General features: G+C 40.2%; 8 protein-coding genes across 10 annotated transcripts; 3 read left to right on the top strand and 5 right to left on the bottom strand.

The window, feature by feature from the left end:
- Positions 1-1,983: 1,983 nt before the first annotated feature.
- Positions 1,984-30,728, bottom strand: LOC109482280 (AT-hook-containing transcription factor-like). Its single transcript, XM_019784967.1, has 17 exons — positions 30,534-30,728; positions 23,662-25,408; positions 22,499-22,586; positions 21,378-21,556; positions 19,456-19,635; positions 18,221-18,526; positions 17,964-18,028; positions 17,431-17,603; positions 16,272-16,381; positions 11,821-11,997; positions 10,971-11,191; positions 10,198-10,394; positions 9,598-9,733; positions 7,242-7,462; positions 5,211-5,622; positions 4,573-4,741; positions 1,984-2,627 (listed from the first exon to the last, which is right to left on the bottom strand). Exons 2-17 carry the CDS (start codon positions 25,189-25,191, stop codon positions 2,481-2,483), a joined length of 4,311 nt encoding a protein of 1,436 aa, XP_019640526.1. The 5' UTR covers positions 25,192-25,408; positions 30,534-30,728; the 3' UTR covers positions 1,984-2,480.
- A 6,279-nt stretch (positions 30,729-37,007) lies between these two features.
- On the top strand, positions 37,008-48,497 carry LOC109482636 (palmitoyltransferase ZDHHC23-like). 2 transcript variants are annotated; one of them, XM_019785441.1, is made up of 7 exons: positions 37,008-37,188; positions 41,224-41,380; positions 43,271-43,378; positions 43,938-44,159; positions 45,562-46,185; positions 47,317-47,484; positions 48,126-48,497. In XM_019785441.1, exons 2-7 carry the CDS (start codon positions 41,238-41,240, stop codon positions 48,385-48,387), a joined length of 1,527 nt encoding a protein of 508 aa, XP_019641000.1. In that variant the 5' UTR covers positions 37,008-37,188; positions 41,224-41,237; the 3' UTR covers positions 48,388-48,497. The 2 variants fall into 2 exon arrangements, with proteins under 2 accessions (XP_019641000.1, XP_019641001.1); XM_019785442.1 differs by lacking the exon at positions 43,271-43,378 and having other exon boundaries at positions 37,009-37,188.
- A 6,048-nt stretch (positions 48,498-54,545) lies between these two features.
- LOC109482626 (FK506-binding protein-like) lies at positions 54,546-56,801 on the bottom strand. The gene is made up of 2 exons (XM_019785431.1): positions 56,733-56,801; positions 54,546-56,216 (listed from the first exon to the last, which is right to left on the bottom strand). Exon 2 carries the CDS (start codon positions 56,206-56,208, stop codon positions 55,282-55,284), a length of 927 nt encoding a protein of 308 aa, XP_019640990.1. The 5' UTR covers positions 56,209-56,216; positions 56,733-56,801; the 3' UTR covers positions 54,546-55,281.
- Positions 56,802-57,027: 226 nt separating this feature from the next.
- On the top strand, positions 57,028-72,957 carry LOC109482602 (golgin subfamily A member 1-like). 2 transcript variants are annotated; one of them, XM_019785392.1, is made up of 25 exons: positions 57,028-57,156; positions 58,262-58,458; positions 58,822-58,906; positions 59,466-59,540; positions 59,983-60,080; positions 60,433-60,465; positions 60,782-60,910; positions 61,535-61,704; positions 61,878-61,989; positions 62,657-62,752; positions 63,832-63,960; positions 64,734-64,829; positions 65,331-65,426; positions 65,552-65,647; positions 66,538-66,690; positions 66,799-66,894; positions 67,163-67,252; positions 67,458-67,560; positions 68,112-68,311; positions 69,049-69,159; positions 69,277-69,336; positions 69,534-69,593; positions 70,769-71,017; positions 71,514-71,600; positions 72,125-72,957. In XM_019785392.1, the coding sequence occupies exons 2-25, from the start codon at positions 58,273-58,275 to the stop codon at positions 72,209-72,211; spliced, it is 2,697 nt and encodes an 898-aa protein (XP_019640951.1). In that variant the 5' UTR covers positions 57,028-57,156; positions 58,262-58,272; the 3' UTR covers positions 72,212-72,957. The 2 variants fall into 2 exon arrangements, with proteins under 2 accessions (XP_019640951.1, XP_019640952.1); XM_019785393.1 differs by lacking the exon at positions 62,657-62,752 and having other exon boundaries at positions 72,125-72,263.
- Positions 72,958-75,730: 2,773 nt separating this feature from the next.
- LOC109482601 (actin-related protein 2/3 complex subunit 5-like) lies at positions 75,731-79,602 on the bottom strand. Its single transcript, XM_019785390.1, has 4 exons — positions 79,338-79,602; positions 78,558-78,630; positions 77,825-78,004; positions 75,731-77,250 (listed from the first exon to the last, which is right to left on the bottom strand). The coding sequence occupies exons 1-4, from the start codon at positions 79,475-79,477 to the stop codon at positions 77,188-77,190; spliced, it is 456 nt and encodes a 151-aa protein (XP_019640949.1). The 5' UTR covers positions 79,478-79,602; the 3' UTR covers positions 75,731-77,187.
- Positions 79,603-79,820: 218 nt separating this feature from the next.
- Positions 79,821-82,128, top strand: LOC109482334 (60S ribosomal protein L35-like). The gene is made up of 4 exons (XM_019785015.1): positions 79,821-79,894; positions 80,814-80,950; positions 81,462-81,543; positions 81,934-82,128. Exons 1-4 carry the CDS (start codon positions 79,892-79,894, stop codon positions 82,081-82,083), a joined length of 372 nt encoding a protein of 123 aa, XP_019640574.1. The 5' UTR covers positions 79,821-79,891; the 3' UTR covers positions 82,084-82,128.
- Positions 82,129-84,008: 1,880 nt separating this feature from the next.
- On the bottom strand, positions 84,009-86,963 carry LOC109482661. The gene has a single exon (XM_019785484.1). The coding sequence runs from the start codon at positions 86,424-86,426 to the stop codon at positions 84,687-84,689; it is 1,740 nt and encodes a 579-aa protein (XP_019641043.1). The 5' UTR covers positions 86,427-86,963; the 3' UTR covers positions 84,009-84,686.
- Positions 86,964-88,456: 1,493 nt separating this feature from the next.
- Positions 88,457-90,525, bottom strand: LOC109482634. The gene has a single exon (XM_019785439.1). It carries the CDS (start codon positions 90,390-90,392, stop codon positions 88,620-88,622), a length of 1,773 nt encoding a protein of 590 aa, XP_019640998.1. The 5' UTR covers positions 90,393-90,525; the 3' UTR covers positions 88,457-88,619.
- Between the last annotated feature and the right edge of the window lie 22,824 nt (positions 90,526-113,349).

Raw genomic sequence — 113,349 nt, 5'->3', positions numbered from 1 at the left:
CTATGATTGGTCCCCGCTAGAAATCTACTGGATGTCATATAGTGTACACGGGGGGGCGGGGGGTCAACATATACAGCTGTAGCTATATAGTATGTCTAACTCATTGTACCTTCAATTAATATTATATAGCTTTAAATCTACATGTGCATTGTAAGTGTAGAGTTCTTCATATATAGACCAAATGGCCTGTAAGTATGTATGAGTGTCCGTTTCCATACTTGCAAGAAGAGACGTACAGTAGTGTATACCCTGGAATCCAGAACTCGTTTTCCGGGCCGCAAGAGCCCTTCGCCCGCTGGTGTAAATCACCGCTACCGGGAGTCTAGCCCGGGGGGAGTTCGGCTGGCCCTACATCGAACCGGACAAACCCCTCGGGCTCAACTCCCCCGTAGCGCTAATTTAGGCAGGCGGGCAAAGGGCTCTCGGCTGCCGAAGGAAAACGGCTAACGGCCCGATACTAGTTTTGGCATCCAGGGTAAGTAGTGTACAGCACAAAAACAGACAAGAACGAGTCATGACAAGGTATCGTTTCCTGGAATGTTGAATTTCCATCATAAACATACATGTAGATGTACAAACATACAACAACTTGTCTTTTCCAGTTAAAATAGAATTTTTGCCATCAACTTTATGAACAAGAAGCACTTGTAGCAAAAGTTATACACGTACAAAATGTAGGGCCTGTGAAAGTTGCTTCATTGAGTTACATAGGGAATTATGTACAAGGCATTGAATGGACTTCAATGTAATACTGAAAGTCATGAATCAGAAATTCACACAATATTCTACCAGAAATACAGTACTGTAAAAAAAGCCAACATTACAGTATAGTTCTTCATTAACACATCCCTGCAATAGCAGTAAATACAGTACACTTTTATATGGCAGCAAGTCGGACTACTAGTACTTACTATAACAATGAATTAAGTTACTAGACTAAGTACTTCTACTAAACAAGAATTCTAGTATTAAGTAAAAAGAGTCTTTTACTCAAGAATTCTAGTATGATGAAACACGTCAATTAAAGGACTCATTATTCTTTGATGAAAGTTTATCTGAGTTGGTATTTTAGACAAGAAAAGTAAACTGTTCTCCAACTGAAGGAATTTTACTCACTGGAATTTTTAACCACATCTCTTGGTCTTGACCTGCTAGTTGATGAAGTCAGATAGTTGATGAAGACAGAGAAAATGTCTCACTTGACACTGTAAGGATCTTAGACACTGAACAAGACTATTTCTTGAGAGGGGTGAAGGAAGCCATTTACATCAGGGCCCATCACCCTACATTGAACCGCGACGGGGGCCGACATCGTCTTAACCAGATACCTTTGACCCAGTGTTGACGTCACACTTCAAAGAAGCCACGTGACAAGCTTCACTGGGTCAGTCTACTGAGGAAGACCAGAGTGACTGGTTGAAAGCTCTAGGTGAGAGAATTTTTGTGTTGGATCAAAAGTTTTAACTTTAAACATGTAACTACCAACACAGATGAACTTTCATGATAGACAGAGAAAATTCATGAGTAAAAATTCCTTGAGTTGGAGAACAGTTTATTTCTCGTTATTGACTCAGCCGTCCTGGATCCGGAATGTAAGCACAGTAAGTAATAAATACAGAATAAAAGTCAATGGAAGCACGCATACAATATCTAACCAAATTTTACAACAAAACAAACCTATAGTAATACAAACTTAATATCAGGTTTAGACAGCAACAAAGACGTTATATAAAAGTTTATTAAAACTGACATAATTTAGCACCGTTTCCAACACCACAACTAGAAGTAAACATAACATGACAACATTTTGTTCTTCCACACAATTCTTACATAACAAGGACGGCAAAAGGTTATTCATTTTCAACTTATATTTCAAGATATTTGCCAATGAATGTTAAGAAGCATTTAGAAGTTAACATCTTCTAATGTATGCAACGATTATTAAAAACCTTAAGTTACATTGTATCAGTATACATGTAGTCGGTTTCTTTTACAGTTTCTGAAGACTATACAATGCAGTGATAGCAAAAATCCTTTTTTTTGCGTTGAAAATATATTTGTGAATTTTGAAATGCGGGGATTCAATAAAGGCACTTTACGAAGGTCTGACTTTATGGTATTTCCAAAGTTTGTATTATCAATTTCTATTCAGTTTAGTGTAGAAATGTCATTCTTTAAAGCCAGGATAGTCTGTTTTCTTCAAAATTTGAAAAATAAAAACAGTATCCAAAGGTTTTCCATTAAAGTAAAAGACAAATTACAACTCTGCAATGGACATTATATTTTAGTGGGAGAAAAGAAAAATTATAAGTATGAAGTATCAAGGCATTATTGCCTGTAGTAGTCTACAGTTTTTAATAGTATAACAGTTATACTATAAGGTTGAAGTTACTTCAAAATGTATACAAATGTACTTATTAATATGGAATAAACCTGAGCATTTCCCCTTTGTCATGAAGGCATGTATCTGGTTTGTGGAGTTAGTACCAGTCGATTGCAGACAGTTTAGCTTTAGATCTGGACAGGCTGGAGTCTAGGGTATTCGCCATCTTACGCGACCGTCGTTTCATTTCCCTAGCGGCCCTCTCCGCTCTCTCGAGTGAACTTCCGAGGTGTAGATGGGACAGCTGATGGAAAAATGACAGAAAACAATAAATTTGAGATTCCAAACCTCTGCTCTGGGAATCATAAAATTATAATGCATACTGTTCACAACAACTGCTATGAATTTCAGACATGTGACTTGTAGGCCATGAAAGCTGTACGAAGACGTATGAGTCGAGCTATGGTGGCAACATCGGGTTTATTCTGAATTTGCTTGAAAAAACAACAATGAACAATCAAAATAAGTACTGAATTAAAAATGTTGTGGATAAGTCTAGTCCAGCATTCTAGCTAGTGTCTGCCTTTCTGGCAGAATTATGCTGCTCATGATGACAAACATTTTGCCAAATTTGTCATGACATCTTTGACGGTTACAACAAGGCTGAGGCAATAAAAAACATTGCCAAGGCGACGACTGAAAGATATATATCATTTCATGTGGTGGAGCTAGCAATCTACATTACAATTATAAGAAAAACAGATTTCCCTATCTTATAAACACATGCATGTAGTGAAATTTACAGGATGGGTGGAGGAGGTGTGGGGCAATATACCAAATACACGTATAGGAGGAATCAGCCCTTCTTCCCCAGCTATCACATAGATTTTAGGATGACATTCTTACTTACTTTACTTTGGTCGAGTTCCCGCTCGAACCAAACTCAAAACCACCCTCCACTCCACTTCACTCTATCCTCCACCAGAGACTGGATTTTATGTCTGATCTGAAGTTGTTACTCCTAGGACTTGTTTGACCTTTTAATTTTGTGGGTCCCCAAAAAGACGGATAATTTGTTTTCTCTGTGTGATCTGTTTGAATAAACCCACCCCATCGGCCTAAATGTAGCCTGGATGCCAGACCCAAAGCACACTGGACACAAAATATCTCAGTGAGCCTGGGTCTGGTAGGGCCAGATAGACCTGCCACTCGAACGCTCAGTATCTGAGCGTAAGGCCCAATTGGTGGCACAGCAGGAAGCAATTTTACACCTCTGCTATGATTGGTTAAAAACTCCCAGCTGTATCTTTAAATCTTTAACCAGTGGCCACCAGCAGATTAGATTAAACTGTAGATAAGGTTATTTTGTCCTGGTGTGTCAGAGGGCTGTTACCTAAACAAACGGGAAAGCCTGGGCTGTACACTACTTCTACTATTAGACTAAGTTCTGCTGTTATTTTGGGAAATAAACTCCAAAAACATTTAGAAAATTGACTGGTTAATGATTAACTGTTGAGCCCAAGATTGTCTCCTGCTGACCAATGGTGGTGCCATGTAACAGGCTACCTGTGGTGTGAGGGGTCATCAATCACAGCTTCTCCTCCCTATGCTCGAGAGCCTTTCCTAAGAGACCCTACCAGACCCTTGCACACTGAGATATTTTGTGTCCAGTGTGATATGGGTCTGGCATCCAGGCTAGCCTAAATGTTCTTGGGGAGGGAATTTCAGATTCCTGATCTTTGGCCAGAGACAGCTGTGCTCTCTGTCCATGGTGTGGGGAGAAGGCTGATGACCAGTAATTAATCATGCCAGGCATCTGGATGGGTGGCACGTGGGCACCCGGTGTAAGTTACCTGCTTGATCCAAAAACCACATGGCCGAAGGTTACCTCAAAACCAATTCCCTAGGGAATGCATTCGTGCAATTTTTGAAATTCTTTCAAAGCGATCGTAGTACTTACACAAATGCCTCCGCCCCAAAGGCGTCGCCAAAAAAGTATGTAAAGATATTGAAAGAGATTTTATTAAACCTAGCTTAGTCTACCAGCAAAATGTGCCCTAAACATGCAGGAAAACTTTCAACAGTCAAAACTTCAAAATTCCTGGGAAAATGCCCCTGGACTGGACATGATGACTAGCACCTTCAATGCTCAGTATGATGTTACATCAAACAAAATTGAGATGATAAAAAAACTTTTGGCTGGCTAGAAGATTCAATTTGGACAGATTTCATACAAAGAATCTGCATACCCTCAGTTCATCATCTGTGTCCCCCTCCTCTTCCTCGGTCTCCGTGACGCTGTATTTGCGCTGGTAGTACCGTACCCTGCCCCGCCGCGGACTCATGTACACCACCGGGGAGGGGTAGGGGCTGTACACCACCCCTGGGGAGGGGGCAACCTCCTCGTAACGCAGCGTTCTGAATGAAAAAAACAAACAAAACAAATAGCATTAGGACATGCAAAGATAGGCCAAAAAGAGAAAGACAAAATGCAAGTAGACTTCAAACTTCATAAATCAATTCAAACAGGTACATCTAGCAGATTTCTTGTATTTTAATAATAATTATTGAAGGAAATGAAGGAAAACATTGTTTAAATTTGCTCAGTTTCTTCCTCTTCTTCTTCTCCAAACAAATAAGGTCAATGACCTGAACCAGACGTCTGTCACCATGGTAACTAGTCTTGGGTTACATCATGTCGCAATTTTGTAGCAGGAGGGATTTAGGCTTCTGTCACCATATATATGAATATGTTTGAGTAAGAATTAACAGAGCAGACCATATGTGAAGGTAAACATTATGCATTTGCTTTGCAAATGTTACCTTTCTAGTTTATTAATCATTTTATAGTATATGTAATGTTAGAATGAAGAGTAAGCATGCAAACCTGGGTGTTGTGGGTACATATCTGGGTGACACAGGGACATAGTGGACCACAGGACTGACAGGAGCAGTAGAGCTGACAGGCACATATCTGTACTCCACAGGCTCGGGGGGCGGGTGGACGTACTCCCCGTGTGTGTGCACACCGCTTCCCCCGCATAGCGGACACGGTCCTGTTGTTCTCACGTACGATCTCGGCGTATAGCCCAAATCCGAACGTCCCAGCTCCTTCGGTCGGGTGTCGTTAAGTGGAGATGTGGAGCGATCTCGTGTCCGACGTGCAGAACGTCTTTCGCTACCGACTGGGGACGGCGTCCGTGTTCTGGAATGTGAAGAGCGGAGGTCACGAGCGTCCATCGGAGAAGTTTCCGATAGCGGGGCACGACGTCTTGTGGCATATGGCGTATAGTCCTTTCCTGGAAGAATAAGAAAAACTGTTTTAACCATTTTGTGTGACATTTTCAACATTTAGAAAAGATGTCAGTAACTACTCTAATGGATTTATTTTCCTGGTTGTTTCATTTTTGTGGTGTCTTCTTAATGTGAAATCGTGAAACCACAAATATATGTTTTGTATTCCTGTTGCAGTACAGAATTGTTACAACTGTGAACATCGATTCAAATTCAACCGCATAAAACAACTAGACAAGTCTTTTCCCTCACATCACTAATTGATTTTGTTCTTAAAAATGATAAAAACAATGATTATCGTTGAAATATGAACCACAAGAAGTTAGTTTACAGAGATGTACATATATTACAGACAACAAAAAGACGGAAAGTTTGCCACGTTTACTTACACTGAAAATCAGAGGGAGACACTTTGAAGGAGAACTGTAGAACACAGACAGACAGACAGAGAGAAGAGAAAGAGAGACAACAGTATTGAGAGAGAAGAAAAACTGTATGATGAAAAGATGATGACAATTGTACAAATATCAGCTGGAGGTTTATAATTAAGAATTTGAATGTGAAAAACAAACAAAAACAATGATTGTGGTAAAGTAGTTTATGTTAAGGTCATCAGTAATATATGTCACTCTGTACAGTGTGTGTACATGCACTTGACTCACACTATTATACTAAGGTATTAGATCTAGATTTTTTGCTGCATCCTAAGAGTCAAATGCCCCCTTGCAGAGCAGACAAAAAGTGCAGCTATCTCATTTTGTACCTTTCCAGTTGACCTGTTTGTGTGTCAGACTGAGGGGATTAGTGGACTCCATTTTGCTAAGCAACAAGTCTGTATACAAATGTACAGCAACTGAAAGATCAGAGCAAAAACTAATGGTACCTTAACATGCATACATGTATATGTTGGGGCAAACTGTGAACTACATTACATGTACATGTAGGTAAAGGCAATCTTTTAAAGCCATGGCAGTTGAGACTATAATATACTGACTTATCAGAGGTGATTTTCCTAAGCTGAGTGTTCAAAAGAGCTTGATTTGGTTCAACAGTCTGTGAAAGCTTGGAAAGTCTTCTACAGTAGCTCAGTTCTATTGAAAGCCAGTCTACCATAGACCAGCTGGGCTTGAAGTATCTCCAAGGATGACTTAGAACAATACAGGGCTGGAAATACTAGAGGCATGCATGTGCTTAGACACCCAAAATTTGAGCTGCGCAGATAAGTTTTTCTACATTGGGTTCACTAGTGCACCTAGATATTGGTGTATATTTATGTATATTAGGTACATGAGTTACTCTTGTACACTATTATATAATGTTACATGTATTAGTACATGGGTGTCAGAAAAAATAACAAAACTTTTTGTAGTATGCTTGGATGATGCTACATTTGTGATTAAATAAAATGACATGCTCAGAATGGAATGGAAAATTCCAGCTTTGAACTTTTTTATTAGATTTTTCAGAAATCCTACCTTCTTTTTCTCCAGTGCACCTGTGTAGATTTTTAGGTCAGTTGCACCAGTGCACCTTTTCCCAAAAATGAATTTCAAGCCCTGTATTATACTGTACTAGTAAGTAACCCTGTAAGGAGTAAAAAATGTGGAGATTTTCAAGTTCTAACCTGTATATGGTCCCTTTAAGCTGCCCGGTCGAGAAGCTTCTCTTCTGTCATCTTCCTCCTCTAGATAAGAACCCTCCATGGGGTAGGCTCGGACCGGCTCACGCGGCGTGGAGGGGAGGCCAGACTTCCCCGGGCGGTCTCTGTTCTGTGCACGGCGCAGTCTGTCATCCAGTTCTTCCCTCATGTTCTCTATCTCCCTCTTCAAACCCTGGATAGCATCACTGTTAAGACATGACGGCAGGCATAAATATCACTGAACCAAGCAAAGTGGCTAGGTGGTCCTGTGGAATAGGTTAGAATCTAATGGTTATGCGTTCAAATCCGTAGCAGACCTCAATGTTGGGGGCCTGCATGCCCTTTTTCGTAAGGCACAATCAGACCTTTTTAGTCTTTGTAATCCATAGGGAGTCTCCCCAAAAATCAAAATATTTTGTAATAGAACATTAGCTGCAAAGCGTTAAGTCGTAATCAGCTCTGAGACTTTAACGTAATTTGTAATTGGCAGCCAAAATTTTGCATAATTTGTAATAATACTATCCCCCCATGCAGACCCTCAATGTTGTGCCCTTGTGGAAGGCAATTTACAGTGTTACCTATACTTCCTCACTAGGCTCAGATGGTACCCTACACTTTGGCTAGCTTCAGAGCATTTAAAGGTCTGAAAGAATGAAAATTTGCTGTTACGGGTATTTTGTGTTTTGAACCCATTTGAATAATTAAAATGAAACAGATCACATACTTTAAGAATGCAAACTAACTATGCAACAACTCAGAGGAAAAATTAAAATACAAAAGAACACATTTGAAAAGATGTCCAAACAAGAAACAACAACATCAGTTAGTAGTGAGCACCTTTATGGGGCAGTTCACACACCTGTTAACCATTTCAATACTGACACACACAATTAACAAACCATTTCAAAATAAACATCAGCCTTGCATCAAACAATGAAAAAAAAACAACTACCCAAAACAACCACCAATTCTACACCTAGCTAAATGTTTTGTAAAGACCTATGAAGTTGTACTTACTAGAGTATAATTATGTCCTACAAGTTAGTAGTAGTATTTTTGTAAGCCATGAAATACATTGTACACTACATGTATGTAACAATACAAGAGCTAAATATACAACCTGTATTGTTCTTCCTCTGAAGACCAAGACATCACTCCTAACTAAAGGTAAATCAGTGGACAATCTTTCACCAACAAAAAGGGATTTGCAACATAACTGTCCTGTTGTAAGAACTGAACCAAGACTGCATGCTTCTGCTTGGAATGTTAGGTATGGACCGTACCAATTTCATGGAGGGCCCATGTCAACAAACACCAAAATGAAAAAAAAGAAAGTTCTTTACTAACAATACTGTACATGATTGAACGGAAATTGTCTTTCAAACATTTACATGTGTAGAATAGAACAAAATTTGTTTATCTTTGAACATATTTTTATTGAATGATGTTGACACCCCCTTTTTAGACAAAGTGTTGTGGCCCATTCAGGTTGTAGTGGCGGGAAACTACCCATTGGTTTGAAGTCTACCGTGGCCCGTGCCATTGTCCTAGCTACCAGAGGGGTCGCTAATTGTTCTACATGTGCATGCGTGGTGTTACGTTACCTCTTGAACAAATAAGCAGGTTTCAAGGACCTTTCATTGTACAGTGCTGGTGGAAAAGCTAACACTCGCAGTTCACTATTGAAAGCAAGAAAACATTTTGGAAAGATTAATTGGGACTTAACAGTGTACATGTAGCTTTACCCTGTTTGTTTCTGAGTTAATATTAAATAGTGACAATGGCGGCAATACATATAATTGTGTACTCATGGGTAAGTCTCAGCAAATATGTCTACTATTCAAATTTGTATTGAATTTGCTTAGTTACAGCAGAACTTATAGCAGAAATGAGGACTTTGGTGTTACATCCAACACTGGCAAACATTGAAATGCAAAACTCAAGACACTTGAAAAAAGAACATTTGTCAAGTTGATTCCATTCTAAAATCTTACAGACTAACTTAACTTCCAGGTGCTCTAAATGCTCCAAAAGTCATTACAAACAGCGGTCTAAGACTTCATTCCAAGAAAAATGACCAAGCTAAGGTATAGAAAAAAATGTGATTTCTTGAATTTTTTTTCTTTAGACTTTGGCTTAAGTGAATTCCAACCAACAATACAATCTAACCTTTTGCATCAGGGTTGTCCCTTTTCTTGACGGCAAGGGAAAATTATGCAACCCAAATCTACTCAAACGTCTAAGAAAAATTTGTTTCAGACATTCGACCCAAAAAAAGGCTACAGTCTGTGGTTTTTTTCAAGGTAGGCCAGGTCAAGTGAGAATGTGTAGTGTTACTTACTCCCTGCTGCTGCCCCTGCTGCTGGCCACACTGCGGCGGGAGATGTCATCCTCACTGCTGGAGTAGTGCCGCTTGTGGGACGTGTTACTGCTGCGGGAACGCGTGGATGGCGGGCGTCTACGCTGGGACATCATGTCTGGGGGGAGGTGGGCAAAGAGACAAAAACTACATGAGTGGGGAGAGAAAAACATGATACTGTAAATCAAGAAATCTTTGCAGTGGTTTAATTTTTTCGTAGTTCTCGTGGTGTCCTCTTCAGCCAAAATTATAATACAAAATGAGTTTTATGCTTCTATTGGTGTACCATAAATTGTTTCAACCTTGAACTTTACCCAACGCGCAAATGATCTTTTTTTCTCATACAGAAAATAAATGTATTACTGTAACACTGTGACAGTAGTTTACAAGCGAGGGCACTTTACACTTAGATGTACAATGAACTACTAAGTCTAAGATATGACATTGGCATCCAATAGCATACATTTCTTTGGCAATTAAATGTCTCATAGTCATATACTCATGTACATGTATCTCTTTTTGCCTAATAGTAATACATACATGTAACGTTACATGTAAGTCTTAAAAAAAGACACCACTGACCCTGTGGTTTACTCTGGTTCTTCTTCCCGCCCGTCCTGGCAGGTTGGACCTCCCTAACGGTGGTGGGGCGCTCCTCCGGACTGTCGCTGTCCGACACCTGCTGCAGCGGCGCCGGACGGTGCTTGGTGACGGAGCGGTGACCGCTACCCGGGCGTGACGGCTTTTGGGTCACCTGGGCGGTCACTGGGGACCTGTGTCTAGAGATGAAATACATTTCTTGTGAGCTATGAAAATTAATAAAATCAAAGCAAATCAAGCAAGAAATTGGAGATTTCTGACTTCCAGGAAGTGTCTTGGATATGGTGAATAAATTGGTCCAAGAACATACAGAATCCTATGATCATAGAGAAATACATAATGAAATTACATGTACATGTAGAATGTATTTTATTAATTCATTACTCATATGATTGTATGATGTAACTCACTCTGGTATTCCACATTCCTGGCAACTTCATACCACATCCTACCACCCAGGGAATACCAGGGCACAACCCTGTCAATCAACTGAAACCCAATCTCTGCCCTCCAACTTCTAATCCTCACTGCTCAGGATAAGATACATGTACATACAAAAACTCCCATTCAGCCAGTGACGCCCAAAACAATACTTCTGTCTTAGAAGTCATACATTCAGGCATTCTTTTATAAAACCTCTAGACTTGGTTAAAATAGATTTTGTTTGGGGTTTTCCCCCCAGGAACCATTGAAAAACACCATCAGGCGATATGTATTTCCTGGATAAATAAATAAACAAACAAGTAAAAACTGACCTTTCCCTTGTGGCGCGTGGGTCCCTCTTCGGTACGAGAGGCGTGGTCATCTGGGACTGCCGGCTGCTCTCCGAGCCTATAAACCCGCTGTCGATCTCGGCCTCCTGCTGGGGCTGGTTCTGGGTTGCCTTGGCAACAGGACGGTGTGTCGGGGAGGAGCGCCCGCTGTCTGCTACACTACTGGTGCTGCCCACATGTGTCGACGGCTGGGACTGCAATGGCTACAGTGTTGTATCATACCACATATTTAGTATGGTACATGTACAAAAACATGTAAGTACCTACTTCTTGTACTACTAGACTACAGTCTAATGTTCACTCAGGTGTAACTGTGTTATTGGACTGTTCCCAAAAATTGTGGCCAGGGTGGTAGAGGCTAAATTGGAATTTAAACAAATCTGGATGGGAACTATGGTGACTTAAAGGACCAAAAGCTGATTGGAGATGTCTTCCAATGCCCTACACAACAAAAGTTAAAAACTGTGTTACAGTTACAAAGAAGAAGACCTGGAAGAAAAGGCAAAAATGGCTGTAAAATCATGAAAATTATGCTAAAATAAAGACTTCACGGTTCACCCTAATTCAAATCATAGGGAATCAGATGTAGAAAAATTAAATCATTTACATAAGAACAGCTCCCTGCATCCACTGACAAAAGAATCTAAGAAAAAGTAAAACAAAATCATTAGAAATGGGAAAACAACTGGTACAAAACTGCAATAGTGCCATTGTCAGATTATGTAGAACTAGATTGTGTAGAACTCAACTGCACCCTAACTAGACAACTACATGACTGTACAACATATATTTTACAGCTGCAGCAGCTGTAATACTTGTATATAAGATCCACCTGGCCACAGCGGTCACATCTGTCCAGGTTGTGGCTGTGTTGTATGGGATGTTCCTGAGTTTTAAGGATAGGTTTGGGGAGGTGAGAGGACTGTCTACACGGCTGGAACAGAGTGGAGGACCGCCGACTTTCTGTCAGTCTACAGTTGGACATGTTGTCTGGTGAAGGCACATCATCCTGAAAACAGCCAGCACACATGTATTACTAATTATTAAAAAAAAATTGTAAAGTTGGAAAGCTCTTGGAAGTGTGTAGCTGATGCAAGAACTATCTAGTACCATGATTGTGCTGTTGGAACAATTTACCCAAATAAATGTGAGGTCTGGCCCAATGTTCTAGCCAGCATCTATGTGGTGAAGACATATTGTTAATATGGCTTCACCACTTTGAAGCTTTTCGTCCATTTTTGGAACGGGGGATGTGGTGAAGCCATTTGCTGCATTTGCTCCCGAGCAAATGTCGGCCTTTATAGTTTCATGGAATATTGCTGGTCATGACGGACAAAAATTTTGCCCAACCCATCATCTTTGACAGACAAACGTTGGTGTGTAAAGATATGGAAAGAGATGTCATTAAACTAAGCTTAGCCTACCAGCAAAGTTTGCCCCACAATCTGCAGGAAATAGCGTTTCAGAGGGTCAGGATTTCTCATTTCAAATTTTCTCTGGGGGAGCAAGCCCCTGACCCCCTGGGATTGTCATGCTCATGCCTTCGGTGCTCGAACAAGGACATGATGTTACATCATACCCGGGCCGTGATAACATTTGATAACGGTGTTCCGGACCGGGTCGTACTTTATGGTACGGCCTGCGCTTCCATAGGGCGATTCGAACGCGTATCGCCCTAACTGCGTGCACTGCTTTCACAAATTCGAAGCCAGAATCAGAAGTGATGTTGTTGTATTTTTTTTGGTTTAGGGACACCAAATTTTCATGCATTTCCCATTGAAAGGCGTGCTTTCTTGAGTGGGTATATATAAATAGAATACAACACATGGTATTCCGCATCACCCTTGGTCCCGGGCCTCCCACAACTCGCGGTCGGGTTAACACTTCGGGCGATACGGAATACCACACATTGTTTTTTACATTTAGGTCAAACAAAATTGAGGTGACGGAAGAAATTCCAGGCTGGCTAGAACACTGGTTAATCCCATACATTAGTAATGCAGAGAAAAAAATAAATCAGGCATCAGCAGTGCACATGTTAATATTATATAGTACACAGAAGTCGTGCCTTTAGCTGTTACCTAGCAAATATGCAATTTAGCAACAACCAACTAAATAGCTGACAGTAATTTCTTTTGTGCCACCAACTGAAAAGTGTACACCACATAAAAAGACCACAACAACAGAGCAAGGGTGTGGTAAGGCGTGAAGATCACTATCAAAATAACACTGTTTAGAGGCTGACTGCACTTCATAAATTGCAAAGTGCAAGAATTGTGCAAAATGAAAATTGCACCATGTTGCAAGCTGGTTCACCTGTACAACACTGATATCAGCGTGAGCGTCCGATTTGCTGGTTTCAGCTGTGTACGCCGCATTGTCGTCTTTGTCGTATGTCTTGTTATGCACGAAATCTTTAGACACACAACTTGTCTCTCCAACGCTTTCCACTGACTCTTCTTTCCTCTCTTGTGGGTTGGGGATACCTGTATTTTTCACATGACTGCGTTTCTTCCTACCGCTGTCTGTATAACTAGAGTTGGGACTGCTGTCCAAAAGCAGCGAGACCATCGGCATACTTTCATTGTTGATGTCATGAAACTCCGACAAGCCTCGCAGTGTTTTTGGTATGTGTGGCGATGTGATGTCACCTTCATTGTGAGGTTCAATGTCCTTCAGTATATCGGTATCTTTCGAAGAATCAACGTTAGATGTCTCAGGCTGTAAGGAAGCACTCGGGTCGTACGCAGAGGATGGTTCTTCAAGACATTCTTGGACAAACTTTGCAAGATCTTTGTCTACTTCAGACGTAATGCCACCATTTCTGGAAGTGTCATTTTCCTCGTCTTCACAATTTCTTTCAATACTTGTTTTCTCATTTTCTTCATGGTTCCTTGCAACACTCTTTTCTTCCTCATGTTTTCCACCATTTCTTGCAGTATCTTTGTCCTCATCTTTTTTAGCATTTCTTATATCTGTTTTCTCATTTTCTTCTGGATTTCTTACAATATCTGTTTCCTCATTTTCTTCATTTTTGCTTACAATTTCCTTTTCTTTCTCACATTCTTGATCATTTCTTGCAACATTTGTTGCCTCAGTGTGTTTTACCTTATCCTTATGTCTCCCCTCTTTATCTTTTCCAATAAGAAGTCTATCATCACTAGAAGAAACATCCCGGGATAACTTTTCCTTCTTGGTTTCTTGTTTACAATTTGGTAGAGAGCTTGTATCAAAGTCAACATCACTTTTTGATAGTCTGATTCTTCCCTTGCTTTCGTCGACAGATTTCCCCTCGGAGTGTCTATCCTTTTGTGATTGACAGGTGTTGTGGTCTGTGGTTATGTCATTCCCAGGCAGGCTCTGTTCCAGGCTAGGTTCTGCTGTGGTTTGTTTTTCAGTGTGGGGTATGCTGATACTGCTGGTACAGTCCACAACTGAACATGACTGTTGCTTTAAACAAAGGACAGGGTCAGAACACAACAGCAAAATACTGTTAAATGCATTTGATTTTGTGGTAGTCATATTTTGTGCCAAAAAGCAGTTACTCAAGCAACTGGATAATGATTTTGGAAATGGTCAGACGCTTCAGCTAGTATCCACTAGCTTTCGTCAGTGACTGAGAGACCAGAGGAGAAATGCTGGTTTATAAGCACAAACTATTGATTGATATGAAAATAAAGTTAAGACAATTTTTGGAAGTCAATCAATAGTGCTTATCAATCAATAGTTTGTGCTTTAAGCCTTATAAACCAGCATTTCTCCTCTGGTCTCTCAGTCACTGACAAAACGTAGTGGATACTAGCTGAAACGTCTGACCGTTTACAAAATCATATCCAGTTGCTTGAGTAACTGCTTTTTGGCACATCGTATTGTCTAACCTTCATGGACATGGTCATATTTTGCTCTGCTTGAAATTAGTTAACGTATTATACTGTAGTAAAAATAAGCCTAGACACATATTCGCAGTGTTTGGGTTTCATGCTAAGATGACACTGCGAAAACTACGAATTTCAAAATAAAAACACAATGAAAGTCTCTGCATTTCACATTATACTGGTAGAATGTGTATTTCAAAAATATTAGCAGAAACCTATTTATTATAGTAGTACACTGTAGCTGTGCCTATAGAAAAAAAAGAAACGTACTTATTAATTTCACATAATCACTGAAAGCAAAAGGAAAAAAAACGGTAAAGAGTTGTAAAATGTGGATCCAAATAAAGTCAAAGTCATATAAGGTATAACCAATAATACCAAAAGCATAGAACGTAGAACCATATGAAACACAGAGATCAACTGAATAATATTGAGCAAACCATACACTATGGAAACCAAAATCATACCAAACGGTGCGTGTCTACCATAATGATTGTTACCATGGCAACTTAACATGGCAACCAGACTAATTTGCAGATTTCTGCTACTGTATAGTCTGAATATCAAAGGAAAAGAAACTATACAATATCTTTATCACAATAATGTGGAATAAAATCATTCATGCCCACCAAGTTTTGTTCAGAAAATATCTGGCTTGAGGTACAAGTTGTTTCCATGCACGAATCCTGTTGTGTGCATCAATTAATAAAAGTACAGAGAAGAAAAAAATGGTTACAGACATGAAGCGTCTGTGTCCATAATATCACTTGAGGGTCCATAATATCGCCACCTTGAGAAATAGTGTGCTTTAAGATATTTTTACTGCAACACACTTTTGGTATGCACTCCTGCACACCTCAAATGTACATACCTAGGGTATGTTGCAGTAAAAATATCTTTAAGCACACTATTTCTCAAGGTGGCGATATTATGGACCCTGGTGATATTATGGACACAGATGTTATATATAATTACTTACTTAACCCTTGTCCTGCGGGGCCCATATATATATGGGTTGCACATACAGTACCATCTATATAGTGCCCTGTATATGTACGATTTGGGGGTGTTTCTCATGCAACGCATCACACCGCAGCGAAACGCAATGAATGCGGAAGTAACTACGCCGCCGCAGGGCAAAAAAAGTCAAGGGTCTGTGACCTGATTAAGACATGAAATTATTTGAAAATATTGTGTAAAAATTGCCAGCAGGACAAGGGTTAATGCAAAACATTAAAAAAAAACAGCAAATATCACTGATTCCAAATTACAAAATCTAATTGCTAGTCATTTTGACTATAACAAAATAGTGACCGAACCATTGTTAGAGACATTTTCATCATAAATAAAAATGATATGACAATAGAATATTTGTGAGATTTTTTCAAAGAATATCCAAGTAACCCACCTTGTTCTGAGACTTGGGTGCTCTGCTGTGAGAAGTGTTCCTTCTGTCCTTGGGTCTGACAACTGGAGGGGTGTCATCTTCAGACACCTGGTCCCTCTGCCGATGGTTCTCTACACAGACAAGATAGTTCTGTATGGTCAGGATCTTCTCAGCAGATAGTAAAGTCTCACCATCAGGTGTGTGTTTTGAGCTTAGAGGCATTTTTGTAGCTGCACTGCTGTGATTAATACATTTGTGCAGAAGGCCTAAAGGACTAGACCAATGAAAAATGTTGTAGGGGGAATAATGCAATATATTGTCATAAAAATCTGTAATTATATTAGTTTTGGAAGATTATTTTGATTAAATACTAGGTACCTTCTGCTAAAAAAAGCTATGTGGATATGTCGTGTATAATTTACTATAAACCATACTTTTGACAATAGAATTAGTAGTATATTTTATGTGCACCCCTTTTTTTGAGTACATGGTACAGCCTTTGTATCAAGTGCCTGGTAGAAACAGGTTTCATCTGTTGGTAGTTATTTTTATACAGTAGCAGTAATTGATTTTTTATGCTTTTTCAACCACATTTGCTATGCATGAAGACATAGATATGATATGATATCATAGACATGATATACATGTATATCAAGTTCCATCTTAGCATTGTGGTACTCTTTTATAGGAAGCAAAATAATGTTGGTCTCCTTTTTTTACTACATTGTAATTTGTAATATTTTTTTCAGACATGTCCTGAAATGATTTTTTACTGCCATTTTTGTTTGTTTGGCATAACTGGTAAACCATCTTTAGGCGTAACACTCCAGTTTTGTACAAGCTGCATCAGACCAGACTGTAAGGTTTGAGCCACTCACAACGGGAAGGAGTCCCCTACTCTTTTTTGTAAATGTGGTAGGATCTTTATAATTCATATTAACATGCTCAAGGTGTGGCTCTCCTCAAACATGGAACCCCTGGCTCAACAACACATCTGAGAGGATGTCCCAGGACCCTAATGTAAGCTAGGTAGTACTCATTTTCACCTGAGTCAAGTGAGCAAATAGGTGAAAAATGCCTTTCCCAAGGGCACAACATTGGAGCCTGTGATATTTGAACCCAGAACCTTCAAGTCAACAAACCTTGCCACCAAAAGTTGAAAGAGAGTTGTAACAGTTACCTTTTCTATCTGGGCTGTCAGGAGAGAACTGCAGTGATGACTGGTCCAGTCTGGTCATGTCCTGGTCCGAGGGCTGACCGGGGGTGCGTCCCAAAAGACGAGAGGGCAGCCTTGACCGCTCTTCTTCAGGGAGGTCAGTTTCCTCCAGCTGTGGACTGGACAACTGGGACAGACTGGACACAGGAGGTATGTGTATGCAACAATGAACATGAGGAATATGGGACATATACAAGTATATAGGACAAACAAAATAGAAGAGAAAATTGGCATTGAAAAAATGTGCACAAGAAGTCTGAGAGTTCAAAATACTGGGTGAATGAAAAATGTGCACATAATTTTTGATGGCTCATAGCTATGGGACTGAGAGAGAGAGAGAGAGAGAGAGAGAGAGAGAGAGAGAGAATTTTTGACTGTGGGTGTGGCAGTGCTCTTAGATATATGTGTTGGTATTGAACACTAATCTAGTGCAATATTCTTGACATTGTTTCATTTAAAATGTCAGGAAAAATGATAATAAAACTTTAAAATCTTACCTGTCATCTAAGTCCTCAGGCAAGTCCAGAGACAATGGTGCATCTCTCCTCAAATCCTGTAGTTGCTACAAACAGAGAAAACCTTTTATTGTTACAATGTACTCCTAATATATAAAACCATAAATATTGCTAAATACATTTTAAAAAACTAAAACAAAAAAACACTTGTAAAATGTGTGAGAATAGAAGTTGCTGGATATCCACTGTCATACATTTTAACTAGACACCTGTTGTTGGAGAACAATGACCATTGCTACCTGCATGAGTTCCTGTATCTCCCTGTCCCTGTCAGGTGTGCGAGGCATCCCCTTCAGCTGGCTGTACCTGTCCATCAACCTGCCAAACTCCTCCTCCACCCTCCTCTTCTGCTCCTCTAGCTCCTCCCCCAGCGGCAGGTCCATCTGTGATTGGATGAGGCTGTCTTCTGTGGTTACAGAGTCCCTCAGGCTGGGGGCTGTGTCCTGCTGCGTGGTGTCAGGAGTGGGATTGTTCCTGTTGTTTTCCACTCGCTCCCCGAGATCCTCTAACCGCATCCCTAGCTGATGTAGCTTCCCTGCAACAGACTGGAAACAGAAAATCAAAACATGTCAGTTTGTAAACAACCCATTAATATCTGTAAAACATGGTCCCCAGGATTTTATATGAAAGTAGCAAAAGTACCAAAATCTTAGTTGTCATAAAACATTCAAAAGAAGGTTTCTTATGTGTATGCTTCATACCATGGTTACACAGTTACACATTACTGTTTTAACATTATGTAGGATACATGTACTTAAAAGAACATTATTGCGTGGTGTCAGGAGTGGGACTGTTCCTGTTGTTTTCCACTCGCTACAAACAGGAAGGCACAACCGCACACCTCTGGAACAAAGGATTTGCCAATTTTGTAGCTCAAACAAAGTAGAAGATGAAGCCCACTTTGTTATTGATTGTAGTTTATATAGTAATGAAAGAAATTACCTTTTTAGATATATTACTAGTACGTTTCCATACTTCCAATACTTGCCTAATGTTGAAAAATTTATCTTTCTTATGCGCTTTGATCATCCTGTACTATACAAACCCATCTCAAATTATATTTTTAACATTACAAAGAAACGAGAAGAAGCCGAACCTTTGTATTAGAGTAGTTTAAAGCTGTTTGTACTACAAACATGTATATTACCTATTTCATCTGTTGACCTGTACTTAGCCCGATAGGGCATGAATGTACAATAAAGGTTATTATTATTCATGTTATTATTATTCTAACATCCAGGACATATAAAACGTTACAACCCTGTCAATCAACTAAAACCCAATCTCCACCCAGTCACTTCCAATCCTTGCTCTTGAGGACAAAAATACAATCACGCCCTACCAACATCACCAGTGCCACCCAAAATAATACTTCCATCCAAGAAGGCAAAAAAAGGGAACACCAAACAGAAAATGTCCTAAATTGTCAACATTAGCCCCAGTCAAATGTTGTTAATTGAAATACGTTAGATACCTTGTCTTCGTCGAATTCCCCGTGCGTATCCCCGGCGCGCCTCCTGCGGTCATGCTCGTCCCTGGCGTCCAGGTAGTCCTGGTTCAGCCGGTCATTCTCTGCCTGCAGCCTGGTCAGAACCTCGTCCTGCTCCGCCTGGTTCAGCTGGTCAAGGTCCAGCAGGGCTTCAAACGAGTCCACCTGGAGGATTTACATGTAGGTGTCATTGAGTTAATACTTGTATAATAAATAAAACTTAGGTAACATTTGCAAAGTATGCATAATGTTTAACTTCACATACAGTCTGCTCTGTTAATTCTAACTCAAACACATTCATATGCACTGTATTGTCGGACTGGAGTCTAAATCCCTCCTGCCATAAAATTGCAACATGATGTAAGTCAACACTAGTTACCATGGTGACAGACGTCTGGTTCTGGTCATTGATGCACCTAATTTTTTAGGTTCGGTGCACCAGTGCACCTATTTCCAAAAGTGAATTTCGAGCCCTGCATATTATTGTCAGACAATATAATCTCATCTACATGTACAATATGGAGCTCTTAAGAGTAAAAAGACAAGATAAATGTGTACTGATATCATATCACCTAAAGTAGCACTTAATACTCCCCTTGGTACATGTGAACCTTGATCCTAAGTTCTGTCCTTTTGTTCCTGAGCACAAAGCTTGTCTGTTATGGCCCCTATCTGTGTCACAAAGACCCTCACAAACATTTATCAAGAGGTCCTCTGTGAGAGGTCAACGTTCAGGTTATGAAATATACACTGTACACCTTGAAACTGCAGGTCCTGCTACCAGATACATGTACATGCATATAAAATTTTAATTGACACAGGGTGCCATTGTGTCTTCTGCCGACATGTTCTTTAGGCCACACCAATTTAATTTGTTGATTATCAGATTTTTTCAGAAAATATATGAAGCGACAGGGAAAAAAAAAAAGGTCTAAGCATCCTATTATAGCCCTAAATGCTACGATAAGAGCCATGAAGTCAACACAAAAGGCCGGGTTAATAATTATTTAAACAACGAATTGTGAACTTTTAATTAAACCACTGCATTGATAGATGGAAAAACAGTAGGAAGAAAAAGACTTTCCTCAACTGTTGGGAGCAAAATATGAGCATTTTTGAGTTGTTTCAGAACCAGAATCTTTTGCAAATCAGAAAAAGAGGCGAATCCGAGAACCAACAAATTAAATTGGTAAGACATTTACAGTAATTTTTCCCTCCCTGCCCTTCCAACTTAGTGTTATGAAAGCAGTAGTACTGTGGGGATATTAAACTATCAAATCTGACAAAACTGCCACTGATCCATTAATAACAGACATGTGCAGAGCTTACTTCATTTATTATTCATAAGCATGTACCTGTACATACCCACGCACCTGTGCAACACCAAACATTCCTGTCACAGTATCAGTGTTAACTTTTCAACAGAAGTGCAAAAAGTGGGTGAAATGCTGCAGTACCTCAAAATGCTGCTAGAGGGCCCCAAATTGCTACAAAACGTCCATAAAAACCCACACAATTACACAAACTGGGTGAAAAAATAAATCACAGCGGATATGATAATACATTGTATATTCTGACCCAGCAATTAAATAAGATCAAAGACATATATTTGTGTAGGAAGGATCAAATCATGAACCAGCATGTCCAGAACACGAGACATTTCAAAACTGTTCTGCTGCAGTACCAAGGGAAGCCACCAGGGGATCCAAAATCTAATAACAAGACCTAAACACATACTAAATTTCATAACAATCCATCCATCGCTTTATTGACTTATGATTCTAAACTACATACATACATACACGAGACTACATAATACATACAGCACTAATAAAAACATTAAATTGTAATGCTAATTGCAAAGTTTTCTATTAAAAAGAATATTAAATATGAAATAAAATGCTTACCTGGTCCTCCAAACTGGCTGCCTGTAACAACAGGGCCACTTTCAGACTCTCTCCACTAGCAGTGGCTGTGAGGGTAGGGTCCTCCTCCCCCTCACCAACAAATGGGTCAGTCCCAGTCCCTACTGCCATACCTGTCTGGGTCAGTCTACTATGGGAGGGCTGGGGTGGGGACAGGGTAGCTGTAGGAAAAAATAAGAGAATTTGATTACTCATTAAACATTACAACTACTAGTATGTGTGTTTCTTGAAGTACTTATCTTAAATGTAAAACAGATTCTGAGAAAAAATAAAACTGAACAACATTTTGTAAATTGTAGATGTACTATGTATCTACAATCTTTTATACAAAGTTACACACAATTGTACCCAAAGACTACATGAATGTGTATATCTACATGTACATCTCACGTTTTCTGACCATCTGAATTTTCCCACAACCTTTCATAATACTTAGCAAGACACACAAAAGCCCCAAACTGTAACAGCTGTAACATTCTGTAACATGTCCCACACTACGTATTGATCTTAACACTATAAAAGGGCTTGAAATATGGTGAGTGTAATAATAACATTGAAATAAACCTACACCAGACAAATTTTACCTGTAGCACTCAGGATTTATGAAGTATGGATCATTCTAACAACTGTTCAGGTCAGAAACCAGCAACTATTATTTCTTTCCTACTTCAAATACAATGTATACAACATAATGATATTATCAAGTCAATGCAGCAAATAAAAATCTACATACAGTACAACATACATGTACATGTAGAAATGCAGTACATGGACCAGTGCAGGTAGACATTAGTAATACCTCAAGCTAGTGCACAGTTGTAATTTACCTGCACTACTCAGTGTATGCAGTTGGTATTTCAAGCCTTACCTTTACAAAGATATGCAAATGGCAAATAAAAGCTTTTGTTTGGAAAAGGATTAGTAAAATGATTGATAAAAAAATCACAAGAAATGTTGAGTTGTGACATCGGTGACTGAAGTTCCTATGATGCTTGACCACTTCCCACAACAAGATAACACCTTCAACCAAACCCATTACAAAAGAAAACCATCACTAGACATAATTTATAATAACAAAGTAAACCCTGAAGAGAGTACTGTACCTGTAACAGCTTGTGATCTGTGTTCCACCGTCCTGTCCATCTGTGCACGTTGGCTCCGGGGGATATCAACCATTTGAATCTTGTGCGGCTGTGGGGAGAAACAAGAAATATTTTTCCATCGAAAAGAAAATTTATGATGATAAATTACATTACTGTCGAAACATTATCATTTATTGTAATGTCATTATTTAGAAAAATAACCATCTAAATTGGTACCATGTCACTTACACTTACCAGAGTTATATTTCAAATGAAAATATCCAAAGTGTCTCTCTTAGAGGGTGGCCAAAAATTTATGTTTAACATTGAAAATGTCATCATCATCATAATAACCGAGGACATATGATACATGTCATGTAATACGGTGTGACGCACATTAATAAATCAACATTACAAAAGGTCAAACTATTCAGCTGATAAAAGCTCCCTTCTTTAGAAATATAAATCTTTTGAAAGGTTATGGAAAGTCGGCTTGTTCCCAAAATAACATCATGGATTAAATTCCTTTTCATGATTGATTGAGTAGTGAGTATATCATTGTTGTTGAAAATATGAAGGATGGTTTTGGTACAATAATTACCGAACAGTCAAACAAAACATATTAATAATATTCGCATTGAGATTAAGTGTCTGATGATATACTTACTAGACTAAGTACAGGTACTACTGCAGAATCGATGATAATATGTATGGTATTGTATAATAATATACGAATACTAATGAAAGCTGAAGATCAGTATTCGTATATTATTATACAATACCTGATACATATTATCATCGATTCTGCAGTAGTACCTGTACTTAGTAAGTAAACAAATTGTTTACTTGCGTTACTTATGTTTCACAGTCATCTGTACTTACTTAATACATGTTAAAATTTTGTCATTAAATTTAGTTTCTTCCATTTATGATTTTATATAACTCATATACAGTGTGTATACTATGATGCTTTTGTATTCTGGGCCCCATTGAAAATTCAGAATTGAACTGGCCACCCCACTGTTTGAAAATTTAATAAAATCTATAATTAGTAGATAGGTATATATACTTAGTAGACTAAGGAACGTTATATACATATAATATAAGAACAATTGGGTATGTGTTACATACTATAAATGAAAGACTGTAAGTAAATTTTAGGATTTTTGTATCAGCAAAATTACCTGAGGAATAGACCCGACAAATGCAGGTGCAGGTTTTGGCGGATCTGAGTACAGGTTGACCTTTGCCCCTAGCCTCAGGTGGTCGATGGTGACCTCCGCCAGCGCGTACTTCGCCAACAGGTTATCGTACTCCTCCTGTAGTTCTCGCAGCTGTTCTGAGGTTTCTGTTTTGCTCTTGACCTCCTCTTTGAGCCTCTGTGACAGTTCGGAGCGGGAAATATCCGAGCGCCCGCTCGTGTCTAAATCCAGATCGCTCACGGACGCGTCAGTTTCTGTCCTTCGTTTCGACCTTGAGCCGGATTCGCCGCGACTCATCCTATTTCTCCGTCTCCTATCTCTTAAGGAAGTGTTCTTACTCGGGTCAGATTGAGGGGTTGACTGAGAAACGCCGAGGATTCTCCCGCTAGAGCGGTCGATCTTAAAGGAAACATTACTCGCCTTCTTCCCGCTATCTGTCGTCGGGGGAGTCCGTTGCGTTTTCGGAGGGGAGAATTTAGTCTCGGCTCCGTAGGTGGTGAACCGCGGTCTCAAGATGGCAGCGTCCCTCTTCGCGATCTCCGAAACTCTCTCGTGGAAACCGCTATACGGCGACAAATCCGAGCCAGGTCTCCCTACCGGCGTTCTACTTCCTGAGTCGTCCTCCCGAACAGACTGTACCGAGATGTCTGGTCTCTTACTATCGGTTGGAGAATTTGGCGTGCTTGTTAGGGGGGTCTTTGAGGGGGGGACCAAATGATCCCCTGCACTCTGTAAATCTGATACTCTACGATTGGAAGGACTTGGCGTAGAATTCTTGGAATGGTCAAATGTTGGTTGAGGGGTTTTGTCGTAAGTACTATCTGAAGCATTGATGGGAATGACGGTGTCATTTAGTAGCGAGCTGTCTAGAAAAGAATTCCTGGGAAAGCTTTCCTCCCCAACCAGCCTGCTCACATCCTCTTCAACACCCTCCTCATTTGCATACTGTCCATCATAGCTCCTTGCTGATTGGCTGCCGTACTTTGCTGCAAAGTCATCCAGCCCTGGAGAGTGCTGCTCCCCACCTGGGGAGAATTCATTCCCTGATCGACTGTGCTCCTGTTCTGAGAGGTACTGCTCGTACTGATCGGCGACTGAATTCTCGTTACTATGGAAGGAAATGTCGTCTCTTGAGTCTTCCCTGCTTCTTTCAAATAAGGCACTGGCATGTGAGCCATCTTGTAAGAGATTCTGCTCGATTGCTTCAAACTCGTCCAGGCTGTCCTGTGTTTGTGAGCCAGCCCGTACTCGTCTAAAGGCCGCGGGTTCGAATCCCGCTCCGTAGTTCAAACCGTCGCCGCCGGACTCCTCACCCGACGCCCCTCCCTCTCCATACTCTATCTCCTCCTTGATGGAATCCTCAAATTCGCTCAGATTCAGTGTGGGTTCGTCCGTGAACGGGTGCGAATCGTCAAACGTGACATCGCGCCGCTGCCTGATTGGCTCGTCATCGTCCAGTAAAATTCCCTGGTCGTCGAGTATCAAATCCTTCTTACTCCTCCTGTGTGCCATGTTGTTTTTCTTTCCACATGCTTGACTTTCTCTCAGTGCAACACTTCAAATTCTCCGTACATTGAAGGCTCTTATATACGACTGTACTTGGCAGAATAAAGGCACTCCTGTTGTGTGTGTTGTACCATGGCTTCTGTTCCAGTGCTCTCCAGCATGCCTAAAATCCGTTTTAAAATCTGAGTGGGTCAAAGGTCATGGGTCTACTCTTGAAGGACACCTGAAATGATAACAAAGAAAAACAATGGATTATTAATTTTACATTGTACTATAATATTGTAGCAATGAAGGCTGTTATATAAAGATAATTCCCTGTGGAAAAATTAGAATTGAGATAAATAATCTGTTATCAAATATCCACTTTCAAATACTAGTTTTCTCTTAATAATAATATTTATAAATTTATGTAAGTTGTAGAATTTAATAATAGAAAGTACTAGTGATTTTTAATAAAATAGGACTTAGACTTGTATTAAAACTTAAATAATAAAAGATCATAATCACTGGAATCTGTTAATTATGCTGCAAATATCAATAATTTAAACTCAGATTCAGAACACATGTAATAATACCAGCTTTACCCAACCTCCAGGGGAGGGTCTATGTGGAAACATGGGCTTATAAGGGTTTTACCAGTCACGAAAGGTGCATAAAACCTGAGCCTTCTGAGTAAATCTCTGAGCTGCAGTGAGTTTAAGGCCACATAAAGTAATATTTATGTATAGCATCAGGGCACGCATTAATTTTTGCCTGATTTTGGAAAAAAAACACGAGAAATTTTGTTGCCCTCTGAAAGTGGTCAATATGCCAACATGCCATAAATTGACATAAATGCCTACAAAAGTGTCCCAATTGACCTCATAATTTCTCACACTTTCCCCATGTTGAACATTACTGTGGTTGTGGTTTTGTTTTTTGGTGTTACATGTACCTCAGGCTCTTACCATGAAATTTAAATGTGTTTCTAGTTCCACTGTACTACTAAAAAATAGTTTCAACCAGAATCTTAACACACCATGAAATTTGACTGACAACCTGAATTCCCTCCTGGGGTGAACTAAAGCCACCGTGAAATTGAAACAATTACAGTGAGATAAAGTGTTAGCAACCACAGGTCACCCTTGCTAGGATACAGGTCATTTTTTCCTCATTAATCGCATTAGGACCTTTAAGTGAATAACTTGTTGAAAGGCCTGCTATATATAGGGTTATGTAGAAAAAGGTCACTTGGATTGGCTTGGCTCTACTGAGTCTACTAGCATTATGTCTTGCAACTTGAAAGCATCAACAGCCACTTCAACTGTTGCCTTCTGTACCAGAAAGGATGCATTCTTTTAACTGTTGTAACTTGTAGTTGAACCTGAAAGCCAAGTTGTTATGGGCATCAGGGCTTGAAATTCATTTTTGGGAATAGGTGCGCTGGTTCACCAAATTTTTGGGGGGTGTACCATATAAGATAAAATTAGTACAATGTCAGCAAAAACTTGTTTCACTTCCAAAGAACAGTAAATGCACTATAAGTATAACAATCATGCATTCTTGTCATTACACAAAGACGAAAACGTGTAAAATTGCTTGAAGAACCCCCCTCCCCACATGTACAGTACTGACAATATGTATGTGTGCTCTTGTCCATTGTACATGTATATTCACCAGAAATTCACAAAATACACTTGTAGATATGTAACTTATGTTGTGTTTCAAATATCATGCATTTCTACATGTGTATACTACAATTATTTCTAGTCATATCAAAGAGAAACAACATTATAACACTCAAGAACCCACTTATAACAGTTGGACATATTGTATGTGTGCTCTTTTCCATTGTACCGTGTATATTCACCAGAAATTCAAAAATACTTTTAGATATAGTACGTCAAATATAATGCATTTCTACAATTATTTCTTGTCATGTCAAAAGAACCAACGTTATAAGGCACTCAAGAACCCACTTATAACAGATGGACACATTGTACATGACTTTCGGATTGTGCTCTTCCATTGTACATGTACATTCACCAGAAATTCACAAAATACTTGTAATATACAGTACCGTCAAATATCCTGCATTTCTACATGTGTATTATATACTACAATTATTCCTTGTCATGTCAAAAAGAACCAACGTTATAACACTCAAGAACCCACTTGTAACAGTTGGACACATTGTCAGTTAGCTAAAGCAAACAACACCACCATTTGTATGTAAACACTCGGCAGTAACTAATCTGTGTTGACGTAAAGTAGCTACAGTTTAGATGGGAGGCCTGTAATAATATACAACTGTATTACAAGTAGGCTATAACTCAATACTGTACACAAATAAACTGTGATCAGCATTTAGGCAGTCTAAAAAAACTGTAAAAAAACACACATACAGCATATTTTAGCTACAAGTATTAGCCTAAGCTGTAAAAAAAATATATATTTCTTTGCAATTTTGATTCTAAATCTAAATGAATCTTCAAACAATACAAATTCCAATTTATACTTAATGATTATTATGTAATTTGATGTGACAAAGAAAATTGCAAATTAAAAGTTATGTATAGTCAAAATCTCAAAAATAATTTTAAAAATTCAACAGGTTGTTGGCTTAGAGTTTTCACACTTTGAAATTTTAGAGGAAGCCACTTTGCATAATTTATGATTTTGTAACGGCTTACTGCACTGTTTGTTATTCTACAGGACAAAGCAAACATTTCTCTAGTATTATTAGTAACTAAACTAACAGTTTATCTGTACTGGTAAGGGGTAAAAGTCAAACTGTAAAACCACCTTCTTATGGAGAGATACAGCTAGTACTGGAACTCTCCAAGCAATGTGGGCCTGTAAAAAATATTTTCGAACCATTTTTGAAACACACCAGTTTTGCAGAAAACAAGGGTAGCAGCTGGCCATATATATGCACTGAAAGACTCCTTACACTGCAGCCATGCACACGGTACAAACTACATCTGTATATATTGTTCACAATTCATCAATAAAGTGCACCAGTAACCAAAAGTTAATTCCAAACCCTGCTGTTGAAAGCAACAATTGAGACCACAAGTCTTATAATAATGATCTTAGGACCGTTATGACACCGCATTGACTCTAGCAAACCAAATAAATGTATTACGGATGAATACTAGATCACACACCAAAATGTGCTACTGGTACATGGTTACCGATAAACCTAATTCTACTCTACTCTAACTTTTTCACTGTAGTACTCTAGTTTTATGTTCACTGTTTTTGGTCTCTTCTCATTACTGCAAACTTACCATTAACAAATCATTCGTCTTAAATACCTTACCTCTTCCCGCTACTGAGTACTGTTGTTAACATGTAGTCCTGTGAATGTGTGTGATGAAGTCATGAACACCTTCATTTTTTTCAGAGACCATGAAACTTTGCTACCGATATCTAGTGTATTTACATGTACAACTTTCTTCTTATACCTTCTTTTTCTACAGAAGACTGTGACCATGCATGTGTACCTTGTGTCACACCCAGCCCTACATATGTCCACATAGTTGTGATTCTGGTCAGACTGTGTACATGTACAGTGTCAGCCGACTGTCAACAGTCCGTGTGGCATGTCTGCAAATAATGCAAACAGCCTGGAGGCTGGTATCTCCGGCAACAAGGACTCTGGTCCTTCTGGTGTCAACAAAAACCTTGTCTAGATCATGAGACTAAGAAAAACTGTTGCACACTGTGCAAGATGTGTTTTACAATGTATACGCGAGTGTAAAGATTCTGGCTCATAAAGGAGTCTAGAAAGGGTAAAAAGTTTTGTGAGGAACAGATTATCTAGATATTGCAAGGCATGAGCAAATATGTAAATGTTAACGTGACATGAGTTAAAGTTCCAGTTGGCTTGGCAGCCAATACTAGCAAGTGTTTTGCTAACTAGCACGAAGTTTGATGCAGTACATCATCACTACATGAAGGCCTTCTACACTGTAATTTTGACCCCCTATGATATTTTGACCCCTATGTCTTAGGCCCCTACTAGTATGCTATCTATCAGCCAGGATTGGGCCTTCGGGTGTTTTCTTTCTGGTGAGAAAACTGTGACCCTTCGTAAAAATATGTTTCACTTTAGACCTTTAGAAATTAGAGTAATGCTGAAACAACTTCACGAGTCCCTCAAAATGCAGGAAATTGTGTGTTAGTTAGGGGGTTGTGTATTTCAAAATTTCATAGGTCACGTTGAACCCCTACTACTATCAGCCAAAAACATGACCATACAGTATGGTCAAGTCTTTGGCACTCGAAGAGTACAGTTAGTTTCAATGACTGTATCTGCCTTGACTGCTAACCGAATGTTGCACACTGGCTAACCTATTATTTATACAAAACAGATGACTCCTAACTTCCTAGGCTAGCACTACTTAGTGTCGACTATCTAGTACCCATATGCTGTAAAAAATTCTGACAAGAGAGCAAGAACCATTTGATGAGAACACGCACATGCATATGGCACCTACATGTACACATTTGCGCTGCTACGCATTCATGAGTCAAGTTCATTTCTTCAAGTGTTGATTTAAGAATTCCAAGTGACGTAAAGAACTTGACAAATTGACACAATATATTTCACCATACTCCTGCTGCCACGATACTAAAGTAACGTATTATAATTATGCCAAAGTGTCCTGGACAGTAAGAAATGCTGTGACCCTTAATTCACAACAGCTGAGGAGTAATTATTCAGTTGCTATGGCAAAAAAAGTCAAAAGTGGGTCAAAATCTGCATGAGAGAACAACACAAGTGGCAAAAGAAAATGTGCAATTTTTTTTTTCTCCTTCTGCAATGGCTTCTGAGCTAGTAGTAATACGTAATCTGGAATCAACTGTAACTCTTTGCATATGCAGAACTTATGCATATGAAAAAAAATCATATTTCAGAAACTAAGGAAAGTCTTAAGAAAGTACGAATGCATGATATTCACTGCTAAGCAACTGCTAAGATATTATCTTAAAATCTCTCTGAATATAGATTCCTGCACGCTTCATAATAAATACGTAGATTTGGTAAAGTAGAGTACATTTGTATATGATTCTACCAGCACCCCCCACCCCACCCCCGACTACTCAGGCAGAGTGCGGAAGTGGACTCGAACTTTGCTAATTTCCTCGTTTTTTAATATCCCCCCATAATTACGGAAAAGTTGGTCTTAACGTTGGCAGATAAGTCTTTAGTACGTTAGACAGTAGAATGGAGAGAAAACCTACTCCGATCAACACAAAAACGACCATATAGACAAGGATCGAAATCGTCAACAAAGCACGAACTTCTGTACGACGCTTCTCAAAAATCTACGAAACAAAGACCGTTCTAACTTCCTTACCTGAGCGACATGTGACGACTTCGTTTAGCTCCTTGTTGTCTAAACAATCGGACACTCGAGGGGAGTTTTGGTGTAAACAGCAGAGGCTGAAAAGTTCGCCCGTAGAAGTATGATAACTCTCCCAACGAACGTAAACGTAAACGTGCCCACTTTCAAATTAGCATTCAAAATGGCTGCCCAGCCTCGTTTCTGTCGCGGTTGACGCGTTGGTTGCAGTTTGGATTAAAATCGCTAGAGGGCGGTAAGGCACGGTGAAGTTGTCAAGCTTGGTGATGATGGACCGACATACTCTCCAAGCAGAGGTTGTGGGGGAATGATCGTTACCTTTTTATATATGGCCGTTTTTTTTTTACCATTTTCGCATGCGCGAAAATGGTAACTCAGACGAGATTGAGATTGGATCAATGGATGGATGGATCAACGGTTCCACCCTTCAACGGCCATGCAGACATGCTAAGTCACCGCATGTCGCTAGATGTCGTTGTTGCGACGGCCATGCAGACATGCTGAGTTGCCGCATGTCGCTAGATGTCGTTGTTGCGAGTGCACTTTTTACCATTTATGCCTTGGACGTTTGTATACTTTCCATTATGGTTGCTAATTTCAAAATCATAGTTCTATTAATGTTGCATAACAAAGCTGCTGACAAAACAAACTTAATTTGTCTTGAACAATAACTTGATTTTATTATTTGCCAAAAATGTTGATAAAGACATGTCTATAATCAAGGATTCACAGTAATCAAGGATTTTAATAAACTGCATAAATTATGTCAATGAGCATTAGCAGTGTGGATTAGTCTAGATGTCCAGATTCCATTAGCCGGCAGTCCAGAGGGTCACACGTCCGACCAATCAAGGCGCTGCAGGCAAAGCTTATTAAAAGCCTCCTTTTCAGGCGTTCCCGGATCGGTGTTTTTGTGTGTGTGTGTGTTGGGGGGGGGGCTCGTCACTGAATGACATCCAGTAAATTTCTAGCGGAGACCAATCAGAGGGCTGCTGAATAACTTGAATAATTTATCAAGGCCCACGGACGCGGTTCTTTCACTTGTAAAGTAGCTAATTACCACCGAGCCGGTGGCACACGATGGGCGAAAACATGTATTTCACACCCATTGTACGTCGACATAAAGCGCTTATACATTACAAACAGAATTTTCGTAGGACTGCCATTACTTTATAGTTTGCAGCATGTGTATTGAGAACGAGTATCTTCATAATTCTGCTGGCTGTTTGTAGAAGAACGACACAATAAAACAGTTTTCAATACCAACACGACTTAGCAGATAACACGTAATGAAGCCCACTTTTTACGCAGATTGTAGCACTACGTTATGTTACACAAACTAACAGTAGATGTTTTAAGGAATTGACAGAAATGACAATGATAGATAATGTAACGCATACTAGTATACATTATACAGCACAAAATAAAGAGTAACAGTAATGTAGTCGTCTTTGGCCGGGTATGGCAAGTTATAGTACGTACATGTATCGGTTCAATCTTTAACGGGTATAAAGTAGACAGCAACAAGCAAGATGCATAGGTTCTATTACTTTTGTAGCTCACTACTTGCGTCTAGATTTGGGACGAACCCATGTTACTTTTTCGCCGCAGTTTTTCATGTAGTGATTACTTCGACAGCCTTTCCGCTGACGCAAACATACTAGTTTGAGGTTCCACAGTTCTTACAACATTAGCGCTTGAAGTGGTGTTTTCCAACTTTGTTGGTCTGGTGATGTTGTCTTTGTTGGCTTGTTGTCTGTCATTTCCCTCCATTTTTATGTTTGGCGGCCCGTCTTCGATGGGTTGGGTTTGGTTCACCAACGTCGGACATTAATGGGTTCACAAATGTCGGCTTCGCTAAGATCCGTTCCTTCCCGTACGTAGTGGTCGCTCCATTAGCGCTAGTGCAGCCACATTTGAATGTGTAAAACTTAATGTCTACAGTCCCGTTTTGATTCGTTCATCAAAGTAGATTTTACTAAGGTATGACTTTACTAACTGATTGTGGAAGTACTAGTACTTAGTACTGACAGAGACATTGTATAATGTCCTTGGTACTGATGTAAACAAGAAACAATATACGCGCTCTGGTTGAGTTCATGGCATTTACATGAAACAAGGTGCTAATAGCCGCTAGTCGGTGACGCGTCAGCAGCCCTCTGATTGGTTTCCGCTAGAAATCTACTGGATGTCATATAGTGTACACGGGGGGGGGGGGGTGTATTTTCTGACCAAACGTAGATCGCACGCAATAGAAGCTCCGGCCTACATAGCTGTCCGTGGAACTATTGATATTACCTGGGTGCCTAACTTTCACCAACATGTCTTTTGTATTTTAGGAAATTAATTAATTAATGAGTGAGTGTTTAATTAACTTAAATAGGTATTGCATTGTTTGGCAAGGTATTTTCCATTGACAATTTTTAATAGATCAGGTTGATCAAATGATATAATGTAAACAATTATATATGATTAGTAAAAGATGACTTTTGAATTGTTCTCTTCGAGTATTATTTTAGGGTTGAATCAGGGTCAACGCGAAAAAAAATCATGATCCGGTGATCGACATCATGCCCCCCCGCACACTTCATGTATTCAGTGTTCTAAATACCCGTCTTCAGTCTGCAATTTGCAGATAGATTTTCAAGATTTCAGGACAAAAATTACACAATCTGCAATTTGAAGAATGAAAAAAAAAACTATGGTCCTCACAACTTCATATTCCCTTTGTTTGACCCGCCCGGCGCCCAAATCCCGCTGCGATTCAAGCCGCGGCGGCTTCCCGAGCCATGCAAATAAACCTAGTCCTGACGTAGCCTCCTTCGCAGTCTTGTTGGGCGTGGGCGTAATTTTTTCTGTGAGCGACGCGAGTAATATGCCCCCGCGAGGGACGATTTGCTGCCGAGGGACTTTTGCCACGGAGAGAAGGTTTCCGCGCTCCAACAAGACTGCTTCCAATCGGCGACTAGAAAGGACCTCGGATTAAGCCAGCCTTTCATAGAGGCTATTAACATGTTCGTGCAGGTCCAATTCACATGTTCGCGCAGGTCCAATTCACATGTTCGCGCAAGGGTAATTCACAGATACGCATGGAGCGCTCGCCTTTTGTCAACGGTTGGTTTTATTAGCTTGCGTTATAGTGGAAGGTTCCAACAGAGAAAGGTTGAACATTGGTAATGTTACAACAAAGGCATTGCTGTGCAGTTTTTAAGCATCCCATGCAAACAAACCAAGACAAACTTTGCAGTACTATTTTTGCTGGTGAAATGTGCCATTCTTTTTATTACACAACTTGCTGCGGAGCGGTGCGTTACCCTCCTATGACCAGTGAGATCAACCCGCCACCAAACAACATGGCGGCACTTTTTTATCTGTCCACGTCCCCCAGCAATATCGCTTAGCTTGCCGGGTCCTGTGGTAGTGATCTGTTTAAAGTTGTTTTTCGTAGCAGCAATGACTACGGGATTTTGTTGAGTGGATAGGGCTCGGTTTTCGGGAATGGTTGGCGTTCTACCGACGGGTTGATCGGCGACCGCTAGAAAGTTGCAAGTTTCGGCTCGTCGAGGAATGGGGCGTGAACACCTCCCTGCACTGGTGGCGTTTATTGCGGGAAGTTCACACATCCATGCCAATCGCTCCTAAGTGTTTTTTGATAGCCCTTTCTAGTCGCCGATTGGAAGCAGTCTTGTTGGAGCGCGGAAACCTTCTCTCCGTGGCAAAAGTCCCTCGGCAGCAAATCGTCCCTCGCGGCGGCATATTACTCGCGTCGCTCACAGAAAAAATTACGCCCACGCCCAACAAGACTGCGAAGGAGGCTAGTCCTGACGCCACAGCCTCCGATTTCCACCGAGCCAGCCCCGAGCGCATGCCGACAGCGAGGGATGTGGCTCAGATTTCCGACGATTTCCTTATTTAGATCATTCGGAAAACTTCGGGTAGCAAACAAAATGGCCGCCATGCACATGATTTTATACTAGTAGCTTCGCTTCTCAACCGAAATGAGGAAGTTTAACCTCATTTGCAGACTTTAGCGGCCATGGAGTTGATTTGGGGAAGTGCTGAGACGCGATTTCGCTACGGCATATGGGATTTTGCCGCGGAGGGAGTTACGTACGCCGGCAAAAACTTGCTTCAGCGATCGGCTCCAGAAAATTTATCTTTATGCTGCCGCTCAAGTCTTCGAAGGTGGTTTAACGAAGTTTATATAAATAATAAAGCCACTTTGCGTAGATCGATCTCCGTTTTCTTGCGATGGTATGAAAATTCAAGTACAGTATATTTTCAAAACGTTTGATTATTTCTTTGTTCGTTGCCACATGTTGTTTATTTATCTTATTGTCATGTACAGTTACCAGCGTGAGTCTGAGTCGAGCCATTGTTCTTATGTGGCCGTTAGCACATGTTGTTTAAACAGACAGCAACATTGAAGAAAAGAGCCGAGTTAACAGACATCGGCACGTTCCTTGAAGTCAGGTTTCCCGCCGTATTTAAATAAGAAATGTGTGGGCCCGCGGCGTTTTGAAAAGACGCGACGCGCTTTGGAAAGACCCCGCGCCGTGGCTCATTCAAATTCGCTACATTTTTTGCTAAGTTTAATGTCTTCACCCACGATTTTTGACCGTCAATGTTGACGGTAAGGACTTAAATTTTTACCGTCCGACGGGAAAAAATATCGTCAATTGACGGTAAAACGGGCGCTGGCTAAAGCCCTGGTTGAATGTCACGAGGTTTGTAAACTTAGATGTTGGGGACAAAGCCATAGAAGAGATTTTGAATAAAATTATATATATATATATTAACGTTACTTATAATTTAAGTTAAAATGTACTTTTGTGTCTCATTTTTTTATTCTGTTAAAAAGACTCTTAAAAGAGAGAAAACAGGTTATAAACTGTTATATACTTGATTTTTGTAATGTTTTAAACTTAAAGAGTTGAAATATAGAAGTGCATGTTCTCTCATTATATACAATGTTGATGAGAACTAGAACCATTTATATAACTTAGGTAAATTGAAATGATAGGATGGGGAAAATGTTCGTAAAAACTGTAAGCCTGTAAGCGGCGAAAATGGTCAGCTTTTGCAGAAGCACTTGTTTTTGTTCTGATCTCCACCAACGGTCGGTGGCCACGAAGCTTCTCTGGCTAATGGATACTGCCTGGCCAATTTGATACTGTCTTTTTGCCATCGAGAGGGATCTGCTTGGAGATTAGGACCGACACTGCGCTTTGTAAAGTTATATGGTCTTATATTGCGCGTTACAATCAAGCATTAGCCAATGAGTTTCAAAACGTAATCAATATGTTATTAGGCCACACCAAGAAAATTTTATGGATGACGTCCGCGCGCGCATTGATTTTGGCCTGTTCCTAGAAAAAAAAACAAGAAATTCCTCTTCCTGTAACTATGACCAAAGAGTCACAACAGTGCCGCAAATCGTTAGATTGACGTGAACCCCGTAACGTGAAATGGGTAAAGAGCACATGCTTTGTTTCTGTAGGCCTGCAAAAATGTAATGAAAAAAACATGACAGGATGACAACTGCTGTTCCACCTGATTTATTGCTGTTTTGATGATGAAAAAATGACTTCTTGCTTGTTACACTGTGTCACCTCATTCAATTTGTGTCCTAACATTTGTCATCTCTTAGTATATTTCTAATCTAGGCATCTTGTTTTTTAGGGCCCTTCTTGTTTTTTATTCGCCCTCTCGCATTAGATTTAGGGTCTTCAAAGGACGTCATCCATAAAATTTACTTGGTGTGGCCTTAGCTCCATAATCAAGCTGAACGCAGTCTCGAATTCTCCCACTCACTGCCATGTTGCCGGTGAAACTTTGAACAATCTATGACGATTTTATAGTCATTGGTTATTAGAAGTCGCTCTTAGATATCCAATGTAAAATTGTATTGGCAATCAGCAATATGTTACAGGATGCCATTCTCTTTCTAACCGCATAGTGTCGCCCTTGACACGCAGCGAAATATTGCTTGCCCGGATTATGAACCAAACATATTAATAGTAACGTTAGTCTGTTTATGACCAAATATATGAAAATAACAGAAGTCAATATCAAAGATGATTTCTCATCAAAACTGCAGGCATTTTTAACACAGAAGATATCTAACATTACCAAGGAGGTTTAACAGCTACTTGGGAAAATGTCATCAACGCATTAAAAAATTTCTTTTATTATTTATTTTACCGGCTTTCGCGGCTTTTCCAACTTTTTGTCTTCTGACATGTTAAAACACCTTTACTTTTGGTTTCTAAAGCAATGAATTCGCCAAGGCATTTGAGTTACAAAAATCTCATCAACATTGAAAGACAACCCGTGATATCTTAAATCAGCTTTGCCATGTATTTGTATTTTGAGTTATGTTGTTTTCTTTCATTTTTTGAAGAGTCCGAAAAAAATGTCCCCAAAACGGGACATGTTTATGTATGACGTCATGCCCATGTTGGGGAAGACCTGCTGGTGCATTGTGGGTAATATTAGCCATAGCCAAGGCAACGTGAAATATCTAGGAGGAAAAAAAGACGAAAAAATGTCTTGAAATTGCGTCTTATCACCCACATATCGAGATCCTGTGGACTTAAGAAGAACCATCGATTCTAAAGAAATCAACGAGCTATGCAAAGATGACATGGTAAGTAATTAAGTAGGAGATATCCCTGTCCTAGTGCGTTCGCCCCCCTCCCCACCCCACCTGTTTCAGATGTGGATTTTTTTACGTGAATAATAATTATTGAGTACATGCAATAATATGTAACGTTTGAAAATAATCAGTGTAAAGAGAACTTTTTCATACCACAAGTAAATTTTAGAGTTCGAACAATTGTAAATTTATGATCATATGAAAATACTGTAAATGATCAATATGTGCAGAATAATTTTTATGATGTGATGTTACAAATTGGAAAATTGGATTATACTCTTGACTAGCAGCACGCGATGTAGAGGGTGGCCCGTGTTTGTGCTTACTAAATTAGATTAAAAGGATTAACATGTAAGCAATCCTTCTATGATGTTTAGAGATTTAAACAGATTTTGTTTGGTTTAACAGTGGTCTTAAATCAGGGCTTGAAATATATACTTTTTTTCACGTATATCTGGAAAATAATTTGCAGGTTGGCAAAAATTTTGCATTTTGAAAAATTTACGTGCAACATAGCCTGCAACAGTATCTAGGAGTTTATATTATGAAAGACCAAAAATATACTAAAAGTTATAATTTTATATACAAGTTTGACTGTATAATCGGTATTTTCTTCATGCAAAATTGCACATTCAAAATATTTTTGTTTGAAAATCTTGAAAATCATACATGCATTTTGCACATTGCATAATTCAGGGTATTTCAAATCCTGAATTGTTGTTAAAATCTTGACCCTCTGAAATGCTTTTTCCAGCATTATGACTATGAGAGGCAAATTCTGTAGAGCTTAAAAGTTTAAAGACACCTTTTTCACTGCCAATCTTTTACACGTGGGTGATTACATCAACAGGAACGTGCAAAACGTGCAACTCAAGGGCATCACTAATCCAGCAGCATGTGATCTATGTGTGACTGTGGAGTACCATTTGTTATATAATTTAATCAATGGCCTGACCTTGTCAAAATGATCTAGCAATGTATCTAAAGCCTAGAAAAAAAATGTTGTGTTTCCTGTTTCCCGACCGACCATAGACTCACTGCCAACCCTTAAAAAACATTTTTTTGGGTGGAACCCTGCAAGAGACATTTTTTTTCAAGCTGATCAACCTTTTCTAGGTTCATGATCGGACACCTGAGTGATAAAATGTTGTACAATTGGTTTTCTAACATTGACATTGAAAATAAAAGTGTCCTCATGCAAGTTTTACTTTGTTAAACTGTATTGTATAAGTTGGACCCCTATTAAGATAGCACTGAAGTCTAAAAAAGAAAGAAAAGAAAAAAAAAGATAATCCCTAGCTACCTACGAGTACCGACCCTAATTTTTTTTTTCCTAGGCCTAATAGATATTTTCATCCTTTGATATTATAGTTCATACTAGAGTTTGGAATGTGGCCTAGAATTCTGTCTGCATAGCTACATGTATAGCTAGATCCTCTGGAAATTTTGCACATGATGATGTCATGAACCACAATTAGTTTTCATGTCACATAGTATGAACTTTCCAAAGCAATACGTATACTCCAGTACTTTTTCTTGAAGTTAAGGGCTGTGACATTGAAATATAGAGTCAAAGTTTGAGTTGTTGGCCTTTAGTAAGTTTACTGTGCAATATTGGCTGATATGATGATATCTACCCCCAGCAGAATGAAATATTTATTGTATTAATGGATCCCAGAGTTGACACACGGCGCCAGTCGGTGCCAAATATCAGTCCCACTGGGTTTCATGCAGGTTTCAAATACCCACTCTCACTGCGTAAGTCATGGTATCTGTGCAAGACTTAATATATTATTACTAGTCTGGTGCTAGGTTGCCCGGCAAGCAAGTTGGGCTCGAAATTCAGTTTTCCAAGATGAAAAATTGGGTGCACAAAAAAATTTTCGGGTGCACCATATGAAATAAAATAAAATTAGAATGTCATTTCTAAAGAAAAGTACTTGGTGTCTAGTACTAAATGATTTTATCATTTTTCTGACACTTAGATGTTAAGAATACGCTACATTTAACATTTTACATACATAAACCAAGGACGTTGTGATAGAACTGATAGAATGTCATTGCATAAACCTACTAGTATGAATATATTTGGGTGCAAGTTGTTGCATGCACCTACAGAAAAAAATTGAGTGCAGTGTTAGATGTGTACATATTTGCAGTGTTAAATTATTTCAAGGTAAGATGTCACTTGGAAAAAACATGAAAATAAAGCCAACACAAAAGTTGCTGCATTAAAGTACAGTACTTCAGAAAAATTCCTTCAGACTCTAATAACGTTACTTCGTGTGGAAAATGTGATCTTGAAACTATTTTTGGTGCAGTCCTTGCCGGTTCCATTTTTAGTATGGGTCCAATGATAAGCTTCTCATTTTGCATTCGCTGGAGATAAAATGTCATTCAGACCAGTTGATAGGAGAAATGAGAAATTTAACCTAATTAGTAGCTGGACTAATGAGTAATCATTCTGAGAAGTGGAGAGGACGTTTACACAAGTTAGCAATGCAGGAACATCGTATCTGGATAAACAAGTCTGGACGAACTGGATGGAAACTTTGGAACGGTATTCTATTACTTCTAACTTGGATACATGATTCCTTGTCCTCATATGTCAATAAGTTGTGTTTTTTAATGTCTATGAAATGTATGAAGTTGTTTAGATTCTATATGACCTGTTGGTGTTTGCCATGATATTGACCGGGGGTAATTTTTCATGATTGATTAATTGTTTTTTGTAGCATGCAAAATATTTTGAAAATTTGTGTAGCCATGTATCCCTTTATTACCTCCGGGTAGGGATGTATATCCCGAGCGCGGAGGTTTTGTGAGGGAAGACGAAAATTGCGTTCGCACCCGTTTCTCGCGTTTGGGTGGACGGATATGTCTGGGACTTGGTATACGTTTTGCTGTTGGGCTGTAGATGGTGCACGTTGTTTTGGTTTTTTAGTATGTGTGTTTTAGTGCGTGAAAATGATGCGTTTAGACCGCCGATGGACACCCCTTTCAGTGTTGGTCGGGCCTCAGCTTTTGACCTTTGCATGTATAATCACCATTGAGGTCGCGACCACTGATCTGACCTTTCACACAGAGGGGTGTCAGCATTCTTTGAAACTGTTCAGATGTGAACCACATGTGCCGTCAATCAACGTCTCGTGCCTGGTGGGATCGCGCGGGTCGCAGCCAACGAACTTCCGGGTGGGCCAATGGGTCAGGGGTCAACGCCCTCTTGCGCAATTTCGGATGTTTTCGGCTTACTGAATACCGTGGTATACTGTCTCAGACCTTCTCGGGACTCGGTGTATCTTCTGTTAATGGGCTGTAGATGGTGCAGGTTTTTTTTGTTTTATTGTATATGTGTTTTGGGGCGTAAGATTATTTGTATTTCCTTTTCGTGTCTCGGACACCCGTTACTGTGTTTGTTTACATTATCGCTGGTCGCTGAGGGTCGGGCAGCCAGATTCGCCACGGGATGCCTCCTGTCCTTTCTATTTTTGGGCTCCAGTCGGCTAGGGGGGATTAGTGATTTCACACATCATTTAGCCAATTACAAACATTTCGAAACTTTTCGAAAAAAATGGTATTCGCGCGAATTCACTAGTTAATTCAAAGAACAGTCCCAACATGCACCCAACATTCTGCAACATACATTACAATACCCGGAGGTACAAAATCTACGATTTTCCTTGTTACAATTGATAATGATTGTAATTTTGTTTTGGGGCCACACTGAATAAAGGAGTTTGTATGTATCATTAAGTTAAACTTAAGCAGCGAGTATGAAAGTGAGAAGGTAGAGATTGTGATTCAGTTGATTGACAGGGTTGCAAGCCCTGGGTGGTAGGATGTGGTAGGAGGTCGCCAGAAATCATGGTATGAAACAAATTATTATTAGACCATGTTGTAATACCAACAAATTGTATGAGCAATAATCAGAATACTATGATACAATGATACAAATTATTGCAGTATACATGACATAAACCCTGCCAATGCTTTCCAGAAGTCTAAACATCTCCATCCTTGTTGTAGCTGAAGCGGAGAAGATGGCGTCCCAGCAGCAGAGTTGGGAGGAGGAGGGGGAGGGGGAGGGGCTGTGCTGCTGTGAGTACATCAACACACAGGGCGAGCGCAGTCACCTGCTCATGTCCTTCTGTGACTGTGAGGCTCTGGACGCTGCTGCTGACAGGTAACTTTACAATTTATCCAAATTTCTCTTAACTTACAAACAAAGAAAAAAATTCCTCTTTTAACTAATACTCAAAACCCACAGATTTTGGAAAAGGTAGGACATTGTCTTCCATGGTTTACAAAAGAGAAGTCAAACCTTTCAGACGTATAGTTTTAGACTTACATGTAGCTACAAGTATAGTTTTAGACAATACCTTGTGTTATTATGAATCTATTTTGAAGTTATTTTGTACACTCTTTCAGTGTCCTTTTTATCCTTTTTAGTTGCAATTAGCCTTCGGGTAGGAATTTTCAATAAAGTTATCAATTAACAAGATACTATCAATACCCATTTGTAATAGTACAATTTTGTACTTTCTAACTGAAGTGTTGAGTCAAATTTAGATCTAGTAGAAGTAGTGAAAATTTCAATGCCTTATTTCTGTGAAGTAAAACATTTCATTCTAGTTGACTCTGTATTTGTATTTCTGTGTTTGTATCCCACTTTTACTGTTCTTTCTTTGTATGATTTTTGAAATATTACCCTTAATGTCAAAGTAGAATAGCCAATCTTTGCTGAAAAGAGATTTTAAAACGGCTCTGTTTTGAGGCACATTTGTTTCTGAAATTTCTAAATGGAACTTCACAAAATCTTTATTTCCTGTTTATTTCGATCTCTGCTTCATACCTACATAGTAGGTTCTTCTCAACATTTCAAAAAACAAAACTACAACAATTGCCTCCAAGCAATAAAAGAATTTGTTTTCAAATGTACATGCATGTACATATTGTATCGCTGCAGTTATTGAATCCTCAACACATTGATATTTCACCATGCGTATCTCCAAATCAATGCTCTTTATGCCGATACGTCGTCAAAAATTCATGAGGCTTTTGTATGGAGGATAGGAGAACAGTTAAAACACATCTATTTTAGTCAGTGAAATGGGGGCTGATGTCATTTGAGTGACAACAGGCCTTGTAGCTAGTCATAGTCACCCTTTCTGTATGGGAAGATACTCCTAACTTCCTGACTGCATGCAAAAATTCTAGTACTGCATTGGGGATTTGGTAAGGTTCTTTTAAACTGTTTGAAAGCCTTGTTCTGTTCCTGTTTATATATTTGTAGATTATGTTGGTTTGCCTCTATAGAAAGTTATGTAACATGAATGATTATAGGGGCAATTTCATAGTACATTGTATAACCACAGATTTTGTCATGATTATGTTTTGTTGTACTAAAAGTATCTCATTTCATCCCACCTAACATTTCATGTTTACCACGTTTCATCTTTTTTTTGTTTATCTTTCAGATTATCGTGAAAAGTTTCTGATTCTTATTTTTTAGATCTGATATGGAGATATTCATTTGATCCACGGATCCGGATGACCCGGGCCAATCTGCATATTATACAATGTCATGTAATACTCCAGAAACAGTAAAAACCTGTACAAGTGACCACCTCTATGTAAGAACCACTTTTTTGATGGTCCCTTAGGCCACACTAATTTAATTTGTTGATTCTCAGATTCGCCTCTTCTTTTTTTTCTGATTTGCAAAAAAAAAAAGATTATGGTTCTGAATCAAATCAAATATCTCTATGCTCATATGTTGCCCCCAACAGTTGAGGAAAGTCCTTTTCTTCCTATTTGTTACAGTTTTTCCATCTATCCATGCAGTGGTTTGATTAAAAGTTCAAAATTCATTGTTTAAATATTAACCCAGCCTTTTGTGTTGACTTCATGGCTCCTATGGTAATCATGGCTCCTATGGGCTATAATAGGATGCCTAGACCTGTTTTTATTTCTATTTTTTTCTGCCCTGTCGCTTCATTTTTTTTCTGAAAATATCCGAGAACCAACAAATTAAATTGATGTGGCCTTAGTTAATAACTACATGTCCTTACAGGAAGCGCAAACATCGCGTGGTGTCAGCCTGGAACTACCAGGAATTTTACAGGAACTACAAGGAAGGGACGAAGCTCCACAACCACTCCCACATCCAACACTCGCCCAGGTGGATAAACACACATAATCCTGTCTTTTTCCCTTTGTTTTAAATTTTTATTTCAGTTTGTTTTCTTTCAGTTTCAGACTGATGGACTTTTTATGACTGAAACATTTGGAAAGAGGAAACAAAACCACCAGGAAACTTTCTGCATTGATGGTACTTAAGATACAGACCTTGATAAGTGGTTCTTACAGTGCAGTGGTAATTCATTTAATTATGTTCTACACAGAAGTATTATTTTGGTAGCGCTGGTTTTGGGAAGGGGGGGGGGGTTGGTACTTACATGTACATCACAGTAGTCTAGTACATTTGTACATTTATCTTATCCTGAGTGTGGAGGATTGGAAACGAGCAGGCAGAGATTGGGTTTCAGTTGATTGGCAGGGTTGTGACTCGGTATGGCCTTGGTGGTAGGATATAGTATATAAGGTTGCCAGGAATGTGTAAGTTGTGTAATCATGGTATGAAAAATATTTTAACCACAATATATAATCCATAAAATGCAATAAAGTTGTGATGTTTTGTATATATGTAATATAACATGGAGACATGAATATTTTTCCAGGGTGTTCAAAAGACAGAAAGTTCCGACGAGTAACTACGAGGCCCTATACATGACCCTGGAGGACAGACTGCGCATCCCCTGGTGTTCAGGCAGGGGGGCCAAACAAGTCAACCCCCAGGTCATCCCACCCCTCATCCTGGTGCCACTGTCCCTCAACATTGCTGCTATCCACCCCCTGCTGACAGCAGTGGTACTGGTCCTCCTCCCCATCTTCCTCATTAGGTAGGAAGGGTCCATTGTGTCCTCACAGGGGTAACAGCTAGACATTTTTCGATATAGTCTAAAAAGATAGTCAAAGTTTATTGCACAACGATTGTCACGGGTACAATGTATGGCAAATAATAAGATTACTAGTTGGTATGTGTCTAACATAATGCTATATATATGGTCAACGGACATTGTATCTGACAGAGTATTATAAATAGCTACTGGCTAGAGAATATTTCGACTCTACATGTACATTCTACATTACGCTAGACTATACACATGAGGGGTACAGTGAGCAGTTGTACCTAATTATACTAAACATGTTCTATGGCTACTAAACAGTGTATACTAAATTACTTGCCAGGAATGTTAAGATTCTACATACAAATGCTACGAAACGCTATACTATATACATGTAGTTGATAAAAAATTCAGTGACTCTACTTATACAGCTATTCTAAGATGTCTTTTTTGCATGGCATTATAAATGTATTGACCTATATATACAGAAAATGTGTCTGGACATGACATAAGTACATGGAACGTCTCTCTAGATGTGTTGGGTAATGTTTTAGTAGTCTTACATCGGATCATCTGCATTAATTTGCGTCTCTCTTCGTCGTATGTGGGGCATGTCATCAGAAAATGATATTCGTCTTCAACTCCATCTTTGCACGTAGGACATAATCTCTGACTGGCTGGTATATTGTTGTGTCTGCCTTTTTCAATCTCTAGGCAGTGTGCTCCGATTCTTAATTTTGTGGTATTAACTATAAAGGATTTGTTTTGAACAGAAAGGAGATAGTTCTCGATGTGAAAGTTCTTTTTTATTTTTGAGTATGTCTCAAGTTTTTTAAAGCTATTTATCTTTTGCCTCCAGCCAGATAGAAATCCGTCCTTAAGGCGCTCTTTGAAAATGAATCCGAAATATTAAAGATATAGCCAGGCTGTTGGACTCAGTTTGCAGTTATAATCATAAATGTAAGCGGAATATTTAGAAGAGATAGCCTGTTTACTTTGCATACTTTTCAAACTAGTTTGCTAACTAAGGCTGGTGTGTTATGCCGAAGGGCAGTTGTACCGGCTATACCGATACAGATACAGAACTACATGTAACTAAACTTACATGTATTAATTAGACGCTCTTTCTCAAATCTATCTGGATGTATTCTGGCTAGACTTGTATAGAAACATACCATATATATCATTATTACCTGTTTTTATTTTTTTTTGTTTTATACAGCTTTTCTACATTCATCTGTCCCACAAGTAGCATAACCAAGGAGTTTTAACGATATGTCCCTGAGTACTTGGTTTATCAGTTTTCTTGTTTGCCATCTGTGTTCATTTTACTTAACATGAAATGATAAAAAAGAATGATATTTGAAAAAAATGTCTGATAATCATGTTTTCGCAGGTACTATTTCCGATATATCAAAATACGCCAAAGCGGGCCTTTCTTCCTGAGCTGGGGTCTGGTGTCCGTGGGTTACCTTTACTCGCTGTACGTCCGCCTGGTGGTCCCTCTCGGCATTGTGACGTCCGCGGAAACATGTCTCCTCACCGGTCTGATGTTCTCCATGCTCGCCGCGCTGACGTCCGCGAAACAAAACCCCGGCTTCATCACCGGAAATACCGTAGGAACTGACAGTAAACACAACTTCCCAAAGAACGGGGTGAAAGATCCGCCACACGAAGAGAGCAGCAACTCGCAAGGAAACGGCGTCCAGTTCCGGAGCTCGACTCCGGTGCAAAACGGGAGTGATGCGGGCGATGTGAGTTTGATACAGTCCAGCAGCGCCCCCTATGAGAATGACAGCACTATGCAGCACACCAACAACAGGCCCCTCCAAAGGAACGGGAACAACAACAACAGGGACACCAAGGACGCCGGTCAAGATGCGGTCATCGATATGGAAGGACAGAGGGTAACTGACCGGCACCTGTGGTGTCACGTGTGTAAGATGCCCAGGCCACCCCGAGCTGGACATTGCATGATCTGTAGGCGTTGTGTCTTAAGGCTTGACCACCACTGTATATGGTAAGTATGGTACACTAACTTAAAGGCACACCTCACTAATTTTATAAGTTTACTTTTTTTTGCTTATTATTGACATATTTTAGAAGGTCCAGGTAAAATAAGACATTGGCCAGTACAGTGCTCACCAACTATTTGCATCACTGACATTGGCATAAACCTGGGATCTGCATAAAATTCTGAAAACCCAAACCATTTCCCATTCACTACATTATAAATTGCATGGCATAATTGCATGAGCTGTTATGACTTTAACCTGATATTGGACTAAAATATTTCCAGGTCAATGGCACACTGACCCAGAAATACGTGAAAGAAATACATGTAACTTGTTGCGCATCAGCAAATCCGCATGAAGTCCATTGTTTTTCATTCATTATCACCCCTGCACCCTCCATTGTCATACACTTTCTCTGTTGTCACTTCCTTCTGGACAGGTGAGAACCCCCAATCACTGATTGTGTGAAAAGAAGTCCTTTGTTCCTTTTTGGTGTCCTTGATTGGACTGTTGTTTTAGGTTTGGTAAGCTTTTGCCCAACACTATGAAGGTGGAATGTGTCTGATCTTCTATCTCCATGTTAGCCCTGTTCATTATGAGTTTCTGAATGCGACTTGAAGATTAGAATATGGTACATGTATGTAGTTGTGGGTGAAAGTGAGTATACAAATACCAATAACATCATGTTTGTGGTTGTTTCAATTGGCCCCAGCCCAGTATCATCCATAACCAACTGACCTCCCCTCCCTGTCGGTCGTGTGGACTCTCCTAAGGTTATTGGACTAAACCTGTTATAGGAATAAAATTCCCTGACAAATCGTCCATGCAAATAACAGGAGAGCACTGTATTTGAGTTTTAAAGAAACTTTGCTCTGTTAATTCTTACTCAAATACATTGAATTTCATATATATGGCTGTAACCGGAGTCTAAATCACTCCCGCTATGAAATTGCAACATGATGTAACCCAACACCAGTTACCATGAATGGCATGATGGTGACAGACAGTCTGGTTTAGGTCATTGACCAGGTCAGTTTTTCGAACGGAAGAAGAAGAAACAGAGCAAAAAACAATGTTTTCCTTTGGTAAACATGAAAATAGTATATCACAACTATGATCATAACATCTGTCCTCAGGATTGACCACTGTGTTGGGAAGAACAACCACAGAAGCTTCTTCCTCACACTGGTGCTGTTCATGGTGTCAGCTGGGTATGGGGTCTGGCTGTCCCTCAACAGCACCTGTCCTGGCTGGTACAGCAAGAGGTGGATCCCCTACTGTCCTCAGGCGTACAGCACATCCAGGTCAGCTATCGTGCACATATATGCTGATTTGATTGGATAGCACATTTACATAGACCAATCAGGTGGCTTGTTTGATCAGAAGCAGCCAATAGTGGACGATTTTCTTTCCACACCCTTCAATTCTGCCCTAGTCTTACAATGTGATTGTGCTGACCACCATGTTATGTACTGTTATCTGATTGGTCAATATATGTCTGTACACCAGTCATACAGCTCGTCTTAAGGTGTCCTCCCTGGCTAATTTGGCATTTTAGCTTTCCATCATTTTCTCACAAAGAAATTTAGAAAGAAATTTAGTTGTACTGAATATTGATACCTGGGTACAAAAGGGTTATGAATATAATTTTTTTGACCATATGGATGACGTCATCACATTTTATTGCCCCAAATGTAATTATCTTTAAAGTTATAATATAGCACTTTGGTGCAAGTAACTGAAATAAAAGTATTTTCATGTGCATAATTGTCAAAGCTACAAACGTACGTTTGCACAAATTGATATCTACTAATTATCCGTAGTTATTAGAGAATAACCTAATTGCCTAATTAAAATTTAGTTTCTGTGTTGTAACAGAACAACACATTTCTGTGTTGTAACAGAAATGGCCAATAATAATGGATGTTCTTTCTACTTTCCTCAGTTCTGCCCTAGTCTTCACCTGCTGCTACTACACCATGATGGTGCTGACCGCCATGTCAGGTATCCTCATCTCCCAGCTCATCAACATCTCCTGGAACATGACGGGTCGCGAGGAGCGTGTCGCCATCCGCAACAAGACCTACAAGGTGCGCTGCTGCGGCTTCTGCGTCTACACCGACAAGTACGACAAGGGCTGCGTGCAGAACTGGTGGGAGTTCACCCAGAAACCCAAGCTGGAGAAAGCGGCAGTACAGATGGTGTGAGGGAAGCTGATGCCACCAATACTAGCACGTCGGCAGAACGTACTGCGCCTGCACAAAACACCCATTTTTCTAGCCTCCGTAGCAGGCTTATAGAACTGGGGGTTTGGTGGTTTTCTGATTAGCCTATTTCTAAACGGGGGTAATTCAACCAGGCCGGCTATGCTGTCTATATGCAATCAGAAAATAGCACTTAAAGACACTCAAGACCCCCAAAACTCCCAGTTTTTGGCATTCTATGGAGGCTACATTTTTCACAGTTTTTGTTGGATTTTTGGTCAGCGTTGTATCAGAATTTTGGTCTGTTGCAGGACGTATCTTTTCCAACATAGCATTTCGAAATGACAGACGGGATATTAACCTTATATGCGCAAATATGACCTTTATGAGACCTTTTGCCAAAGTGCTATGCACAATGCATTACGGATTTTGCGCAGGTGCAGTATGTTCTGTCCACATGCTACCAATACTGACACTGAAATACAGAATGTACAACATTGAATAGCAAAGTCCTTCATTCACAACCACTTGTTTAACAAGAGCAGACGTTTGGATGACCATCTGTCATCTTCATCAGGGCATTAGGTGTTACTGCTAAGGATGCTGTCCCAAACGTTAAATAATTGTGACATACATATTAGATATTGTCACAACAATAGTGAGTAAAGAACATGAATCATTCACCAACCTGATAAAATTAGGTCTGAACAAATCAGTACTTTGTAGAAAGGCAGGCCCAAATGCAAAATATCCAGTCTAGCATGGTTGGTCCCAAGATACAAGGGTACAGAGCTTAAAAAACTCCAAAATTTGATACATAATTACACATGTAATTTATTTTTTTTGTATGTGCATATTCTCCAAAACAGCTTGTGCAATGTACATCGAAGCCTCTTATTTTCAGATTATGTGTTTTCACTTTTTTGTATGTGCTATAATAAACCTCTTTTCCCTAGCAAGAGAATAGCATGCATGTTCAGCACTATGGACAGCACCTTTTCCACTAAAGACAGCATCCCTAGTGTGAGGATAGCATGTTCAGCACTAGGCACAGCACCCATTCCACTACAGACAGCATTGCCAGCACAAGGATATTATGTTCAGCACTAGGGACAGCACCCATTCCAATACAGACAGCATCCCTAGTATGAGGATATTATGCTCAGCACTAAGGACAGCACCCATTCCGCTACAGACAGCATCCTAAGCATGAGGATATTTTGTTCAGCACTAGGGACAGCACCCATTCCACTTCAGACAGCATTCATAGCATGAAGATGGCATGTTTAGCACTAAGCACAGCACCCATTCCACTTCAGACAGCATTCATAGCGGGAGGATAGCATGTTCAGCACTAAGGACAGCACCCATTCCACTACAGACAGCAGGTACAGCACCCATTCCACTACAGACAGCATCCCCAGTGTTAGGATAGCATGTTCAGCACTAAGGACAGCACCCATTCCACTGGAGACAGCATCCCCTTCACGATGATAGCATGACTAGCACTAGGGACAGCACTCATAGCACTAGAGACAGCATTCCTAGCTTGAGGATAGCATGCTTAGCACAAGAGACATTACATGTTGCACTAGAGACCACAACATTATAGCATGAATGATTTTCATTTTATAAGACATTTTATTTTTATTGATGATTATTTTCATTAAATATCAAAGTTTTATTTTCCTACTGCTGCTTGTCTTTGTTTTACTGAATGTTTTGTTAACGTTGCACTTTTGAATAAAATCATTTGCACTTTTTTGTATGATGGAAATGTGCAGTCTGCCATTTAAAATGAACTTGTTTTGTTTGTACCTTTTATTTTGTTCTTTCTTCAAACTTCTACCTCTTTGAGAACAGTTTTTCTTTCATTCCATACTATTAACACAAGAAGAAAATCCAACCCATGTCTACCTAACTTCAGAATTACACCATGGTTTATGTTTCATACCATGATTACATAGTACACATTCCTGGCAACCTCTTACCACATCCTACGATATAGGGGCCACAACCCTGTCAATCAACTGAAACCATCATCTCCCACTCATCACTTCCAATCCTGGCTCCCAAGGATGAGATACATACAAACTCCCCCTACACCAGCGCTGCCCAAAACAATACTTCTGTCCCAGAAGTAGTGAAGTTGTAGTAATAAAAGGATAAGCAGAGTGTCTATAGTTGTAGACTTGCCTTAGTAAGCTTTATATAACAGCACTATCAGGTTGGAACTGCTGCATCCAACTTACTGAACTAGACAGCCTCTTCCAGGCTCCGGCAAGCAGCTAGAAAGAGCAGAAATTGGCCAGAAAGACATAACATACAAGGGGAGTTGGTCTGCTCAGGAGTGGCAAAATGTACTCTCCAGTGCATCCTCGTATAGCATCTGTCTTTCTGGCCAATTTCTACTCTTTCCAGCTGCTTTCAAGGCTATGAATTAGATGAGACTTGGCATTTATAATATAGGCTGTTTCTGGAAAAATGTACAAAATGATGTACTTAATGCAAGTCAGAAACTCTATGCAGAAGACTTATAGACAAGTCATGAAGATTGCTCGCTGTGACCAGTATTTGCAAAATGGCTCATTTTTTGACCATGCTGTGCTTGCAAACGATGGGGGCATTTTGAGTTTTTTTTTAAAGTTGTTTAATGGACTAGCATTGTAAGAAATGCTGATTGCTGTATCTATAAAAGACGTACCAGTAATTAAACAGAACACAAAGATCATCTCTGCACCCTATCAGATTTTACACGGCATGCACAAATTGTTCGAACTTCTAACCAGGGCAAATAGATAACCTTACTACCATTTCCAAACACCTCGAAGTAGTGTCAAAAATACAGGCAGGAGTAAGGCCACACCAATTTAATTTGTTGGTTCTCAGATTTTTTTCAGAAAAATATGAAGCGACAGGGCAAAAAAAATAGGTCTGGGCATCCTATTATAGCCCCAAATGGTACATGTACGATAGGAGCCATGAAGTCAACACAAAAGGCTGGGTTGATATTTAAACAATGAATTTTTAATCAAACCACTGCATTGATAGACGGAAAAACTGTAACAACAAGGAAGAAAAGTACTTCCCTCAACTGTTGGGGGCAAAACATGATCATTTTTGAGTTGATTCAGAGCCTGAATTTTTTTTTTGTGCAAATCAGAAAAAGGCGAATCTGAGAACCAACAAATTAAATTGGTGTTGCCTAAGATCTTTGATACCAATAGGAATAATATAACCTCATCTATCAACCTTAACCTCCACACTGCTAAGGTAGTCACTTGGCACTCTTGATAACAAGATTAGGCAACATTCAGAGGGTTAACAGCAGTGCTTTAACAGGTAGTGATATAATTATCGCAACTCATAGACAAAGGGCTATAAACACAATGTAAGAAATATTACTGTACCATCATTACCTATGCACTGGTAGATATATAAAAACAACACTATGAAAAGCCAGGTCCTTGGTGTATACATGATAATATATTAGGAAGTCCATAGTATTAAGATTAAGAGGTAATATATATATATTTGCTATGGAAAATGACATGTTAAAGTAAACATAGAGAGACAATATGGTAACTGTTGTGTTAATATATGCATAACTTGCATTGGAGCTTAGGAATTTTAGCTTCACAGGTATGTGTCAAAGTTGAAAGTAGTTCATAAAACTAATCAGGTGATATACATGTAGGTTCCAGCGCTGCAGTACAGTGCTGAGTTGATAGGGGGTGCAGGAAACATCAAAGCAAGTAGCGTTCAAGAATTAAACTTAAACGCTCATTCTGATAGTACTAATGAAAAAAATGACACCCAATCCTTAGTCATACATGCATGTTCGATAGCATTCGGAGCTTTTTCTGTGTGAACATATCTTGCACATTATGGAATGTCCAATTCCAGAGAGCAGGGGTGCCAGAGTATATAGTGCAATTTTACGGAAAGCAGTGCAATTTTACGGAATGCAGTGCAATTTTACGGAATACAGTGCAATTCTACGGAATTCAGTACAATCGTATTAGTATACAGTACAATTTTACTAGTAAATTTTACTAGTAAAATTGCACTGTATACTTGTGAAATTGCACTGTATACTAATAGTAATACGATTGCTCTGTGTTCCGTAAAATTGTACTGTATTACTTAGTCTAAAACCATTGCACTGTATTCCGTAAAATTGCACTGTATACTCTAGAACCCCTGAGATAGTGACAGCCTTTTGTATCATGTGGTCAAAGCTTAGAATCCCCATATTGTATTGCTGCTGTTATGCTAAAAGCTGATGATAGTATAGACGGGTACATATAGAGCCAGTGAGTGCCTTGTGTTGTTGCATTGCTTGCAAGCTGTGAACGATGTCATGTATTTTGTGTACTGTAAGCTACATGTTAAGTCATGGAATTTGTGTGGTTTCCAAAGTAAGATTATCACAAATGATGTGTATATGCCCTAAAATTGCTACCCTTTATTGCTGTTATGGCTAAATTAGTAAATATGGACATGACCTATTATATAATATAATACATGTAATAGTTCTTTGTTTAAAGTTAAAACTTTTGATCCAACACAAAAAGTCCTCTCACCTAGAGTTTTCGACCAGTCACTCTGGAATCCTCAGTAGACTGACCCAGTGAGGCTTGTCACGTGGCTTCTTTCAAGTGTAAAGAAGACCAGAGTGACTGGTTGAAAGCTCAAGGTGAGAGAACGTTTTATGTTGGACCAAACGTTTTAACTTTAAACATGTAACTACCAACACAGATGAACTTTCATGAGAGCTATAGTTCTGTTTGTCAGTCATTTTGGTAGATTACTAGGTCGTGCTGATTTGATAATATGGATTACATCATCTGAGCACCCTAAACCTGATGCTCGCATGTGAAAAATGAAAAAAAAGGTCATCTAGATACAATGTGAAATGTTTGCGGTAAGGAAGGTTGAACAACTTTCTGAACACACAGAGCATGGTAAACTAAACAATGAATTCTTTAATTTTGTGCTTTGACTTTGAAAGCCTTGATGGTGCAAGAAAGTGGTAATTCCAGCCCTACTTCCCTTCTTTTGGCAATTCTTTTTTTCTACATTCTTCAAAGTACATGTACCCAAAGAAACAGCTAGTATGATTGAAAACAAAACTTTTCAGGGGGGGACTAACACAAATTGATGCATGTGAGGATTTAATCCATATATCAGTGTAGCTAAAGGAAATAGTCACTGCAGAGCAATGCATAGTGACAATTAAAGGAAATAATAAATTATACATGGATGTTTATCTATGCAAGAACAGACCTACTTATCGTATATCACTAGGCCACATACGTATTTGCCAGTGTCAAACCAAGCCCACGGCCATGTCCATGCAAATGTAGTAAATATGAGTTAACTGTAGAAACATAAATACTAGAATGCAAGTTAAGTACATGTATGTGTTGCAGAACATGGGTCTTGTAACATGAAAACTGGCATTGAATGTACTTACACAGTTATCCTTACTGTAATTCAAGGTGTTCAATATCATAATTTGAATACATTATGTGTACCCAAGCATATCTCTTCTAAAACATACATGTACCTGTCTTAAGTTATTACTAATTTCAGTGTTTTTACGGATCAGATAAGATGGTTTTTATCAACAAGAATTTGTAATTAGAAGATTAGTCAATTGTTGAGGTAGCACCACCGGTACCTAGGAAAGAGCATGCGATACAGCCTGTGGCCATGATACACTTTTCACAGCCAATCATAATTATCATAATAAGCTATTTATTCTTTCAATCATTTAATTCAATGGAGTGTGTGAAGCAATTCAAGGTTTTAGGATTATAACATTCTAACTAATCTAAGTGTTATTGGGAAAAATTAATTCAGTTAAGTCCAAAAACATACAGAATTAGATAGTTTGGAGTACACAAATGCATATAAAGACGATATGTTTTCCTTCGGTAAACATGATAATTACTACACAACTAGGATATGGCATATCTCAGAGGTTAGTCGCCAAATTGGCACTCAGAGAAATAAAGTCTGCAAGCAGGATCTTGTGTGTGCCTGTTTATTTTCCATAGCAAGAAATCATAGATTTCAGACTTTCAGGAAGACTTAGTGTTTTTTTTTTTTGTGAATGTTGGAATTATATGATTCTGGGGAAGTACCCGATTGAATTACATCATGCTCAACCAGGTATCGTTACTTCATTACAACATGGTTTATATTTCATACCATGGTTACATGATTGTAGTGTATACATTCCTGGCAATCAGCTCATGCCACATCCTACCACCCAGGGCATGCTGGGTCACAACCCTGTCAATCAAATGAAACCAAGTCTCTGCCCTTGCACTTGCAATCCTCGCTGCTCAGGACAAGATTTATGCAAAGTCCCCTTAAACAATTTAAAGTAAGTGTCACGCACCCAGGATTTGGGAGCTGTATGTTGAAATCCTGTATTTTCTATATTACACTGTAACGTGTATGGTCGTTTCTAGGACCTGACACATACATGTATATACATGTATGTATACTAGTACTTCTGGATACATTTATTTCATACAGTGGACTAAGTCAGTAAGTGTATCTTCATCTAAGTTTTAACAAGAATACACAAACACATGCCAGATTATAAGTGGGCATGATATAAAATATCACATTGAGTGTTTAAATTTCAGACATTAGTGTACACTGTAAATCATCAAACATTTGCAAGGGTTTTATTTCATGGCATGGAATGGAAAACTTTGTATTTTAAATTTGCAGTTGAAATAATTCTGCAGTACAGTACAAGGAAGACATTTTCATGAATTTGCATAGGACAGGTCACCGCGGAAAATAAAACCGCCACAAAAGTTTCACGATTTACAGTAGTCTTCGGGATGACTGCAAAGACAGCTTCCTGTTGGCTTATTTCACCGGCCCACCAAACATCTTAGCCATGGCTTTAGCATACTTCTCATCCTGGGCTTTTGTCTTCTTCTCCAGGAGTTTTAATTGTTCGATTGTTGCCCTGTTGCCTGGTTCGATCTCCAGGGCTCTCTGTAAGTCTTCTCTTGCCTTGTCAAACTCGTTAATGGCAGTGTATGAACAGCCTCTTCTGTATAGTGCCTTGACAAGCCCGGGGTCTAGCAACAGTGCCTTACTGCAGTTCTTAATCACAAAGTCGTGTTGGTTCAGTTTGATCTGACACGCCGCTACGTTCTGATAGCACGCCACTCTCATGTTCGTGTACGCCGTTTTCTGGTCCTCGGGAATATCCTTTCCCAACATGACGAGGAGCTTGAGCGCTCGGGAATAGCGACGGATCGCGGGGCGGATTCTCGCCGCTTTGAAGCACTCCGTTCCCTTGTTCTTGTGGTGAGCGGCGACGGCCAATAGCTCGTCGGATCCCAGGTGCCAGGGCTCGTCCTTGCGGGTGAATTCTTTCAGCTGCACCTGGAACCTCAGGAATTTGTCGCCGGCTCCCATTCCGACCGTTTTCTTACCCACCTCCACCTCACACACCTCGGCTGCCTGCATAGTCTCAAAACAGGCATCTAGGGCCTCCGAAATCTCTGTATCCCCTTCACCTAAAGTTATCTCACTCTCCTCATACATAGGGTACCCGACAAGCCCTTGTTCCAGACCTTCGCTGACCAACGGTATGATCTGGACAACGCAGGTTGCACCTAGGTTGGGGGTTTCGATCCCTTTGCCTTTTTCTAAAATGTACTTTGTGAAGGAACGGTTGGGAGCCTCCCATCTCATAGGGTGGGGCACAGGATCCTGTGGGTGTGGTGTTTCCATGGATACCTCACTAGGCGTGGTCATGGGTGTGTCTTCCATGGTTACCATAATGTGATCTGAAAATGAAAAGATAAATGAGAAAGGTATTATATAAACATTTGCAAAGCAAATGCATGATGTTTACCTTTGCATATTGTTTGCTCTGTTAATTCTTACTCAAACACATTCATATACATGGTAACAGGAGTCTAAATCACTCCTGCTATAAAATTACAACATTATGCAACACTGGTTACCATGGTGCCAGGCGTCTGGTTCAGGTCATTGACCTGATGTTGTTTGGAGAGGAAGAAGAAACTGAGCAAAAACAAAACATGTATGTTTTCCTGCCATGAACATAATTCACTCAATTAAAATTGTGCCATTGATGAAAATAAGTGACAACATATTGTAATTTGTAGTGAATTTGTTGTGTTCATCAGCAAAATTTATATAACTGTATCAAATAAATTTTTCTATCGTACTCCGGAAAGCAAAAATTCACGATACTTAGGACCAGCAAATGGCTTAACACGATTACGCATTACACAGGTATAGAAGATAGGAAATATTTGTGACAATACACAACTTACGTGACTGACGTTAGGGGAAAAATATCGACATTGTCAAAAAGAAAACCATACCGCCCCTCCTCACTTTCACTCGAATTCGTAAATTACAACCTTTGACCCATTAATCACCAAACGCAACGAGCGAAAATTTAAGCCACATTCGGTTTTCAAAACACATAATCCCACAAATGCAGCGAACTAAACCTTTCTTATATTAATTTGTAAAGTTATTAGTTCAATGTTAAGTGACTTTTCGTAGTAAAAATTCTTAGTGCTTTTTTTACACATTTTAATGGTTGGATGCGGTGCCCGCGCCACTGTCGGCTGCCAACAGGGCGGAAGTTGAAAATCAAAACATTCGCAGACGATAAAAACCAAACAAATCTCGCCTCAGAAGAGCCGTAGGGCGTTTGGACGGTCGGCAGAAGTCCTCGAGACTTTGATGGTGAGTATAGATTCTCTTAAACGTATCCTTAGTAGCTTCTCTGGGTTGTATATGACAAGTCGAAGTATACGAAGCTTGGGGAGGGGGGTAAAATTAAAACGCTTCCCAAAAATATTCTTTATTATATAACGTTAACTGTTACAAGATTTTGCTTGTATAAGGATTATAATGATGCTGTGTCATTTATACGTGAGAACTCACCGAAAAAAAAATGAATTTACAGAAAGAAGCATTGAAAATTATGTTTTTTTGTATTTATGGTAGTTTTGAAAGAACCATTTTTCTATTGTATTGTATTGTATTATAGACAAGATTCTGAGTTGGAATAAAGTAAAGGAAGGTGATAAAAGAAAGAGAAAACAGTAGAAACACCCAGCAGATGTTTCCTGGTCGTGCCACTTTTCTGACACGTCAACACAAAAACTATTGTTAGTGTCTGAAAAGTGGGACAGCCTAAAAAATATGCAACATCTGCTTGTATCATGGGTTTGGCAAATACACTGAAATTGCAAAAAGTTGTACAAATGTATGACCATAGGGAAATATTGATTGAATTTAATAAAGAATTGTTACTTGAGTAATATGTGACAATAGTAATTGTAGAACTTGTATGCACATAGTTTATAGTTTTCAATATGAATACACAGTACACATAATTTCTTTGCAATCTCATACCACATCCTACCACCCATGGCCAAGGTTGACTGGGTCACAACCCTGTCAATCAACTGACACCAAATCTTTGCCCACTCGTATCCAATCCTTGCTGCTTAATAAGATGAGATACAGACACGTACATACAATACAGACACTCGCTAAAGCAGCATTGCCCAAAACAATAGATAACTAGAAAGGTAACATGTTTGCTTTCGCATATTCGCACATTCATGTAACTAGTATATCTGTATGTGACAGGAGTCTAAATCCCTCCTGTTATAAAATTGCAACATAATGTAACCCAACCATGTTACCATGGTAACAGAGAGTCTGGTTCAGGTCATTGACCTTTTTGCAATTGGTTTGTAGAAGAAGTCGGAAACAAAGCAAAAACAATATGTTTTCCTTCGGTTAACATAATGATGACTTTTTCTTGCTCATATTGCAGCTCTCGGCATCATGTTTGCCAAACTGAAGCAGAAGCTAGCGGAGGAGGAGGGGTCAAAGGTCATGCCCCCCGCCGAGGGCCGTAAGAGCTTCGGAATGCCGGGCCACGCCTCTCCAGTAGGGCATGCTGGGAGAGCGGGGAACACTGGAGCCGGGATGTCTCCCAGTAGCAGCCAGACTGACCTGACCAAGGCTGTGGTGAGCATGTCTTAGCTTAAACTAACAGGCACATTTTGTGATAGGCCTAAGAAAAAATATGTTGTGTCTTCTGTTTGCAAGTGACATAAATATTAATTTTTCGAGCTGATCAACCTTTTCTAGCTTAGTAATAAAATGTTGTACAACTGGTTTTCTAACATTGATATTGAAAGAAAAGTGTCCTCATGCAACTTTTTCTTTGTCAAACTGTATTGTATAAGTTGGACAGCACAACATTCAGGGCACGTTGCGAAAAGCACAACATTGGGCACGTTGGTAGATTTGACTAGGTTCTGGCCAGGTTCAATATACAAATGGTTTAGCTTGTCTTGATCATGAAGTTCTGTTTGATTTCATTTACAGACTAAGGATGCTACAAAAGAGGAGGTTTTGACTATGCTGATCAGGAGAACAGACCAAGTCAAGAGACTAGAGGCCAAACTCAACGGTATGTTTCATTCCTTGACTTTCATTAGAATTCTCTATAAGTCTGAGCTTTAATTTTAAAGGTGCTTAAATCTATTGAATTTCAGTGATGGTAATTATGTTTGAATTCCTCCTCAGAAAAAGGAACTTTTTGTTTTGATGTTTATTTGCAGCTACAGGATGTATAAATAGGATGTTTACAGCAGTGATGTTCATCACAAAATGGATTTAATTTCTTTGTTTAATGGTATCATCTATTTCTTAAGTCATAATCTACAATGTTGTAAAGCATTACCATTATACATGACTTTATCATTCAGGTATCCCATGCCTTAAATAGTTAAAAAGATTCGTGAAGAATGATTTTTAAGAAAATAATACAAGTCTAGAGTTTAAATCAATGATTTTTACAATGATCTTTACTTGCACATTCATGGCTATGTGTCCTCAATAACCAACAAACATATAAGCTATGCTATCATTGACTATCATTAATCAAGGAATTGCAAAGAGATGCTTTCTTGTACTTTTTATAAACCAGAATCTGAATTAAACAGTCTTTCTTTTCTTTGCCTTTCCAGAGTACATCTCATCACTGAAAGAAGTGACAAAGGCAAAGGACAAACTTCAACTTGCACTGGAGAACACACAAGACAGTATGTGTACCTTTTGACAAAATATTTATACAGAAACACACAACAAAGTTCAGCTACTCTGGGTACCTTTCAAGACGCACTCTGTCTCTTCTTCAACCCTGTTAAGATCTCATCTTGGAGTTCTCTTGTCACGTGACTAGATGTGATAATCATGTGACAAGAGACAGTCATATACAGGTTTCAGGTAGTGACTGTGATGTCTTCGGACCTGGATAGCCTCCCCAACACCCCTTGCAAACCAATTGAAATCTTGATAATGTGTATGTGTACCTGTATTCTGTGTTTTACTTCTGAGACAGAAGTATTGTTTTGGGTGGTGCAATGCTTACTACTAATAGAAAGAGTTTGCATGGGTCTTGTCCTGAGCAGCAAGGATTGGAAGTGAGTGGGTGAAGATTTGTGTTTAAATTGATTGACAGGGTATTGCCTTTTGCTCTTTCAGGCATGGCAAAAAAGATCCAGGATATGAATGAGAGCTACCAAGCGGAGCGATCCAAGATGGCAGAAAACATGAACTTGGCTTTAGACAAAAAGGACAAGGTGATCACAGAATTCTTCTTCAATAGATTTCTTATAACATAACCCACAATGTTTTAGCTATTATGTACCTTCGTATAAGGAAAATATACTATTTTGCTCCACTTCTTCCTCAAACAAATAAGTTTAAGGTCATTGACCTAGACCAGACAGCTGTCACCATGGTAACTAGTACTGATACTGTTACACTAGTGGACTCCAGGTGGTGTTGGATTACATTATGTAGCAAGTAGGAGGGGGCAAGGAGGTTAACCTCCTTGGAGGGGGCTGGTCAGCATATATAGGAATGTGTGTGAGAAGTTACCACTTCGTTTTCTTTGTATGCCGTAACACTTTCTTTCTATTCCATCTACAGGAAGTCAAAGAAGCCATTGATGCAGTTGAGAAGGTAATGAAATTGTAGAGAAATTGTGAAAGTATTTTACATTACAATGTCACACACACAGATATTAAATGTACTAAATAATACATTCCAATGTATATCATCATGGTTTCACATTTTCCTTCCTTCATCTTTGAAATATGAAAAGAATCAGATTCTAAGCTACAATCCAGTAGAAGAGCTGGTATATGTACAATAGCATGCATAATTAGTGGGTTAGCAACCCTGCCTCTGGACCAAGAGGATAGGAGTTCAAATCCTGGCTGTTTTTACTGTATTTCTACAGCCTAAAAGCATTACTGTATAACTGTCCTTTCTCCAGGAGAAGGCAGCTCTGCAGAAGCAGGTAGCAGCAGCAGCAGAGACCACAGCTAAACTGTACCAGCAGGAGGAGGACAAGGAAGAACTGGAGGGGTTCCAGACACAGGAGCTGGCCAAGGTCAAACATATGGTGAGGTTTGGACTTAAGTTATGGAAAGATTATGACATATTAAACAGAAAGCAACAGGATAAAGAGATAGATTTAGACAATGTTTAGAGTTAGATGTTCAAGGGTTAGGTGTAACAAGTTGTTTGGTGTAATGTAGCCAGCCGTTTGCCTTCGAAGCTGGTGTGTTACAGCAAAGGGTGGCTGTACCGGCTATACAAGTACAGATACAGAAAGGTCTTTAAGTCAAAACCTCTATTGATGACCATTTTGTTTCCCCATAACTGGTAAACCGTCTTTAGGCATAACAGTCCAATTTTGTACATTAAGTACCAGCTGCATATAAAGATCGAACTGTAAGATTTGAACCACTCACACTCGAATAGACCCCTACTCTTTTTATTAGTGCACATGTAAATGCCGTGGGACCTTTATCATGGCTTTAACATGGCTTTATGTCCTATCTGAGAGGAAGACCCTATGATTGTTCTCATTTTCATCTGTCAGGGAGAAAATAGTAGGTGTAAAGTACCATTTTAATGACACAACATGGGCCTGGCAGGGATTCGAACCCAGAACCTTCAGATTCAGAGTCAACATATACATTACATTACCTAACCTACTTGTTTCTGATTTTCTCTCCAACAGTTGCTGAACAGTCAAGAAGAACTGAGCAAGTGCCAAGCAGAGCTGCAGCAGAAGTCAGAGAAGATCACCAGCCTGGAAACACAGGCTGCCGAGGATAGCAGGAAAACACAGCAGGCTGAAGCTGAAGTAACCAGGCTAAAAGAAGACCTGGAGACTTTGAGAAAAGAAAGGTTTGGAATAAACCCTTAATATATAGTTTATTTGGTCCTTGTTTGCTGCGCTCACTCGGTGGCTTCATTCAGTGGTTACACCATATTCACCTCGGGGCGGGTCATTAACCCTTAATTCACAGATGCCCAGAACACTCCCCAGAAGTCTTTAATGTCTGAATTCTTGTTTACAGAGACACTTGTAAGTTGGAGAATAAGAAACTTGATGAGTTGGCCAGGACAGTAGAAGACAATCATGCCACACTTGAGGACAATCTACAATCTCTTAACAAACAGTTACAGGAAGTAAGTATGATTTTAACTTCTTAAACACTATTGTTACTTTAAACTCTTATAATTTCCTGATTTTGGTCCTTGTAGTATGCCCAATGATTTTGTTTATCAAACTAACACTCATTCTCAATTTGGAAAGTACTACTACTAAAACAAGAAACATAAATTTAATTTGCTGGTTCTTAAAGATTTTTCTAGGAAATCAATGAAGTGAGTAAGTGAGTGGGCAAAATAAACTAAACCGGCCTAGATATTAGATTCTGAACTTTTGAAAAAAAAACACTCCATTAATATTAATGGTCAGGAATAACAATAAGAACTGGGAAGATGCTGGGCTAAATTTTTCTATTCTGTTGGGGTCAAAATATTTTGGAGTTGATTCACAACATGAAAGTATACTTTTTTTAGTGCAAATTGGGAAAAAAAAATGAATCGGGCAAGTCAAGGAACCATCAAATTAAATTTGTGTGGCCTTATGTTGGAATTTGTGATAATATCTGACTGCAAAACGGTAATTGTATCTTGTCATTTTTTAACCTGGTGGGCTAATCATACAGGTAATCATGCATTGGGTATTTTCTATCTTTAAAACACACACACATAAGCCTTATATTTCTCACGGGTGTGTCTTGCTGGTTTGGTACTCATTTCTCGTGTGTCTTGCTGGTTCGGTTCTCAGCAAGTAGCCAACTTCTCCAGTCTCCAGCGTGTGCACAATGAACTCAAAGACGACTACGACGCTCTTAAGAGAACTAATGACGTTTTCAAACATAAGGTGATATTTCAGTACTTTTGCTTGCTGTATCACCCATTGTCTGCCCTTGCTGTATCTTCCCAACACCCAGTCTCACTTCTCTAGCATTTTCACAGAATGTATGTACTGTGCATGCACGACTAGTACTTTCCAATTGGCAGGACATATCCTTTAAAGTTGTATTATTTTCTTTATTTCTGGATAACATTCCATCTGTAGTTTTCAATTATGTTGTGTTGGAAAAGGTATCAACTGCATTACAGGCAAAATTCTGCTAACCAAACATTAAAAAAAAAAACTGTGAAAAATCCAGGTTTCACACAGGTTCACATACATTCTGCTGGCTCGCTTTGTAACACTACCCTCTGGCAATTTCACTTGCATGGAACTTTGATATTATTGATATAATCGCATGATTATTAATTTAATTGGTAATAATGCATGCATATGAAGTAAAAAAAAGTAACTTTAACCTGTAATTCTGCAACTTAACATCACATTTAAAAAAAGTTATCATCATGGTAATTATTTTCTACTGTCCATGTAAGCTGTAAAATTCAAGGCTTGAAAATTCAATCATCAATCCTTTCGCAAAAGTCAGGCAGCATGATGTGAATAAAAACACTTTCACTATAATAATGTCACAAAATATCTGAGTGATTTGAGCATTAGGCTATTAACTGTCTTATCCTCTTCCTGAATTCCCCCCTATGTGTGAGTGCAAGCTTCTGCAACTTGTGAATGTGCTTGTCATGTATCTTTTTGTCCAATGCTAGTAGCACTATACTAAAAATTAGAGTAGCACAATGAATCAGTCCAATTATAGATGATAATGATAAAAATCTTACAACATTGAAACTGAAATGTCATAATATAACTATAAGAATCTTGGGAAAAACTAATCTGAACATTGAAAATTTTCATGTACAGGATCATTGTGTACAGTTGAATATTGATGATAAGTTAATTTACGTTGTATAAGCTGGATAACAATCCATCATTATGTAGCAAGTGGCAGGACAGACTCTGAGATAGAGGGGCTGGTCACCATATATACATGTACATGTATGTACTGAATATAAGTTTTACCTTTTCCCCAGTGTGAAACCCAGTTGGAGGAGAAGGATAATGAAATCCAGCACCTCCAGGAGAAAGTGTCCACCTTAAACAGGAGACAGGACCAAGAGGACATGTCTGGGGATGAAAAACTACAGGCTCTCATCGAGGAGGTGGGTTTGTTTGTTTGTTTGTAAAACCGTCTTTATGTAACACACCAGTTTTGTGTACAGTACAAGCTTTAAGACCGGATTGTAAGGCTTGGTGCATTCAATTCACAATAAAAATGATCCCTACTTTTTTATAACTGTGGTGGGATCTTTTACATGTGGCTCTCCTCAAACATGGGACCTCTGTCTTTACTTCATTTTCCCATCTGAGAGGACATCCTTAAATGAAGCTAGGTACTCATTTGCACCAGAGTCGAGTATTAGGGAAACAGAGTGTAGACAGTCACTGTAGAGTGACTTTCTCAGAGCACATGTGGCTCTCCTCAAACATGGGACCTCTGTCTTTACTTCATTTTTCCATCCGAGAAGACAATCCTAACTGAAGCTAGGTGCTTATTTGCACCTGAGCCAAGTACTAGGGAAATTTATAGATGTAGTGACTTTCCCTGGGGCACAACATTGGCGTCTGCTAGGGCTTCGAACCAAGAACCTTTAGATTTTATGTCAACAACCATAACTACAAGACTGTCTTGCCACCTCAGGAAATGGAACAAAGAAGGGAGGAAGAAAGAAAGGGATGTGCATGTTCATGTACATGCACTAGCTAATTGTCTACCCAATTACCTCTGTGTTGTTTATGTACATGGTTGATGTTGTACAATGTACTGGCACTTACTCAATGTTATCAGTAGTTTCTTACTTTGGTTTTGTTTCTCACTTTGGTTTTGTTTCTCACTTTGGTTTTGTTTCTCACTTTGTTTTGTGTATTTCTTCAGAGAACACAGCTGGAGTTGAGACTGGAGGAGGCTCGTCAGCAGCTAACAGACATCAAGAGTAACTGGAGTGAGAAAATCAACAGTCTGGAACTACAGGTCAATACAGTCATTTTGCTCATCAACTACATCTACAATCATCACTGTAGTATTCTTATTACTAACAGTAATAGTTATGTTCGCCTTCAAAATTTGCAGAAGGAAAATATATTCTATTATTATAATAATATATTATATTGCTCTGTTTCTTCTTCCTCTTCTTCTTCCGTTCCAAACTTAATGACCTGGACCAGACGGCTGTTATCATGGTAACTGGTGTTGTAGCAGACACCCTGTGGTGTTGGATACATTATGATTGTAGCAAGTTACAGGACAGAGTTGGAGGGGCTGGTCACCTTATAAATGTGTTTAAGGAAACAAAGCAGAGCAGTAGTTTGACCGGCTACACCAATGCGAATATTAACATCATGTATTTGCTTTGCAAATGTTACCTTCTAGTTTTATAATGTTTAGAAATAATAACATACTAAGTTCTAAGTGTCTTTTTACCTCTGAAGAGATCTGTCAGAGTTGTTGATATTTTGCTACCTGTGTCTGTAGATTGCCAACCTGAATAGCAAGATGGCAGAGGACAGCGCAGAATTAACAAGAAGTGAGAAAGAAGCAGAATCACAAAGAACTGCTTTCCAAAAGAAGGTAAATCTTGATACTGATACTAGTAGTACGTTCCAATTTGGCCTCGATTTGTTTTTTCATTGAGTATGGAAGCTGTATATTTTGAATACTGTAATCCAAAAACATGTTTTGTAATTCTTTTTCAGGTGTCTGAGTTGGAAAGTAAACTACGGGAGTCAGAAAAGCAGGCAGCAGACAACGACAGATTAGCCAATGAGAGACAAGAACAGATAGATCAACAGGTAATCAATGTGTTGAGCATATTAACAATGTGATGTTGAACTAGAAACATTTAGTAACATTAAGTTTGCAAAGCAAATGCGCAATGTTAACCTTCGCATATGGTCTGCTCTTAGACTGTTGATTCTTACACATTCAAGCACATTCATATATATTGTCACAGTGATAGGAGTCTAAATCCCTCCTGCTATAAAACTGCAACATGTTGTAACCCAACACAAGTTTCAGGTCATTGACCTAATTTGTTCGTAGGCAAAGAGGAAGAAACTGAGCAAAAACAATGTTTTCTTTCTGTAAACATAAATATTGAAAGCTATTTAGCCTAGCTGTAGTACGAATCAGAACCTGTTATGGTTGCCCTGCAGTGTTCGAAATACCTGTCTGCAGTCTGCAATCTGCAGATAGATTTTCAAGATTGCAGAAGAAAAATTTATACAATCTGCAATTTTGCAGAAGGAAAATAGGCTCCAGATTCAATAGTTTTCAATCTAGCAAACTAGAATTCTCTCGCCCCAAGGACAGACAACACTTTATTTTAAGCTCCTGTTTTAAAAGAACAGGAGCTTCTTCACTAATTTACATCATCCTTGTCTTGACTAATGTCTATCTTTTGTTTCCCTTTGGACTTCCAAAAATTTGTCTTCACTAATTTGCATATTAATGGTTTGAGAAGTTTGTAGTAATAGTAAAATACTAGTATGAAGGCTTGTGTATTTGCAGAAAGTATTTTCAAATTGCAGAACAAAATTTTGACTCTTCTGCAATATTGCAGAGCACTGAAAAAAAGTATTTCGACCACTGCCCTGATAAAGGTAACAAAAAAATGAACATTAAAATAAAAAATGATCCCGCCAACCTTATGAAATTATTTATGGGTGATTATTGTTTGCAGAAAACACAACACAGCACAGAACTGAGCAGGGTCCAACAACAGGCTGCCGACACACAGAGGCACCTACAGGACAAGGTCAACTCTCTGGAACAGAAGGTCACAGAACTGGAGACCGCCAGAGAATTTGACAAGACTAACTCACAACACAAACTGGTCAGTAGTTTTCAGTTTTGAAACTTACCATGCTGGAAAATAGATCGCCGTTCTGTAAAATGACATTTTGTGTCAAGGAGTTTAGTTTTCTGTTTTTTCTCATTTCAGACCCAGTTAGAAAACCTGAAAGAAGAGTATCTAGAAAAAGAGCTAGAAGTGGAACATCAAATGAGCAGGCTGGAGGAGGAGAAAGAACAGCTCAAGGTCAGTTGGGGTCATGGGCCTCGGGTACTGCCATGTGAAGAGATTTTAAATCTTTGACACTAGCAGACAATTGAAATCAACTGTACATGTGCTTACAGTAACTGTAAAAGTAACCTAAATCAACAGTAGTTTTTGGCAACACCTCAGTGTTAGAGTCATTTATACAGTATTTTAAATTTTGTTCCACTAAGTCTTGTATGATATGGTAAAGTTGTTAGCCGTTTGAGATGGAGTATTATCAATGCTGATACATGTATCTTATACATAGGTGGAGGTAAGCAGGCATGAGAAGGAGAACTTACAGCTGGCTCATGCTTTGGAAGATGCCAAGATTTTAGCGGAGGACCTTAAGAAACAAGTAAGTTGGCAGTTTGTACAAAAGTTCATTTGAGTTGGAACAATTGAACCATTCTTCTACTTATTGAAATTGGAAACATCCGTGTCTGCCCAATTGATTTACTTAAAAATTCATTGATCACACAGTGTATTTGTTAGGTTTACCTTTACTGTGACATTTTTAGGTGCATTCAAGCATAGAATTTTTGTTTTTATTTTTTATGCAGATGTCATCAAAGGAGGAGGAATTGTCTTCCCTGAAAGATCAGGTTACTGAAATGGAAACTACAACAACTGAGACTGAAGATGAGCTAAGGGATGTTTCAAAGGGTAAATGCTGCTGGAGTCCTTATTATTGTTTTTCCTCTGTTTCCTCTTCTTCTTCGCCAAACCAATAAAGTCAATGACTTGAATCAGACGTCTGTCACCATGGTAACTGGTGTTGGGTTACATCATGTTGCAATTTTATAGCAGGAGGGATTTAGACTCCTGACTATATACATGTATATGAATGTGTTTGAGTGAGAATTAACAGAGCAGACCATATGCAAAGGTAAACATTATGCTTTGCTTTTTTTTTTTTAAATCCAACATGTAATCACCAGACGTAGTTACGGCACACTCAAGTTTTTTCAACTTATATCAATGCCGCCACCAACACAGGGGACAAATACATGACAGGACAATACTCATTTTCACTTGAGCAAAGTGAGGACAGTCGTGTTAAGTGCCTTTCCCAAGGGCACGAGATCGGTGGCATGTCAGGACTCGAACCTGGGACCTCTAGGTTCCGAGTCGCGCACTCTGCCGCTACACTACACGAGCCCACTAAAGCAAATGTTCTAGTTGGATCTTAAATTTGACAATTTGTATTTTCCCAGAGCGTGACCACCTGCGTTACCTGGTGTCGAGCCTGGAGCTGGAGAATAACGTGATCCCTGACCTCCAGCAGCGCCTGGAGGACCTGGAGCTGCAGACAGACAGACAACACACCACCATCAGGGACCAGGAGACCACCATCACGTCCCTGGGGGAGACCCTCGCTGTCAGGGAGGCAGAACTGTCCGAGGCACAGGAGCAGGTCAGGGCAGATTGTGTACAGTCAAACTTGTCACCACTTTAAGGTTTTGAAGGAGAAAAGTGTTTTTAATATTAACCCTTGTCCTGCTGGCATTCCTGGCACAATTTTTTAAAATAATTTCATGTCTTAATTAGATCATAGCCCCCCATTTTCTTTTGCCCTGCAGTGGCATAGTTACTTCCACATTTGTTGCGTTTCGCTGCGGTGTGATGCGTTGCACGAGAAATACCCCCAAATCGTACCTATACAGGGTGTTATATAGATGGTACTGTATGTGCCGCGCGACATATGTTGCGCACAGCAGGACAAGGGTTTTAAGATTCCTGTTAAATGAGAATAATCCTCTACTATAAGAATAGATTGTTATGTTTACTGAAGGAAAACATATTGTTTTTGCTCAGTTTCTTCTTCTTCAGACTCCAAACAAATAAGGTCAATGACCTGAACAAGACGTCTGTCACCATGGTAACTAGTGTTGGGTTACATCATGTTGCAATTTTATAGCAGGAGGGATTTAGACTCCTATGTATAAATGTGTTTGAGTAAGAATTTACAGAGCAGACCTTAGGTGAAGGTAAACATTATGCATTTGCTATGCAAATGTTACCTTTAAGTTAAAAAAGTTTATAGTTACACTGGAATCCAGTTTGTTTCATCAAATTTACAAAAGATGGTTCAGACAATGTTTGTTACGTACATGTTAGTAACTAACTAGTGTTGTGTATTTTCTGGACCAGTTGAGAAGTCTTGAAGATGCTGCTGAGACAGAGAGAAGGAGAAGAGAAGACAGGAAGGATGTCTGTGTGTCCACAGCAGACGATGAAGAGGGGAGGGAAGAAGACCCCAAGGTAATCTCTTTATGTATAATCTTTAAGGACATTTTTATATATAGACTATTTGTAACAAAATTTGAAACTTGTGTTTATACAAGAGTTGTAAACATATTGCTTTAATTTGCTTTCCAGGTCCTGGAATTGAGAAAAGAAGTTACAGATCTAGAGGAACAGTTAGCAGATAAAAATAAGGTGAGCTGATACTACATTAAATTTTTCTGTATTTTTGAAAGTTGAGTCTGTGCAAAACTCAGAAATGTTACTGTACAGTAGTAGAGATATCTTGATGGAGAAAAAATAGACTGCATTATATTTTGCTGTTGTATGTAAATCTTTAGTTTCCAAAATTGTACATTGTAAATAATTTCAGTTTTGCCTTTATCTTCTAGACAATAAAGATGCAGCAGCAAAGATTAGGAGACCTTAAGAAAACACTACAGAGAGAATTGGTAAGTACATTTTATATATAGTCATACTTGGAGTTCAATACTACATATTGGCTTTTCATACTTCAACACTCAACTTTAATACAGTAACTGTAACGGTGATTGAAAAGAAAGTGGTACAAATTTCATCAGATTCTGATTCAATAGGCTTTGGCATAAAAAACATTAAACCTCAAGATTATGTTTACTGAAGGAAAACATATTTATGGGTTCACCACACCACGAAGTGGTGTGGTGAAACCATATTGCTTTTTCTGATGTTTCTCCTCCTCCTCCTTCTCCTGCCATTTTTTAAATGGATTCAGCTTCTTCATTTTAGGGCCTAAGGTCCTGAAATTTGGTATGGAGGTACAGTGGGCAAATACCCCTAGGCGTTTTTTAAATTATTGTGATACAGGCTTTTAGAATGGTTTTATTTGAGTTTTTTGGCTGTGTTATAGCAAATGTATTACTGTGTTAGTTTGCCTTGTTTACCACGTTTGGGCATGAGTCATCACAATGGAATGCAGGGCATCAACCAATAGGCATGCAGCTTTCCTCTATACTTCTTGCTGATTGGCTGTTGGGATTTAACTTGATTAACACCTGCACAGAAGCATTTCCATACTGACAGTATGTCTGTATTCAAGTGTTTTGGTAGGTATTTCAAGCTTTCCTGCTCCAGCATTGGAATGCCGGGCATGGACGTTTTTTTTTTATTTTGAAAATCAACAGTTTGCATTATGCAATTAAAAATCCTAACCAATAAAGTAGGGAATAGCTATCCAACTGTTGTTTTAGTTGTATTTTACTTCATATTATAGTTATATCAATGTAAATCATTGTTTTCCCTTGTGTTTCTCATTCTTTCCCTGCCATGTGGTAAAATGTGGTGAACCCATCGCTGTATTTGCTCCAAAGCAAATATTGGCCTTTCTAGTGTTTTTGTTCTGTTTCTTCTTCTTCCGTTCCAAACAAATAAGGTCATTGACCTGAACCAAATGGCTGTCACCATGGTAACTAGTGTTGGGTTACATCATGTTGCAATTTTGAGGGATTTAGACTCCTGTCACCAGATATTTGATTGTGTTTGTTATGAGTAACAATTAACAGAGCAGGCCATATGCAAAGATAATCATTATAATATGCATTTGCTTTGTAAATGTTACTACATGTAGTTTCCTCTTTGTTCCTTGTAGAAAATCACCCCAGTGGACGGGGATACTCCAGAGCTCCGAGACCTTCCCAAGGAGCGAGATCTCCCAACAGTACCTCCCGGCGCGATGGCCGGTGCTGCCATGGCAACGGTCAAGCCGTTCCCGTCCCACCCCAACCTGGGCATGCCCGACCCACTCATGCCTGCCGTCATGGACATAGACGAGAACGAGATCAACTTCAGGTACCTCAAACATGTGGTCCTGAGGTTTGTGGCCAGCAGGGACCATGAGGTAAGCAAGAAAGGTAGTAGGTGTAGTTGTAGTAGTTAGTAGTAGTAGTAGTAGTAGCAGTAGCAGTAGTAGTAGTAGTAGCACTGTGGTACATTGTGGTAGTCTGTAGTAGTAGTAGTAGTTACTGTTACAGTAGTTAGTAGTAGTGTAGTAGTAGACTGTAGTACTCACTCAGTAGTAGCAATAGTAGAATGTAGTCAGTAGATAGCGCTAGTTAGTAGTAATAATTACTGTTAGTAGTAGCAGTAGTAGTTACTGTAGTAGTAGTGCAGTGGTACATTGTAGTAGTACACACTGTAGTAGTAGTATTGTAGTAGTATTAGTGGTGGTGGTGGTAGTAGTAGTATGTTGTAGTGTTTGTAGTAGCTAGTTCTGGGGAGGGCCAAAAAAAAAGTTTCTTCCCCCACTGCATGTTTTTCTATCATTTAGTAGTTGTAATGTTCTCTATTGCCGTTATATATTATGTGAATAAATAATACACAATAAACAAAAACAGGCATACCAGCTGGTGAGGGCCGTGTCCATGCTTCTGAAGTTCACTCCTGAGGAAGAGAGGATGGTCAAGGACATGATCCAGTACAAGGTCAGTGGAAGGGCAAAGGTCATGGGTCATGTATAAAAGAATCATCATTTAATTTTTAAGTATTGCACCTACCTTGAAGCCCTTACTAGTAGTCTGCCTAAAGATTGTCACAATAATAAAATTTTGATGTTATATATTTGATAAAAAAGTGCTCTTCATGAAGGAACAAGAAGAACATAAAAGATTTATGTTGCATTGTCAAGTTCAGCAATAGTAGATTTTATGACAGCCTTTGACTATCGTCGCAACAATGTTTTATGTGTTAAGAACATGGGATGAACATGATTGTATTGAGTGCAGACCTCTGCATGTGAAACTTTTGCAGTGGTTATAATTCCACTGTTTTAACAGTAACCTCTCCACCACAAATTTGTTTACCTTTTATGACCACTGGAACTGTTGTACAGATTCATGTCAAGCATGAATTTCTAACAAGTTAACTTCTATTTCCCTCTTACTGTGAAATGAAAGCACAGCAAAAAGTTCCACAATTTACATTTTCATACAATATTCTTTTTTTCCAGATGTCGTGGTTTGGCACAAAACCAACAGCTGTCATCAGACCTTCTGTCATTTCTGGCGGCTCTCCCAAGTCACCCAACTTTTCATAGTTACCAGTGAGGTCTTTCAATCTTCACAACTTTACTTTTTTTTCTTTGTTCCAGCAATTTTTTTTACATAAACTGTCAGACAGCAAAATTAAACATAGCCAAACGTTTTGCCATCAACCTGGTAGGAGACAGTGAACGTATTTATTTCCCTTTTTATTACTTCTAGAAGTATTGTTTTGGGTGACACTAATTTATGTGTAGGTTTGTATGTTTGGCTTCCAAAGTAAAAGGGTGGAGATTGGGTTTCACTTGATTGACAGGGTTTGACCTGGTATGCCCTGGTTTCAAGGATGTGGTTGCCAGGAATGTATGAAACGTAAACTACAGTGTAATAATGGAGTGAGTTTTGTCATGAAGTTGAATTTATGAAGTTGTTTTTTTGGAGCATCAGACCATTTTACTGGCTGCTGAAAGGGTATGTGACTTGAGTACAGAAAACTCCAGATAGTTAAAAGTCTGTAAATAATTTGTAAAACGTTTAACTAAAAGAATTAAAAGACTGGTGAATAAAGAGCTTCTTTCATACATGTACATACAACGTCATGTGCAACTAACTACAATGTAGATAATGTTATATTAAGACATGGAAGGCAAAAATTCTGAGACTATTTCTTGTTCTTGAAACTTTGGTGCCATGATCAGATATTGACATGTAAGACTTCTTTAAACTAATTAAAGTTAGATGAGCCAAAACCTCTTTCCATTGAAATGGAAAAAGAAGATTAAGATTTGGTTCCTGAAACATTTGTACATGTGCTTTTTCTTGTATGCCATGCTATTGGCATACAATAAATTGATAAAATATGTGAGGGTTCACTAACCTACATTTGTAAGTGGGAAGAATTCTGTGGGTATTGTTTTTTTTGGGGGGGGGGAGAGGGAGAGGACAATAAAGTTACCTCAGGGATACACAGTTGAGTACATTTCTTAGGTTTAAACTTACTCAGTAGAACTTTCTCATGTATAGACAATATAGTTCATGAACCCATAGCTCTTGAACCCTATCCCCACTGACATGTGAAAGCAATGTTAAGATTAGGTTATTACGCTTCCTTTTTTTGTCAAATACAGCTCAAAAATGTTTCCTAAATTTTACCCCAAAGTTTACCCCAAAAGTGTAATACTCTTTTGAAAAGACCATGACAGTATGACAGTACTCAGTCTGTTATTATTTGAGGCAATTGTTATACTATTAGATAGATTACTAGTATGACATGAACTATCCCACTTGTAGGTAAATATTTAATGTTAATGTTAATGTTAGGTCATGAATTTTCATGCTTTTAAAGTATGTGTGTTCTATATTAGAGAACCAGTGCAATATTGATATGATAGAAATCTGTTTCCTTTGTATTGTATCTCGATGTATTCAAGACACTTTGACAAAGACAAACTTTTTGACAACTTCTAATACTAACAATGTATTTCAATATATCAGCTGCCTTGGGAAAAATGGATCTTGTACATGTACATGTACTATCCAGAGTAAAAAACCTTGAAATGTTCTTTCTTAGGTTTTCTATCAATTAATAACATTGACCACTCTGACCAAAATGACTTTGTAGGAAAAGTACTTCCTGACAATTGTAACATTTTGTAACTAAACATAGTCATGTACATCTATATGTAAATCTGATTTAATGGATATTAGTAGACTCTGGCTTACTTTGACATTCTGGGAAAGTATGATTTTTCCCCACTGATCTAGGAGTAAGCTTGTTTTCAAGTACAAATGTACTACCGATAGTGGTTATTTAATTTGTTGGTAACATAAACTATTTCCCTTTTCAGAATGTCAAAAACAGTACAAATTTGGTGATTAGATAGCCAACAGTTCGGAGAAAATTCCTATGTTACAGCACATCTTAAAGCATTTGTAAGAGAAGAAACAGAACCTTTACACATTGTCTAAGGCGTACATGTACTTAAAGAATGGATTTCTGTAGTGAATTCTATGAAGAGGTCATGTTTGTACATATATTTAAGAGGGGTAAATATGTAATGTTACCATCAATGTTCTGAGGAGTTAAAATTGAAATTTCTGTCATTCTTATCTATATTTCCATTGAATAAAACTCAATATTACATGGTTATTAGATGCCTCATGGATGCTTCTTTTGAACACTTTTATATCGCCATACTGTCCCAAATTATGAAAATGTATTTTCAAGAAGCTGTGTCAATATTAACATAATTACTGTCCCCTCTTTTGTCAAGTATACATTTTGTATTTTCAAATACCGTGGGTATGTAGTGTCACTAAAATTATTTATGGGCTTCTCTTTCTGTTTTTTTTTTCAATTTTCACTCCATGCCATAGATATTTTACAATGTCTTAGCCCGGCCTCCTGCACCCATTGAACAGTATGGCAGTCAGTTGCAGACGGAACCAAGAGGTCCCGGGTTCGAATCGTGCTGTCACCAACCCTTGGGAAAGGCACATGACTTTCCTCACTTTGCTCAGGTGAAAATGAGTATGGCAGAATGATCATGTTCGTGGGCATTTAAGGAAAACTAACTAAACCAACTGGAAGTACGTATTGAATATTTCTGGAAAAATTCAAAAATTTCACTGTACAACTAAGTAACTCTACTAACTACTACAAAACTGTATTACCATAATAAATTATACCCTGGGAGCCAACAGTGATTGGGCTTGTGCCTTCTCTGGCCAAAGGGAGTATGGTGTGGGGCCAGGGTCTGGCACCCAGGCTACTGTTGTGTGTGATAAAAACAACAAAGAAGACAACACACTACATTGTGGAACAGGAAAAGCACCAGTGTATTCCAGCCAACCTTAGAACCAACAGCAGTCTGTAGTTTGTAGGAATGTTCAACCCATAGCATTACCTTTAACTAGACCTAACATTCAAATGTAGAGGTGATATAATCCATTCAAAATGTCCAATGGTTTCTACACATCTACAAATTTCCTTGAAGTTCATAATTGGAAACAAGTGAATTGTAAGAGTGACTAAGTTGAAAAGTGATAATAGAATGTATGTCATGAGGTTCAACAAACATGCATTTTTTTTCATGGTCTGCAATGCCAAGAATTATGTGTTTCATTACAGGTATAAAAGTCAAGTTGTCAAATGTTGGTGCTGTTGAAATTAATAACTTATCAAATGCAAAGATAGCATTTAACATGGGATATGTTTTCCAGCAAGGAAAGTGTATAGGAGGTATTTTTTTTATCAAGAATGTGAAGGGTGGGGTAGTACTAGTATATGGCATTCAAGTTGACTTGAAAACCAGCCTACATACATTTGAACATCATGCATATGTAGCATGTGTAGCATGTTAATAAGATTATATGGATGACATTCGCTAGCTACTGGTATGCTGTTACACTTAGCCACTCTGTAAAAATAAAATTTTACACGAAAACTTTTGACACTCTGGCAGGGTGTTGCCCATAATAATCGTACGAATGCAAAAAAAAAAAGGTTAATAAAGTAACCCAATCACAAATCTTTCAAGATATATGCTTTAAACTTCAATTAAACAGACCACTTATAAGTCCTAGAATACAACGTAGTGCAGCTTTAATAAAAGAGATACAATTAGGTGTCAACATAGTATAACCTGGCACACTTAATAACAAAATCTGACTTATGTTTTTGATCACTTTCAAGCAAACATAAAGAATTAATAGTGATCATGAAAAATCAAGAACAAAAATGAAGTTCATCACCATACAATACTATTGAGTTTGAATATGTTTCTTATGTTTTCAGTTCGTTTTGATGATACAAATGTTTTTTTTTACAGAAGTAATAGAGAATGAATATGCTTCACAGTCTCTCGTATAGACTTTGAAAGACAGCTTGCTATCAAACACAGTGTTACCCTAAGTCCAAGAAAAGATCTGGTTGCTACATTCTAAGGAATATAGGCATGCTTTAGGGAATCTAAATTAAGGAAACTCATTGTAGTTTTATGGGACATTACATGGTATGATTTTAAACACCACCATTCTGATAGAAACATTAAAAAGTCACCGGTGTCTCTTTTTTTACCAATTCACTGTAACACATGAGACAGAGTGTAAAAGTCAAAACATCAGAGGCCTAATTCAACAATAGGGAATGCCGCATCTCCAAATAAATGATACTAAGTACACCATTGAATGTAACCCAGCTTATATAATCTTTTATATCATAACGTGCTAAAGAAGATATCTTATTACAGGATACACAATTGATTGGTAGGATATTTCTACCGCTTAAAGGTACTGATTATAATATAATTACTTATTACGAAAGTACCATAAAATGTACATTGCATATAAGGGGCACCTATCCCATAACCTCATCTATTATTATTAGCATCAAGTGCAAAGATTACAACACTGTTCAACCTTTTTGATTCCACCATAAAAACACTATACTTTACATTTGTTTCTTCTCAATGAACTAAAACAACTGCAGGTACTAGTAATTATTGTTATAGAACCATGCACACCAGTAATAATGTAAAAGTTTTCAATCAAGCATGGGTACATGGTCAATGCAAAAAAAAAGCTGTTTCCGATTTCAGTCCTGAAAAATTTGTGTCAGTAGGTAGGGACTCTCACGTTTTCAATTATTTCGACTTTTAAGTCAAAATCTTTCATGTGATCCAAACAAATACAGTTTAACAATGTAAATCTGAAAAGCATCAGGACCAGGGCTGCCTTCAGGACCTGTCCCTCTGTTTGCTTGTGTGGAAGGGCTTCATCTGACTTAGAAGATAAAAATTTGCTTATGAAATGCAAGAAATACAGAGTTACAAATTCAGATGTCAGATCAAAAATTTTATGGCACTTCTATACATGGGCTCTCTTTTTCTGACACGGTCAAGCATGGTGTAATCTCTGCCTTTGATACCAAATGAATCATGGGATACAAAATGGATGCCATGACTGACTAAGAGACTTATTCTTATTATTGAGTGGAAGATGTGATGTGATGATTGGTGGAACCCTGGTGACATCATACTGTTTTCCTGTCAGTCAACACACGCACTATTGAGCCAAGTCCTCCAACTGCAAATGCCTGCAAACAAAATAGAGGGTTTAGAAACTATTAACATACAAGACCAGGGTTCTAACTAGCCTGAATTTTTGTCCCATCTTCACAGTATTGTGAAAATTACATGGACATCATAAACTTGAATCAATTCACTACAGTGTTCATATGATCTAACTGACAAGTAAGAGAAATGACAAATTCAATATCATACGATCTCTGATCAATAATTCTAGTGCACCCAATTTTTTCTGTGGGTGCACCAGTGCACCCAAATATTTTCGTAGGTTTACGTATGTAATTAACTAAAGATGTCAAATGTATAGTTGTAGTATACAGCATATTCTTAACATCTAAGTGTCAGAAAAATAATAAAACCATTGTTATTATACTAGTGTTATAGTACTTTTCTTTAGAAATAAAACATCAGTTTCTGCTTTATAATGTTCTACTGGTTGCCACACACACAAAAAAAATGTGTACACCCAATTTTTCTAGGTTAGGACAGGGTGCACCAGTGCACCTATTCCCCAAAATGTATTCCAAGCCCTGTGAAGGAATGTTAGATGATGTTGCCAGGATAAAAGAAAGACTAGTGCACCTTTTCATGCCAGATCAAGAGTGTACTACTGCTACTGTCGTCTGTTGGGTTCTCAAAGCCTCTATAGATGTACTTCATCAGCAGGTCCAGCTGTTTGCTGTCTAGTGCCTTGATGCCTTTATCCATGTCCGACTTCTTAAAGGATAGGAGAACCCTCAGCACCAGGCTCACTGCTTGGCTCTGAAATTTAAAATATTCACAGTGTTAACATGTGTGGAAGTGGGGTCATGTGGCATAATGGTAGAGTGTTCGGCTCAGACCCTAGAGGTCCCGGGTTCAAATCCTGCCCGATGCCACCGATCTTGTGCCCTTGGGAAAGGCACTTTACATGACTCAGCAGGTGTAAATGAGTACATAGCTTTGGATGTCCCTTGGATAGGACGTTAAATGGAAGTCCTGTGTTTGGGAGAGCTACACCTCACACACGTTAAAGAACCCACCTCACTTATCGAAAAAAGTAGAGGTCCTTCTCACCGCACTTATCGAAAAGAGTAGGGGACCTTCCCGGTGTGAGTGGTTCAAACCTCACAGTCCGGTCTTACGCAGCTTGTACTTACATGTACAAAACTGGTGTGTTATGCCATTAAAGGCGGTTTACGTATATACCATACGCCAAAAAGCAGTTACTCAAGCAACTGGATATGATTTTTGGCGTATCATATTACCTGGATGTCTAACCTTCATTGACGTACGTATATACCAGTTATGCGAAACAAACAAACAAATAACTTACCTTTTCTGACTGGTTCTTGCTCCCAGTTGGAGGATTAGACAACACTCTTTTCAAAGCTTCAACATTTTCACCTGTAAGCACTTGGTTAAAGAAAAATGCTGATAGAATACTTGGTCATGGTTTTATTTTGAATACATCTAGCAGCTTATAGGTACAGAGGCAAACCACAATCTCTTCTCAAAATGCACCCAAACATTTTTGTAGGTTTACGTATGTAAAGATGTCAAATGTATACTACTATAATAGTTATACAGCATATTGTTGACATCTAAGTGTCAGAAAAACAAGAAAATCCTTGTTGTAGTATTTTTCTTTATAATATTATGAAACAATTAGTTTTTGGTTAAAATTGTATATGGTGCACCCAAACAATTTTTGTGCACCCACTGCTCCTATGATATAATTCCCAGAAATGAATTTCAAGCCCTGCTCACTCAACGTTTTCAGCATTTATTCTAGGATCTAGCTAGCCAGTTTGTTAAAGTACACCTATTCGCTTCGGTCAGATAGATATCACTGAACGTTGACATCATCGAAATTCGATCAACCACGGAAGTAAGGAAAGGGGCCAACGCCCCCCTCCCCCAACATGTTTACTTTGAAAGAAATCACGCGACCGGATATCATCTTACTTTCGTTGGAAGGCAACCATAGTTCTCTTAAGTACAAAATCGCCTTCATAACTCCATTAAAAACATTCCACCAGACCCCAAACACGCACGGAATGTACTGAGAGCAAATAAAACTTCGTAGCACTGAAATTTATGCAGAAGAGGATATTGCTGAAGAAGGCCGTTCACTTCCTGTTCGTTCGGTCCGGTGCCTGTTGGCGACTCGTCGACGTCTTCTTCGTATTTATTCTCGTCGTACTCGTCGACGTCGACCTTCCGAAACCTCGATGCCCCGGTGTTCTTCGACATGTCTTCTTAGATAAAGCAGGACGACCGTGAGACAACTTGGCAAAGTTCAGAAGTGTGAACCATGCACCTCCCAGTTTTTTCTAAGATGGCGGAAGTGGAGCCTCGTTTTCAATCAGGTTTTACGGTTCACCTCAGAAGTAGATGTATTTTTTGCACCCTAATTTCACTGCAGTTAACGGATAAAAAAGGGTTTATAAGACAAATAAATGCAATATTTTAAATGAAAGTGTAGATTTTTATCGATAGAAATATAGGAATTTGCCTATGTTGTCAGAAAATAGACAAAACAGTCAACGAAACTAGATACAAGCATTGTGGTAAAAATGTAACTTCACTGCCTACTGGGGTAAGCTACGTAATCTCGCGAGATTTTGAGCTGTGCGAGACCTCTTTTTCCCATCCTGAAAATCCAAGATGGTGGGTAGAAAATCATTCTTCAGATATCCGTGTCAATCTACGATATCTACAACGATTTTTGCATTCATATGATACACATAGAAGGCTGATATATTAAACTAATTGATGGTATATATATTTTCACGGCTTGCGCTGTCAGATCGCTTAGATTGAACTTCATCTCTGAGTCATTTTGGCCAGCATCGCCTCGGTCACAACATGCCCATACATACTTTTTTTTTTATATCGACCGTCGGCTTTATGATATATTTGATTGACACACCTTGTAGTAGATGCATTGTGGAGCAAAGCTAAGTTGATCCTATAGCCAGTCATTTGAAAAATGTGCATTGCAAGTTATGTTTTCGAACTAGTGTAAAGTGACTGTGGGGTCCCAGGGGGCCAGATAAAATTTTTGTTTTTCTATCATGTGCGTGTTGCTTTTTGTGATGATATCGTTCCAATAATTTAAATGTAAATACACCAAAGAGGACGTCCCTAACTGAAGCTAGGTACCCATTTTCACAAGTGAAACTAGTAAGGAAATAGGTGTAAATTACCTTTCCCAAGGCCATGGGATTCAAACCCAGAACCTTTGGATTCTAATAAGAGAACAACCTAAACCACACAACCATTTTACAACCTCTACATCATTATGGTACACACAGGGTTCTCTCCAAACAATGAAGCAAGGGTGCTCCCCCTTTTCCCAAAATCCTAGCACCACTCCCAAAAGTTTCAAATTCAGGGTTTTCTCTTAGTATTTCCATGAAAATTCACTAATTTTTCATCCACCGATTAGGGAGCACCTCTCCCCTAAGAATTTCTGGGAGACCCCAGGTATACATGTAACAGTGGGGGGTTATAGGCGCTACCAACTTTTTACTGGCTCCTCCCCCTAGATGATCTAACACGTTGGATGTTTCTGAAACTCCTCTAGGTCAAGATCAAGGCCCACGAGCTCCGGGGTAAGAAGAAGGAGGACCTCCTGAAGCAGCTCAGTGAGCTGAAGGAGGAGATGTCACAGCTGCGGGTTGCCAAGGTGACGGGCGGGGCCGCCTCCAAACTCTCCAAGATGTGAGTCAAGTTTAACATCTCACTCATGGACTGCACAGTTAGGAAATGTGATGGTTGGTCATATAGTTAACATGAATGGTAACTTTTGTGGTGGTTTTCTCCTATCTATATTATACCAGTCAAAGCCCTCAAATGTTAGGGCTCGCGCCCAGGGATTATTTAGGGGTATAATTTGCGTTTGAAACAACAAAATATATACAAGACATATTCGAGGTATCATGAATTTGTAGTGGAGACATCACCACAAAAACTGTGAAAAAGTTTAACGAATTTACAGTAACAAGGTCCCCAAACTTTTAAAAGTAGACTTGTATGAACAATTTAACTCTGTTGCGTGAAAGACAATTGTACCAGATGTCCTCACTTCGGGCCTTTCAGGTACTATGTAATCATATATCTACCGGACAAAAGGATCAAGGTATTCTAAATATCTGTGTTATAGTATAGACATGAATTTTGTCTCCGTCACAAAGGCAATGTTGTGAATATTTGTACATTGTTGTTGTTTCAGCCGTATCGTTCGCAAGTCCATTGCCCGTGTCATGACAGTCATCCACCAGACACAGAAGGAAAACCTCCGCAAGTTCTACAAGGTACTTCTACACTCCTCTTCATTTAGTCTTTCTTTATAATCTTCAACTGAGGTGTAGTACTAGTATGTAGCTACTAGTGTGATGCAACTTTCATATCGGTTAACTCCTATTCTTCTCAATAGGTGTGTTGGGTTCTTTAACGTGCAGAGGTTTCATGCCATAAGCTGCGGGCTTTGTGTCCCTATCTGAAAAGACGACAGAACTTTTTTCCAGTTGTGTCCAAAAACAGGCATAAACTGACAAATATTCATTGAAACTAGTCCAATCCGCCTTCGCTACTACATGTACATGTATATTATATGTGCATTTGAACAACTGTGATTTGATATGTTTGAAGTTAGAAGTCAACCCTGACCATATTTTCCCCCTTTCTTGTTTTTTTTTCTGCAGAAGAAGAAGTACATCCCTCTGGACCTGCGCTACAAGAAGACCAGAGCAATCCGGCGTTCACTTACCAAGGGCGAGAAGAACATCAAGTCCAAGAAGACACAGAAGAAGCTCCGGCTGTACCCCCTGAGGAAGTATGCCGTTAAGGAGTGACGGAGGCTGCTGTAGATCGGATCATTAAAAAGTTCATAAATAGAAGTTTGTTTTGTTTGTTTGTTCTGGGTTTGTTTGTTTGTTGACTTTGTTCATATAACCCAGTAAACTGCAGTTTTGTATACTCTGTATAAGCTGCAAAAGAGCAGATTTGCTCCACTCTAGTCTATGCCAGAAAATAACCCCTGGTCTTACTGACAAGTACTCCCATAAGTATTTCTGATGGAAAACAATGTGTGTACAAGGGCCACTGCCAGTACATTTCATTTTTCCATTGATAATATGCTGGGAAATATCCTGCTATAAAGTCATTGCATACTGTAAATCGTGAAACTTTTGTGATGGTATCCTCTCCCCTGAGAATTAATGACAGTGAATATTTAGTCCTTATATGGCTACTGTACTACAGAATAATTTTAACTGCGAAATTAGAACATAGAAAACGGTTCCTCTTTTGTGAAGTAAATCAACCCCAAAAGTTTCACAATTTACAGTAACTCACTTTGAAGCAAGTGCTGTTGTGCCTTGTAAAGCATCTGCAAAACATTCAGAACCTTTATCTGACCACCTAAAATTTAGGGAGCAGTTTGACCAGATTTTCGGCAACACCTACCTTTCTATAGTATGAATCAAATTGAGTTTGATTTCAATTTGAGTTACCGGTATTTGGGTCTGAACACGCCTAAACAATGCACACCTACTACCAAACACTTGGAGCCAACCATGGCTGAACCTCCTGTTTACACCTGGACGTTTTAAACATAGCCGAACCTTGCACAACACCAGCCGACCTTGCTCCGACCTCCTAACCATGATTGGGGGGAAATCGTGAGGCTGTACTCAGCTATGTGTGACAGTCTTAAGGTTCCTGTTCCTTTTCTATTGAATTGAACAGTTGAAACAGGGCAGATCGTATTCCAAATCATTTGGTTTTAAAGAACTGCAATGTTAGCACTTGGCATTGACTTTGGCATTGAAACCCAATACCACAAGTCAGACACTTGAATTGAAGTTTTCCAGTTGCTGCCACTTTACTCTTGAAATATTTGGACATGAACCCTATCCAATTAACCCCTTCAAGGCTCTGACTGGAATCAGCCCAATCGCTGCCTTGTATGGCAATTTCAAGTACGGTTTTTAGATCATCTCTGAACAGCCACAATTTTACAGCTGGGGTGCCATCCCATTTTCTGTGCCTCCCAAAGTCACTGTTTTGAAGAGCGAGTATGGGAGCCCCTCTAAACAAATCAATTTTCAATCTTTCTATAAATGAAAAGGTAACACCTAGCCTTCTACCAGGCACTGCGGATCGCTGGAAAAATAGTAGAAATTGGCCGAAATAAAGGAATAATATACCAGGGGAAGTAGCGGACCAGAGAAGATCCGTGGGTCGGGAATTGCATCTTCTCTGGTCGGCTACCTCCCCTGGTATATTATTCCTTTATTTCGGCAAATTTCTACTATTTTTCCAGCGATCTGCGGTGCCTGGTAGAGGCTAGCTAGCACCTTCCTAGGTAGAGTAGATGAGGTTTGGGTAAACCAATAGGTTGACTGGACAGGGTGCTCAAGTAAACTGTTGACTAACACAACTGTGAAGATTTGGTTAGGCTAATGAGGCCAGGGTGACTGATCCACAGAAGGATGTGAGAGAAAACATTAAACCCAGAAATGCCAACAAGAACTTGAAGATGGAATAACCTTGGCTGTCCTTTCTGGTAGGTTTGTTTTGTTTTGTTTTGCCTACACTTTTTTCTAGGTATTATAGACACATACTATATTAGACATACTATCTGTAGGATGTAAATTGTATGGTAATACCACAATACACATTTAGCACAAGTGGTAATACCTCACTACAATACACTTCACAAAGCACAAGTCAAACACATTTTCATAACATTGACATTTTATTTACTATTCATCCCTGAAAATACATGTATGTTGATCTTGCAGCTGGTTGATTATCAACTGCATCAGTCTCCTCACACACATTTGTGGTGGTTTTAACAATTATAAAAGCTGCCATATATAAAATTCATATTAGCTTAAGACAGCAGATACATTTTCTTTGCACCATAAAATCACAAGATTGTCTTCAAATCATAATGTATACTCTACTAATCTTTTAACACAATTCAGACAATGAGAACTGGCACATCAACATAATTGGGTGGTGTATATTGACAAATGGTTGGCAGTGTACATATGAAATCAAAATGATGTTTGGTCACTACACCTGTTTAACGTTTGCCAAGCAGTTACACACACAATGGTGACAATGGACAAAAATATCACTGGTCTTCTGTAGTTGGTAATGAAATACTTTGCTGCATCTTTTTTTCTAATCAATGCTTGTAATTTGACTACAATTTGATACTGTAAATGCATTTACTTGGCATTGGTTTTATTTTGTGAAATGAGCCTGAGGGATTAGGAGGTTTTCACTGTGTTTGAAGTTCACAGTTACCAGTTAAAATAATTCTGTAGTACAGTCAAACTACAAAACACATATTTAAGGTGTTATGATTTTGTGGTAACATGTCACCACTGCGAAAGTATATGCACTTACAGTAAATCTATACTACATGTCTGACAGTCTCGGTCTATCTCTTCCTGGTCTTCTTGGTTGGCGGTGGTGTAGTCCTGGTCCTCTTGGTTGGCGGTGATGTAGCTGTCTCCTTACTTGGCACAACTCTCTCACAAATGTGTTCTAGTGGTCTCGGTTTACCTCTGGTTACTGGCTGAGAACAATGAACTATCGCTACATGCCATATCGGCTTGTCCATGTCAAAGAAAGACATCTTGTCATAGCCTTTTGCTGTGATTTGGTCCATGGCTTCTTGTTGCAGCTTCTTGACATCAGACCTCTTTGTTGTATGTTTCAATTCGAAGATGTACTGGACCTGTTTTCTTGCTGTGACCACGCATATGTCTGCACGACCCGAAGCAGTCTGCGGCTCTGATATTGGTCTGTTGTTAGATATGTACAACGCCGTGTGGAATATGATGTGGACATACCCTTCTTTATCGTTTATATGCTTTGAGGCGTCATATGGGATCGACGTGACGAGGTCAGCCATCTTAGCTACGAAGTAGTCGGGCCTTTCTTCGTCGAGGTCGGTAGATATGCCGAGGAATTTGTTGTTGTTTCTCTGGAGTAGGTTTGGTGCTTCACACAAGTACTGCACGTTTGGTGAGTACACGCCTTCACCTTTCTCCAGAAGGTAGTTGTCTACTAGCCTGTACTTGAAGCTGTCCTTGATCATGTCGTCAGGGTCACAGTTTTCGTTGTACTCGTCCAGCCAGGCCTTCAGGTCCCCGTCGGTGATGTCCTGGATGTCCCAGAGGTCGTGCTCGGAGTTGGTCTTCTTCAGGACGTCGCTGTACTTGGCGATCAGTCTGGTCAGGACGTACCAGTGGGCGTCCGTGAAGTGGTCGGTGTTGAACCGCGGGCGTCTCTGCCCCTCCCAGTCCCCGCCCATCTCGGCCAGGTAGACCAGTCTGCCTATCGCTCCCCCCGTGGTGCGGAAGATGTCGATTAAATCCTTATCTGAAGGCACCCAGTCTGTTTCTCTCACGATCTCCCAAAGCTTGCGTATATCACTGGGGCTCCTGAGGGTATAGAGATAGCGTTCTTTGTACTTACTGTCGTTGAGGGAGGGGTATTGGATGTACTTCTCCAGGATGTCTTCGTACCCTGCGTGTTGGTAGGCCAAGGCTATAACAGACCGGGTACTACCCGTGAGCCAGCCCAGGGCGTCCCGGGACTCCCCTATTGCACACAGCTGTTTGACAAAGTTTTCCCCTTGTATCTGCTTGTCTCTATGCTCGTGTGTTTTGATGTAAGCCTCTTGCAGCTCGTCCACGGCGATTATTGGCCTCCTCCCAGCGGAGGCTAGAAAGCTGATCATTTCGTTGATATCCCTCCGTGTGATCTGTTGTACTTCAGCGGGGAGGGAGTTCAGTTTTTCCCGCAGAGGTTGGCACTTTAGTACCTCCTCATACAAGGCTTCGGAGGGAAGTTTGAGACCACTTGAACACAATACGTACGCTGTGATGAATCTATCGTCTAGTTTCCTCCGGACTACTTGTCGGAGAGACTCGATCAAAAACGTTTTACCGACCGACTTCCACCCAGTGAGAAGGACCCCATTGTGATTGTGCCTGCCTTTGTACAACGAGTAAATGGAATGAATTAAGGTGTCAACGCTGGCCCGATTTCTGTCAGAGACGAAGTATGGTCCGATATTTTCTTTGGGATCATTCTGAAGTTCTTCCCAACACTGGTAGAAAGTTTCTGAGAAGTGTCTCTGGTCCCTAAAGTCGATAGTCGTGGAGGTCATTCTGGACAGGGTAAAACGCAACTCGATACCTGGCAACAATGAACTTTGTTCTGGCAGTGGTTCAATTCCCCGCGTCCTCTGAAGGACCCTTGGTCGTTATATCCGCATGTTTGGTCTTGACCTTCGCCTGGCGTCTGGTAGAGGTCCTTGGAGTTTTGAAGAAATGTAAATCCGCCGTTTCATCCTGGCAAACGTCCATATGTTCAGCTGCTTGTGGAAGGTGGACTCAAACTGCCGTGTCGGTCGCTAACATAATTTGCGCCTGGTAATTGGGAGGGCGACGCGATGAGTCACAACATAAACAGCTCAACATGGCGGGTCGCGGTTACACAAAATCGATGGCAGGATTCAGTTCTAGAGCGTAGCTCTGGGATATCAAAACCTCGCAACCAGAGGTCAACAAGGTCCCCGTTAACGAAATAAGCAGCAGATGATAAGGACAAAGAACTGTCAGTCCACCCACCGCACATGGCCCCGGGAGGACGCCATGTTTTGTTGTTTGGCTTGGCGTGGCCTCCCTCATTTGCATTAAGGTTGTGGACTGCACCACTCTACCGGTAGGGGGGATTAAACAATGGCTGACGTATGAGAGTCGACAGATTTTGCTGTGTATTAGTAGTGACCTACATAATGTCCTTGATAGCAAGGAGGTATTGGCATAGGAAAAGTGAAATATGCGTGCTATTCCATGTGACTTAGGCTGAAGCTCTTTAAGGGTTCTATAATTTTATGTGCCTAAAAAGGGTATTAATTGGCCAGAGAAGATAGCCGGCCAGAGAAGCTGCAATGGAGCTTCTCTGGCCGGCTATCTTCTCTGGTCGGCTATCTTCTCTGGCCAATTAATACCCTTTTTAGGCCGATTTCTACGATTTATTCACCCCGCAAAAGAAGTCTGGTGGAGACTAAGGAGAATCACTGATCTGGGAGTAAAGCGGCGATACATTCGTCCATCTCCAAGAGGAATTCCATTCCGATTGATCCTTAGGGATCAACCCCATTATAATCACCTGAAGACAAATGCAGTACACCATTTCCTTCATTGTCTGTAGACGGATGAGATAAATACACAGGGGACGCCGAGTAAACAATGGAATGCCCCATGTGAATCGGGAGGAGGGATCATTTATACATACTAGAGGAAGTTCCAGTTGATAGTCAATGATTTTGTCATCCTGTCTGTCAAATAGTCTTGTATGTTATCAGACTTAAGTCGCACTACATGTATCACGATCATGAATGAACGAGCACGACTTGAAGTGTTGTGTTAGCCTCACTTACGGGACTTATTTATATCCTAGATTTGTGGACAATGTAATTCAATCCTTAGTTAAAGGATGGGCGGAGCGAGTTTATGTGGATTTGGTACAGCCCCGCCCTCCCAAGGATTTTGTTGGCATCCCGAGGGCGACAGACTTGAAGTTGTGCATGTTATTTCATAGCAAAAGCGGTAATGTATTTCAAATATAGTCTCTAGCAAACACACTAACGAACTCCGGGAAAGACAACCTTCGACCGAAGCCTCTAAATTCACTTCATTTACACAGACCTATAGCTAGAGTATGAATTACTTGTAAGCCACAATACACGTTGCACACACTTGAGATGGAAGTATGCCTACAAAGGAGTATGAATTTACCTAGCGCCATGCCAAGCTAATGATAGTGTCTCCTTCGGCAATGAAAATGTCGCCATGCATATGTTACATAATCACTTGATGCACATGTATTAAGGATGCCACACGTTTTGCCCTTCTACGCATATTTATTCAAAAGCACACTTCAAGAACGAAAATGGTTTAGACAACAGCAACAAAAAGACTTCTATTCACACTTCTCAATAGAACACACAGCACAAACATTATTGTTCAACACTTCCACTATTACAAAATACAGGCATCACCAAAGTGGCAAAGAAGCACACGTGAAACAAAAAGCACCCATAACAATCAACATCTTCTATATTATTTTCGGTCAAGCAAAGGTACTGGCAGTGTTGGCGTATACAAATAAATAAATAAAAACAAACATTTCTTCCATGTCTTTTCACACTTCATGGTCTCCATACATAATATAGTGATGGTCTCTTCTGTATGATACTCATAATATTTCTCAACAGTTTCTGAATAAAATCAAACAAACTTGATAACGCAAACTTCTCAAGTACCTAACATTGACGTTATGACACACATTAAGTTCACTCATCCATATTCTCATCTGAACAGTATCCACTCGGAGTGCTTCCTCTATCAGTGTCTCTGTTTCTTAGCCGCGGTCTTCGTCTTGGGGTCGAAGGCTCATCCCTTGTCGAACCACTGTCTTCCCTTGGTTGGCTCCTCCTCTTTTTCCTGCCGCTGCTACTTCTCCACGCCCACGTGCTACCTGTGCGAGTCGTCCTGGGAGACACTACCAGGTACATGGTGTTGGGGTCATTGTCACTCACGGGCTCTGACATCGCTGCTAGCTCCTCACTGTCGTAGATGTGTAGACAGAATGAACCTGATTTTGTCTGCACTTGAACTTCGTCACAGTCGTGTTGAGATGTTCGTGACGGTTGGAAACCCCACTCCACGTCGTCGTCTCCGTATGACGCCACGTACACGAAAGCCAACAAGACCGAGGTGAAGAGATTGTTCGCCTGGTGTCGGAATAGCTGGAGTTGTTCAATCCTGTCGACCCTGTCTCGCACTTTCTCTAACAGGAAGTTGATGTCGCGGCAGTGACCCAGCTGGTAGGTGAGTCCTTGGAAGGTGTGCCTGTTGTATGTGAGGAGTTTGGGGGCGTGGGCCAGGAACTGTGCGTTGGGGTTGTACGTGCCCTCGGCTTGTTCTAACAGCTCGTCATCTACCAGTTTGACCTTGGCGTCCGTCATGGCGACGTGATCGGGCCCCTGGAGCGGGAAGCGCTTCAGCCACAACGTCAGCTCTCCCTCCGTGACGGGTTCAAGGTCCCAGAAGTCCCGCTCGGGAAGGCGGGAGGCGTACTTGTAGAGCAGACATTCCAAGATGTCCCAGTGGACGTCTGTGAAGTTCTCGCAGTCCGGGAGTCTGACTCGGTCCTGGCCTTTCTTCTCCACGAACACGGCTATCTTCCCGACGACACCCCCCGTGGCGTGGAAGATCCTGTCCACCTGTGCTGCGAACGGCGGCTTACCCGTGAGTGTCTCCACTAACTTTCCCACTTCTCCCTTCTTTCTCAGTGCGTACAGGCGGTGCACGTTGTACTTGGTGTCGTTGAGGGACGGGTATTGTACGTACCCTCCCAGGATGTTACTGAAGGTGTCGCGTTGGAAGGCGAGAATCGTGACCAGGCGGGAGCTACCGGTGAGCCAGCCCAGGGCGTTCTTCGACTCACCTATGGAGTAAATCTGTTCTACAAACAGACGGCTTCTTCGCAGCCTTTCGTGGTCTGTTTCTCCCACCTTCACGTACAGGTCCTGGATTTCGTCCACCACCACGACTGGAATGTAAGACTTCTCGTACAGCAAGTCAAGCACCACGCTGATGTCCCGTGAAGCACTACCCTCTCCTTCCCCCTCCTCACTGGCCTTGAGCCCCAAACTCTTCGCCTTTCTCCACAGGGCTTCGGAAGGTAACTCCCACCGCTCTGCACAGTCCACGTACACGGATACGATCTGTTTCCCCCCAAACTCCACAGCAGACAACGCCTCCAACAAACTGCAGAGTAACGTTGTCTTACCGACTCCCCTTCTGCCGACCAGGAGTATGTTGTTGCGGTTGTGCCTCCCCTGTAAGACCGAGTACACGGAGTCTATGAGGTCGAGCAACACACCTTTGTTTTCCTCCGATAGGAAGTATCTGGGGTTACCTTTGCCCTGTGTCCTTTTCCACGCTTGCAACGCCTTCTCTCTCAGTTCGGCCGGCCCGGACCTGTGCGGGAGGTCCCCTACAGACGATCCTGCACCCTCCAGTCCGCCCCTGCTTGCCTCTTTTCCCAACAGGTTCCCCATCTTGGTCCTAAACCAGCCGGGACCGTCAAACGTTGCTCAAAACCGACGCCGAGGTCGAACTCGATTGTGTACAAAAATGGCGTACGCTGCCTGGGCATGCCCCACGTGACGTCATTGTCTACACAAAAAACGCAGTACCACAGCGCCCCCTTGCAACTGACATATAAACTGCGGGCGTTTTCTTATATTAGCCTGGATGTAGCCACATATACATACCAGCGCTTCTATATTAGCCTCCACCATGGCTTTCTACGGGAATACGAATCGTAGAATTCGGCAAAAAAAGATACTAGTAGTAAAATTGGCCAAGGGAGTCAGGTCGCGGGGAGGTAGTTTCTTTCCCTCCGAACTGCGAGGCCAGTCAAACCTACAAGGCGGCCAAACTCCCCTGGCAAATATATTCTCCCATATGTAGCCAGCGTAGTTAGTCTGGTAGAGACTACATGTACTTCTATATTATGATTTGCTGATGTTGTAGTCATATGTTTGGACAAATAAAACTTCAAGCTGGCCCTGGTGCCCCAAGCCCACTCAGTATGTTAAGACCTTGTTGCGCTCTCACAGCAATTTTTACTGGAAAGGTTTTATAAAAGGGTCCAGACAGTTACAGTATTTTGTTATTTTACTACTTGGTATTTTGGGGTAGCCAAAACGCAGAGAAACCGGTGGCTCTCGCTTGCCTTTCAAGTGAGTATAAAAAAAAGTGTTTTTTTTTTTTACTTTAGGCCATGTTGATTTGATTTTATGGATGACATCCTCCGGGAGCCCCAAAACTGATGCGCGCGTGCGAATAAAATAAAGTTTTGCAAAAAAAAAGTTGTTTTCATTTTGAAATGTACGCGGTCATGAGGGTTGAACAAATGGGACAGAATATGGTTTGGCGAATAATCTAGTCTTCAAGTTCATTTCTTTACAATTTCGTCTTTTTTCGTTTGATTTTGGCATTCTACGACATTGGTATAGTTTTTACTTATTTTTTTTGTAACTTACGGTATATTTTTGCTCATTTTGCAACTGTTTTGTACGATTTACAGTGTCGTTGATTTTTTTTTGTATGTATGGTTGAAAACTTTTTTTTTTTTGGAAACGGCCGAAAATTCATGCGCGCGCGGATGTCATCCATATAATCAAATCAACATGGCCTTATGTGTAACACGCACGTTACCGTTGTTTACCACTACGTGCTTTTACCTTTGAAACTGCGCATCGGGAATTTGGGACTTCAGCGAAGCTATTACATGTAGTTCTTTCAGTACGACCAGGCTGAGTCGGCTGTCTACTTGGATCAGGGCCAGTTAATTCCCCAATATGCGTGCTTTAATCTCATTTTAAAAGGCTTCAAGTTCAGAAAGTTGGCTGCTCTGAAAGCCTGGCCATTTGCCGACTAATTCCCGCCGTGTGCATGTTCTTGTGTGATACCACTCCCAAAGTTCCACGGTGTACGTGTGGCTAACGATAAGAGAGAATTTTTCTTCCGGCGCCGTCTGATACCGGAATCCGTCAGACCTGATTTTAATTCCGGGGGAAGAAAGGCGGGTCGCTTCCCGGACACCACTTCACTCTAGGCGTTTTTGTCGGGCTTTCTGTTTTATACTGGTATAATTTTTTTTCTTACGCCAGCCAAATGGCAAATGGTGACTGTCTTTCCAATTTGAAACTGCTTTGCCAATTTGATACCGTATTGCCAATTTGATACTCTCTTGCCAATGTAATATGCTGTCTTGCAGCCGCCTAAAGATCTGCTTGGAGATAAACTTCGCTCCTGTAAGTAGTCGTGACTGCTGTGTTTATGCAGTAATCATATCCACACACTCTGCTGACTCGTTTAAAGGTCGGGGATGAGTGGGCTATTTTCCTAAGTGAATGCCATGTAGAGAGCAATGCACACGTCTTCTACCCCCCCTCAACATTGGTCCCTGCTAGAAATCTACTGGATGAGTGACGAATCTCGCCCCCCCCCATATTTCTTTGAACAGGATACCCCCCCCCCCGGTCAGGATATCTACAAGTTTCGCATATAGGAGACCAGGCAAGTTGTTCTTTTGTTGCAATGTAATCCCGCTGAATAATATATAGGTTCAATGAATAAAGATAGAAATAGATTTCTTTAATTTTGCTGACGGGACTTTGTGTATGTCGTGGTCACATCCGTCAAAGCAGACTGTGAACCAACCACCGACAACGATCGATCAAGACTTAGAGTCAGTCCTTTCGGTAACAAGACAGGTACATGTTGTGCGACACATGGACGACTGTCGTGCGACACCGTGATGCACGACTATGCTCCAGGTTAAGATCGTGCGACAATGTGTCCGGGTCCTTACTTTTATGTAGCCTCCATAGCATGCCAAAAACTGGGGGTCTTCAGGGTCTTTGGGAGCTTTTATGTGCTATTTTCTGATTGCATAGCCATATAGACCACATAGCCGGCCTGGTTGAATTACCCGCGTTTTAATCAGAAAACAGCCGAAGACCACCAAACCCCAGTTCTATAAGCCTGCTACGAAGGCTAACTTTTATGTCACCCCCGTTTCTTGCAATACTTCGCGGGCTGTCCCCCTGTACGAGTTACGTGGCCAGATTGGCCCAAATTACCACCGCTGATGTATTTGATTGCCCCAGACCAATTTCCCACCCAGGAAGCCCCGGAAGAACCTGTTGATGGCGGCTTTATTAGTACAGTGTAGAATCCATACCAACACGGGTCGTCAGTCATTGGCTGGGAATTAATTACTTTTGCCGTAGCCGAGGCTCTGAGGACAGGTAGGTGGGAAGATGATCAATGAATCATTGGGTCGCTGAAGCAGTGAGCTACACATATTGTACGGACTGGGGTATACAATTGATTGGGTTGTAGGGTGGTCTAGTATATGTGGACACCAAAGTACGTAGTCCCTATCCCAATATCCCAAAGTTATAAATGAGTGTCCACAAACATATACTAGACCACCCTACAACCCAATCAATTGTATACCCCAGTCCGTACAATATGTGTAGCTTAAGGCCCCATTCGATAATTCCCACCAGGATAGAATTGTCCGAATTGAGCCGAACTGATTCGGTTTGATCCGGATCAAACCGAATCAATTCGGCTCGATCAGGACGATTTTATCTAAGTTGCCATCTTTACGTATATCCGACATTTGCTCTTCCAGGAGAAATTAAACATGACATCAACAACAGGTAACATTTTAATAAGCACCTGTTAATTAAAGTATAGTACAGATTAAAAATACATTAAAGAAGAAGGCATTGGTCACATTTTTATCATATTCGCTCAGGTACATGTCGAATGAGAAATGACAATTACCAAGAAAAATTAATATGCCACGGTAGTCTAGACTCTTTTTCTTTTTTAATTAAACCATAACTTAATCAGCGTCAAGATCTAGTCGTGACGGTCTCACTTTGTAAGGCTTTCATCGGAAACCTGGGCAAATACGGAGTGTGTATTTAGCTCGCTTTACAACGGAAGTCCAAAGTCAATACCCTACAGATGTATAATGCATTTTCGAACTGATGGTATTTCAGTCCCAAAGGTCGACCAACCCTTCTATGTGTTTGTCTTTACGTTTTGTTCGCCCCCTCCTCGATCGATAGCGCGCGCGAACGTGAAGTTTTATGGCCTTCAGACCCGCGCCTGGGAACAGCAAATCTTCCACCTTACTGCTTCTGGGAGGTACTTCATCCTGTTCCTGCTAATTAAATCGCCACCCACAGGAGGTATTTTAACAACTCGCGCTGGGTTCAAGGAAAAGGAAATGACGTCATCTAATTATTTCCTCGTGGGTTTTCCTGTTTTCTTGGAACTCTAACATTCGAGTGCATGAGTAGCCAGGATTTTGAAGGGGGGTTCTTCCCACTGTCTGAGGGACCAGTGAATCAGCGTCGTGGGCGCGAGGTTCCTAGGGGGGCCGTGGGCATGCTCCCCCGGAAAATTTTGAAAGTTGAACCTTCTAGAATATAATGGCATTTCCTGCGTTTTGGAGAGGATTTCAAGGGAAGAGTGAGACATAACTTTTTGTGCGTGTGTGTGTGTGTGTGTGTGTGTGTGTGTGTGTGACTGTGTGTGACTGTGTGTGTGTGTGTGTGTGTGTGTGTGTGTGTGACCGTTGTGTCTGTGTGTGTGTGACTGTGTGTATGCCTGTGTAACAGTGCTAACTGACCATGCTAAATGGTCGTGCGACCTTTTAGTGTAGTGGTTAGCGTTGGTGACCGCCAAGCGGACAACTCGGGTTCGATTCCCGGTTGTGACCTGCTCGCCCCTTTCGGTTTTTACAGTGGTTCCCATGCCGGCCCTGTGAGTACTGGCACTGAGGATAAGTGTGGCAGCTCCAGGGATGTCGGACTCGGAAGATTCGAGGACGAATCTTGAAAGAAAAGGGGGAGTAGTGTAACAGTGCTAACTGACCATGCTAAATGGTCGTGCGACCTTTTAGTGTAGTGGTTAGCGTTGGTGACCGCCAAGCGGACAACTCGGGTTCGATTCCCGGTTGTGACCTGCTCGCCCCTTTCGGTTTTTACACCTGTATGTGTGTGTGTGTGTGTGTGTGCCTTTGAGAGGATTTGAAGGTAGGGGTGAGGAGGTTATGGTAATGTGAAAGAGATGTGGAGACACTTCACAGTATTGGTGTGCGTGTGTGTGTGTGTGTGTACGCGCGCGTCTGCGTGTGTCAGTTCTGCACATATGTGCATGTGTGATACGCTTTCGGAAATGCTCTGAAGAAGCGAGGCGTTGTGTAACACGGTTAACATTTTTGCCTGAAAGCTGTGTTCACACTTAAGTTGCGATACAATAGCTTGGCAAATACGCTTGCCAAGAACCCCCTCCCCCCCCTCCCCCCTGTATAATCATAACTGGTTGACCCCGGTTCTCGCCAGTATTGTGGAGTCGTGACTAGTGAAGTGCCCACGTGTGTAACGTTAGAACGAGTCGGGCGGAGTTCGATCGTCCAAAAACAACATGTGATCTTGTAATCGGCGATCAAGTTAATGGCAGACCGACCCAATGCAAAAATACGTTTCTCGGCACATGTAACAAATACAGTTTAACGTTAAAATTGAAATGCATCAGGACCGGTCTAATGAAAACATACGCTTCCTTGCACCCCCAAGGTACTATGATAACCTCGTCAAGCACGCTAAACAAAACACGGACAGGAAAGAAAGAAATATATACTTGGATGGATACTTGAAAGAATACTTTAGTATTCGGTCTTTTTACACGGGTATTATGGTATACCATGCAAGAGACATTTGGCCTTTTATATGTCTTTGTTTTCTTATGTCGGCAGTGTAGCAAAAGATTAACTTTTCATGCAGCTATCATCTACCATCGACTGTTTCAAATGGCAAGGACCGTTCTACGAGAAGGAAATTAGCGTCGGCGGATGTTATAGGGTACTGTTGTAAATGTATTACTTTTCCTGTGATTTTATTTCGCGCTTCAAGAGGAAAAATGAGGTTTTGTTAGTGTTAACGTTTGTAGTTTGCGGTTGATACAATTCTGCATTATGTACAGTAAAATTACAAAACAAATTTTCAATTCGTACTAGGATTTCGGTCGAAAAAAAGCAAAATATAACCACCACAACTGTCTACATTTACAGTAACTGAAGAAAAGACACAGGGAAGAAAGTGGCGATTGAATGTCTTTGAACTGTTAACCACCTGCGCCACAGATCCCGCAAGGGGCCGATGTTTGGAATAATCATCAGTTCAACCAATGAGAGCACGGCAAGTAGCGGTTTGACCAATGAGAGAGCGTGCATTGCTAAGTTTGACGGACGTGGGCGGGGCTATAGGATCGGTATAGAACAACAACCTGTCGGTGGATGGGTAACAGGTATGGCCTCAGGTGCTCAGATATAATTGGTAAGGCCTATGAAACAAAATGTTATGTTTCTGGTTATTGCCCTGGAAAAATAGTATTGACAAGTAGGGACTGTCTTTTTTTCCGTTTTTTTTTTCTTAGATTTCGGTTGAACTGATTTTACAAATACAAATTCAGGACCAGTAGCCTCTACCAGGCTTCGGGGGCGGCTGGAAAGAGTAGAAATCGGCCAAATAGAGAGATAACATGCCAGGGGTGCGGCAAACCAGTTGTATTCTCCAGCAGACCAACTCCCTTGACATGTTATCTCTCTATTTGGCCGATTTCTACTCTTTCCAGCCGCCTCCGAAGCCTGGTAGAGGCTACTGGTCCTCATGCATTTCAATTTTACATCGTTAAACTGTATTTGTAAAATCAGACCAGGGCTGTCTTTAGGACCCGTCCTTCAGAAGGGGCAATTATTTTACGGCTGCCGGATTCTGAGAATGTGAGGGTCTTGGATTCAGATGTCAGATCGAATTTTCCAGCGGTCGAGAAAAAATAAACAAGGCCAGGGCCGGTAGGTTTTTGCTAAGGTCGGCAGGGTTACCGGAAACACAACATGTTGGTCCTTCTATACCGGTCTGAGGACTTAGACTGTCAACATTACCATGTGATGGATCCGGGACAAATACTATTTACAAAATTGCATGTTAACATAAAACAATGGCTTTTCCATTTAAAGCCGAGAAAATGCTTGTCATTTTCGAGGATCCGTTCATATAATTGCTGTCAAGGAATGTAAAAATAAATATCCACTGTCTTTGTTGTTTATTGTTTTTACGCTCCAATCGACAATGGTTGCCCCGGGCAACCAACAGGTAAGTGGGCGGGGCTTCATCCATGACTGTTCGGCACGACCTAAACCTGAGGGATGTACCATTACTGCTATGGATGGGGGTGGACCTACTTCCCTCACGTCCTTTCTACGCACATCTCCACCTCCAAAAACAACATACAAGATACTAAAATACACGTTTGTAATAATAGGACTTCCTTAAAAGAATCACCAGTTGAATGAGTTGATAACATTCCATACCCCGACCATATATGCAGTAACGTACCACCCCCGTAGTCACTGTCGCAGGCAGAGACCTTACGTACAGTGTTGGCTAGCGAAGGTCCCCAGAGAGTACCCGAACCCGTACCTGTGCGTCTGGGCTTACCTGCACAGGCTACCTGCCGGCGAGCCATGTAAACCTTAAGGTGAGGAACACACAGGTGAGAAGAACGTCAACGTTTCACGTCAATACGGTATCTCTACCTGTTGATTCGCAGTGATTTTAAGCTAAGCTGTCCATTTCAATGGTACCTGGCTAAACACAATGGTTTATGCACATGGGCTAAATATAGAAACGTGCTATATAGAAATAGACCACCCCACCCCAGTATGCAACCATTATAGTTCTTTCACTTGAAGTTATTTCTCCTTTCTCCCTGGATTGTGTTTTTAATTTCTCTACTAGCTGTTTGACAATTTTTTTCTGTTATATTTTATATGGCGATCAGTACATAAACACACAGTTGAACTGTAGTAGTGGCACTAGTGTACTAAACTTCGGAATTTCCCTATACTGCTTGCCAACTTTGATAAAGGCAATCATGATTATAACAGACCAGTGGGCGGGGAATAACTTGTAACACACGGAAGTATTGGGTCTTTATACTTATAGGTCTATGACTCAGAGTGTGTTAGGGTTTAGAGTTAGGATCAGACACGGTTCCAAATAGTCTCCACGGGTCTGGATACGCGTGGACTATCCAGAACCGTGACTCAGAGCATAGTTCTGGATGAAGCACGTTTCTGAGTACAAGGCTAGCCTGGATACCGACTTGACACGACCGGGGGAGGGGAGCCACGAGCCCCGATCCCAGAGTTGGCCCCAAGAGGGTCCGAGGAGAGAGTCCATGGTAAAATTTTCTTCGGGACAGGGTGGCCCTGGAACCGAGGAGTTGGCCTATGTACTGACCCTTACATCAGCTTGACACCCAGGCTAGGTGGTACAACAGGAAGTCGGTTCTTACTCATTGGCCACTTCCCAGAAATTGGGCGAGACGTCGTGACGACAACAAGAAAAGGCTGCTCCGCACGCTTCTTGAGAATTAGGAGGAGGAGGGACAGGTCTAGGTCCCCACGTCTCTAGGTTTGTTTGCTTTCTTCACACGGTGGCTGGACATGTCGTGGCTCAGTGGGTACTGAACTGTGACCGTGATGCCAAAGGCTTTCACAAATTGTTCTTGAGTCAGGCCTGGGATTAATGTGGAGCACACAAACAAACGTCGAGAAACTTGTTTGGCCACTCTTCAAGCCTCCAGCGTTATCGCCAAAACGGTGAAAAGGATATTCGGTCTAGAATCACACAAGGTACGGCCCAGAAGAGTTGACAGAGATAAACTGGTAAGGTCACAACTGTACAGGCGTTGTTTATTTCTCTCCATCTATGATAGACAAGGGATTGAAATTTGCAAGTTGAAAATAATTCTTGTTATGCATCAGTATTGACAACCATTTTTCTAGTTTGCGCTGTTTGCATATATAGTACTACGTAGTTTTTGTGCCAAACTCAATCAGAAAGCGTTAGCATCTTATTCAAAACGTATTGTAAGAAAGTGAATTTTCAAATTTAACGCTACAGCTGGTTGTGTTTTTTATCAGAGCGCCAGTCAGATGTGGGAGGGCACATAGAACTGATGTACATCAGACTGTGTCCCGATTCTTTCAGTCAATTTTGACACAATCACATAGAAGGTTATAAGGGCCGCGTTTTGTTGGACTGTTATAATTGTGTACTGCCCTTCAATTCATCTAGTGTTACGACACGTATTTTGCATTTTACTTTTTTTTTTTGTCAATTTCAGGGCAATTGAAATTGCAATTTTTGAAAATTGCAATTTCTAAACTCTTTTCCAGTCAATTTTCAGATCCATCTTTTTAGGCAGCAAGCATACTGATATATGCGATATATGCTGACGGAAAATAGTTGCTTGTTCCGTATCGTAGGCTGGTTCTTTTAGCTATTGTAATATTAATTGGTGGTACCAAAAATACCAAAAATAAAGGGACTATTCACAAAGCTATTTCAAACACTTCAAGTATAAAATGATGACGAAAAGAGATAGCAGTAAGCGTCCATATCTGATAGCTTTCCTCTTCAGGATATTTCAGATATATTGTACATGAACAAGTTAACAACATACGAGACCCACGTGTCATCATCACATACAAGCTTCAAGTAACAATTGATATTCTGTAGAAGATGGCGAATTGAATCCTTGCTAATTGGATGGGTCATTATAAAAACACACAGAGGGGACAATTCAGTAACTACGGAACTGTAGATAATAAGCAAAAAACGTCGTCTGACTCTGACCTAATTTTGCTAAATCAGCAATTCATTTATTTCTTTCACGCTATATTTTATCCCACATTTCTGTTGTACAAGATGATATGTTCGGTAAAGTTTTAAAAAATTATTTTTCTTTTGTTGGTTACCTTGTCGTTTTGGATTAGACAGAAAGATTTAATGTGATGAGAACCAACCCATGTAGTATTTGATAAGAATAGAATGCATTAAGGTGAAAAGGTGATCCTGAAGCCTTTTTGATGCCATAGAAGTAATGGGTTGATGACCCACTGTGTCTAGGGCACGGTATTGGAGTCTCTTAGCTTAGTGGCTTGAGGTGTTCAAAAACCCATTCCTCCTCTTCAAACTCCCCGCGGTTATTTCTGGCTCGTCCCTTTAAGTAGTCCTTGAGACCAGATGGCCTTTGACTGGCCCGTGCGCACAGTTAAGACATCACTTGTCATGGGAGAACCATTAGGTGTTCACGTGTGTGTTAACGTGCCGCCGATGCGTCAAGCATATAACGTCAGAACGTTCTTCTGGGAGTGAATGGAGAACAATTGAAGAGGCCGCGGGTCATCTTTCTTTATTCGGCACTTGAGTGAAGTCCCTGTCACACATTCAGAACCTTCCCCCGAACACCAGCCGACTAAGGTTAGCTGAAGTTCGGGAGCAGTCTACTTATTCAGGCCACAGGTATAGGCAGGGTATAGGTATCTTTTAATACGAATTGAATGAGATCTGAGTTAGATTTGAGTCAAATTTCACCCACCGCCAACCGCGCCCCGACCTGCTTACGAACACCTGCAAAGCACTAGCCCAACCTCCCGTCCACCCCCGAATGCTTTTGATATTTTGAACGGCTGGCGTAGCCGAACAGTAGCCGACCTGGTTTAACACCATCCGACCCTTCCCCAACAACCTACTCCCGATCATGGTCGGCTAGTGTTCGGGAGGTCATATTCAGCTTTGGTTAGTACAGAGGGACAAGACGGCAAAGGTTAGCCCGGAGTCTATCTGCTGGCTAAATAGATAGAAATTGGCATGCTGTTTTTCAGTCGGCTAAAAAATGGGACCTTATCGCAAGCTTTGAGACATGGTAAAATCTCGGAATTCGAATTCATTCAGCATTTTATGTAAAATAACCAGTCATTAGAGACAGAGATATTAGGTCAGTCACCTATTGTTGCGTATGTGTGATCAGAATTAGACATGTGTTTACCCTTCTTATTCATATTTTTAAACCTTTCAATAATTTACGAGCAATTTGCGTCATGTAAACCGTGTATGAATAACAGTGTGTACAATTTTCAGGCTTTGCTATGATACAGCTCTCCTGTAGGCAATCTCCAGGCGAAATGGGATATGACTAATACAAATATGTACACAAGTTAGGATATTACCTCGGTCAACACAACCTTTTCATTTGACACCATAGCATTTTACTATCGCCTGTACTTTGTTGACACGACTGGGCATTATCTGCGAAAATACAACCTGCTCAAATCTCGGAGTCTTGTAAGTGTAAACATGTTCTTTGTGTTGTTCTGACACATGTATGCTTGCAATGTATTTTCCTGTTCTTGCTTTACACGACTTGTTTAAACAGTGGGAAAATTATTTATTTATGGAGGGGGGTGTACTTTCGTTGTAGGATGGGAATGAATGTCAGGAAAACACAAAATAGACTGGTTCATATTAATGTTTAGTTTAATTTTAATATTGGTAACACTCTTTATCTCTTTAATCTTTTACAGTTCATCTAGAAAACCTTTAGCGCCGAGAGGTGTATTTACGGTACAAGGACAACGCGGATATCCTAGTTTGTACGCGGTGAAGAGTTCAACATATCAGCATGCGTGTGTTGCTGCGCATCCCCACTTCAAATCAGCGAAGGAGGTCCTCCGGCGGCTCGGACGGAGGCTCGCTGTCCCCCGAGGTCCGCCCCAGGAAAATGTCGCTCCCCTCCGTACAGACAGTGCCGCCGGAAGTGTTCCAGACGAGGAGGACCTCCGTGCACCCTCTGCTGACGAACGGGAGAGGAGGGATTTCAGGGCCAGTAGACTCCGACAGCGCGCTGTCGCCGAACGCGCACATCTACCTGATGTTAGCGGTGACACTCTTTGTTCTCGGGGTGTCGGTAGTCTTCAAGCTACTCCCGAAATGCATCGGGACACTCTTCGGGACGACAGTTTGAAGGAAACAGTAAGGAGGTTCACGATTGAGACTGTGCGTGCGCAGTTTGTTGTATTGTGGGTAATATGTCAAAGGCTCCGAGACATAAAGGAAACACCCGTAAATAATGTCATCAGGTTGGTGAGTGAATACTAGTAGTAAAGTTTTTTTTATTCATTTAGAATAATTTTTCATCACAAGGCGACGTTTCGACGACCGTCTGTCATCTTCATCATCAGGGATAATATGACTGGTTCACTGTGCACTGAAGCTAGATGTTACTGGTTCACTGTGCACTGAAGCTAGGTGTTACTGGTTCACTGTGCAATGAACCAGTAACACCTAGCTTCAGAGCACAGTGAACCAGTAACACCTATCGTCACTACACAGTGAACCAGTAACGCCTAGCTTCAGTGCACAGTGAACCAATAACACCTAGCTTCAGTACACAGTGAATCAGTAACACCTAGCTCTAGTGCACAGTGAACCAGTAACACCTAGCTTCAGTACACAGTGAACCAGTAACGCCTAGATCCAGTATCAGTGAACCAGTCACACGTGTAGTTAGCTCTAGTGCACACTGAACCAGTAACATCTAGCTTCAGTGTACAGTGAACCAGTAACACCTAGCTTTAGTGCACAGTAAACAAGCCATATCCCTGATGAAAATGACAGACGGCCGATCATCGAAACGCCGGCTCTTGTTAAACAAATGGATAATATTCAAGTGTACTAGCTAAGTGTCGTGTTGCATACAATAATTGTTTTCGTATTCTCCTTAAGTTGCCAAGAGGTTGTAGTGCCAGTTCAATGTTTGTACACCTGTCGACCGATACATTCGATGCTAGACGCAGGAAATTGTGTTATGCTTTCATTAATAGAATATACGCCACCAATAATAGCATTATATGCTGTCTTTTGAGATCAGACTGCCAATTCAGGAACACATATTTTAAAAATGTATATAGATTGTTGTGTGTTTAGTGTCTATGTGGTCCTGTCTGTACTATGGGTTTTTTCCCGAAATAAAGTCATTCATTCATTCATTCATTCAAAAAACAAAACGCGCCTGGACATGTCAAGGCAGGTCTGGCGTGCTTTGATTACGTCTCGTGGGCCTTCACCTTTTGTACAGGGTACGTGAGGTCATAATTGTGCACCCCACCCCATTTTCATCAAATCACAGTGGACTATTAAAAAAATATAGCGATGTTAATCAAGAGAGTTCGGTGGCAGTATGTATACAGTCGCGAGGTGGATGTAATTTAAACATGAGGAATATGTGCAATCATAATATATAAGGTCGTCTGGACAGACCAATTTTCATGAAACCTTTTGCTGTGTATAGAACTGTGACCATAAGTGCATAAAATTCTATTTTGTGCTTTGTAGTAAATATTCTAGCGCCATCTGGCGGTCTTTTGCTTTCTGGACCTGCCATAGGTCGCAGCAACTGATATCCTTTGTGCCTGTAAAAAGCGTGATATTTGCACAGTTGCCATTGAGAGCAATCAGCAGTGTATATCAGAATATAGCAGGACATATCGGAATTACGATCGGGTTTTCCGGATTTCAAGGGACTATAAACAAACAGAGATAAAACCGTAATGTCGGTTACCATGGAAATGTACATAATTAGATGTTATCTATGGTGTTCGTGGAAAATATCTTTATAGTAACCTTTTCTCTCCAAACACATAAGGCCAGTGACCTGAACCAGACGACTGTCACCATGGCAACGGGTATTGTGGCAGACGCCCTGTGTGGTTGGGTTACATTATGTAGCAAGCCTGAGTTTGAGTGGCTGGTCACTATATGTATATGAATGTGGTTGAGTAAGAATAAGCAGAGCAGCTGTTTGTTGCTTTTTTGGGTTGGACCATGTGAAGGTGAACACTAAGTATTTGATTTATTTTAAACATCCGCGCAGAACACCAATGTACATAAACTGCGCCATGGATGTCTTACTTTTGTGACGTATTTTTACTTGATCCGGTTAGCTAGCGGAAAGATTGTGAACTGCAGTTTGAAAAGGTGATACAAACACATTTGCAACACGAATCTGTGTACGCGTGGATTCCTTTGTAATGTTTTCAATTTTGGTTCTGAGCCAATAGCTTTTGCTACACAGTACTAGACTAAGTAAATCTTTTGCAAAATCGTTGCATCGACGTCAAAGTGGAAAGTAATACCAGTGAGTTATAAGATATAACTGAGTTATATTACGTTTGCCTGAGAGGGAATTGATACAGTAATGGACGTACACGACTTTTTACTCAGCAAAATCCAACTACTGTTCAGTAATGGCATATGGCAAAATTCTTTTTGATTGATTTTTCAAAGAAAAAGAACAAATCCCGTGAGTGATCTTCCCCATGAGAAACGATACGACGTCACAAATATACAGATAATGTGATCATCTGACGTAAAGTTGTCTGTTCAGCACACCAGTGACATCTAGGCTTAGCGAACAGCCAACGTATGAAGACAGAGGACATGCAAGTATAGACTGGTTTATTTTTGATGAACAAATAAATCCCAGGACGCACTGGCAGCCGAGATGCATCCGGCTGAATTGTTGGGTCTGGTTACAGAATACAACATTATTACGATTACAAATGGGCTATACAGCTGTTTACACACATAGGGATAAAATCTAACAATTGTTTAAAATCATAAATACACCATACTATTATTACAAATATTGAAATATCTTAAAAAAGTCATTTATCGAAAGGTTCTTAAAAAACGTTAGAGTAAAGATACGATTTGTAAGTCCTCATTGGTACTAGTATTTAAATTTTGCAGACTCGAGCTCCCTCAAAATTAACAGTTAAGGCGGGAAAGGCGTTAAACCTATTAGTCAAGAGATACTTTCACATTGAGTTCAACAGTGCAAGCAACAAAGATAATCATTATCAACAACCCAGTACTGTTAAATCATTGTACACAACAGAAACTGTGGTATACAAAAATTTGCTCTGTGTGATCATTTCTATGAACTATAAACTTGCATTACGTCAATCAATTGTATGAGTAATTATTAATACTATGGTGTAGTTCATGATCAATCGGGTTTTTATCAATAGTTCCCATACATCAACGAATACCCAAAGCACTTCTCAGAAGTCTGAAACCTTTTGTTCATTGTTTTATCCAGTCTGGACGTCGAACTGCGATGAGTTACAACACACCATTGCCTTGCTGCCACCACGTTTAGCTGGGCAATATATCAAAACCGCATTCCCATTTCCTTGGATCAGACGCTACCAACTTCTGCTTAAAATTACGGCAATGCGAAGTGGTGAAAATGGTCGCGCAACCTACAAAAAGATTATGCGCATTAAAAGATAACGCTGTCACCTAATATTGGAGGAATAATATATTGTCTGTAATGTATTCCGAGCCACCTCCGGCACTTTGTGGTCATGATCATGATTAGACGAAATGCAATTTCGGTCCTTGGTAACGTGAGGATCAAATGAGAGATCGATATCGGGGAAGTGTTAACACAGAAGTTGATGTCGTGACGGTTCGATATTGTATACAGAATTAGTACTGTTCCTCGCCAGGGTTTTTTGTTTCGTACATGTAGTCGCCCACGTAGTAGACTGCTTAAAGTATAGGCTACGTAAGACCGGACTGTAAGGTTGATTCACTCACACCGGGATCTTTTCGATAAGTGTGTACGTAGTGCTTTCCTCATACTCTTCAAGCAGCCTGAGGTTTGCGTTTTGGGTTATTTTTAGCGCGTTTTTAGGCTCTTTTCACACAGTTGGGTGAGAAAAAAATTCCCGTGCAAAAAAGAAATCACGATAAAAAAAGCCTAGAAACACGCCAAAATAACCCAAAACCCAAACCTCAGCTTGGAGTCCCAACAGAGAAGACGTTCTTTACCAAAGTTATGCACTCATTTTTATTAACTGAGTCGAAGGATAGGTTTGATGTACCTTTTCCAAGCGCACAGCATTGGGGCCTGCCATTTCCCAGAGCTTTTAGATTCCATTTCAACGACCCGCAAAACCAGCGTGCCGCCTGTAGCCATTGAGGTGTCAATTTCGCACTCCCTGTCAATACAAATCCAAAAGTGGGGTCGTGGGGCGTAACGGCGGAGTGCTCGACTCGGAACCAAGAGATCCCGGGTTCGAGTCCTGACATGCCACCGATCTTGTACCCTTGGGAAAGGCACTTTAGACGACTTTCCTCACTTAACTCAAGTGAAAATTTTTTTTTATTCCAACAAGTAATCACCAGACGTGGTGACGGCACACTCAAGTTTTTTCAACTTATATTAATGCCGCCACCAACACAGGGGACAAATACATGACAGGACAATACTCATTTACACCTGAGCTAAGTGAGGAAAGCCGTGTTAAGTGCCTTTCCCAAGGGCACAAGATCGGTGGCATGTCAGGACTCGAACCCGGGACTCTTAGTTCCGAGTCGCGCACTCTGCCGCTACGCCACACGACCCCACACTGTACTTAAATTTGTCTTAATAGTTGTGGCGGCATAAATTGATGTATAATGTCCTCGATATAACTTGAGTGTGCCGTCACCATGTCTAGTCATGAAATGTTGGAATATATATTTAAAAAATCCTACAATTTAAACTTAGAAATTGAACCGTACTCTCTAGATTGCCATGGAGATAATCACTGTATCACTACTAAATCTCTTCCAAGATGACTTCAGGGTGGCAATTGCAAGCTTCGATCCAACGCCAGGTTGTAATCTAGTATGATTAAAGTGCCCAAGGACTGTGGCCAACCGGAAACTGTTATAAACGACTTCACATCCAACTGCGTCGTTAACGTGAGCGTCTTGACGTACCTAGCTCACGACGTCGTAAAAGTAACGTCAGGCGCGTATATATATTACGTGACGCTACACAGGTAGATGTCAGACCACCGGTATGAATAAACAGTGTAATTTCAGCTTGCAGGTATTATGAAATTTCGGTGTTACGACCAAAACAACGAACCTTGACACAGGGATTGGGTTCCTGACTGATTGCATGAGAGGATATTGTATAGGTTTGAATACCTGTCATGATACATAGCTGGAAAAATGTTGTGTTTCTTGTTTCTTGACCGACCCATGCAAAAACCTGCCATGCCAACCTTTGCCTTTGGGGTGGGGTTCGGTGGGTGTGGGGGTTGGTGCACCGCTGGCAAGTCGAAATTTTTTTTAAATAAATCGGGTGAAATATTTGTCCCTTCCCCACATCAGGATATGTCCTGGATACATCCCTGGTCCAGATGTATTTCAGTTTTACATTGTTACATTTTTTATTAATCATACACACAACCAGAATACAGGACCTACTGGTGGCGCACTCAAGTTAAGAACTTATTTTGACACCACCACTAGATAAATGCATACAATAAAGAAAACGGAAATAGTCTTCAAAATTAGGTACAAAATTAAATTAAGCGCAAGTCTGGTTCCCCATCCAGTGATTGAATGATAACAATGAAAGAACACTATTACAAATATCAAAAGAAAAAAAAACACCTTTAAAAACGTTCTGATGAAGTGATAATATGTTCGAGTTGACAACTAATGAGTACACAGTTACATTTTTACATTTGTGTATCTACAAATCTTGAACAAAAAGAAGGAAATCCCTATCCTACCGACCTTTTTTTTCAGGACTGAAATCGGAAACACCGCATCTCTTCCCTATGCCTAAGAGAGCAGTTAGCCCCCAAAGTGGTTTACAGTTAGTGCCCATGGCGATGTGCCACAAAAATTTCACAGGGATTATATTTCATTTGACGAGGACTGAGAAACACAGATAAGATAAGAAGACAAAATTGCCGGCTCTTGATTGACATTCTTGACAGGCTACGTAAGGAAAGTCGGACACTGAGCAATCTATCCGATTCCCCTGGGGTGTTAGGGGAAGATAACGCTAGTACTAGAGGCTTATCAATTTTGACGGCAGGGTCAACATATGACTATTGTGGTCACTGTCTATTTCCGACTCAGACGAAGATAGAGCAATCTAGTTAGAGAAGCGTACGTGATTCATTTTTCGTGCTGCCGCTTAGGATAAATCTTCATTGTATAGGATAATAGAGAAGGGAATCGGAAGCGGAAGAAGCCCTGTGCGAATTTTTTATGTCAAAGATCTAGTGTAGCTTGTTTTACACAGGTCAGAAAACCTGGATGGAGTTGTACAGTGTAATACGGAAACAATTAACTGACGAGAGCCGAGGATGGGAGTATGTATTAATTTTATATATGACCGCCAAAATCAATTCTTTACTTTTATGCATGTTTTAAGGTGTATGAAGACAGGGTATCGTCGTGTTTGTAAGCTCGGGTTGGTAACAGGGCGTTACTTTCCAGTGCTTTCTTTTGTACTTCAATTCAACTCAAAGCAAAATCAGAAACTCATACACCAATCACTATTTCTGAACGAGGTGACGCATTTCCTGGAATGTGGTACCTCTTGAAACAAACTAGAACGGAATACGGCAAGCTGAGAGATTGTACGACTCTTCATTTAAATTCAGTTCACTTGCCGCAGTAACGGTGATGTTCTAGATCTTCACCATGATCATGACTTACACCGTGCTTATCAGTATACTCTCTCATTTCTGTATAGAAAATCTTTATCTTAACCGCTAAGGGCCTTTCTATAGCCATGTAGATCGACTCATGCATGTTCACCGCACGGAGTTTTGTCTTTTAGCACACATCAAAGCATTTTCTTCACTTTTATGCTTGCTTTGGGACTGAATTTCTTGTGGTTAGAAAAGACAAAATTAACTATGTTGAGTATATGTTTTCTTTTAATGTACCCAGGGACACATGAAAAGCAGGCCACAGACTTGAGTGTGATCTGCTGATAAAATAAATAGATAAATGAAATGAAACAACATATAAAACCTGTTTTTTAGTGTCTGTAGTACAGGTTGACTGATTTTACAGGCAACGTTTTAACGAAACCTCAGCTCTACATCTCGTGTGTTTGTACCCTGTACAATTGTCGTGCAATAAAGTTCTTCCTGTAATTTATCGACCTAGAAAATCTTACATTTTCACAGTTGTTTAATGAGGCATTGAAAAATGAAAACACCAATGTGGGAGAGATTGTGTCAAGATTTAGCGCTTGTATCATGTTATCATGCATGTGTGCCGCCCTGGGGGTGGGGGGTAATACAATAAAGCAAGGCCTGTCACTTTAAAACATCGCTTGGAGGTAAGGAAGGGAGGTCGGAAAACTGATAAAGAAACCTGGTGACTATGTTACCTTGATTGATCGCCATTTCGGATTATGTTGCATTGAATTTGGACTTTTAAACGTAGTTCTTTACGCAAAATCAAAGTTGATGCAGTCAGGGTTCGAAGTACCTAGTTGCACAAAAACTCACAGCGATGTAATTAATTTAATATAACTGTGTGCTGTAAACATTAGACGATGTTGCTGTGATTGTATGTTGTTACAACTTCAAAAGTCCCAAGAAGTCCCAAAAGGCCTCGGACACACCACTAATGGATTTTCTTCTATGAAGTTTTTCAAAGTCTCAACAGCGTCAGTAGATGACCAGAATCCAGCTGTAGCTGTCTGGTAAACCATTCTCTACGGGCCGGCTTTAGAGTGTGTAGGTCAAAGTTTGTTGGCAGACAGGCTCTTGCTCTGGCAGTCGATCTTTTCAACCAGCTTTTCCAATTACTTCCGTCCCGCGACCTAATAATTCTAACCCCCTAGCGTGAGACCCCAGGCTTGCGCTGGGCTGGAGGGTTGGCAAGCGGGTATTTCTTAGCGCCGTATGGAACGGGAAGCCGCTCGGTCTGTTCACCAAGCTATATCACTGTTATAGGAAAGATTTACGAGGATAACAAAGGTCCAATTTGGCCCCGGGGGAGCCAGGGTAATTTGGAGACGCCCCGACATTTTACACGGAAGAAATATTACATGCTTTTACTTAAACAGTTTCAGGAATATTAAATTGGAACGCCGCAAGGCCACTCAATCATGATTGATTGGTTTCGTTTTATAGGTTTAAAAAAGTTTATAAAAAATACACGCCACAACGCATGTTGTGAGTACACGAAACAGATGATTACATAAATACAATGATATTGAAAACTAGCTATAGTTCCCACAGCATACTATTTGTTCCTATAGTACTACATTTTGAAATACTATATTGAGTTGGTTTGTTTGGGTCGATTTCTTTTGAGACAGTGTTGGACGAATTAACCAATTTTTTCAATAATATGTGAGTTTTAAGTTGATTTTGATAGTAGGGTTATTCTGTAGTCAGGAATAGTGAGAGAGAAATGTGTTTTGGACACGTTGTTAATTTTTCTTATATCATTACAATATCTAAACATATGGATATAACTATTCATTTTACCCATTCAGTTCATTACACGTACGTCTTCAGGCAGCATTTATGCATTTTTAGGCTTAAATCCATTTTAAATCCTGTTCTAAACAGTAGAATATAAAATGAGGAACAAAGACTGATACCGAGACATTCCACTAGAGATATCTGCACTCGTACAGACTTGTGCATAGAGATATGTCATGCTGTTGTCGGTAGTCATCTTCCAGCATGAAACACTAACTGTCTCCCTTTGAACTGTCATTTAAAACTCTGAACTGTCAGGAAAACTTGGTCCCTTTTTGTTCCTTGTCAGATAAAGGAACCTCCGGTAAGTATATAACGTATAACGTTCGCAACAATTTCAAATATACAGAACCTACGTTAGATCAGTACTGGAATGCGTCCAGTGCACCAATGTCGCACCCTGGACTTACTGCAACACAACCGCGAGATTGGAAAGAGTTCAGAGGAGAGCACGCTCAATCCTTGACATGAACTACATTGACTACCAGACCGCTCTGCTCAGCACAGGCCTGAAGACGGATTTTGATAGCCGTTATCACACCATATACGAGGTGCCCATTAATTCATTTGAGTATCTGGAAATACAGATACAACAAGGAGAAGTCGTAGACATCGTCCCTCCATGAAATAGCTTGTTATTTTGTAATCTTTTGGTGTATTTTAATAGAGATATTATGAGTCAAACTTTGTTTTTATCAGCAGAATGATAGATGTCTATAGATGTCTATCCTTTAAGAATTTTGTTGTGGCACTTCGTATTGGAAGGGGTTGCCCAAGCTGTCATGTGCAGGCGTTTAGTGTCTTGTTACCATGGTTTGTTTGAGGTCAATGACCTCTCAAGCACATTGTTACATATTAACAAACCACAGATGACCCAGTTCCCTGCTGAATGACCGATTAAAGATAAGATATATTTCCTGCAGACGGTCTAGAGGTAAAAATAGATTGGCCTGACCTGCCAGCTGGACGTATAAACAAAAACACTCTGTACCAATTTGGGGTCAAACAGACCATCCTATTATGAAATAGGGGTGAAAATGTGAAAATCCTTTTAAATAAGCAATGCAAATCTACGACAACCTGCTAATGCACGCTAAAACGCAAAGACAATCAGCGTCTACCCACATACCAAAAATGATCGCCAACCATCCACCGGGTTCTGAGATCATTCAACGCAAACAATCTGACATTGAGATAGCAATTCCGGTTCAAAGCAAACAGCTAGGGGGCCCAAATTTACATCACTAAACCATTGTAACCACAACTACATGCTACCTTAGCATCGCACACACGGACCATAACGTGCCAACAATAGAATAAAAAAATTAAACTGCAGTACCAAGGTCAATCACCAGGTGCTCAAAGTCAACCTACACAATCTCCAAGGCCCCATCCATCAATCTGCCAAATATCATACAGTTCCTTCTCACCGATCTTCAGATATCAGACCAAACATGAAACGGAGTAAAAACAATACCCCCCATTTACATGGAGGGTAAAAAAGAAAAAAAACATATCATCTGAACCCAAAAAACTAATCATATACCAAAAGTCAAAGAAATTCATCAAACCCACCGTGAGTTACAGCTGTAAACACACGAACACAAACAGTACCTTCCCGGGGAACGATATCCTTCTTCGGAGGTAATTAGATGGATCCCTACAACTCCACCATAGATATTCTCGCACATAACTTTGCCTATCTTTTGTTAATATCATATCAGTAAACCTTTGATTCATGGCTTCACTCTATAGGCGAACACAGATAGAAGACCACTTCCTGTAGAGAAGACAGCTTGAAAAATCGTTGCGTCTGGACGAATGCCTTGGTCATCTTGATAGATCGTGGGTCCGGTCTACCGAATCACTTTCTTCTTTGATGTCAAGACCAAAGCTGAACGCTTGCAGGCTATCAGCCTGAGTGTTGTTGCACGCTGCGATCAGCCGCGATATGAACTTGACTGAGGCCCCTGAGTTGCATTTTCGGCATTGTTGTTACACCGTTAAATCGCTATCTTCTCTGTGTTCAAAGTGTCGTTTGAATCAGAGAAATAAAATCTTCACTCAAAACGGTACAAAAGTGTACAATCTTGCACGATTATTTATCATACACAGAAGACAAAATACAGAAAAATAAGATGCAATAGGACCATCTTTTCCTTCCAACATACATGTACGTTGATGTGATGATACCTATGAAATCATGTTTTCTGCAATGGTGAATGAATCATTTTGCCCTGAATGAAGTATAAGAAACTAAAAAAAATTACCATAAATTTTCTCTTTATATAAGCTGATGTAATGATGCATAATCATATTCTATGCGTAGTGAAAGAAACCACTTTGTCTTGAATGTTGTCTCCATATTTCCTGATGGTCCCCGGCATGGCAATAAACTCCCGGCAGAATCGTACGTTCTGCAGGCCGCTGAACCCGTAGACAAAATTGCACGGCTGTGTATTAAAGACAATAATCAATGGGTGGAAAAACCGAAGGTGGCATATAACTTTATTGACATAAATGGACGGCCAATCTCGGTCATGAAGAACCATGTACAGCCCAGTTTCTCCCAGTCTTAGGCCCAGCCTTATTACTTCCGGAATCAAAATATTGTTTTGAGCGGGGCTGGTTTAGGCGGGTTTATATGTATATTTGTCAGCATCGCAAGAACTCGTAAATGAGAGGGTGGTGATTGGGTCTCAGTTGATTTTCAGGGATGTGACTCGGCATACTCTGGGTGGTAGTATGTGGTGTTCGATGTATGATTAATTCATTATCGGGAAGGTTCCAATGTATTCACGGATACCCCCCCCCCTCTAAAAAAAAAACTCCCGAAAGTCTGAAATTTCTTGCTTTGCTTAACGTAATATGTCCAGCATACATCAGGAACTGAGCTCTCCTAGCTTATCATTCCTTGAACACTTTAGCTAGAAGGTCAATTTCGTTTCGTCACAAACAATGCAGTAGCTTCAATAGACCTCTAACGTCAAATATGATATAGCTGCAGCGAAACATTTGTGCCGCATTGCTATGTAGGAAACAACTTTGATATGCTAATTTTTACTAGAACGGTCTAACAGGATTTCACAATCATCAACAGTCTAATACCACGTTTCCAAATTAAAATTAAAATTCTAAGCCTTTAGTGAAACGGCTCTCTCCCGTGTGAAGGTAATTCATTTCGACGGCTCAGT

Source organism: Branchiostoma belcheri, unplaced genomic scaffold (genome assembly GCF_001625305.1).
Source record: "Branchiostoma belcheri isolate BF01 breed outbred unplaced genomic scaffold, Haploidv18h27 scaffold6, whole genome shotgun sequence".
Lineage (NCBI taxonomy): Eukaryota > Metazoa > Chordata > Leptocardii > Amphioxiformes > Branchiostomatidae > Branchiostoma > Branchiostoma belcheri.
This window is presented reverse-complemented; position numbering and strand designations above follow the sequence as displayed.

What these genes read in the sequence shown, in the direction of transcription:
- LOC109482661 (XM_019785484.1), bottom strand. Translation starts at nt 86,426, where the DNA reads ATGACCTCCACGACTATCGACTTTAGGGACCAGAGACACTTCTCAGAA.
- LOC109482636 (XM_019785441.1), top strand. Translation starts at nt 41,238, where the DNA reads ATGGCGTCCCAGCAGCAGAGTTGGGAGGAGGAGGGGGAGGGGGAGGGG. An exon ending in CTGGACGCTGCTGCTGACAG is followed by an intron (nt 41,381 to 43,270) that starts GTAACTTTACAA and finishes ATGTCCTTACAG; the next exon opens with GAAGCGCAAACATCGCGTGG. An exon ending in CTCCCCATCTTCCTCATTAG is followed by an intron (nt 44,160 to 45,561) that starts GTAGGAAGGGTC and finishes ATGTTTTCGCAG; the next exon opens with GTACTATTTCCGATATATCA.
- LOC109482280 (XM_019784967.1), bottom strand. Translation starts at nt 25,191, where the DNA reads ATGGCACACAGGAGGAGTAAGAAGGATTTGATACTCGACGACCAGGGA. An exon ending in CAGCCAGTTTGGAGGACCAG is followed by an intron (nt 19,636 to 21,377) that starts GTAAGCATTTTA and finishes TAAATCCTCCAG; the next exon opens with GTGGACTCGTTTGAAGCCCT. An exon ending in TATGTACCCACAACACCCAG is followed by an intron (nt 4,742 to 5,210) that starts GTTTGCATGCTT and finishes TTTTTCATTCAG; the next exon opens with AACGCTGCGTTACGAGGAGG.
- LOC109482634 (XM_019785439.1), bottom strand. Translation starts at nt 90,392, where the DNA reads ATGGGGAACCTGTTGGGAAAAGAGGCAAGCAGGGGCGGACTGGAGGGT.
- LOC109482334 (XM_019785015.1), top strand. An exon ending in GCCTCCAAACTCTCCAAGAT is followed by an intron (nt 80,951 to 81,461) that starts GTGAGTCAAGTT and finishes TTGTTGTTTCAG; the next exon opens with CCGTATCGTTCGCAAGTCCA. An exon ending in ACCTCCGCAAGTTCTACAAG is followed by an intron (nt 81,544 to 81,933) that starts GTACTTCTACAC and finishes TTTTTTCTGCAG; the next exon opens with AAGAAGAAGTACATCCCTCT.
- LOC109482602 (XM_019785392.1), top strand. Translation starts at nt 58,273, where the DNA reads ATGTTTGCCAAACTGAAGCAGAAGCTAGCGGAGGAGGAGGGGTCAAAG. An exon ending in AAGAACAGATAGATCAACAG is followed by an intron (nt 65,648 to 66,537) that starts GTAATCAATGTG and finishes TATTGTTTGCAG; the next exon opens with AAAACACAACACAGCACAGA. An exon ending in TGTCCGAGGCACAGGAGCAG is followed by an intron (nt 68,312 to 69,048) that starts GTCAGGGCAGAT and finishes TTTCTGGACCAG; the next exon opens with TTGAGAAGTCTTGAAGATGC.
- LOC109482601 (XM_019785390.1), bottom strand. Translation starts at nt 79,477, where the DNA reads ATGTCGAAGAACACCGGGGCATCGAGGTTTCGGAAGGTCGACGTCGAC. An exon ending in GTGAACGGCCTTCTTCAGCA is followed by an intron (nt 78,631 to 79,337) that starts ATATCCTCTTCT and finishes CCAAGTGCTTAC; the next exon opens with AGGTGAAAATGTTGAAGCTT. An exon ending in GCAAGAACCAGTCAGAAAAG is followed by an intron (nt 78,005 to 78,557) that starts GTAAGTTATTTG and finishes TTTAAATTTCAG; the next exon opens with AGCCAAGCAGTGAGCCTGGT.
- LOC109482626 (XM_019785431.1), bottom strand. Translation starts at nt 56,208, where the DNA reads ATGGTAACCATGGAAGACACACCCATGACCACGCCTAGTGAGGTATCC.